General features: G+C 44.6%; 7 protein-coding genes across 12 annotated transcripts in view; 5 read left to right on the top strand and 2 right to left on the bottom strand.

Annotated features, from left to right (window-relative positions):
• nr2f6a (nuclear receptor subfamily 2, group F, member 6a) overlaps window positions 1-5,619 on the bottom strand; it is an 11,255-nt gene extending 5,636 nt beyond the window's left edge. Inside the window, exons 1-3 of one of the 2 annotated variants that reach the window (XM_083659354.1) lie at window positions 5,296-5,619; window positions 3,733-3,827; window positions 136-467 (exon numbers count right to left, since the gene is read on the bottom strand). In XM_083659354.1, coding sequence (XP_083515480.1) covers window positions 136-467; window positions 3,733-3,827; window positions 5,296-5,564 — 696 coding nt within the window. In that variant the 5' untranslated portion in view covers window positions 5,565-5,619. The remainder of the gene's footprint in view (window positions 1-135; window positions 468-3,732; window positions 3,828-5,295) is intronic. The other variant, XM_083659355.1, reaches the window with a different exon arrangement.
• A 12,756-nt stretch (window positions 5,620-18,375) lies between these two features.
• plvapa (plasmalemma vesicle associated protein a) lies at window positions 18,376-26,862 on the top strand. The gene is made up of 6 exons (XM_083659164.1): window positions 18,376-19,003; window positions 19,898-19,973; window positions 20,156-20,877; window positions 21,902-22,502; window positions 23,513-23,570; window positions 25,936-26,862. Exons 1-6 carry the CDS (start codon window positions 18,608-18,610, stop codon window positions 25,991-25,993), a joined length of 1,911 nt encoding a protein of 636 aa, XP_083515290.1. The 5' UTR covers window positions 18,376-18,607; the 3' UTR covers window positions 25,994-26,862.
• A 7,446-nt stretch (window positions 26,863-34,308) lies between these two features.
• Window positions 34,309-57,621, top strand: ano8a (anoctamin 8a). Of its 2 annotated transcripts, none has more exons than XM_083659151.1 (18): window positions 34,309-34,463; window positions 42,068-42,178; window positions 43,982-44,114; window positions 45,037-45,175; window positions 45,343-45,439; window positions 46,202-46,318; window positions 46,421-46,548; window positions 47,056-47,217; window positions 49,125-49,277; window positions 49,910-50,036; window positions 50,372-50,427; window positions 50,519-50,593; window positions 51,383-51,871; window positions 52,307-52,426; window positions 53,211-53,402; window positions 54,172-54,303; window positions 55,208-55,318; window positions 56,032-57,621. In XM_083659151.1, the coding sequence occupies exons 1-18, from the start codon at window positions 34,376-34,378 to the stop codon at window positions 56,689-56,691; spliced, it is 3,090 nt and encodes a 1,029-aa protein (XP_083515277.1). In that variant the 5' UTR covers window positions 34,309-34,375; the 3' UTR covers window positions 56,692-57,621. The 2 variants fall into 2 exon arrangements, with proteins under 2 accessions (XP_083515277.1, XP_083515276.1); XM_083659150.1 differs by having other exon boundaries at window positions 52,256-52,426.
• Window positions 57,622-63,132: 5,511 nt separating this feature from the next.
• mrpl34 (mitochondrial ribosomal protein L34) lies at window positions 63,133-65,205 on the bottom strand. Its single transcript, XM_083659205.1, has 2 exons — window positions 65,086-65,205; window positions 63,133-63,975 (listed from the first exon to the last, which is right to left on the bottom strand). The coding sequence occupies exons 1-2, from the start codon at window positions 65,139-65,141 to the stop codon at window positions 63,657-63,659; spliced, it is 375 nt and encodes a 124-aa protein (XP_083515331.1). The 5' UTR covers window positions 65,142-65,205; the 3' UTR covers window positions 63,133-63,656.
• Window positions 65,206-70,340: 5,135 nt separating this feature from the next.
• abhd8a (abhydrolase domain containing 8a) lies at window positions 70,341-73,046 on the top strand (the record flags this gene model as incomplete). Its single annotated transcript, XM_083659179.1, has 4 exons — window positions 70,341-71,170; window positions 71,708-71,878; window positions 72,123-72,339; window positions 72,834-73,046. 4 exons carry the CDS (start codon window positions 70,341-70,343, stop codon window positions 73,044-73,046), a joined length of 1,431 nt encoding a protein of 476 aa, XP_083515305.1.
• Window positions 73,047-76,338: 3,292 nt separating this feature from the next.
• Window positions 76,339-99,601, top strand: LOC310796904 (lysine-specific demethylase 4A-like). Of its 2 annotated transcripts, XM_083659147.1 has the most exons (23): window positions 76,339-76,474; window positions 77,966-78,124; window positions 79,115-79,290; window positions 79,478-79,592; window positions 80,197-80,390; window positions 80,944-80,993; window positions 81,157-81,260; window positions 81,350-81,487; window positions 81,717-81,943; window positions 82,367-82,530; window positions 83,127-83,890; window positions 84,895-85,002; window positions 85,188-85,311; window positions 85,614-85,789; window positions 86,797-87,004; window positions 89,342-89,424; window positions 91,543-91,598; window positions 93,284-93,392; window positions 94,740-94,931; window positions 95,776-95,946; window positions 96,393-96,512; window positions 96,891-96,983; window positions 97,134-99,601. In XM_083659147.1, the coding sequence occupies exons 2-23, from the start codon at window positions 77,987-77,989 to the stop codon at window positions 97,275-97,277; spliced, it is 3,654 nt and encodes a 1,217-aa protein (XP_083515273.1). In that variant the 5' UTR covers window positions 76,339-76,474; window positions 77,966-77,986; the 3' UTR covers window positions 97,278-99,601. The 2 variants fall into 2 exon arrangements, with proteins under 2 accessions (XP_083515273.1, XP_083515274.1); XM_083659148.1 differs by lacking the exon at window positions 84,895-85,002.
• A 27,092-nt stretch (window positions 99,602-126,693) lies between these two features.
• LOC310796931 (CMP-N-acetylneuraminate-beta-1,4-galactoside alpha-2,3-sialyltransferase-like) overlaps window positions 126,694-144,179 on the top strand; it is a 56,995-nt gene continuing 39,509 nt past the window's right edge. Inside the window, exons 1-7 of one of the 3 annotated variants that reach the window (XM_083659180.1) lie at window positions 126,694-126,961; window positions 130,559-130,707; window positions 130,812-130,865; window positions 138,503-138,565; window positions 139,067-139,114; window positions 141,041-141,083; window positions 143,106-143,198. In XM_083659180.1, the coding sequence (XP_083515306.1) occupies window positions 130,599-130,707; window positions 130,812-130,865; window positions 138,503-138,565; window positions 139,067-139,114; window positions 141,041-141,083; window positions 143,106-143,198 (410 nt within the window). In that variant the 5' untranslated portion in view covers window positions 126,694-126,961; window positions 130,559-130,598. The remainder of the gene's footprint in view (window positions 126,962-130,558; window positions 130,708-130,811; window positions 130,866-138,502; window positions 138,566-139,066; window positions 139,115-141,040; window positions 141,084-143,105; window positions 143,199-144,179) is intronic. The other 2 variants (XM_083659181.1, XM_083659182.1) reach the window with 2 other exon arrangements.

The raw sequence follows: 144,179 nt of genomic DNA, 5'->3' as shown, positions 1-144,179 counted from the left end.
ACGATGTTCCGTTGTCACTATTATTCTGATTTCTGATAAGTAGCGGTCAAGGGAGAAGCTGGGTCTTGTCTACTTAATGTAGTGTGTGACACATCACGTAAAGTCGACTGTTTATATGAAGTTTCATCGGCTCACCTGATCTGACACAGGCAGCTCGGGGAAGTAGGGGATGTTTCTCGCCCACTCGATGGTGCTGAAGAGCAGGCGGGCGGCCAGTTCGCAGATGTTATCGATGCCCATGGCGTTATCCGGGCCGGCTTGCTGGCTGTACTGGTGGCCGAAGCGGCTACTGGGGTACGGCTCGGCGCGCAGCAGCTGGGAAATGAGCTCCGACACCGGCTGACCGCTCCCGCCGTTGTTGTTGTTATTGTTGTAGAACTCGCCACCGCCGAGCCCGCTGGCGCCCCCTATGGGCGTGATGGAGGGGCTGAGGCTGGGCTGAGGTGGGATGCGACCGCGTTGGACTGCTGAAGTTGGGTTGGGGGACAAAGGGGGGTGAGGTGAGGAGAGGAGAGGAAGGAGAGCAGGGAGGAGGGGACAGAGAGAAGAGATGAGAGTGTGGGGAGAGGAGAGCAGGGAGGAGGGGACAGAAGAGATGAGAGCGAGGGAAGAGGAGAGCAGAATATGTCATGGGGAAAGGGTGATGAGTGGTGAAGGAGGGGTAGATGAGGGGATTTGGCGGTAAAGAAAAAGGAGAGAAAGAAAAGTTAAAAATGAGTTGATTCGGGCCGGCGGTGTACGTCAGATTATCGACAGACGGCCTTGACCCGATTAGAAAGAAAGCTTTAATTCCAGATTAAAGGAAGCTCAATCGAGCCCAGATTGATTCCTCAGCAGAGACAGTGGATCCGAGGAGAGACTCATTCTTATGCTCTCCGGCCTACATGAAGGTTATCTATAGGCATCAAACAAAGACTGGAGGACAAAGATTTATTTTTTCATTACAATTTCAATTTGTGCAAGATTAATTCTGGAGGAGGATTGCAATATGCAAATACTGTAATCAGAGTGCATGCTTTTCTGAAGACAAGCAGGAGATTGTTTCTGCACCCTAAACACAAGCTTTTAAACAACATCATTTGGCCGAGAGAAAGGATGGAGGTGCCAGCGCCGTACTGCGTAAAAAAACAAATCTAAGACATACTTATAGCTATTTAAAATCACAAATCTCCAAACCAAGACTGACTCGTAATTCCCATCAACAACACCGCGGGTACAATATCTTGTATGGTTTCGATGGTGAAAATACATTTAGCCTACAATGTAATCGTTGACAAATTGTCGGCAACTGAGTGGAGCAATATATCGTAGAAAGGGGACGGAATGCACTTAGTGGAATACTGTATGATTCCATTGAATGCTTCAGGAAAATGCTCCCACCTTGAAACGGTCTCGTGTACAGCACTAGTCAACACATCCTGTCTATCTTTACTCATTCGTGTTCAGGATCTGTCAGAATGTCATTGAAGAACATCCCATCTGGGCTTCACAAATCCCTATTGGATTGTGATCTAGCCAACAAGGCAGAGGGTTTGTGTAGGTGCAACCAGAGGCTTAAGGCTGATAGATGGGCTCAGGGACGCAGGTGTCTTAGCGCTGTATCCCTCTCAGTCACTCCTTCATGCACGCCACTCCATTAAGCCACTTAGTGGATGGCATTGAGCCGACACGCACGGCTAGCTTAGCCATGATAGGGCCGAGACAGCCATGTGACACGCACGGCTAGCTTAGCCATGACAGGGCCCAGACAGCCATGTGTGGCTCTGGTCTATGGGGCTAGCTTAGCCATGATAGGGCCCAGACAGCCATGTGACTCGCACGGCTAGCTTAGCCATGATAGGGCCGAGACAGCCATGTGACTCGCACGGCTAGCTTAGCCATGATAGGGCCGAGACAGCCATGTGACTCGCACGGCTAGCTTAGCCACGATAGGGCCGAGACAGCCATGTGTGGCTCTGGTCTATGGGGCTAGCTTAGCCATGATAGGGCCCAGACAGCCATGTGTGGCTCTGGTCTATGGGGCTAGCTTAGCCATGACAGGGCCGAGACAGCCATGTGTGGCTCTGGTCTATGGGGCTAGCTTAGCCATGATAGGGCCCAGACAGCCATGTGACACGCACGGCTAGCTTAGCCATGATATGGCCGAGACAGCCATGTGTGGCTCTGGTCTATGGGGCTAGCTTAGCCATGACAGGGCCGAGACAGCCATGTGTGGCTCTGGTCTATGGGGCTAGCTTAGCCATGATAGGGACAGCCATGTGTGGCTCTGGTCTATGGGGCTAGCTTAGCCATGATAGGGCCGAGAGGCAGAGACAGCCATGTGTGGCTCTGGTCTATGGGGCTAGCTTAGCCATGATAGGGCCGAGACAGCCATGTGTGACTCTGGTCTATGGGGCTAGCTTAGCCATGATAGGGCTGAGACAGCCATGTGTGGCTCTGGTCTATGGGGCTATCTTAGCCATGATAGGGCCGAAACAGCCATGTGTGGCTCTGGTCTATGGGGCTAGCTTAGCCATGATAGGGCCGAAACAGCCATGTGTGGCTCTGGTCTATGGGGCTAGCTTAGCCATGATAGGGCTGAAACAGCAATGTGTGGCTCTGGTCTATGGGGCTATCTTAGCCATGATAGGGCTGAAACAGCCGTGTGTGGCTCTGGTCTATGGGGCTAGCTTAGCCATGATAGGGCTGAAACAGCCATGTGTGGCTCTGGTCTATGGGGCTAGCTTAGCCATGATAGGGCCGAAACAGCCATGTGTGGCTCTGGTCTATGGGGCTAGCTTAGCCATGATAGGGCCGAAACAGCCATGTGTGGCTCTGGTCTATGGGGCTAGCTTAGCCATGATAGGGCCGAAACAGCCATGTGTGGCTCTGGTCTATGGGGCTAGCTTAGCCATGATAGGGCCGAAACAGCCATGTGTGGCTCTGGTCTATGGGGCTAGCTTAGCCATGATAGGGCCGAGACAGCCATGTGTGGCTCTGGTCTATGGGGCTAGCTTAGCCATGATAGGGCCGAGACAGCCATGTGTGGCTCTGGTCTATGGGGCTAGCTTAGCCATGATAGGGCCGAAACGGAAACAGCCATGTGTGGCTCTGGTCTATGGGGCTAGCTTAGCCAGTATAGGGCCGAGACAGCCATGTGTGGCTCTGGTGTATGGGGCTAGCTTAGCCATGATAGGGCTGAAACAGAAACAGCCATGTGTGGCTCTGGTCTATGGGGCTAGCTTAGCCATGATAGGGCCGAAACAGAAACAGCCATGTGTGGCTCTGGTCTATGGGGCTAGCTTAGCCATGATAGGGCGGAAACAGAAACAGCCATGTGTGGCTAGCTTAGCCATGATAGGGCGGAAACAGAAACAGCCATGTGTGGCTCTGGTCTATGGGGCTAGCTTAGCCATGATAGGGCAGAGACAGCCATGTGACACGCACGGCTAACTTAGCCACGATAGGGCAGAGACAGCCATGTGACACGCACGGCTAGCTTAGCCATGATAGGGCCCATGTAGCGATAATAGGCACGGCAATGACAGAAGCAAATCCAACTTAACTACAATTGATTATTTTCTACGGGCAGCTGATGGAAGTAATGAGAAGCCTCTTCTGAGGTTCTTCAACAGAACGTTATTCTCATGTTTTCATATGAACGCAATCAAAATGCGAGTGCTTGAAATGGGTCACATGTCTATAAGAGGATAAGGATTGATGGTGGGCTTATGGTTCAGGGTAGGAATATACCTTCTTTGCGCATGCCCACGCGGAAGCACTTCTTCAGGCGACAGTACTGGCACTGGTTCCTGTGGTGCTGGTCTATCTGGCACTCTCTGTTGGACCTGAAAACACACACACACACACACATTACAGGATGAACTGGGATCGATCAGTCACGATACGACCGTGGCAAACCAGCTTTCAACTTTGATTTCAGAAACTCGTTTCATTTTTTAATGATCATTTTTGCACTATAGCAATAACATCCTGTTTTCCTCCCAGCTGTCAGGGTGCATTAAATGCTGCCACCTCAACAAGTGGCTCTCTGGTTGTGTTTTCACCCAGGGCGGCTCTCCTAACTATCAGTAAATCGTTGTGTAACCAGTGTTACTCGAGGGCAAATGCAAATGAGAAGATACGCTGCTGCAGCGATAAACATGATCTGAAACAAAGCCTCTTCCATTGAAAAAAGGTTTTAATGTATGTAAAGCTGATGTCACAGATTATGAAAGTGTCTAGAAGCTCATAGTGGCTTTTCCTTAGACGATTCTCCTCAACATTAATATTGCATCATGAACCTGGTTTCTTCTTCGTATGGCTACAGGCTGTGGCAACTGTGAGGAAGACTAGATAGTACGAGATGATGAAATCATCAAGTGTTATTTCAATCACATTTTGATATTTCAATTAGGGGTGCACCGATATGAAAATTTTGGCCGATGCCGATAACCGATATTAACATTGCTGTTATGGCCGATAACCGATGTCGATATGATCTGTATAAAACCACATTTTTATGATCATCACATTTTGTACATACTGAAAAACACATGTTAACACTGAATTTGAAAAAGTTATGCATTTCTTTATTTGCAAAGCCTTTGGAAAAGCCCATAAATCATAGATTTACTGCATTATTTCATATCAATGTGAAGAATTTGGCTGATAATGATAACCGATATTAACATTGCAACATCTGACCGATACCGATATGACCGATATGTTAAAAAATGACTAACATCGGCCGATACCGATATGATTGCCGATATATCGTGCATCCCTAATTTCAATTGTACATTACAATTCAGTTTGAAAAAACTTTTAATTTTGTATTACTCCTTTCAAGACTGTGTTTATGCTAGTGAAATTGTGTGTGGTGAGTCACTCCATCATCATACAAAAAATAATATGTTGGTACAAAATTACACTGCAAATATGGCGATTCATATTTATATTCCGATGAATGACAACGGAAGCCTTGGTTTAGTTCAACACATAAGAGTGCATCAGGGATAATTCTAGACATTATAACAATTGTTTGTGTGTGTGATATCCTGTCCACCCCCCTCCACACACACACCATCACATGATTCATTCATTTAACAATTTATGCAACTGCTGTGTTATCCACCATTATCAGTATATTATCTTTACCAGATAATCCTGTCCATTGTTAAGTGTATCCCCTTGTCACTGTAGCTGATGTAACATTGTACATTTTGAATTTTCACTAGTATCTTTCCAATTGTCAGTCGGAACACCAATCAACCAATGAGAGAGCCCATTACCCGCGCTGCCCCACTCTCTGACCTGCAGGTGTAGTTGAGGTTGCGCCGGATGCTCCTCTTGAAGAAGCTCTTGCAGCCCTCGCAGGTGAACACGCCGTAGTGTTTGCCGCTGGACTTGTCCCCGCACACCACGCAGTCCACCACGCACGCCTTGTCCTCGTCCCCCGCCTCCATGTCGCTGCCCCCGGCCTGCGGAGAGCCGTCCTCCTCCTCCCCCCTCAGGTAGCTCTTCTCCCCTAAGCCGTTGGTGCCCCCATTGGGATCTCCCCAGCCCCCACTCACCATGGCCATCGCTTGGTTACCAAACCACTGCAGAGGAAAATGGACAAGCCGGCCAAGACTTCTGGTTGCTGTCAAGGTAACATAAATATCAAACACAAAAAAAGAAGGAAAAAGTCCAGACTTGTGTTTCTTCTCACCTGAGGAGATTCAAGACCTGCGGCTTGTTTGTGCTCTCATTTGGTAATTTAGTTGTTGTTTTTTGGTTTTGCAATTTCACACACTCACAAAATTGAGCAGGCGAATTAAGAACAAAAAAAGTCCTCAGGCTAAACAAACAGATGTGAACACGAGTTTAAAAAAACACACACACCAGGCTTTAAGAGGTGAGCAGGAGAATGTTTGGCAGGAAAAACGAGCTGTTCAGTCTCCTCCCCCTCCACTATGACCTGGAAACAGTCTCAGTCTGGCAACTTTTTGTGTTGTTTTGCATGCCTGTGGATTTCCACAACGCTTCTTTCCTTCTTCTGTCTTGATCGCACTGTTTTAGTCGCTCCGTGCCGTTTTCTTCCTCTCTTCGGCCCGACGATCCCTGAGTCTTTATAGCCTGCTGTGTCCTCCTAACGCTTCAGCCGAGGAACCTTGCACAGGAAACAATGAGTCAACACACACACATTCTCCAAAAACACACCGTTTGAAAATATCAGGTGAAAATCCTCTTGCCATACATACTCTCTCTCGGTTTCTCTCTCACACACACACTCGCAGCACTGTCTCTCTGTAGCAACAGTAATGGCTGAAAAAGGACCTCGGTGTTAGCTCGCCTTTAGCACACGCCTGGAGAGGCTATGACCGCCCCTCTTAAAGTAGCCCTCACACAGAAAGGCTATGACCGCCCCTCTTAAAGTAGCCCCGACACACATACACACCGTGGCTCGCTGATAGCCATTACAGCTACCTAATCATTCACCTCTATACCTCCGTCCTCCACATGATGCCCTGCTTCTTACCTCAGAGTGAACATGAACGCCCTGTGTCCACAGCTGCCCTCATTCACACGGAGAGGCGGCGTGCTGCGAAACAACAACTCCTTTTTCCTCTCCTCCCTCTCTAGACCTTCCTTCCATCCAGCAGCAGCAGGCGCGGCGGGCGGACAGACACAGAGAAGCCCTCCTCTATTCTCCTGTAATCCTCTCCTTCTGACCCATGGCGAAGCGATTCCACGCCACCACGAGCGAGGCGACTCGACGGCCGCGCGGCACCATCACTTGTTCTTGTGGCTGTTGTGTTGTGTTGTGTTGGGAGGGGAAGCTCGTTTCCGAGGGCACGCCAGCTGCAGCGGTGTGGTGGCGGCGGCGGGATCAGGCGGGCGGCGCAGCGGCGACGTGGACTCCTTCTGCCCTCCTCTCTCTCTCTCTCTCTCCCTCTGCACTTCTCCTCCTCGTCCTCAAATAGATCCTCAGCACCAGGAAGTGCCCTCTTGCGAGAGCGCTGGGTTGTTGTAGCAATATCCTCTGTGCTGCTGCTGCTGAGTCTCTGCTTACTTCCAGATCCGGGGGGAACGCCAGGCCCTCTGTAGCTGCTCTCCAGGCACTCATGCAGGCTTCTCCCTCCCAAGCCTTTTGTCAGTGTTTGCCCACCAAGAACTAATGACTTGCGGCCTAGCCCTCTCTGTGCTACCTTCTCGCTCGCCCCTGTGTGTATGTGTGTGAGTGAGTGAGTGAGTGAGTGTGTGTGTGAGAAGCCTTTCCCTGTAAGCTCAGCGAATGGGGGAAGGGACGGGTGCTCCTCTTCCCCTCTCTCTCTCTCTCTCTGGCTCCACAGTCCACAAATCAAATTAAGATGTGAAAAAGAAAAGCTAGACAGCCATTAGACAGGCTGGTTTTTCTGAAGCCGCCACACGTTTGGTCTCTCTCTCTCCTTCGCCCACCCTTCCTTCTTGTCCCTCTCCCCTCTTTTCGCTCTGTGTTCCTCAACCTATTTGTGTGTGTGTGTGTGTGTGTGTGTGTGTGTGAGAGAGAGCGAGCAAGGGGGAGCAAGAGAGCAGAGAGAGAGAGTGGGAGTGTGTGTGCGGAGGGGGAGGGGGCAGTGTGTGTGTGTGTGTGTGTGTGTGCTCTCAGGGATTTGACACTGCTATTCAAGCCCTGTGGTTACCATGGTGCCGGCTGCCATATATGGCCATTGGAGTCAAAGAGCAAAGAGAGTGGGCTGTGTGGGGCAGCACACACACACGCGCGAGCGCGCGCGCGCGCACACACACACACACACACACACACAGGAAGAATGTGGAGGATCTCTCCTCAGAGAAGCAGAGAGCATGACCCCGAGGCCCAACTCTTGGTCCCCTCTGCTCTCTCTCCTTCACTTCTGAAAGACAGTGAAGGAATATAAAGTGTTCGGGTGCGTCTGAAAGTTTTTACGTGACCGTATAAAACAAAATCACACAGTAATAATACGCAACGTGAAATTTACAGTTCCGTCTCAAAGCTAGAATAGATCTTCCCTTTGATAGCACACTTTGATCCCGCCTATATGCGTGAATAGCCTGCTTGATAACAGGCTATTGTGCCCGACAAAAAGGTTGCCATTTTCTCAAAGGCGCTCTGTGTCGGTGCTTTGTGGAGCACATGGTGATTTGTGTTCCGAGGTGACGCCGAGAGGTCGAGCTGACTTTCACGCCCCGGCCGTGCTGCTCAGAGCCCAGGGTCAAACGCCCGGTCGTGCTGCTCAGAGCCCAGGGTCAAACGCCCGGTCGTGCTGCTCAGAGCCCAGGGTCAAACGCCCGGTCGTGCTGCTCAGTGCCCAGGGTCAAACGCCCGGCCGTGCTCAGAGCCCAGGCTCAAACACCCAGCTGTGCTCAGTGCCCAGGGTCAAACACCCAGCTGTGCTCAGAGCCCAGGCTCAAACACCCAGCTGTGCTCAGAGCCCAGGGTCAAACGCCCGGTCGTGCTGCTCAGCCCAGGGTCAAACGCCCGGCCGTGCTCAGTGCCCAGGGTCAAACGCCCGGTCGTGCTGCTCAGCCCAGGGTCAAACGCCCGGCCATGCTCAGTGTCCAGGGTCAAACGCCCGGCCGTGCTCAGTGTCCAGGGTCAAACACCCGGTCGTGCTCAGTGTCCAGGGTCAAACACCCGGTCGTGTTGCTCAGTGCCCAGGGTCAAACGCAGATAAAGGAGCGAGGGGAGGAGAAGAACACACAACAAGACCAGCTAAAAGAGCTTAGAGACGTGTTGCCAATCCACTCGCTGGTGCGTCTCCTCTGAGGGAGGGGTTTGTTGGGGGGCAACGCAGCCACAGATACCAGGAGATGAAAGACCCTGGAAGATTCGCTCTATGCAACTTGTTGTCTTATCTATCTGTTGACAGAGATGGTTAAAGACATTCTTCACCACCCCCAACCCTTTCAAGACACTCCTGCTAAACCCAGCTTTACCCCCCGCTGAGCACAATGTGTGTGTGTGTGTGTGTGTGTGTGTGTGTGTGTGTGTGTGTGTGTGTGTGTGTGTGTGTGTGTCTGTCTGTGTGTGTGAGAGAAGCATTGTCCTGCTCATTGTGTGGCTTATGGCTCATCAGATGGCTGTGTGTGTGTGTGCTCATTTGAATGAAAGTCTCTTTAATTATGCCAGTGTGGCCTGCTTATCGTCACTCTTTGTGTTGGTCGAGATTAGGCTTGTTAAATAAAGGGTCTGTGTGACGTGTATGCGTGTAGGTGTGTGTGTGTGTGTGTGTGTGTGTGTGTGTGTGTGTGTGTGTGTGTATGTGTGTATGTCCTTTGTACCTTGTATCCATGTGGACATAAATAAATCATTTAAGTGTATGTGTGTGTGTGTGTGTGTGTGTGTGTGTGTATGTATGCATGCGTGTGTGTGTGTGTGTGTGTGTGTGTGTGTGTGTGTGTGTGTGTGTGTGTGTATGTATGTGTGTGTGTGTGTGTGTGTGTGTGTGTGTGTGTGTGTGTGTGTGTGTGTGTGTGTGTGTGTGTGTGTGTATGCGTGTGTGTGTGTGTGTGTGTGTGTGTGTGTGTGAGGGGATGGGATATCCAACAGATCTGATATTCAAAATGTTTGTACCTGAGTAAAGAGGGCTCAGACTATACCAGGGGGGGGAAATAGTAAATACCCCCCAAAAAAGTGTACATCTTACATTTTGAAGAGGTGTCTTATTTGATGTATCTGTGTTGCAGACGGTGCTTCAGTGGATTTGGACTCCTGGATAGTGGAATTCCACATCTTCATAGTTTAGCTGCTGTTTAGCTGGAGCTGGTCAGGCTGCTGGTCAGGTTACTGGTCAGCAGCTCCACTCTGCCAACAGGCTGCCATCATAACAGGCCTGTGGCACATTCCTCCACCATCAGCCTCTCTCCTCCCAGCAGCTGTTCAACCAGCAATATTGATCAATGTAAGTGTCAATGTGAGACATCCCCGATCGGAAATACAGGAAGTGACAACTATACTCTTGATTTACAGCACAGAACTTAAATTATGTTTTTTTTTTACAGGTAGTAGTTTATTTCGTTGGGAAGAAGCGATATGCATACTGTTCTGTTGCCATTGTCTGAATACTGTTTCTACTTTAGTGTGTGTGTGTGTGTGTGTGTGTGTGTGTGTGTGTGTGTGTGTGTGTGTGTGTGTGTGTGTGTGTGTGTGTGTGTGTGACAGAGAGAGAGAGAGACCACTGGGGGCGGGGGTGATGTGACCTTTGAACCATCAGTCAGGAATGTGGTTGCTCCCGGCGAGGAAAGAAAAAATCCAAGACTGCGAAATGACGTCTGCCAAGCTGCCAACCTCCACTGACATGCAGCCGGTAGCCACACACACACACACAGACACACATATACACTGTTTCCATATGTAACGGACAGAAATCAATAAAAAGCAGTCACAGCTCGTTGAATCTAATCTAGTAGCCTATTGAGTTTTAAATTTAAAATATTTCTTCAAATCCATCCGAAAGTGCCAATGCGGTGAGATAACTCAGTGTCAGTTTGTTTTGGAGTGGTTCTCAAATCAGGTGAACTCATCCCACTCTCATTTCTGCTGCCTTAAATAAATAATGCTATTCCATTTTCTGTCACTACTTTAGTGTTCTACTTGTTGCTGTAGCTACAGGCTGTGACGGCCACAGAAACTCATTTGGTCAGGTTTAGACAGACAAAAGCACGTGTTTGCAGAAACAAGCGTTATGATTAGCCTTTTTCACAGCAGCCTTTTTGTGTCTAAAAGGCAGGGTAAACAGGTGCAACCAAAACATTAATGCACTGGAACACCTAAATGGATTGGAAGTTGGAAACCCTCATTAATGTTTTGGTTGCAAAATGGCCGCTGTGGAAAAAGGTCATTCGGCTTCGGACTCCCATACACCCTTCTCACGGGGGGCATTTTGTGTCGAAAAGGCAGGGTAAACACAGGTGCAAGCAAAACACTAATGAGGGTTTCCATCTTCCATGATTGGAAATTGGAAAACCTCATTAGTGTGTTGCTTGCACCTGTGTTTATTCTGCCTTTTCGGCACAAAATGGCCCCCGTGAAAAGGGTCTATAGTGCGCACATGCTTGCTTGCACAATTAATTGAATTCTTTGCACAGCAGCTCTCAGTGGTCTACAATAGCATGTGATTCTACAATATCATGTGATTGGTCTGGTTGCCTTGTGAAAAAACATTCACATGGCTTTCTTTGTTTCCACCTGCGTGAGCTATCATCTCATATTCAGCTCTTTGTTTGCTGCTGCTGGTTAGGTGGCCCGACTTGCTGAGCTTGTTAGAGGTTTTCTGCACCTTTAGGCCAATCGAATGGCTTCTAAATCCTCATATTCCCTTAGCCAATCTGCTGCTTTCACCGCACCCATTGTTGTTGTTGTTGTCACTGCTACTTCCTGTTTCCCCTAATAGGTTCGAGTTACTCACATCTTTATATTTTATATCAACAAACAATAGCCTATGAAGAAGCAGAGCAGCCAGAACAGTCTGTGCAGTGGGAAGGTGGCCCTCTGGCTGGGCTTTGTTGATCTAGCTGGGTCTTGCCTTATTGGGGTCAAAGGTCGCCAGGGTTGTTGTGGAGAGGAGTCAAATTAACAAGTCGTGGCTGCTGGGCAGATTGATTGAACTTGTTGTATGAACTGGCCTCTCTGTTTCAAACCAAAGTACCCTAACCCTACCCAAGGTGCATGATACATCCCTCGCTTGTTCCTTTCGTAGCCTAACTCTGATTCCAACTTCAGACGTTTGCTGTAAACACATTTGGGCATGTTAAAGGGTGTGTGTGATCTGTGATGTAGAGGGAGAAAACGCCTTTTCAGCCCTGGCGATTTCTATACGTTTCTCATCCCATTGTGACTTAAAATCTAGGTCTGTTCTCATTGTTTGCAATGGTTGTAATGCATGCACGCTTCAAAACAACTTAAAAGCTTTCATTTGAACCTCCATCTTTGAGTTAGAGCCGATATCAAAAGCCCTGTCAATCACAGAATGATCCTAGTTTTCAGTGGTCACTCTTGATGCTATAGGATTGTTTATGCTATAGGATTACCCTGTCAATCAAACTGAGAAAGATCCTATGTTTTATTTTGGTTTTTACGTGGTTAGGCTTGTCTTTTATGCTATAGGATTACTGGGTTATTATATACCCCCAACCCACCCATTGGTGTCTCTGTGCAGGCCCGAACATGCCTCCAGATTTATTGACAGGATTTTCAGCTAACATTTCAGCCATTTCAGTTAACCTTTCAGCTCCGTTGTCGCGGGTGTCTACCCCACAACAAAGGGTCACGCCCCTTGTGTCGAGTGTCTAAAGTTAGGCCAGCTCTATCCCTAGGCAACCCCCATATAACCGCGGAGCTGTAATTCAATCGCAGGGTGTTAGCGACGTGCCCTCCACCGCAGCATCAGCATATGGAAAGTAGCTCTTCACTCCGAGCGCGAGCATGAGGGCAGCAGCTTGCGTAGCGTCTCTGCAGCGGCGGCGGCGGCGGCGTTTGTCATCATCGCGCTCCGATGGCCGTCAAATGTTTTGACTCGCGGTGACAGCTTCTCCCTGAGACCACACTGACCTCTGACCTCCGCGGAACGGACGCGCCTGGAAACAAAAACAGGCGCCTTTTGTGCGGGGTCAAAGGGAAAACATCTGCCGGGCCCCAAGACACGGAGAGGAGAGAGAGGGGGATTTAAGTGGAGGGGATTCATCAATCTTCTCGGGCGTGAAGAGAAAAGCCACTGTACCTCACATCATCACCGCCCGCTCCTCTTTATTCTCACAATTAATGTCCCCGGCTGCCTTCCGGGCTTCAAAAGGAGAAATGGGTTGAAATATGCAGATAAATAGAATGTGGAAAAGGATATCTCTCTGATATGAATACCGGAGTCTCTCTCTTATCGCATCGCTACAGGAGCTACCAGTCACAGCTAGTCCTTTATTTTTAAATTAAATTTGAGTCTGAATAAATGGCCCGAGAGGCTCGCACGTGACATTTTAATCATTCTGGCTTCGACATTATCAGGCGTTTTCGTGATAAATGAGTGTCTTCTTTTTTTCTTTCTTTTTACATCACTGCTGCAGTATAGTACATTTCTGTGCCAAATGTCATTTTAACTGCCTAATTATTCATTTTAAACCGGTAGTTAGAGAATAGACAGAGGCATGTCCATGCAAAACAAGTGCAAACCTTTTAGAACCCCCCACCAACACCCCCCATATCCCCCTAGCCACTAATCCTACCCACCCACCTACCCACCCACCACTCCAATCCTGACTCTCTAGCACCTTCCTATCCTGAGCTACGGCCATTTCCCCACTAAACTCACAAAACGTCCATGACTGACTGACTGACTGTCCTGACTTTTCCATCTTATGACCCCGGCGAGACCAGCGCCGTGGTAAAAAGAGAGTGCAACCCCCTCCCCCGATTCCCCCCATCTCTCTCTACTTAACACAGCCTAACCATGCACACGCAGTTATTTAGCACCATATTGTTTATTTGTCTCACTAGAGTCTGGTAGCCCACGAAGGTATTTACCATTTCCCACGTGCCCGGGGGGCCCCTCCCCTCTGTGTCCCCCAGTAACAGAGACCCCTTTCTTTGCCCCCAGCCACCTGATACAGCACACTGTTGTGATATGAGTAACCAGACCCTTCAGAGCAAGTTACCAATTAGCCAAGTGTCTCTGGAGGGAACCCTCCCAGTGTGGCGGGACAAACGATGCTCATGTTGTTGTCCTGGGGTGATTCGGTGGGCACTTTGGCCATTGTCATTTGAAATACAAGCTGACTGTTTTGGAGGCATAAAAACAAGAAGAGGGAAAGAGTGTGTCTCTCTTCAACTGCTCAAGTGAGAAGGAACACAGCTACTTGATTCATTCTAGAGATACGCAATATATCGGCAACCATAACGGACCGATTAGTCATTTTAATATATCAGTTTCAGTCCGATGAGCAAAATAACATAGATAGACTATCGGTATAAACGAAAATTTTCAGATTGGGAGGAAACAATGCGGTAAATCTATGATTTATGGGCTCTTCCAAATGTTTTGGAAATAAAGAAAGAAAGACATAACTTTACTTTTTCAAATTCACAGTGTTTAGCCTACATGTGTTTTTCAGTATGTACAACTTTGATTATCATAGAAATGTGTTTTTATACAGATCATACTGTAGCTTGTTTACACTAAATGTGTTTTCTCAGAGAAACTTATTTACTGTAGCTTGTTTATAGTAAATGTCTAAGAGCGGCGTTCAAATCACAGTGCCGCATTACGACACAATCCCAGACAGATTCTCGGTTTGCCTTCATTTTTCATGTTTAGAGGATAGTTGTGAGTTGAATAATTCAGGATCTTACACTATCAATTATTGAATAGTACAAATAAATCTGATCTAAACAGCATAAGACACAACTTTTTAACATGGAGGTAGCTATCCTGTACCGCTGTTGATCTTGTCCCCCATGTACTACCAGACTCTCATTGGCTCACTAAAAACATCATGTTTTGACATCGTTACAGTGACTTCTCTCGTTCAAATGTGTTTGTCAGTTGCAATTGTGTTTATCCCCACTAAGTGGCAGTGTATTCCATGATAATGAATCGTGTGAGAGGTGTGTGTGTGTGTGTGTGTGCGTGTGTGCGTGCGTGCGTGTGGGGGGAGATCGAATATTCACCCAACATCTACAGGTGAAGGGTGTATCTACAAACGTACACTGCAAAAAATTAATTGACTTAATTACCAGTTGAGTTTGTGTATTTTTTTATTACATAGATCAGGCTACTATGCTGTGTGAGCTTCCAGATATACTGTAGGCATATGTATTGAAGATCTAGTAAACCCTGTTAATGTCATAACATGGCCTCATACAGTATTAGGCCTACTTAATAAATGATTACATAATTAGCCATAATTATAATTACATCATCAGTTAAATATGTCATAGCCGTATAAAGTAATAAAAAGTAATGTGATGTTACAATAACAGATTTAATTACATTTTTAGAGCAACTTCCATATTAAAGTTAAAATATTAATAATCCGTTTCTACTGTACATAAGAGACTACAAAAGTCAAAATACTGCAAGGATTATACTATTCATGAGGGACATATTAATTCTATGTGCATTTGATGCCTCTTTGGTGACCCCTTGAGGCCCTTGCAGTGCTTTACATTTACATCACTAATAATAAAAGAATAAAAGTGTTGCTTAAGTGAAGTCAGTGTGTACCTGACATACACACTAGTGCAAAGATGACCTCTCATTGACTATTTCAGCTCTGACTCGTTGAGGTGCACAGACTCTTAATTGGCAGTCAAATCTGATTTTGTCCAGCACCGCAAGCTTCCATCTCAAAGTGCAGAATAACATACTGTAGTTTGCTTTTTGCAGGGTGACAGTGCTGCTCCCCTTTCTACACAGGATATACTTATATCCTTTCTATACAGGATATGGTCTTAGACCATTAACCATTCTATACATGAGGACCTGAATTAAATCTTTTCTCCCTGATCTGATGGAAAATTGGTCAGTAAAGACAAATGTCATATCATACTTATTTTTGAAGAGCGCCTGCCACTGTATAAATATTAAGAATTGATATAATGGGTAAAATGCATAATATATGGAGTCACTGTTTAATATGTTTTTTGTTTGATGACAGTAAATTGAAATGGCCCTCTGTGAGATGTTAAAGCAGCATGTCATTGCTCTCCAGAAAGGATATCATAGAATAGGATTCTACTCACTTTTATTTTTATCTTATTTCCAGCGACAAGTGTGGCTGTTTATTTGGTTGTATTTGCCATTATTATTATTATTATTATTATTATTATTATTATTATTATTATTATTATTATTATTATTTTGTCATAATTAGTGTTGGCCTAATAGCTCAGTAAGCACAAAAACTCTGTTTTGAGCTGTGACTGGCTGCTCCTTCTCAGTGTAAAGATGCAGGCTAGTCGGATTAAGTTCAATTGAATATCTACCTCAGTATATATGACCATAATTATCATTTGTCAAAGGTCAGTCAGAAGACTATAGGTTTCAATTACATTTCTAAATGTATTGTAGCATTCGTCAAGCCATATACAGTAGGTTACTACAAAGCCATCATGCAGGCACCTATGTTGTTAACCAAAGCGTTTAACGTAAAGTGTTTAAGTCTGCTGGCATTGGATCAAATCCCATCATGATTTTCTCTCCTCGACTTTCTCAGCTGTCTGAATCAAATGAAACGTACTGAAGAGAGGAGTGAACTGCCCCGCCCCCTCTCCTGCCCCGCCCCCTCTCATGCCCCGCCCCCTCTCCTGCCCCGCCCCTCTCCTGCCCCGCCCCCTCTCCTTTGATGAACAAATATTGCATGATGGGAACTTTCTACTGAAGCCAGACATGCACATGCATACACAGGCCGATCAATTATGCAACACCCTTGATTTGAGTATACCGCGTCACACAGATTGGCACCAACCCCATGCATAGTTCCTGAATGTAAACCTATTCTAACCTCCCCGCTGTTTGGATGCGAAGATAAACAACCCTCTTCAGCCTCAATTAAATCAACATTGCGACTGTTTATGCCTCGTATTTGTCTCTGATATCCTGCGTTTGTTGGCTGCTTTTATCTGGGATCTTCATCCTTAAGGTTTGCTGCTGCGGGATCGGCCATCCACAATTCCTTTATGAATTACTGCTTCCTCTCAATGTCGCACGTCAGCACTGCCTGGCAGTGTGTGTGTGTTGTGTTAGTGTCTGTGTGTGTGTGTGTGTGTGTGTGTGTCTGTCTGTCTGTGTGTTGTGTTAGTGTTGTGTGTGTGTGTGTGTGTGTGTGTGTGTCTGTCTGTCTGTCTGTCTGTCTGTCTGTCTGTCTGTGTGTTAGTGTCTGTCTGTCTGTCTGTCTGTCTGTCTGTCTGTGTGTGTGGGGGGGGGGGGGGGGGGGCATGTGCATGTCTGTCTCTGTGTGTGTGTGTGTGTGTGTGTGTGTGTGTGTGTGTATTTGTTTGTCTCTGTGTTTGTGTGTGTGTGTCTGTGTGTGTGTTTGTGTCTGTGTGTGTGTGTGTGTGTGTGTGTGTGTGTGTGTGTGTGTGTGTGTGTGTGTGTGCGTGCGTGTGCGTGTGCGTGTCTGTGTGTGTGTGTGGGTGGGTGTGTGTGTTGGGTTTGTGTGTGTGTGTGTGTGTGTGTGTTTGTCTCTCTCTGTGTGTGTGTGTGTGTGTGTGTGTGTGTGTGTGTGTTTGTCTGTGTGTGTGTGTGTGTGCGTGTTTGTCTGTGTGTACCTCCTGTGAGAGGCAGGGCATGCTACTCACGTCATCATGTTGGGTTGAGACGCACGGCATCAAAGGGCCACTCAATGAGAATGTCCGTGGAACAACGTGTGCCATTGTCCTCCTGGCTGCTGTGCACCGGAAACCCGCTCATGATCCCATAAAGATGGGAACTTTTTTGGCACCTTTATGGGGAGGCTGAAAACTCCAGTGAGCTCTTTATGGCCCCGTGGTTCTTAGAAATGGGCGACACACTGACTTGTCACCCAGTCCCAATATCATCTAATCAATGCAGTGTCTGATTTAGCGGGGAGGCTGTATTTCTATTTTGAATTCCCATTCCAAAGTTTCATACCAAATTGTTTGTTTATGAAAGTGGATTTTACCATCAACACCCTCTCCTGATATTGAATGGAATTCAATTCACGAGAGCGTTCCACGACTAATCCAACACGCAGTCGATGATAAAAACACACATGCCTGGTGTTAAAGGGTGCACCCGCGTTGTTAAAGCAAATTCACCTCTGATTGAAGAAAAGCTCTCAGGTAAAATTGCCAATGTCGTCAGTCACGTTCCTTTTGAACAGGTGACAGGGAGCACGAGAACATCTCCACCACCACACAGTCACATGGCTTAAGGTGTTGTCAAACACCAGGCGGGCACATTGAGAAAGAAAACAATGGCCGTGTGTGTGTGTGAGAGAGAGAGAGAGTGTGCGTGAGTGTGTGTGTGTGTGTGTGTGTGTGTGTGTGTGTGTGTGTGTGTGTGTGTGTGTGTGTGTGTGTGTGTGTGTGTGAGAGGGTATGTTCACACATGCAAGCATACTGGCTATGCGTGTGTGATGTTATGTTAACCTCTGCCATCATATCCTGGATAAGGTGGTGGTGGGGGGGGGGGGGGTAGCCTGACAGTGAGGATGGCAGCCAATGGTGCGAGGAGAGGCCTGAAAGAGGGAGGGGACCGTCGCCAGGGTGGATTCCCAACATGGGAAGGGGTCGGCCAGCCGGAGTTTATAAATTCTTGATCATGTTTACACCTCCCTCACAATTTTACCAACTTTCACAATATCAACGCTACAGAGAGGAAACATCTGGGCCATTTGGGTGTTTTGTGGCCGTGTTAGAAAAGGGGGTCTGCAGTCCCTGAACCTAGGATACTGGAAATGGACGCGAAACTCTGTGGACTTGTCTGAAATAATTTCTACAGTGTCTTATCTGTTCATCTGTCTTTTGACCAAGGGAAACGAGACCACTAAGACTTGCAGAGTGCACAGGAGAAACACTCTTTTTTTCTGATTGAGAAGGAGCCTTGTGCGAGCTTGGCTGTCTTGCTCTGAGCAATCCTCATCCTTTGGCTATCACTGTCGCTCATCACTTATGTACAGCGGTGGCTACTCCCAGGTCTCCAAGTTCAGCCTGGAGGCCCAGAAGAAGATGAAGCACCGTTCAAAGGGCAAGAGCTGCGGCTACTACATGCGCCTGATCTTCTTCTTCTCCTCGCTGATCCAGTCTCTCATCATCGTTAGCCTGGTGCTCTTCCTGGTCTACGGTAAGCAGGAGGACTCGGCGTCCGCAGAACGCATCGTGAACCTGGAGCAGAGCTTCACCGACCTCTCCATAGAGAACGTGGCCCTCAAGAAGCAGAGGAAGAACCTCACCCACTTGCTCAACATCACCCTGATGGATAAGGCCCGCAATGACTGGGACCTGGCACAGCTGCGCTTAACTGCCAACAAATCATATTACATGATCTACGATCTGCACAGCCAACTGGTGAGATACTGCGCTAAGCCTTTTGATTATACTGTATATGGCCAGCTTTAGAGAAGGCATCTGGCAGATATATTCATATTGATATTCTGATGTGTTTTGGCTTCTAGGTATGTATTTTAATATTATTAGTGGCAAATTAACCCCTAATTAACTCTTCAACAACCATAGAAATTAATCAGTTTGTATATTTGTGGTCTGATTAAAGGAACATACAGTGTTGGGCCCATGCCATTCTTGCTTGTTAAATGGTTCCTCATGTTTGTGTAATTGTTCCATGTAAAATAATTTGGCTATTGCTTCTTTGCTCAATGTCAGTCTCAAACACTGATTGAATTTACACCACTGACTCCAGAACTACTGTCTGATATTTCAATGCATTTCAGCGAATAGGAATGCAAAATGATTTGCTTCTGAGATGGTGTTTTATAGTTTTCTATAAAAAGAGGTTATGCAGCACCAACTGTTCTATTTTATTTTATTATTATCAGCAGTGCCACTAGTTGCTCATGTTAAGTGGCTTTCTTTAGTGTTGGACCCCCATGTCAAAATTGACGGTATTAATACTAAGAGTAAGGGTCTATGTGCTTAGTTAACATTTAAACATTTATGAATGGAAAGACTTCATGGACATATCTTTATGTTTATGTATACTCAGAGGTAGTTGGACATCAATGCAATCTTAACCGTGCAAAATATGTAGTTCCTGACTATTCAAAATAATCTAAATGCTAATATATTTCACAGAATATTTGATGACATAAGCTGAATTACCAATAAACTCATTCTTCCAGCCTCACATAAATGGAGCTTTCCATTGAGAAATATGCCTAGTTTAGGACAAAGTTTAATTAATAATGGTGAAACTGGCCCGATGGCAATTCTTTCATTGAACAGAGGACGTGCACTCTGGAGATGGCGATGTGCAGGTTATCAGGTCCTGGAGGAACTTCATGCAAACCATCACGACCATGTAAGTAGCCTACAGCATGTCTTATAGACCCACAATAAATCAAAATCATGATAAATATTTATCCCCAGTGCTCACCATTAAATAGGCTTGTCTATGGGGGGGGGGGGGGGGTTAGACCGTCAATTCATAATCCTGACAAAAAGTCATGTAAGCCTACTTGCCTGTGTTGTTATTTTTCACAGTTCCAATGAATCCAAACTGTGACTGTGGGCTGGAGTTTGAGCGGCTGAAAGCCGAGGCTGGTGTCTATAAATCAAACTTCACCCAGACGGTTCAGATATTGACGTGGAAAATGGACCAGATCTCCAGAGAGCGGGACAAGGTTAACCTGGAGGCCATTCTTCTGAGGAGGGAGAAATCCAGACTTGAGAAGGAGATCGAATCTTATAGGGTAACATGCAAACAAGACTTTGCTGACGCCTTGAGCGGTATCTCCAACGTCTCCAGGGCCTTCTTGAACAAGATCGAATCCCTCTTCCCCCGGCACCTCCCCTTCCAACTAACCTGTCAGAAGCAGAGGGAAAACCTGGAGCAGATCCGCAACAATTGCACCAGCCTGTCCCGAGAGGTAACGGACAAGTTCCAGAAATACCTGGACAATGTGGCAACTGAGGTGTTTCAGATCCAGATCAAGAACAGCCGTTTGGAGGCAGAGAACCAGCTCCTGACCCAAGACTACCGCTGGTGCAGCCAGAACCGCACGGCTCTGATCCAGGAGCACAGACAGAACTTGCTGAGGATGCAGTTGAGATGGGATCAGGACAAGGAGAGACTTCTGAACGAGAAGGCCCGTCTAATTGGAGACAAAGACGTGCTGAGCAGCAGCATCAACCTCAAAGAGAAAGAGATCTTACACCTCAAAGAGCAGATGAAGCAGCTCAACCTGACCTGCACTGCTGCCAAGGTAAGAAGTGCTCTGATGAAATTACGATTTTTGTATTCTGCAATGCAGCATGTATTTGCTGAAGTTACACTCAGATCACTCAAGATAAAATATCAGAATTGTTAATGTCTTGAAATGCTTTCAAGTGAGACCTGCAGAGAATAATTGAATAAATCCTCAAATTTGTAATGAGGCTGTCTGCTAATTAGAGGAGTTATTGTGGGTGAAATGGTAGTCAGAGTATAAATCATAATCACTGATGACATCACAACCGTGAGACACACACATTGCCGCCACAGTCATCACTTAGCCAATTTTTTACTAAGATATAATATCCATTTCATCATCACATTTTATGTTGTTGACTTTTACAAATCCAGTGAATCAGATTGCATTTGTGCAGCAAACATTCTGACTTTTCTTTTGCTGTTGATGTTTATTACTGCAGTATCAGAAGACGGATAGAAATACCAAAGGCCCGTAGAAATAGCAAAGTACAAACACAAACATCTCACTGCTTTGAGACCTAACGGGCCATTAGTAACGGTCTTACATAGCGTGTGACATCAAAGCTGCATGCTAGGATCATTGGAAATGATCCAGCTGAAGGAGAGGAGGGAAAATGTCTGCCAGTAACAATGGCACCAGAACAAGAGGGCAAAAGGGGAAGAATTGGGCAAATATCTTTCTGTTGTTACAGTATGGCATAAAGCACATATTGTCTCCTGCTGTTTTAGGACAAATGAAGTTTGGTTGCATCATATCATAAGTGCTTACATAAAATAGATAAAAAAAAACACATAATAGATCGAAGAAAAGAACATACAAAAGTAAAAGAGATTACAAAGAAAAAAAAAATAGGTTTGTGTAACAGAGTTGACCCCCAAAACATGTACACATTTATTTGTTATAATGTTACAACATGGATATCATACCACTATGATATTCCTGTTATATCAATGTAATAGCCTTGTTATAACAGAGACAGAAAATAATTTGACATTTTTTTCACATGTTAATAATTATTGCTCTCACTTTATTTCAGGCAGTGGCCGGGCTATTTCCCAGCCAGCCTGGGTCAGCATGGAACAAGTTATCCAGCTCATCTAGCTCTTCTGCCCTGAATCCGTATGCTAGGACGTCAGCTGGCTCAAGTGGGATAGGCCTGAATAAGCCAGGAGTAGGCACCTCAAGCTTGGGCTCAAGTTCAAGCTTAGGTTCTAACACACTGGGATCAAGTAAGCCAGGTTCCAACACAGTTGGCTCCTCAAGCTCTGGGTCAAACAGATTTGGTTCTACAAGTTTGAGCACAGGTGGCCAGGGTTCGTCAAGCATTGGGTCAGCAGGGTCAACTTCAACAGCAGCGAAGAAGCCAGCCTCACCTGGGCTAGGTGTGGGTAGTTTTGGATTCGGCAGTAGCAGTAGCAGTAGTAGCAACACTGGGGCTGGCAACACCGGTCTAGTCAAAACTGGGTCAAGCGGCACTGGATTGGGGTTAGGGGTCGGGAGCAGTAGTACAGGAGTAGGCAAGGTGGGAAGTGCGGCAGGCAGGGGAACATCAACTGGGACCAGCTTTGGTGGAACTGGATCTTCAGCTGGTGCAGGAAGAACAGGTGGACTTGGAGGCGTCCCCAGCTCAGGCACAGGTAAGAGTGAATGACATCTATGATAGTAGTTAATTAAACCCACTCTGGGACGTTTTGGTAATGCCTTATTTTCCAGGTCTGCCGTTTCCTAATAATTTCCTGGAAAGGACCTGTTAATTGAAAGGCTTGTTGGGAGGAACGATGACATCATGTACTAGTTAATGTGAAAATGGAAGTGATCAGTTCGGCAAAATTATAAACTATTTATTGGACAATACAAGGCAATGGTAATTTGGTAACTCAAGTCATTATTCATACATATGAAATTAGAGGAAGACGTTGTTGTTGTTGTTTTTGTTGGATTTCCAAAACTATCTTTCTCACAGAATCACAAAAACATCAAAAGCAATGCAAGACATTACCAAACAAAAACAATGATCCATATCTACACTAAGCAGGCAGGACAAGCAAAGCTCCATTATGACCATGCCACAGTCATTTCACTGGGAACAAATACTGTAGGTGTTTTTGAACCACTTGAGACATTTTGGGAAGTGTAAACCTATTGAGAGGCAAAGTGGAACGTCACTTCCTGAGATTTTCATCCGCCATTTATTTTCCCATAGACACTTCGTAAAATGCTTATAAAATAGTTGTACTTCGTCGAAACCAAACCGTTCAGCTAACGCTATAATTGGGAGAGACCATAGAACATTTCACTCGGACCAATACTTTAAAAAACAACATAAATTATTTTTTCTTTAAACTCGCATTCTTTTTACATTTTGGTCCCAGTGTAATGTTATGCGACCTCTACTGATTCTAAATATATCTGTACCGTTTGGTTTGAACCAGTAAAACTATTTTTATATGCATTTTACGAAATGTGTATTGGAAAATAAATGGCAGATGAAAATCTCTGGTACAGTGTTGAAGCAGGAAGTAGGCGGTCACTTTGCCTCTATAACTGAAACATAGAATCAGTACATGCAATGAGTCTTCTGTATTGTCCAGGATACTTTGTGAACATGACTCTTGTATTGACCTGCTACTTTATCTTCTACCAACAGGGAATGTCCAACAACACCTTCAGGATCTGCAGCGGATGGCCAACCCCTCTGCCTCACAGTGAGTACAAAGTACAGAGTCACCCCTCTGCCTCACAGTGAGTACAAAGTACAGACTCACCCCTCTGCCTCACAGTGAGTACAAAGTACAGTCACCCCTCTGCTTCACAGTGAGTAGAAAGTAGTTACCCCTCTGCCTCACAGTGAGTAGAAAGTACAGTCACCCCTCTGCCTCACAGTGAGTAGAAAGTACAGTCACCCCTCTGCCTCACAGTGAGTACAAAGTACAGACTCACCCCTCTGCCTCACAGTGAGTACAAAGTACAGAGTCACCCCTCTGCCTCACAGTGAGTACAAAGTACAGTCACCCCTCTGCTTCACAGTGAGTAGAAAGTAGTTACCCCTCTGCCTCACAGTGAGTACAAAGTACAGAGTTACCCCTCTGCCTCACAGTGAGTACAAAGTACAGAGTTACCCCTCTGCCTCACAGTGAGTACAAAGTACAGAGTCACCCCTCTGCCTCACAGTGAGTAGAAAGTACAGTCACCCCTCTGCCTCACAGTGAGTACAAAGTACAGTCAGCCCTCTGCCTCACAGTGAGTACAAAGTACAGAGTCACCCCTCTGCCTCACAGTGAGTAGAAAGTACAGTCACCCCTCTGCCTCACAGTGAGTAGAAAGTACAGTCACCCCTCTGCCTCACAGTGAGTACAAAGTACAGAGTTACCCCTCTGCCTCACAGTGAGTACAAAGTACAGTCACCCCTCTGCCTCACAGTGAGTAGAAAGTACAGTCACCCCTCTGCCTCACAGTGAGTAGAAAGTACAGTCACCCCTCTGCCTCACAGTGAGTACAAAGTACAGTCACCCCTCTGCCTCACAGTGAGTAGAAAGTACAGTCACCCCTCTGCCTCACAGTGAGTACAAAGTACAGTCACCCCTCTGCCTCACAGTGAGTACAAAGTACAGAGTCACCCCTCTGCCTCACAGTGAGTAGAAAGTACAGTCACCCCTCTGCCTCACAGTGAGTAGAAAGTACAGTCACCCCTCTGCCTCACAGTGAGTACAAAGTACAGAGTTACCCCTCTGCCTCACAGTGAGTACAAAGTACAGTCACCCCTCTGCCTCACAGTGAGTAGAAAGTACAGTCACCCCTCTGCCTCACAGTGAGTAGAAAGTACAGTCACCCCTCTGCCTCACAGTGAGTACAAAGTACAGTCACCCCTCTGCCTCACAGTGAGTAGAAAGTACAGTCACCCCTCTGCCTCACAGTGAGTACAAAGTACAGTCACCCCTCTGCCTCACAGTGAGTACAAAGTACAGAGTCACCCCTCTGCCTCACAGTGAGTACAAAGTACAGTCACCCCTCTGCCTCACAGTGAGTAGAAAGTAGTTACCCCTCTGCCTCACAGTGAGTACAAAGTACAGACTTAGTTTTTGCACACCAAGTCCGTGTTTTCGTCCAAAATTGACGCACAGCGAAAAAAAGAATACAACCTCATTTGTGTCAATCATCATTGACACACCGAGTCCGACAATTACGTCCGTCATTTAAGTTTTCGGACGAGGTTCGATTTTCTACGTTTTTCACATCAGTCAATAGATTTTTGCGAGCTGGGACCCGTCTGTGTTTTCAGATGACGGATTAAAAAACACGCATACATTACGAAAACAATCGGACTGTGTGTGCAAAGACCTGTCCCTCTGCCTCACAGTGAGTAGAAAGTACAGAGTCACCCCTCTGCCTCACAGTGAGTACAAAGTAGAGTGACCCCTCTGCCTCACAATGAGTAGGCATATACTAGTACTAGAGAGTATAGATGGATAAATAGCACTACAGGTGAGAGGGAAAATATGTATTTTGGATTTTAGGGCGAGCTGTCCCTTTAAGTTTTTTAGTCGACAAAACATTTGTGGAGTTTAAAACACTGTTGTAGAATTATCCTAAACAACTGAAGTGGATCCATGGGGTCCAACTTTCAAACGTAAAAAAAAAAAAGCTTCCACACTGCTCACCTGGCGTAATCCCAAGTTTCCACAAGCCCCGAGATGCCAAGTTGACTTGAAAATATATCATTTACACCCTGTTTTTTAGCTGAGATCTTCACTGCAGCAGGCTACAGTAGCTGCACGTCACCTCCTCTGAGCACATGGTGAAGATATCATCGAAGTTACTGTTTATTGATAGTGCTTAGCTAGACCTATCAGCTCGACTCATTCTCTGTAAAGCCCTCTGAGACATGATTATAAATTAACTGCTATACCAATCAGTTTGACTTGATTGACTCCTCATTATCAGCATCGCTGGAAGAGACTGAAGTGACTGAATGTGCCCCTTTGTGAGTCAGTGCAAGCATTTCAACAATTCCATAATTGCTCTCTCTCTCTCTCTCTCTTTCTCTCTCTCTCTCTCTCTTTCTCTCTCTAGGGCCGCCAAGGACAAAGACAAGGAGAAGAAGAAGTCTTTCACTGACCTATGGGGTTAGTCCATCTTGATGATGACAGCCAATGGAATTGATTTATCCTTCAATTACAGTATTACACACGGCTAAAAGCAAGCTCCTCATATTGAGTTCATATATCAATGAGTGTGAGATATGATGTACACTTTTCACCCGCTTTACGGTATACTTGTAACATACTAGTGACTGTCTGTACCTTTATAAAGGTAATCCTAAGTGAATTTGAATAACTTTTGCACTTTTGTTTGATAAAAATGTGAAGTGAATGTGTCGATTGGTTTGTCGCTAGAAAATATGCTATGTGTAACTTACAGTCAAATAATCTCAGGGTTGCACTGTAAATAATTTGCTAAAAATAAAAGCACATTGTTCAAACTGTGCCACATCAACCGTTGCGTTTCTTTGTTCTGTCCTCTCTTTCATACACACAAACCTAATTTGTGAGATATTAGCCTATCAAAATCCGGACGTAACTGTTTGTCCCCCATTTGCGTCACCTATTGTGTGTGGATAATTGACCTTCCATCCTCCCTGTGATCTTGCAGACATGACTTGCTGGCAAACTATTTAATTCCCTCTGAAATGTTTATGTTTATCTGCCAACCTGTCAGATGGTCCAGTGGCGGTCGGATGGGAGGCGCCTTCACAAACAGTCCTGTATACACACTTGCACACGAACAATGTCCCATCACTTGGCTACAGAGAACACGGATATCCACACGCTAAATACAATCCCGATATATTTCTCATAACGAAGACATTGGAAGGAGAAGTTGAAGTGTGTCTAGGCTATCCGGCGTTGTTGTGTATTTTCTTTTTTCAGACTTCTCACAAAAGAAGCTCAAAAATAGCATCAGCAACTAAACTGTGTCTTCAATTGTTGTGGATTGTGTGGTTTATAATAGAAACATTTAGAAATAGAACCCCGGAAACTGAGTCAGTTGATGCAAGATATTATATAATAAACAATTTTCATAATCTGTGGGGGGAAGGGGGGGGGGGGGGATTAGTACCCTGTTTGAATGCCACATTTCTTACAACTCTGTAAATCAGAATGACATATATTCAACATATTGATTACATATTAGCTGTTAGAAGCTGTCATTTGGACCGATAGAAATTGACACGGAGCTAAATTGGAGAAAGGGAAATGAAGCAAGATGAGAACAAACAAACATCCTGTTCAGTGGAAGGTGAAAGGATGGGACACACAAACACACACACAAACACACACACACACGCACACGCACACACACACACACACACACACACACACACACACACACACACACACACACACACACACACACACCCCACACACACTGTTAATTTAAGAACCAAGAGGGCATTGTGTTGGTGCCAATTAATAAATACTTGGGTCTTCAGCGTTCCATGTCTAAAGGATATCCTTTGTTTAACACCAGTGTTTTTCCACATCTGGGATGTTAAGTCACTGCAGAGCAGCCGTGGGGATGCTGAAGGTCACTCGATGGTTGGATCTGAGCGCCCACTAAAGCAGACGGACTGAGACACGGACGCGACAGTCACATCCAACGTCTCCCTTATAGTGGAAAATCAGTTGGTCTGTGCAAACATCTGAGCTGAACTTCCTGTCATCTGAACTCTATTTCCTCTTATTTCACGTCATTTCTTTGCTGCCAGGACACACACACACACACACACACACACACACACACACACACACACACACACCTTGGAATAGACAATCATTCGAGATTGGTAGCATAACTGGCATGGATGGTTGGTTGAAAAAAACACAAATTAATTTGCAATTACCGTACACAGAATTTCTTGATCTTATACAATAAACCCATGTTACATGCCTGCACACATACTGAACATGTACAGGTAATCACAGCAAAGGAAGAATCCTCCTTCAATGTACAGGTAATCGTGCATGTCATGCTGACAGGCTTTGAATATACAGATGTACAACAATTTGATTTTGTTTTTTTACAGTAACCTTTATTTATCCAGAGCAGTGGTGCCCACACTGGGGTACGTGCAGGTATTACAGGGGGTACTTGAGAGAAAGGGGAAAAAAGGACAAATGTAAGAATAATGCATGAAAACAATGATCTAGGGAAAGTCGACAGTTTTCCTGTGACACAACCTTGTAACATTTTTGACTAAATTAATACTGTCATGGGACAATAATTTAGTATGAAAACCGATGTCGCTGTAATGCAATTGCCAAGAAAAAGGTGGTTATAGTTAAACACCACTTGTCAGTCTTGATTTGGCAGAAAAATCGAATTATGTTATGTTACCTTTGCAAACTACATATTCACAAAATTGAGTTATGTGTCTGCTGGGCTTTTAAAAGAGGTTTATATGTTAGTCCCCCATACTGTTTTTTTGTCAAGCTGGTCATCATCATCATCTAGACCAGTGGTTCCCAACCATTTTTGTGTTATGTACCCCTTGAGCTGTTTTACCATGCCGATAGTACCCCCTCACTCATGTGTGTCCATAATCTCCTAAAGTTGTTATATTAAACTTATATTAAACTTTTAGTAGGCCTCTCTAACACATCTCATTAAATGAAAATAATTTGAATGACTCCTCTTTAATACAATTTTGACTTTGGGAAATTGGGAAAAAGTCACCAGTTTCTATCATTTTGGAAATACATTGTAATCAAATCTTTCCAAGTACCCCCTGCAAGCTGCCCCCTGGTTGGGAATCACTGATCTAGACCACATGCGCCAGTGGGGTCAAGAACATCCAATACATTGGTCACTCACTTTGGAGGCAAAAATGGCTTCCACGCATTGTTAGCCTTGCTGGCGTGACTGAGGGGATGTTGAACGTCAGCAGCGCTGTGGGCACGACACTGGGCAGCACCGCCGGCGAGCCCCACAGAGGAAAAGCTCGGGGCCACCGCGTCTGCCTCGCTCTCGTCACACCTCCCTGACGCAGGAAAGGGAACGGGTGCTTATGATTACGACCTCCTTCCTCGCCTGGGGGTCGCAGATCTCTGACCTGTTTTGTCTCCGGCTGCTAATGCTCCCTTATGACTGTGACCGCTAATTGCGTTTCCTATTTTGCCTGCTCCCCCTCTGTCCCATTGAGATGGTCTGTCCCGTGGCCGCACAGGCTGGTAAAGACATCAGGGGGGCAGAGTCCTTTCTCTTGTGGGGGTGGTACACTTGGGGGGGTGGTGCATGAGGTAAGCACTGGAAGCAGCTGCGAGGAAAAAATGTCCCCAACAATGGGCGTCGCTCCTTCTGCGCTGAAGCCATTCAGCACGACCCTGGCTTTGACCCTTCACCTTGGCCCCTTCTCAGCAGAAGAGGAGGGAGAGGATGGGTAAGAGGTTATAAGGATAGGATAGGATAGGATTTGCCTTATAGAGAGCAGCCTGTTTTGGGCAGCATGACTTCATGTAGCCTCAGTTTCATGGACAATCCAACAGTCCTGAAAGTATATACTGTACATCTGAGGTCAAAATAAGTCAATACTACAGCTACTACAACTTATACTTATATGTTCCATTAATGATGGTTCCATTCCATTTAGGTGTCCAGTGTGTCAGGGCCCTCATTAGTGTTATTGATTACACCTGCTTTACCACCTCAAAACGGTTGCTGTGAACGGGGCCTATGGAACCACTAAGAACTTTGCATCCATCCACCTAATCCAAGATGTCCTGCTGGACTTGTACCTTTAAATTAGCCTCTGAGGGGCCGGCTAGCATTGTCTCTCTTGTGTAGAATGGTTTGAACTAACCGAGCCAAATCATTCATATTTGGTCAAATATAAAACTGTACGTTGAAAAACAAGTAGTGTTTCTTGATTCCCGAAAACCTTACTTTTTTTTAGAACAATGTTTCTCTTGCACATTGACAATATGAACTTAATTTCTACTTCAAAATTCTATAGGGCCTATTAAAAAAAAGATATTCTGTGGCGGAACACCAGGCGGAGCCCCACGGACGACAGTTTGGGCACCAATGGTGTATGTAAATAGAATAATAAGATATTAAAATAAGGTATTAAAATGGAATAATAAGGTATTCAAATAGAATAAGATGGAATAGATATAATAGTGTCCAGATGTGCAAAGAGGTGTGCAAATGTCAATAATCCAGGTTTGTTGAGGGTTTATTTATTGAGGAGTCTCGTAGCCTGCGGAAAGAAACTATCCCGCAAACGGTTTGTGCGTGCTTTCGGCACCCTGTATCTTCTCCCTGAGGGCAACAGGGAGAACAGGCTGTTGTGCGGGTGGTTCATCTCCTTGATGGTCTTCAGGGGACTTCCTGAGGCACCGCTGGTTGTACAGTTCCTATTTTCAGATTTACAGGTGGGCCGCGGCGGCATTTGGGGGGAAATCATCCACTTGAAGTTCAATTAATATCTCTGAAACGGTACAAAACCTGGGAACAAGTGGCTTCTCTGGGGGATCAAATTGCTTTTTCCTTTCTGTCTTCTGTTGTAAACAAGGTGGCTGTCACTCGCTGAGCCGAGACAAGCTGTAACAGTGGCCTATTTATCTATGCCATTGATTATCCATCACATGCTAAGAGCTGTGCTGGTGCGGTGCCAGAGGCCGGGATCTAGAGAAGATTAGTGATCATCTAGTCTGCTAAGGCAGTGGAAACCAAACCAAAGCCACTGCGCTGATTTAGTGACCGGCGGAGACATCAGACGTCAGTCGTGTCAGACAGTGCACGTACGCACGCACGCACAACGCTAAACAACCTGTTGTTGACAGCAGCTCCAGCAGTCAGTCAGGGCCGGGCGTCCACCCCTGTGTCAGAGGCGGCAATAAAAAACAAATTCAATAAATACAGCATGACACCAAAAGTTATTCTGGTTCCTAGTAGATAACAGATGGCCTTAAGGTTATCTTTGGTTTCTTGGGAACTAAATAAAAATAAAACCCCGAAAATAAAAAGAAGTGAACGCTATGGAACGGAGCCAGTCTGAGGAGTTGTGTTTTTATTGAACTGGGGGTCGATTTGGTCGATCCTTCATGGGTTTAGCTTAGGCTTCATTACTTTAGTTTCAAAGATTCATGCGTGTCAGTTATAAGACTTTCTCTTTATAACATTTTTACAATACAATACAATACAATAATTACAGCTAAATTAGGCCTAAACCATAAAAGGCCTAATTAAAATAATTAGATCCAATGTCCTGTCAGAATTCTTTTTGGCCTTTCAAAGGGGTCCAGATCTTTTCTTTACTCTATTTTTCTTTTTATTTGAGAGGTGCTATTTTGACAAATCTGGCTCATTACAACACAGGGGCGTTAATGTATACCTAAATAATCAGTTTGAGTGTCCTGCGCCCGGTCCACTCATGAACTTATTCATTAACACAAGTTTATCTTTATGGCCATTTTTACTTTTTCCTGATTGGCTGTGATCGTATTCCTCTGAAAAAGCTGGTGGAAATGATTAAATGATTATTTTTATGTTCACAGGATTTGTTTCTGTTATGTTTTTGCATGTTCTCCCCGTGCTCCCCCAGGGGGTTCCTCCGTATATAACCCCCCCCCCACTAAAAACATGCAGAAGATCAGATCGTCATCGTCATCCGACCAGTGACGACAACATCCGAAGTTGGTCCCCGGGCGCTGTACGAGAAAGCGACCACTGCTCCTGGCCTGCCCCTCGGAGGAAAGGACATGCCTGGATGGGTTAAATGCAGAGGACACTTTTCACCGGCCACCGTCAGCATGAGTGTGTTGTGGCCGCATGCATGTATTGTGGTGTTCGTGTGACAATAAAAGACGGGGGCTTGTCCGTTACGAGAGAGTTCCCCTCCCCCAAACAGGCGCCCCGACCGACGAAAGGAGGTGCTACTGCAGCGACAACTCATACTACCCCACCATTTTCCCACCCGCAGACATGGCCAATTGTCTCTGTAGGACCGTCTGACCAAGCCAACATATATATATTGTTATTGTTATGTTATTGTTATATTATTGAAAAAGAGATTCTTAATTTCACTGCGATGACCTGGTTAAATAAAAGATCTGTTACTTTTGTACATTTCTCAATAACCTTAAATAGCATTTATTTTGTTTTGCGCCACTAAAAGGACATTTTGTCCCTTGGCCCTGCTCTACAGTATTAAAAAGTCTATTTTGTGCACACAGTGTTTGGATTGAAGTGGGTGCTCCCTGAGGTGTCCCCTAACTACAGCCAAGGGCTCAGCAGCCAACCTCAACTGTTGGTGGAAAAGTGACCACAGGCCAGCATGTTGGGCAGCGGTTAGCAAGCTTTTAAACAACATGTGGCTGTGGAAAGCCCAGGCAGTGGCACAAAGTGAAGGGCCTGTAATAACAGAGCAAGGATTTCAATGTGAGGCTGAGAATCAAGTTATTTAAGGTTCAGACTTGCCCCACAGCTGCATCAGCATCCTGTGCCGTCCCTGGCTCTGGGCTGTAACAGTTTGCTGTGCACTGCCGCCATCTAGTGTCCACATCAGAGTGTTGCCATCTAGAACAAGAGGCAAAGAATTGTCATGAAACTGTCCTAGCGATTCCCCCAGTTGATTTGAAGGGGGTTCTACCCTTCACAGGTCTACTGATATGATAATTGGATTACTAAACGGGACTTTGCTTACATGAACAATATTGTGATATACATTGGTATTGAAACTGACCCCTGTGATTATCGTGATATTGATTTCAACCATATCGCCCAGCCCCAGTATACCCTGTTTGTTCTGCTCTGTTCTCCCCCATTTTCTCTCCTCCATCTCCCTCCCCCTCTCTAATATAATATTGTTCATTCCTGTTTATTGATAGTGCTTAGCTAGACTTAGCTAGACATATTATCTGTAAAGCCCTCTGAGACATGCTTGTGAATTAGGCCTATACAAATTAACTTGACTTGATTACTGCAATACATGGTGGAGTTATGAATATCGAACAGCATTACTTTAGACAGAGGAAGTAGGCCTAAATTCATTGAATAACAATATGTGACCTATTGTTAGTAGCCTACAATACATTTAATGGGCTAAATAGAATTTGAAATCGTTAATCTCTAAAGTGGAATCTTTTGAAATGGCGTTTTGTGTTTCCTTCATTATTTTTGAAGGACCTGTCTCTTCGTCTCCCCCTCAGCCTGCATGAGTTTAATCCAAGTCTGTCACCCTGACCAAACACCCCCCCCCCCCCCACTCAATGAATAATTGATAGCAGAAATCAAATGACAGATTCCATAAAAGTGTTATTAGGGCCCAGTGTAGCCCTGGCTCAATCCTAATCATATTAGCTGCCTTCCACACATAACTGGGTGGTTGTTGGTTTGTTTGAAGAGGATGTTTAGTGGAAAATCAGACCACATTATACTTTTCAACAAACAAGAATTAGGGGTGTCCCGTTCAAATCCTTTGCCACATGTCATCCCCCCTCCCCTCGCTCTCCCCACCTTTCCTGTCTTACTCCTCTATCCAATGAAGGCAAAATTAACACACACAAAAACACTAGAAACTTTGGTTAAGTTTCAAAATACACATTTTATGTGCAAAAGTAATATAATCAAACATAGCCTACTATCAAAGTTTTATTAGGCTACATAAATATTACCCTCCCCCCCCCCCCCCCCCCCCTCTCTCTCTCTCTCTCTCTCTCTCTATTTTTTGTAAATAACTTTTTTGGTTACATTTTTTTGAAAATTGTTCTTGCCTCAAAAATGCTGTCAAGAGCAAAATTATGTCAGAACAGTGCAACTGTTACATTTTTTTTAGACAGCGCCTTCTGGTGGTGTTTAGCGTACTGAGATATTATCAGTACCGTACGCTTACAACTTACCCCTGTGACAAGATGCCCCGGTCTCCCCTATGTAGCTACAAATTGTGAGCAATTTGTGTGTAGTGTAGCCCATATTGAAACACATCTTAAAGACAACAGCATGCCGTGACATGACATGTTTGCAGTAGTAGGCCACTAACCTATGGAACAAGTGCTGACAGTAGCTCTCACTTATCTTGATCAATACATCGATCGCAGGTGATTGATGATCCACCACCACCAGCCCATCGATCTGTTAGACCTGTAGCCGTGTTGGTGTCCCCCAGGCCAGGCAGGATCGACTCTGTCGTCACTCTCTAGTCACCACTCTCTAGTCACGAGTCACGACTGGTGTGTGTGTGCATGCAGAACGTGTAGCCTACATGCGACGGTCATGCTCTCCCTCCTCCTCTTCCTCTACACGGGTTTCCCCCGCGCCTCTACATGCAATAATAAAACATCCCTCCTCGCAGTGCGGTCACCAGTCCGTTCCAGCATCAGCCGCTCTGCTCTGCAGCACCATGCAGGCGGCAGCGGGTGATGATGCCGTGACCGACGCTGCTAGTGCTGTAAACAGTAGCGGCACCGCCGACGTCGACGCCAGCAGCGGCGGGGACGGGGCAGGGGAGAGGATGGAGAGGAGGACGCTGCCAGCCGAGGAGGACAGGACCAGCCCGCAGCAGCAGCAACACGCGACTTCTTCAGCGTCCGGTGTGCTCGGTGAGTGTCCACACGGCAACGTATCTAGCATAGCTCGGTTTAGAAGAAGACAGATAGACATTCTGTTCATCTGCAAAACATGACGGGGAGAGGGGAGGTGTGCATGTGCTAGCCGATGGTGCAGTCATGTCACCGATGCTTTGTATCTAGATGACCCATGAAGACAGAGAGAGGTCAGTCGGCTTTTATTTCCATTTAGTCCATTGGCTTGGACTTAAGGTTTGTGTGTGTGTTTTTTTTCCTCCCTTTTCCCTCTGCATAGTGCGCATTCCGATTCACACAGGCCCGGGAAGTGCGAGGCTTTGTGGTCCACAGGTGATGGAGCAGTCAGATGCAGTATTGTCGTCTGGGTGCATGTCCTTTTCCGATAAGTTTTTCTCACATGTTGAAGGCCTGAGCATTTGGTGAGGAGAACATTATATTACCAGGGGTGGTGGTGAGTGAGCAAATGATGACCACAGAATTGTGTCATGGTCATTGCTGTATAATTGCCAGTGATATAATTGTCATTGTGTAGAATTTGTGTTTGGTCCACGTTTAAAGAGGTAGGCCACTAAACAACAAATTGAAGTGAAAGCCTGACGTAATAGTAAAAAGCATGATACTGACATTGCCATCTGCTATTGTCTGATCTTTGGAGCCAGGTGATGTCACCTTCCATGGAGACAATCACCTGGCTCCATAGATCAGCTAATAGCAGATGGCAGTTCAGTAGACTACTAGACCACTAAATGTCGGGCTTTACATATTTGGCTTTGGCATTAAGTTACTTTAACTTTTGTCATCGTCTATAAAGGGAGCAAGTGGGCTTTGTCTGTCTGTCTGTTTCAATTTTTCTCCCACTGATGATGACATCATTATTGACCAAAATAATCTTATGACATCACTGATGATGTCATAGGCACTGTGACATCATCAGTGACATCATTATATTGACCAAAATCATCTTATGACATCACTGATGATGTGCAGCGGGCGAGCCTAGGAATAGACCCTTATCACGGGGGCCATTTTGTGTCGAAAAGGCAGGATATACACAGGTGCAAGCAAAACACTAATGAGGGTTTCCAACTTCCAATCATGGAAGATGGAAACCCTCATTAGTGTTTTGCTTGCACCTGTGTTTATCCTGCCTTTTCGACACAAAATGGCCCCCGTGAGAAGGGTCTATCGAGCGCGCGAGATGCCTAGTTGAAATAAATGCAAATGAATTGCAGCAACATCCTGAGGCTGTAGGCCCTGGGCACAGTGGGCAGTGCCAACAAGTTCACCATTTTAAGGGGACATTGATCATCAAGGGGATGTGGGCAAGTTGGCACCCTCAGGTAATTTGAAATTAAAAGAGTTCCAGGCTCTCTGTCATCCCTTTAACAATATTATATTTGATATTTAGCTGCTCTATGAACGAGCTGATTTGGTGATTTTGCAGATGGCCACCATCAGTTATCCGGCTGCCACCACAGATCAGTTTCTCACACCAGGCACCAACTACCAACAGTTTCCTTCTGCTTTTGCAAATTCTGCAACAAGCACACAGATACTGTATAAGAGCTGACTAGTGTTTTGAGCAGTGTTTAAAGAACACAGTGGACGCAGTCTTCTACAGTTGTTCAAATTAAAGCTGACAGTTCATGGTCACTGTCACCTACAGTGAGATGTTCACTTGGAGTTTGCATGCTCTCCCACTGTAGGCCTGGCCTGGCTGTCTGCTGTGCTCCAGTGCCCCCCCCCCCCCCCCCCCCCCTACAAGCCATCCCAAAGACATGCAAGTGAGGTGGATCGTCCATGCAGTAGATATGAATGTGTTTGCCCTGTGATGCACTAGCAACCAGTCCTGGAGGGCTTTTCCACGCTCAAGACGGACCTGGGGCCAAAGTGCTTCAGACCCGCCTCCAAATATGTTAGGCCCAGTGCATGTTCCAGCCTCTCATAACTCTGAATAGCATTAAACATGTCGAGAAAATGAATGTTCTAAAAATGTATATTTAAAAATAATGAAGGTCTAGTACGCAGAGTCCTGTCCTGGTAACTTCCTCTATACTGGTCGGCCTGTAGGACGTAGCGTGACAAACCCAGTGTGCTTCTGCCACGAGAAATGAAGCGGGCTTAAGTGCTCAACTTTAGACGACACACTATGTCAAGAAAAACCTACACTATGTCAAGAAAAACCTTCAGGATGTTTCAAAGATGCCTATACAGAAAGCCTATTATAGAACTCATGTTTGCCATGGGCTGATGTAGAGGACTTTCGTTGTGAACATAAACGAACAAATACTCAAAAGTCTAGGACGGATAAAGGGGGATTATATGGTATGGGTTTTTAACTTGGGCAAATGCTGCTTATTTTAACAGCACTGTTCTGCAGTCGCTCTACTGCAGTTGGACATACGGGATGATAATAATATCCTTGAGTTGCTCTGAATGGCTGGATGGCTGTTGCCAGGCCTGCTGGCCCCTTTGCCTGTCAGAGATCTCTAAATGTGTCTTGGAGCAGACAGTTCCTGCATAGACATTAGCGGTGATGTCAGTGAAATTAATTAGTGCAGAGAGGGCCACTCGCCCAGATGAGCTCGATGCTCCAAAAAACGTACAGTGAAGGCAGGAGAAAGAGTGAAGCAGTCGATGATTTGGCTTGGATTCATTACACCATCATGAAGCACATTCAATTGAATTGAATTGAATTGAATCTGACCCTGTTTTGCCACAGTCCCCCTGACTAATTGAATCTGATGTGCCGCTATAGCACATTATAGGTTAGATGATGAAGTGTCCGTTTCAGTCACGGCGCTAGCATGAAGGGCTATCATATAATAATGCTATAAGAGAATAATGGAGAGATAACAGCAGTGATGGCTTTGCATGGGAGGGATTTGGCCATGTGCAGGAATTAGGCGATGGGATAGTGCAGTTATAGTAGGGTCATCTGTGGCACTTCCGTGACCGTGGAGAGCGAAGGTCCGTTTCTCAATGGATTTGTCATCTAGGAGGGTTAATAAACAAATTTAGCCGGGGTGTATTTTTAAAAAAGGCGGGGAAAATATTTGAGAGACCAAAATCCAAAATGTCTGCCGTGGAAATGAACTTTTTAATGGTTTGACCTACAATGATGCACAATACATGGTTTCAGAGCTTATTCTGGTCAAGTAATACATATTTGGTGTTTATATAATGATTTGACTTATTTTTTACCTTCAAATCCAAGATGGCTGCCAATTTTGAGCTCTAAAAGGCAGTTTTTTCAAAATCGTCCATTGAGCCTTCATATTAGGCTTGAATGACAGGTCTTCTCATGATGAGTTGAATAATATACAGTATACGTACACAGAAGTAATCTCTGAGGTCAATAAAGTCAATGTTTGTGTGTAAACAACAGTTGCTGATTTGCGGTTTCCCATTAAATAGGGTAGGCTACTGAGAATATGGTGTCCAGTTCATCCCATCACATTTTCATAATGAACCAAAAACAATTTTGCACTATAGCCTAACATAAAATAGTATTCTGTATGCAAAGCTAGCAAGGTTAGTTGCTTGAGCTGAATTTAAAGGTCAACTCAAAACAAACAATGAAATTAACTTTGAAATTAAAACTGAATCCTAGGCTACTAAATTTCATCAGCACACAGTAAAGGAAACTTGTCTTTGAACTCAGCTGACTGTCTAGTCCTAATCCCTGTTGTGCAATGTCCCTTTTCAGTGAAGTTTTAGTTTTTGTTAAGAGTATGGACTTTTAATCTTGACCTTGTTGGTAGGCAACGGCCCTTTTTCAGTCAAGCATTTTCAGATTAGCTCAGTCAGTCTGTGAAGCAGTCAGTGTCAGCACTTGCGCGAGCTCGCTTTTTCTCTAACTAATGTTAACATTACACACTTTAAGACACTTTGTTTGAGGATATAAAAGGAGGTACGGTGGTGAAGTGGTAAGCACTATCGCCTCACAGCTCGAAGGTCGTGGGTTCGATTCCCACCTGGGACGATGTGAACGCTGAAGGAATGCGTGCCCGTCCGCATGTCTCGGGCACGCCTGCGGCCTCGTGGGATAACAGCTTATCAGCGGGATATATGCCACAACACCACGCAGCTCGAGTGCTATATTGCTTTTATAAAACGGTTTCCAAGTATAATAATATAATAATAATAATACTATAAGTCCGACTGGCATGGTATTCTGATAGAGTCAGTTGAAACACTACTGTAAGGCGGGACCGCAAGAACGTGCGGGTGATTTGATTGGATCGTTCTGGAGACTGAAGTTGACATTGGCCAATCCTGGCGCTTGCTGAGAAGCTGAGAGCTTTCTGGAAAGCCGACAGGCAGCTCGAGCGCAGCGCTGCATTCTCAGCGCTTGCTGAGAAGCTGAGTGCTTTCTGCAAAGCCCGACACCAACTAACGTTACGGGGTTAAATGCGGGGTTAACAGCCTTTTTTTTGCAAAGAAGACATTAGCCCGCATTTATTCTTGTACAAAACATAATTTTCTGCGAAGTATTAGTAAAGTTATAAGCGAAGATCGATTCACAAGGATCTGACAGCTGTCTCCATTTGTTTTTTTTGAGGTAACCAAAGGCTTTTAGTAAGAGAGTTGCCATGGCAACCAATAACCCATGGCCATGGGTTATTGGAGTGGGTTATTGGATTTATACAATGGCTGTGAACCAATCAGATTGCTTGATTTGAGAGAGCCGTTTTATAATTCTATTTAATCTTCAGTTATGCTTAAGCAAGCCAGGCTGTTTATTTTCAAAAGCAAATGCATATGTCAGTTGACAGAAGTGTGGAGACAGATAACATTAACTTTAGCTAAAAATAATAACGTTACCTAACGTTAGCTAACACCAAATATCAATGATGACTTCTGCAAATAAAAATTGTTTTTGCATTTGTTTTATATGTTCTTGATGGTAGAACTATCTTTAGACTAGTGAATAACGTTGATATCCTCAAACAAAGTGTCTTAAAGTGTGTAATGTTAACATTAGTTAGAGAAAAAGCGAGCTCACGCAAGTGCTGACACTGACTGCTTCACAGACTGACTGAGCTAATCTGAAAATGCTTGACTGGAAAAGGGCCGTTGCCTACCAACAAGGTCAAGATTAAAAGTCCATACTCTTAACAAAAACAAAAACTTCACTGAAAAGGGACATTGCACAACAGGGATTAGGACTAGACAGTCAGCTGAGTTCAAAGACAAGTTTCCTTTACTGTGTGCTGATGAAATTTAGTAGCCTAGGATTCAGTTTTAATTTCAAAGTTAATTTCATTGTTTGTTTTGAGTTGACCTTTAAATTCAGCTCAAGCAACTAACCTTGCTAGCTTTGCATACAGAATACTATTTTATGTTAGGCTATAGTGCAAAATTGTTTTTGGTTCATTATGAAAATGTGATGGGATGAACTGGACACCATATTCTCAGTAGCCTACCCTTTTTAATGGGAAACCGCAAATCAGCAACTGTTGTTTACACACAAACATTGACTTTATTGACCTCCGAGATTACTTCTGTGTACTTATACTGTATATTATTCAACTCATCATGAGAAGACCTGTCATTCAAGCCTAATATGAAGGCTCTATGACGATTTTGAAAACACTGCCTCAAAATTGGCAGCCATCTTGGATTTGAAGGTCAAAAATAGGTCAAATCATTATATAAACACCAAATATGTATTCCTTGACCAGAATAAGCTCTGAAACCATGTATTGTGCATCATTGTAGGTCAAAGCATTAAAAAGTTCATTTCCACGGCAGACATTTTGGATTTTGGTCTCTCAAATATTTTCCCCGCCTTTTTAAAAAATACACCCCGGCTAAATTTGTTTATTAACCCTCCTAGATGACAAATCCATTGAGAAACGGACCTTCGCTCTCCACGGTCACGGAAGTGCCACAGATGACCCTACTATTATGCTGCGGGATGAAATCCTCATCGCAGAGGGACGAGACGGTGACACAGTACAGTCTACATCCCAGAGGGATGAGACGGTGACACAGTACAGTCTACATCCCAGAGATTTGAGACGGTGACACAGTACAGTCTACATCCCAGAGATTTGAGACGGTGACACAGTACAGTCTACATCCCAGAGATATGACGGTGACACAGTACAGTCTACATCCCAGAGAGATGACGGTGACACAGTACAGTCTACATCCCAGAGATATGACGGTGACACAGTACAGTCTACATCCCAGAGGGACGAGATGGTGAGACAGTACGATCCACTGCACTATGTAGACATGGGTCTATCTGACAGGACGATCACGCCTCTGTAAACAACATCAGCTGTTTAAGACACGTCACACACCATCTAGTGACACCTCTGATGAAGACGGAAGTTTTGCCGTCGAAACATGTCAGGTAGGAACAAAAACCTGTGTCTGATATAGAAGAAAACCTAACGATCTAAGTAAATTATAGACACTATGAACCTTTTTGGATTTTTAGACATGGGTCTCTCTCTCCGCGAGAGACGAGAGAGTGACCTGAGTGAGGAGAAGCAGTGTGATAGAAGGGGGAAGCACAGTTGAATGGGAGGAAGGAAGCAGCAGAAACAATGGCTTCAGACTGTAATTGAATCTTGATAATACTGTACAAGTGGGATACCACCGCTGTGAAAAAAAACCACAGTCTTTCGCTTCGTCTACATTGAGCCTAGCAGTGGTTTGAAAGTTGAAACAGGGCTACCTACAAGGCTAAAGCAGAATGACCTCAACCACAATGTGTCAGTGGCTCTGCCTGTTTACGAAGCTCTTCCTGTCCCTGATCTGAGTGGATGATCTGTTTACAGTTATGATCTGTGTACGTGATGTGTGTTTACAGATCATCTACTCAAATGTTTTGAAGTGGGCCCGCCTCTGCTCTGTACGATGCCAGACAAATAAGTCATATGAGCAATGCGGCATAGTCAACCTTCACGGCGGTTGAACAATCACTTCTTTGGACATTGATCTGATCTAGTGTCCTCGAGAGAGAGAGTGGCGTCAGCGGAGGACCAAAAAATGTGAGACTCATTAGCCAATGAACAGGCAGGAATGGGTCTCGCGCTACTTTTGCATGCTAAAATAAAGCTGATAATGTACAATTTGATTCAAGGGATGAAAAACCCTTTCAAAGTACAACACAAACTGTCTATTTTGCTGCAACTCGACAGTGCTGCTGTTTTTTACTCAAGAGTTCCAGGACCTTACTTCCTGGAAAAAAAACTGGTCCATTGGAGTGAATGGAGATGTCGGAACTCTTCTATTATACGGCTCTGATCTGATCTACCGTATTTGGTTTTCCTGTGTGCAAAGTGTGTGAGAGGAGCAAATAGCATGAAAGAAAAAACAATGGCAGAGAAATGCATGGGTTTGGAGCCGAGTGATAGAGTGAGACTCACAACAGTTTGACAGAGTTCAACCACTAAAGCCATCATCTTTGTCCTTGATCACCCTGCACTGAAAATACCACCATCTGTCTATCCCTCTCCCTCTCACACACTAGCTCTCTCTCTCTCTCTCTCTGACTTGCTCTCTCTCACTCTGTAATCAATTTAAACTTTATTAACCCCAATTGTATCTCACCCCCCCCCCCCCCCCCTGTTGCCCCTTTGTCTAATCCTTCCCTGTAGATAAATTGTTTGGGAAACGCCTCCTGCAGGCCAGACACTACATCATGTCTCGTAAGTCCTGGCTGAAGATGGTGCCCACCGACAACTGTGACATCCTGATGACATTCCCAGGTACGTTACGGTCATTCCCAGGTACGGTGAGGTCATTCCCAGGTACGGTGAGGTCATTCTCAGGTACGGTGAGGTCATTCTCAGGTACGGTGAGGTCATTCCACAGGTACGGTAATGTCATTCCCAGGTACGGTGAGGTCATTCCCAGGTACGGTGAGGTCATTCCCAGGTACAGTAAGGTCATTCCCAGGTACGGTGAGGTCATTCCCAGGTACAGTGAGGTCATTCCCAGGTACAGTGAGGTCATTCCCAGGTACAGTAAGGTCATTCCCAGGTACAGTGAGGTCATTCCCAGGTACGGTGAGGTCATTCCCAGGTACAGTGAGGTCATTCCCAGGTATGGTGAGGTCATTCCCAGGTACAGTGAGGTCATTCCCAGGTACGGTGAGGTCATTCCCAGGTACAGTGAGGTCATTCCCAGGTACGGTGAGGTCATTCCCAGGTACAGTGAGGTCATTCCCAGGTACAGTAAGGTCATTCCCAGGTACAGTGAGGTCATTCCACAGGTACGGTGAGGTCATTCCCAGGTACGGTGAGGTCATTCCCAGGTACAGTGAGGTCATTCCCAGGTACAGTGAGGTCATTCCACAGGTACGGTGAGGTCATTCCCAGGTACGGTGAGGTCATTCCCAGGTACGGTGAGGTCATTCCCAGGTACGGTGAGGTCCGTACCTGCCTCCCTGCCTCCGTGCTCCTCCTCTGGCCAATCCATCACTGTAGAGAGCACAGAGCAGAGCAGCCTCATTAGATGCCTCTGGCGGTCAGCCAACCACTCAGGCAGACACACGGCTGGGACTTCAATATCGTCTCTGGGGACATTTCGATCACATCCATTTACACTGTAACCTGTATACTTACAGACCAGAACTTAATTTACACTGTAGCCTTTATACTTACAGACCATAACTTAATTTACACTGTAACCTTTATACTTACAGACCATAACTTAATTTACACTGTAACCTTTATACTTACAGACCAGAACTTAATTTCCACTGTAACCTTTATACTTACAGACCAGAACTGACTGTTGTTATACTATAACCTGTTAAAAACCCACACGTCAAACAAACAAGGTAAACCTCAGTATCTTCTCCATATCTGATCAACATAAATTAAATATGTTACAAAGAAAGATATAGGCCTACATACCTCGCAAATAACTTAAATACCATCCCTCTCTATCGATTAGCCTACCCCCATTGTTGTTATTGTTGTTCAAGTTTCAGTTGAAGGATAAAAGTTATCCTTCAACTGAAACTTGAACAACAATACGTTCCTTTCTGACCACTCAATTATGAGGCATGTTCTAAGTGGCATTATTGTCCACCTGACCTACATTCTGAAACTAAAACAACACACACAAGAAAAAAACAAAAACAATCCATCATTTCAAACTATGGAGGAAATGTTTATTGCAACATAATTTATGCACACAGAGATTTAATTGGAGTGACCTTTTCCGGCCCCCCGCCCCCCCCCCCACACACACCTGACCCCGCCCCCTGCTGGCTTTCCTGTCACACTTTGAAGGATGGGCTTGGTTCAACATTGATCATTTGCTACCCTTAGTCAACAGCCCTGCTAAAGGTCTATCTAGGGATTAACGTGAGTGTAGACAGAGGGCTTTATGTCTGGTGTGGCACATGTTGTGTGTTTAACAAATGCAAATCCATACTTTGTTGTTTATATTCACGAACTAACTAATTCACTTTTGTATATCAACATTGACGAGTTGGATTGAATAATATGCTTTCGATGGGTTCAAATGAAAGCGTGATGAAAGTGTCTCTCTCACTCTAGATACGATAGACGACCACACGATGTTGTGGCTCCTGAATCAGATCCGCGTTGGAATCCCACAAATCAGCATTCAGGTTCGACAGCAGAAACACACCCAGGGACACGCCTTCTTCATCACCACCACGTTTGAGAAGTAAGACTCTGAGCGTGTGTGTGTGTGTGTGTGTGTGTGCATGTGAACCAGTGTGTGTGTGTGTGTGTGTGTGTGTGTGTGCGCGCGTGTGTGTGTGTGCGTGTGCATGTGAACCAGTGTGTGTGTGTGTGTGTGTGTATGTGTGTGGGTGTGAACCAGTGTGTGTGTGTGTGTGTGTGTGTGCGTGTGCGTGTGTGTGTGCGTGTGCGTGCGTGCGTGCACCTCTGCAGACACGAGCAAGACAGTAACTGATATGGTATATTTGATTTGCTTTTATCTGTGTCAAATGTTGAGCCTATGAAGAGAGAGAGTGACAGAGCAAACACAGGGAGAATCCTCTTTTTACCATTCCTGTTTCTTTATTGCACATGTGAGATTGACTCTGTTTCATAGCATCAAAGAGATTGAGATTATTTTATAATTCACTAGCAAGTCCTCCAACAACAACATCCTTGCTTTATCTGCTTTACGAAAGCAGCTCTGCCGCCTTTTAAGCCAGAAAGAGACAGAGAAGAGTTATTGGCTGTTCACACTATACGCCGATGCAACGCCGAAGCTACGCCGAAGCTACACCGAAGCTATGCTGAAGCCACGCAGTTTTATTTCGGCATTCTTGTTAACAGGTGAGACCGTTCACACCAGCCGCACGCCACGCTGAAGCCGCGCTGGAGCGATCGTTCAGGATTCAGTCCTATTTTCCAGGTGTGACGCGTGAAGCTTGCCAGGCATGAAGTCAATGGGAGTTGTGGGCGGGTTCAAGGCGCGCCGAGGAGGTGCTGAGAGGAAAAGAGAAGGCTTCTTGTGTGAACGGTTAGGCGTCAGATCAGTGTTAGTTCCACAGAGTGTTAGTTGCACAACACAGCAGACAGACCTACATTTGAATCATGCAGCTCCTCCCCCCCCCCTCTCTCCTCACCCTCAGCTTGCTGCGGGGAGCAGAACAGATGGGCATGCCCAAAGCTGTCAAACCACAGTTTGGCGGTGGGACGCGTCGCTTCTCCTGTGAAGAGGACAACATCTATGACAGCATAGAGAGCGAGCTGTGCTTCTTCACCTCACAGGTTAGAGAGGCGCTGTAGAGACATGTAAACGCACTCATTGTTGTTATTTTGGGAAGGATTGAGAAGTTGTGATAGTTGTGGGAGATTCCTACAAGTATTAGTAGAAAATGAAAAGTCTCCATCTTATTTCTCCTTGTCTCTTTTTCTCCACCTCTAACGGTGTTCAGGAGCGTCAGAGCATCATTAAGTACTGGCTGGACAACCTGCGAGCCAAGCATGGGGAGGTGCTTCACAACATTCACTTCCTGGAGGGACAGCCAATCAGTATGCTGATACTTAGGATGCTTGAACGTTTCCTCGCTGTCCCATATCTGATTTTGCGTCAAATGTATCTTCTTAAATGCTTCAATGATTCTGTATGCAGTGTTACACTGTGGTGAACACGATGTTTGAAATCATTACGATTCAGGCATTCAGCTGATGTTTTTCCAAAACGACTCAGGGTGCTCTGGGTCCCCACTCCACTGTGCCTCACACACCCTCTGAAGTGTGCATAGCATCCATTTTCAAGTGTTCAAGATAAAGAAAGATTGTGTCCAAAACTGTCCATTATATTTGGACACTGTCAAAATATAATGCATCAGTGATACACCTGCACTATATGCTCAACAAGTAAAGCTGTCTTCCCTCATAAATTATGCAGACACTCTTTGGGTCAGTCCAAGTTTAATCAGAATTGGGCAGATGGTGTAGCTGTTACGGCCTGTCAAAGTTTGAATTTTTGATCTTTTATTATAGTGCCTTCATCAGGCCAATCCGTATAATGATTTTAAACGTCAGAATGCAGTGCCAACCAAGACGTGTACGTTTTGTCAAAATCGTACAACTGAGATATCGCGTTTGAGTTTAAAATGTTGATCATTAATGCTAGCATGCCCATTAGGCCCATCAGTGTATAATTCAAATGCGAACTGGGAACCAGTGAGAAGATGCGCCATCCCATCAGGTTTTGCCCAAATCAGACCAGTGGTGTGTGAGATGTCACCTGAAAGATCACGTCTGACTCGAGTTACGTGTGGTTGGTAGTTCCAGAGCTGCAGGCCAGAGGGGTGATCCATCAGATGTTTCCCCTCCATGAGCAGAGGATCCTCGGCCAGCTGATGACGTCTTGGGTGCAGGCTGTGTGTGAACGACAGCCGCTGGGTAAGCAAGCAGGGCACATTACATCACTGAAGCTTTAAAATAATATGACCAAATCCTTTATGGAATAGGCCTGCGCTATCAACAGTGTCATCTGTGTTTTAGATGATATCTGTGACTACTTTGGGGTGAAGATCGGCATGTATTTTGCCTGGCTGGGTTTCTACACCAACTCCATGCTTTACCCCGCTGTCGTCGGCTTTCTGCTGTGGATAATGGCAGAGGCTGACCAGGTACCTGAAACCTAATATTCACCTCATGTTCCAACACAGGGGTCAGCCAGTTACTTCCTATTGTGTTGACACTTCCTGTGACAGTACAGTACTAGTGAGCAGGTAAAACAGACGGTGTTTTGAACAGGAAGTCATAACACAACTGGGTCAAGTGGGCGGGGCTACATAAGGTGAATAAGCTTAATAATAAGATGGTAATAAGAAGGTTTTCTCCTCCGAAGCCTTTGTGATCTTACTGGAAAGCTTCCTTACCTTGGTACAATATAAGGGTGTTGTCTTCCCCTTTCATCTGACTCTGATTCTGATTCTGATCTGTACATAGTTTTTCTCGTGATTTTTTTTCCCATTATTTTTTAGTAAATGCCATTGTTCATAATCAGCGGAAAATAATAACCATAATAAAAAAACATTCATGAATGATAAAACACTTGAAACTGCGGGGTGGCAGAATCATTATTTCAACGATGTTGCGTCACTAATATCTGATTGTCCTGTCCTCCCACACAGACGAGTCAGGATATCTGCTGTGTGGTGTTCGCCCTCTTCAACGTCGTGTGGGCCACGCTGTTTCTGGAGCGCTGGAAGAGACGAGAGGCGGAGCTGGCCTACAAGTGGGGCACCTTGGACACGCCCGCCGAGTCGCTGGAGGAGCCCCGCCCACAGTTCAGGGTGGGTAAAGTGTGGGCGTGTCGTGTGGGGGTAAAGTAACACAATTATCAGTATTGTAAAGCTGTTGCATAATGCATGTTGTTGCTTAAAGGGACAGCTCACCCTAAAATCCAAAATACATATTTTTCCTCTCACCTGTAGTGCTATTTATCCATCTATATCGTTTTCTGTTAGTTGCCTGAGTTTTGGAGATATCGGCCGCAGAGATGTCTGCCTTCTCTTGAACACAATGGAACTGGATGGCACTCGGCTTGTGGTGCTCGAAGCACCAACAAATTACATTTGAAAAATGTATTGTATGACAGTAATGTATGACAGCATTGTCCCTTTCCAGAGATCATGACACGGTTACTCAAGATAATGCACAGACTTTGTTGTGAGCAGTTTCATGTAGGGACTATTTTCTTTTGCAGTCTCGTGTAGGAACTAGCTAGCAGCTAGCAGCTGTAGTTCGGTCAAAAGAAAAAATAGTTCCTCCATGAAACTGCTCATAACAAGGTCTGTGGATTATCTTGAGTAACGGGGTCATGATTTCTGGAAAGAGACATTGCTGTTGAGTTGATCAAATGTATTTCTTTGGCACTTGGAGCACCACAAGCCGAGTGCCATCCAGTTCCATTTTATCGGAGAGAAGGCAGAAACTCTGCGGCCGATATCTGCAAAACTCAGGCAACTAACACAAAACGATATAGATGGATAAATAGCACTACAGGTGAGAGGAAAAATATGTATTTTGGATTTTAGGGTGAGCTGTCTCTTTAAGATGTTGAATCTGCACAGCTTGTTAAATATTCACTACTCACATTTTTTTCCTCACTTCTGGCTGCTTCTCTTCTCTAGAAGGTTTTATGACTATAGCCGCCTATATATTCTTTGGTTTGATCCTTGCTCTTCTGCACTCCTCTTGAACAAAAGTATTCCATTTCCACTACTCTGCAGATGAAGTTGCTTTGTCAGTGTATAGCTGTCTGTGCTGGGGATCGTGCCCAGAGTACACTTACCATCACTTTACATAACTCTGCTAGAGACTGGATTGGCACGTTTAGGTTTACAGTGATCAGTCGTGTTGGAGAGGGCTTCCAGTGAGTCATGGCATGTGATCACTAGTGTGGGAGAGGCCATTGGATGGATTCCAAGAGGAGGCTGGATGTTTTCTTCATGCTCCATGTGCTCTCTGAGAAGCGGAGGGGGGTAGGGGGGTGTGACGGGGACTTTCCCGCCCCCTGTGATCCGGAGTGAATAGAGGAAGTGGGGGAGGGGCAGCGGCTGTGCGGTGCTGTCCCGCGCTTGTTCGAAAGGGAGCATGGTGAGCTGTAGAAACAGGCCCGGCTAGCTCAGTCGGTAGAGCATGAGACTCTTAATCTCAGGGTCGTGGGTTCGAGCCCCACGTTGGGCGCAAGTGTTTTGGAAGTTCTGATATGAGCTGTCCAGTTAAAGAGAGTAATTATGACCATGTGGAAGAAGAGAGTTTATGTGGCTAGTTCCTATTTATTTGTGTCATGTATTTATTTATTGTTTGTAGATATTGTTTATAGCCTACATATAATCTGACTTTGTAAAGTTCATATAGAAAGTTTTGATATACTTTAGTTATAAATCGTACCTTAAATATGGATTGTGTATTTGTTTTCTCTGTATTAAATTGCTTTACTTCACTGGTCATGTTTGCCGTTCCCAACATCAACCTGGCACACAATACCAAAAATATACGAGTGTCTATTTAGTGTGTGTTGCAATCAAGTATTATTCACTTGAAGCGCAAATCTCTGCACAAATGTTTTCCAGTCCAACAGTTGCAGTTAAGGTAGAAGTGGGAAGTGTAAACCACAAAATAAGAGTGTGTGTTGTTATTCTTCTCTCTCTCTCTCTCTCTCTCCCTGCATCTTGCTCTCGCTCTGCTGCTGCAGGGAGTGAAGCGGTGCAGTCCCATAACAGGCTGTGAGGAGTTCTACTACCCCCCCTGGAAGAGAGCCATGTTCAGATGGCTGGTCAGCCTGCCCATCTGCCTCCTCTGCCTCTGTTTTGTCTTCGTGGCCATGCTCCTCTGTCTGGAACTGCAGGTCTGAACCACATCGATACAGTACAGAATGTTGTCTGATTAAGAAGAAATGGGCTAGTTGTATTCGGGGAGTTATTTGAGTTGAGATTTAAATGGAGATCACATCTCTCTTCTGAACAAACATGATGAAACCAACCCCCTTATTACATATAAATGTTGGTGGAAAACTTGGCAAGTTCGCAACAACAACACCAACACCAACACAGTTTGGATTAATATCTCACCGGTAGAGGTCTTCATGGGTCTAAAAGGTCATGCACGAACCCAAAAAGAGACGGAAATGTAGTGCCCAGAACCGAACTGGACCATCTATTATTAGAAAGCTGAGACCCAGATGCATACAAAAACCGATAAACGTCAGACCCGACCGGGACCCGCAGTCGATCCTTTTGAATAGACCCGAGACCCCGGCCGGGTCCGGGTTGGACCCTCGGGTATTCGGGCAATACCCGAGGACCTCTACGTACTGGCAGCAGTAAGCAGCATCTCAGTAATTGATATGCCAGCCAGCCACCCACAATCATCATTTCAGATGAGTACAATGGGCTTTTAGAGATATAGCCAACTGTGGAGTAGCAGAGAGCACATTCTAATGAACCGAGTTTGTTAATATGCTTCTGATTCACCTTGCAGGAAGTGGTGATGGAGATTCAGGAGCTACCTGGTATTACAAGGTTCATTCCTAAGATAGTTCTGGCCATTACTGTGACCATATGTGATGAAGTGTACAAGAAGATTGCCTATTGGCTCAATGACATGGGTAAGAGTCCCAAAATGAACTCACTGGTTACAGTAAAGTAGTTCATGAATGACGACTATCTCTCTGATAAGCGACGCAGTAATTACTGTATTCAGAATTTAATTTGAACATGGCTCCCTTTAGGCAAGGTGATTCTTGGTATTATAATTAGTATTATATAGAGTATGATGTCTTGCTACAGGAGTATTGGTGAAGATAGCTTTTAGCTACGAAGTTCTTTTCCTTGGAGTAAAGGGAGAAGTTGCAATGCAGAGAAAAATAATAGCCTTCTTTTGACAATCGTCATTCAACTCCAAACTGATCAATGCTCCTGTGATACGTGTTTCTCCTTCTAGAGAACTACAGACTTCAGAGTGCCTATGAGAATAATCTCATCATCAAGATGGTTTTTGTAAGTCAGGCTTTCTCTTGTTTGCTATTGAATAGAGGGCGATTCATCTTGATCAAAGAGTGATCGACTTCTTGTCCTCTTTGTTTTGCAGTTTGAATTCATCAATTCTTACCTTAGCCTTTTCTACATTGGATTCTACCTCAAGGACATGGAGCGACTGAAGGAGGTAACAAGTGAAAAATATCACAAACAAAATCAGAAAATGGTTCATGTAAAGGACCAGTTCTCCTGTTGTTCGGTCTCAATTTTTTATTTATTTATTTATTTATTTATTATTTAAAATATTGCTTTATTGAGCTAAAACTAAAACGAATGAGAAAGCTTACACAAGGGTCTTACATTATGAACTTAGTTGTGGTGGCGTGCGGCATCGTGCACAACATATCGTGGGCACAGTATTACAGGGAAAGCTTACAGTATCACATGATAAGCTTGGTTGCTTGATATCACTCTCACTGTGCCACATGGCCCCAAAACGTTGCTGTCAGAAGTGGGATTCGAACCCACGCCTCCAGAGGAGACTGCGACCTGAACGCAGCGCCTTAGACCGCTCGGCCATCCTGACTTATAAGGCTGTGAAACCCAATGTACAATGTACACCAGATGCGGTACAGCTCCGTGTGTATCCAGTAAAACGGTAGAACAGACTCTCGTCTCGCCCATGTTAATATGCGGTACAGAAAAAAATACGCACCTGTTCTATTTTTGTCGGATCCCCCATGCGTCAGATTACATGGGTGTGGGTCTGTTCAGGCAGCTGTCCGGTGGACATAGAGTAAGCCATTAGGTTTCAAACGCTGTAAATCACATGGGATAATGACAAGCAGTGAACTGCATTTGTCCCTTACTTTAGTCTGATTGAATAGTTGCACTTGTTGAAAATGTTTGGAATGTGCATGTCTTTGGTCTTTTGAGCTTCTTCTGGCACTAACCGAGGCGCTCTCTCTCTTCACAGATGCTCGCCACTCTGCTGATCTTCCGCCAGTTCCTACAGAACATCAAAGAGGTCCTCCAGCCTTACCTGTACGAGCAAAACAAGCTGGGCGTTTTCACCCCCAAGGTGCTGTGGGAGCTGCTCCGAGCCATCGTGCTCAAATACAGCCGCCTGGCGCTGGGAAAGGCCCAGGCCTCCATGACGGCCTATTCCTTCCTGGGGTCCAAAGGCCCCCCCGGGGACCAAAAGTCCGAGCCGAGGAGGAGAGGGGATCTGAAGGCGGGATTCAGGCTGACGGAGGAGGAGTGGGACATGAGCGACAGTACGCTGCGGCAACGCAAAGTCAAAGTCAGCTTCACCGAGAAGGTGGACTACCAGGACGTCACCGCGGAGAACCAGGCGGTGGAGGACAGCTTGGAGGACAGCCCCACGCTGGTGGAAGAAGGCATGGACCCGTCCAGCATTTTCGACAGCTGCGACGACGACAGCGATTGCGAGACGCTGGCTCAAGTATGTGGTCCGCCTGCCTGTTGATCATGATTTGTCGGTCCTGTCTTCTTGACCTGTCAGTGGTATTTTGTGCGCTGCAACAATATCCTAAAGTGATTTAGTCTAGAATTGAGTCTTATAATCTGCCAAAGTGAGATCATTCCACTTTTGCCCAATATGAATCCATTTGTTTCGGGAAATTTCACAAAAAGTGACATCTTGATGCTAGTAGTTCGGCTTTATTTCAAGATTACTTCTTCCAAGAAAAGTCTAGAAACAGGTGAAATTACATTGAAAATATCCCAAAATAAGACTTAATACGAGACTAAATTCCTTCCTGATTGTGCGAATAAGCGTCGCCTTAAAGCGCGAAAGAAATGATCCTCAACCTAATGCTAATTTTAGGAGACCAAGGAGACTGTGTCCCCTCCGAATGAATATGACTCTCTGTGTCAGAGAAGGAAGAGTGCAGGTGACGGGAGAGAGGAGAAGAAGTCATGGATCGATCCGCCAGAAGAACCCAAGAGCGTCACTCTGACCCAGGCTGAGATCGAGAGCTGCATGCAGACGTATGAGGTGTGACTCCTGGCCTGGCTTTTCTCTTGTCTTGGAAATTGGGGCAAATAAACAACTTTTTGCGAAACATAATTTATTAAAGCAGCTACGAGCAAGATTTTCGATTGTTATTAAACAGTATAATTACAATATTGATGCATCACATCTTACCTATAATAGTAGCTGAGACCAAAGTGAAGCCGTGTGAATCCGAGATTGCTCTCTTGATGATTATAGTCTGTGTCTGTCTACTAACCTCGCGTTACCAGGCTCTCTCTCTCTATCTGTCTACCGGCGGGCCAGATAAACCCGGAAGTGAAACGAAACGGTTTATGGCAGCTGCCTGCCTTCCGCCGTTTCGCTCTGCCTAGCAACAGACCATAAATACGGAGAACGCCATGCAGGGGCTTGCTACTCTCGCGAACATCTCTCATTATATTCTAACAGTTTTTTTGGAAGTAATTTTGTTATTTTGTGGTTATGGCCGAAGTGGCTGCCGCAAACCGTTTCATTTCACTTCCTGATCTGCCCCGGCCGCAGACAGACTAATTGTCAAGACAACACTGGCCGATTCACTCGGGGTTCAAGCTAGACTACTCTGCGTTGGTCTCGTCTACTATTAGAGGTAAGATGTGATGCATCGATATTAAATTTAGACTGTTTAATAACAATCGAAAATCTTGCTCGTAGATGCTTTAAAGTGGACAAAGCATAATCTAAGTTAGTTTTCTTACAAAAACTCCAATATCTCTAATTTGCCCACAAACAACATGTGATTTTGTTGTGTAACCTTTGGCCCTGGCAGGACACGCTTCAGGACTACCAGGAGATGTTCATCCAGTTTGGTTATGTGGTGCTGTTCTCCTCGGCGTTCCCTCTGGCTGCCATGTGCGCGCTCATCAACAACATCATCGAGATCCGCAGTGACGCCCTGAAGCTCTGCAGCGGCCTGCAGCGGCCCTTCGGACAGCGTGTGGAGTGCATCGGACAGTGGCAGGTCAGCCTGTTTCTCGCTCCAAAAGGCCTAGTGTAAGCTATACACTGCAAAAGACTGCCAATTTATTTGGTCTTGTATCCAGACTTCAAGCTTAGTTTAGTCGTTTTTTTTACGTGAAATCATCTTACTGCGCTGGCAGATATTTTTTTGCCTCTGTTTTTATTTTTTTTTACTTTTTTTATACCTTTTTCGGGATAATGTAAATGTATCAAGTGAAATTTATTGAAACCAGCACAATTATCTGCCAGTGCAGTGAGGATCATTTTACTAAAATGTTATGAAATAAGTGTGTAGGTCTGGAAAGTTAAAAATCACTGGACAGCTTGTCATTTTTTGCAGTGCATTGTTGTTTGTGTACATGTAAAGCCCCAGTGGCCTAATGGATAAGGCACTGGCCTCCTAAGCCAGGGATTGTGGGTTCGAGTCCCATCTGGGGTGCATGTCATGCATGTCAGCAGAGTGGCGCAGCGGAAGCGTGCTGGGCCCATAACCCAGAGGTCGATGGATCGAAACCATCCTCTGCTAAGCATGTGTTTTGGTCCCGATGGCTGTGCCAGCACCCTACCTGCGTGGCCGCCTTCGGTGTATGAATGGGTGAATGTAGGCACATTGTAAAGCGCTTTGGATAAAAGCGCTATATAAATGCAGTCCATTTTGCAGTCCATAAAGTTTATTGAATATAATTAACAATTTTATTCTTATTTGGCCATGCATCATCTCATACATCTCCCTCCCTCCCTCTCTCTCTCTCTCCCTCCCTGAACAACAGACAGCGATGGAGGCCATGGGCCTGATAGCCATCATAGTGAACTGTTACCTGATTGGTCAGTGTGGTCAGCTGCAGCGCCTGTTCCCCTGGTTGAGTCCTGAGATGATGATCATCTGCATCGTCCTGCTGGAGGTATGAGCTGCCACACAGCTATGGGCCCATATCACAGCAGCCGTATTGAGGTGGTAAGCAGGAGGGTAAAGCAGGTGTCATCAATAACATTCATGGGGGCCCTGGCAGTGGAACATGGAACCATAATTAATGGTATTGTTACACCTGCTTTACTTCCTGCTTTCCCACCTCAAGCGGTTGCTGTGAAGAGCCATCCTAAGGCCATGCTGATGAAGAGCAGTTCCTTATTTTTTGTCAGGGATACAATTTGACATCTCGTCTTTGCCTTGAAGGAAACATGTACAGGTCGTTCACTTGTGTTGAATTACAAATGAAGTACGTATATGCATGGGCCTGTTCTTATGTTGTGTGGATTTCTTATTTCAACAAAGTTGATGTGACCTATAGAGAGGCAAAGTGAAATGGTTTTACTGGTTCAAACCAAACGGTACAGATATACGGTATTTAGAAACAGGAGAGATCGCATAACATTTCACTGGGACCAAAACGTTTTAAAAAATGCGGGTTTAAAGATAATATTTTTTCGATGTTGCTTTTTCGATGTTTTTTTTTTTTTTTTGGGGGGGTCCGAGTGAAATGTTCTATGGTCTCTCCTGATTATAGCGTTAGCTGAACCGTTTGGTTCGACGAAGTTCAACTATTTTATAAGCATTTTACGAAATGTCTATGGGAAAATAAATGGCGGATGAAAATCTGTGGTACAGTGCTGAAGCAGGAAGTGACGTTCCACTTTGCCTCTCTCTATCGCTTCATTAATGAAGGCAAAACCTCAGAACAGTTTTTGCTCTGTGTTTGAGATGCACTGTTTTACCATTATGAAAAAAGAAAAGGCAACAGAATGTGACTGTCAGTGCCTGGATGTATCTGTCTGAGCCTGTTCCTCTGTGCTCTCGGTGGTTTACAGCACTTTGCCATCCTCCTAAAGTACGTCATCCACGTTGCCATCCCTGATATCCCCGGCTGGGTGGCAGACGAGATGGCCAAGCTAGAGTACCGCCGAAGGGAAGCTTTCAAGGTATACTTGGATCATAGCTTGAAAGACCTTCAGGCCACCAGCATACGTGAAGGCTTGCTACTGCCTGCTACTTTGTGCACTTTCTATCATAAGTCTATATATCTTTTGGTGTCCCTTGGTCTTATTGTATGCTATGTGAAACAGACACACACACACACACACACACACACACACACACACACACACACACACACACACACACAGTGATTTGGCCAATCAGGAGATCACTGTGTGTCTCCAACTATGTTTGTCTGTATAGTGTTGTATCACATCACCTGCATTTTCGCTTCATGTTGAATTAGATCGTTCTGTCATGATACAAACTATGATGAACTATGATGGTCAACATGTGGCCTGTAGCTTCCCATGTAAACAGGCCCCCTGCAGCTTGTTTGGGTGAACTGCTACAGTAAATAGGGTGATACGTTCAACAGTGAGTATGGAATGGGAGAGAGGGCACATGGGGGTCAGCTGTTTTCTGTAAACACTCTTTAAATCACTAGCACTCCAGCAGCAGCTTCTCTGTTTCTCTTTTGACTCTCTCTCTCTCTCTCTCTCTCTCTCTCTCTCTCTCTCTCTCTCTCTCTCTCTCTCTCTCTCTCTCTCTCTCAGACACACATTTATCTCTTTCACTCACTGTCTCTCTCTTCCTGTCTTTCTCTGTCTTTGTCTCTCTCCTCTTCTGAACACCTCTTGTCTTCTCCTGTGTTCAGAAGCACGAGCGGCAGGCCCAGCAGCACTTCCAGCAGCAGCTGAGGCGCCGGCGCGAGGAGGAGGAGCACCAGCGGCAGGCCGAGCTGCAGGCCGAGGCGAGGCAGGAGAGCGAGTACCACAAGGCGGACGGCCAGCATCAGCACCACCATGACAAACCACCAGGGGGCAGGCCAGGGGACAAGCCCAAGAGACCCAGCTCTCTGCTGGGCAACAACAACGTGATGAAGTTCAAGCAGATCATCCCTCTCCCTGGGAAGTCGCGCTCCCCCGCCCAGTCCCCGACGGGAGGCGAGGCCAAACTGCCGGGATTTCTCAATTTTAAGTTCCTGAAGTCGCCCGAGGGGAAGAAAGAGCTGCCGGGGGCGGTGGGAGCGGTGCCAGGGTCGACGGGGAACTCCTCCGCTGCCCCCGGTGGCCAAGAGCGCTCGCAGTCCCCCACCAGGACATTCAGTCCCGGGAAGCTGTTCAGTTTCAGCAAGTCAGAGGGGACGGTGGTGTGTGCCAATGGGACACAGCTCTCCAGACAGAGCGATGCTGCTAACACTCAGCCCAACAGAGCAGAGCTCAACACGACCGCAGAGGAGTTGCCCTCCAACGAGTCAGACAAAGGAGAGACAAGACAATCGACTGATTTAGATATCTCTTTCTCCAAGAGTTAATAAACTGATTTAGATAACTCATTCTCCAGGAGTTAATCAATCAAGCATACCATTGTAATATTACAGTGGAATGCAATATTCAAATGTTCAGGCAACATTCTGAGACAATGATGGAGAAAGGACCAAATGCACGGTCAGCGAGTGGTAGACTTTTCACTCTTGATGCAAACTACTTGGCACAAAGCATTATAATGTATCAATTATCACGTGATAATATAGATGCCATGTTAAAAAAATGTACAGTAAGTGTAACTCCTTGAATGAAGCTTGAGTAACCTTTAATGAAAGGATAAGTTCACCCAAAAATGAAAATTCAGTCATTATTTACTCACCCCCATGCCGGTGGAAGGTTGGGTGAGGTTTTTTAGTCCACAAAACATTTCTACCATTTGAAAGTTGGTCACCATTCACTTCAACTGTTTAGGAGGACAAAAAAAACATCACCGGCCTTTCAACAGCATCAGGGATGAGTAGATAATGAGTGAATTTTCATTTTTGGGTGAACGTGTCCTTTAAGGTTGAAATACTGCATGACTTGTGTGGCTCTGCACCAATAGCATCTTGGCATCAAAAAGAATATGATCAAAAAAAGTTGATCTCAATGTGAAGGCTGTTGTTGTGAAACCGCGCTCCCTCTGATCTGTTCCATCAGAGGTTCTGAATGACAGTTTACTCATTCCTGGCTCGTTTCTCATTCTGATGCATCTTGATGTGTTGAATGCATGTGGTGCCCTCTGCATGCATGACCTCTTTCATGTCTTTTCAGTTGTCAAGCACTTTCAAAGCCATTGTATTCTTCCGCAATAGCTCAGATTATATTCACTGTGACCGTGAAAAAATTATATTCTATTTTTCTTAACTTTGATTTTCTATGAATTATTTTATTTATATTATTTTTATATCTATCGATTTACATCAATTAGTGAATGTACCTCTACGATGCAAATAAATCTCACTTGAATAAACATCCATCATGAGACCTTGTGAAATATTGGTTGATTTTCTTAATTAATGGTAAATCAATATTATTGGATGATCATTTTCTGCTGCGGGACCCCACTTTGGAAGTGTGAGAGATGGAGGGGAATTAAATTGACATTTGAATTGAAATTGAAATTAAGGCCAATTATGACATTAAAATTAAATTACTTTATTCAGAATAAAGATCCACGGTATTAAAATGCAAGGGAGCATAAAGACACTTCTTTGAGGAATATCCTCGCAAGAAGGTCGTTCCCATCCAGTTTCAGACAATGTCCCAATACACAAGATCGTATGTAACTCTTCCACAGTGCTAGTTTGGGTTAACCTGATGCTGCAGATGGATGGTACATGGAGGTTAGACAAAACAATCAAGTTCTTCCACTCAATACCACACACACGATGTTGATGTTTATCAGTTACAGTACATACATCACTGTATAACCTATATGAGAAATTAAAAGATTTGAAATTGACAACCACAATTAACTGAAGGTAAACAATTGATCCACTTACAGCTGGATGACAAAAAGCATGCACATCCCAAACTTAACCAGGTGCTGTAGAGAATGCAAAGCGAACAGGAGCAGAACCAGCACGCTGCAAGTTGCTCCCACGGTGTATGAATTCATTAACACCTACTGTACACCTACTCTGTGTACACATGATGTGGTCTGATGCAGAGCAGGCAACGTTACGTGTGTTGATCAATTTGGACTCCTTGAGTTAACCTGCCAAGTTGAAAACATACAACTGTCGATCTGTGAACCCGCCATGCGGAAAATTGTTAAAAATGTGACACAATTTGCATGTAGATGTGCAAGGATTTTCTTTCTGTAAGTGCAATAGTTCAGGGCGCAGCAAATGAAGTAAAATATTTTTTATTAGTTACAGTTGACCCAAATCTGGCTTGCATGCCTCAAAACACAAAATAACAGGCTTCAACTAATGGGCTAAATGAAAGGAAAACAGAGCAAGTCCTTGACATATTACCTGATGGTGGGTCAGAGCAAACATATATAACTGTACAAATAATATACAAAGTGGCGTTGAGTTATTTTGAAATGCAGATCACCAACTTTACAAGTAGCAGCAGAAAAACAGACTGTGTTGTTGTGGCCCAGTTGTCAAACTTGTAAATGCAAATACACATCGCCTCACCAAACGCGTCTCATTATTATGGTGGACCAGTTTGAGCAAATGCGAATGGCACATAATAACAATGACTGACAGCAGTTCTCACAAGTAGCCTACAAGTCAGTTTGTCTATTTTAGATATCAACAGTCATCAGCTGTCTTATGTCAGACAATGTGACAAGCTTGCCCAAGATACAAGCACTGCTTATATACATGTGCTCTAAAGGTACTGAGCACCAAGCTCAGGAGGATATTGCTACAAAATCTGCAGGTCATCTTGTACAAGACTGCATTGGCCTAATGATGTCCTTAATTGAAGGACACGCTATATCCATTCAGCTCAACAGTAGTGCATTTCATTTTCTGTTACCGCAATGTAAAGCAAAGGGAAACTAGGACATGGTGAAAAAACGCTCACTTCTATTTAAGGCAATAAAACAGTATTAATCAGGAGAACATAACATTTCTTTTGGGACTCGCATCTCTTTCCACAACACAGCCCATAACAATAACCTGAATTCCTAATTATATCTAAGCAGCCGACACAATGCTATTTCAATTTTCAGTTACTGTAATGACGGCGATCAGATGACGGGTGAGCTAAGAGGGCCCTTTAAGGACCACCACGTAATATGTGTTGTTACATATGTCAAACGGGAAAAATAGGGACCACAAAGATGGCATGCAACACATAAACAACTTAACTTAATGCATGCACATCTGAGAGCCATATGAATAACTAAATAGCAGGAAATCACAAAACCGCAAAAGATCACTGAAAAAATACTCCTTACTTTCAAAAGAAAATTTGTTATTTTGGGCATGATTGAATGAAAACCTGAAGTAGTCAGGAATAAGGAGGTAGCTGTCTTATTTTGAAAAATGCAAAGAACAGAATCTGAAGCAGGAGGTGGTTGTCAGAGATGGTTGTAAACAAGGACAGAATGGGGTTAGAGCAGCAAGTCTATTTAAAAGTGAATGTGAGGGTTGTGTCCAAAAAGCAGGTTAGTAAATAAAGTAATGAGGAAATCCAAATTCAAATGCAAAACATTAACACAAAAACATGAGATGAACTTGTCTGCTTCTGGAGCTCATGTTGAGCTATGGCGGCAGTGATCTATCCTGTCTGAAATGTTGCATCTTTCCTTGTGTGCTTCAGTATCAAAGCTTGGCTTCGCAAACATATATCTCGCATCTGTGTTTGAGAAAATGTTTGATTCCATCTGCATGTTTGTGTGCTGGTCAGTCTCTGCTGGGCGCCGGTCAACAACACAGCGCTCTACGAATCCTCGTCCAGCTCTCGACTGTCCGTCCTGGCTATTTTTCTGGGAGGTGCGGTGTTCTCCCCCTCCGCTTCTTCCTGCTCTCGCTTTTTAGCTGAATTCTGATAATACAAGGTAGAAAGGGAGGGATTCACAAAACTATCAAGCAGCAACGTATATCCCAAAATGTATGACAAACCAAGTGTGACACTTTAACACCAATACCAGTTTTTCTGAAATAGTATTTCTGCTCCATGGGACTAATTCAACCAAATAGTGAAATCAGTGAAAGAAAAAATGAGGTGCCTACCATCAGTCACTGGGAAAGCTAGAGTAGGTAGCTGAACATTGTTGTCTCTCTTGTGGTGCTGTAGATTTATGGCAGTATAGCATGATGGTTTCTATTGTACTCATTTACATGGCAATATACCATGTTGTGATAGTCTGAATTGTGTCTCTATGTGAATGCTCGCCTTGGAGTATGGGACAAGGACGAGTGACATCATATCATGTGTACTCATGAATGTTTTTGTGCATCAAACAAACCTGATTATTTATTTATTTTACTAATGCCAGAATCTGTGTATATTTGCCAGTGTAAAGAGCTCTTGCTTGATGTTCCCTGTGGATAGATTTTCACTCATCTAAACATTTCCAGCCCTTTACCTTTTTATCCCATTGCTGATGAAGATATCGCAATAAGATGTTTGTCTTCTCTGTGACTATAACTGAGAGAAACACACACACACACACACACACACACACACACACACAAATCAGATCTCAGAGACGTTCAGGGGTGCGCACAAGTTAAGGATGGAATTCAAAATAATCACCATGTTCCCATAGCCTGGGAAGTTTAAATAGGGTAGGACTGTGAGGACTTAACTGTTAACAGACATCTCGTGCAAGGCTAAGATTGACAGTGAGACCATGAAGAAACAGATACAGCCGTTTTCTGTGCTCGAGGTATACTCTTTTTCTCAACTATATGTACTTACTATGGTCCGATGGATAATCCCGGGTTGGAAGATACACAGATGGTCGACGGTTCTAAAAATTAAAATAAGATTTAGATAGACATGGGCCTGTAAATATCAGTTGGATAAATATTCTGTTAAAAACTGCAAAAGCACTACAACATTTGATTTCCGTTATCTAATGAACCATTCTTGTTTTTATGACCACATGCACCAGCAAGTGGTGACTCCATCTCAGCTAGTGTCACCGAGGCAAATGTCCACAGCATGTAGATGACTTACTGATGCTTTACACACAGAGTCTGCATGGAATCTGCTGAAGTTGTTTTTGTTGTAGACAGGTAGTCCTCTCAGGAAATTTGCCTGTTAAAAAAAATACAACAAATGTCATCAGAAAAGAGGGACAACCAGAGTTGTAATGTGTGGCCAGGAAGGTCTGGGTGCCAGCTAACTTTGAGGTAAGCCCGAAATAAACGAAGAACATAATGCAAATTCTCAACTATTATACTTTACTAGAAATATACTGTAACATGAAAATGGATTGTGATGGCGATGTACACACACACCCAGCTTGAATACTACCGTACGTATGTATGTATGTAAACAGTCTTTTAGCTGCTAGAATGTTGCTAGAATCTAGCAACGCCAATACAGTACAACCAATAGTTGTAACAGCTATTAGCTATAAACCTAAACTATTATTGGCCACGCAGAGGGAAAGGAATGCTGTGTACAGTCAACAAATAGTGAACGTACCTTCTCCATGTTTATGTCCGAGTCCCAGGCTCTTCGCTCTTGCCTCGGTCAGACTGGAAAGGAGCAGCTGCTAGTGCTACTGTTAGCCTTGTTATCGTAGCCAAGATTGAAACCAGTTTGTCAATTCGACAACTTCTTGCGTTTGCCTCGATACATAAACCGTATAGGAATTTGATATGTTCGTATCCCCTTACTTTAATTACTCGAAATCATTCGCGGACTTTAAATGAATTCCACAAAACGGGTATTGAAGGTCCTTTTAGAAGCTAACTTGCTAGTTCACAAACTCCATTTTTGTTGTTTGTCTGTGTGGGGGCGGTGACCTCCGCAGAGCCCGGCGCCTCATTGGCTGGAGACTAGTCGAGGTCGGAAAAGGAATGCTCTCATAGGTTAGCGTGTGATTATGTAACAGACCAATCCCCCCATACAAGGAGGGGTTTGTCTGAGGCATGAAAATGAAAACAAAATAGATACCTATTCATGTGTGTATGTAGTTATGTGTTGTCCTCAACTGCTGTCGAAAATAGCCATTTCAAGTTCAGTGCACACGATCCGTGTCGGTGAAGCTACTTGAAAGTCGTTTTTCAAGAAACCAGGGTACGTGTTTACAGTTAACTGTAAACATGTACCCTGGAGGGAAATAATTTTGTAAGTGGCGACATGTGACCTTGAGGGGGCAGAGCATAGGAGCCTGTCAAGATGTAAATAAAAAGTACTGATTTTACAATTAGTTGTTAGAAATTATATTTGAATTGTTATTTAATGTCCCTATTTTCTTTATTTGCTCCACTTGTAGTTGTTACACTTTAAAAATAACTTAAACCATAAATAACATGCCTGACCCCCATGTACTGCTTTAGTTTTTGTAAAATGTAAGAGTATATTTTTGTTGTTTCTAACCAAAATAATTAGTTTTTCAACACAAATCTTTAAATTTCACACATTCCGAACATGAATATTGTTGAACTACAGTTCATCTCAGTTTGTGAATAGAAGTAGGAAGTATAGACAGTGCCCGTTAATTAATTAGAAACAAAACAAGACCTTTCATAGCTGCAAACTCATGGAAAGTGAAAAAGGTGATAGATACCAGGGAAATCCTAGAGCCTCTTCACAGTTTCACAACAGTTTAGATACAAAGACAGATCCATACAAAGCACTCAAAGCACATCTGATCACACATTCTATGAAACCACAAAGGCTGTCTTTAATTTAGTGTCTATGACAGCTCAAAAATGTGTCTTGAGTATTTTGTTCCTCAAGTTTCTATCTTTGGAAAATATTTGATTATCACAAATACTGATTGAACCATTAAAGAACAAATTACTAGCGTAAATCCTATTTAGGGTGTTTTCTCTTTGAAAATCACACAGAAATTGTGTTTCTATTTACACAATTTTATTGTTTTATTCTTATTTACTAAGACAATAACATTTTTGCAAGATCCTTTTTTATTATAGATCCATTTTGTCTTTCAACCCAATGATTTAATACAGGCAATGGATGTGTCAATATTCTGACATGTAACGATTATGAACAAAACGTTATTTAGACATTCGTTTTAATTATTTTCTATCCTGTATGAAATCGGGCTCCATTACAATTACGAATGACTTACTGAAACTAAAAAGCTTTTTTCACTCAAGGCAAGAGGCAAACAATTCTGTTTTAGAAGGTTGATTTCCATACTCATGCAATCAATGCATTGGGAAAGCCAAACCCACACCCATTATCAACACAAGTTCTTTGCAGGTCGTTGAACACAGAGTCTTTCATCACAACCAGCATTTCTTTCCTCGAAAGTCTTCTTATGGGTTGACCAGAGACTGTTCTTTTCCAATGGGGCCCTTCAGTGCGTGAGCGATTTCCGTCCCTTCAACATCCGCCGTAGAATCACCTCGATCCCGCCGCGTGTGCTGATCCTCTTGATCCAGCCGTGGGTCCTCTTGCGTTTGATGTTCTTGGGCTGATACTCGTTGCCTCTTTTCCGTGTTCGGACCTGCTGGTACTGCCAGGGCAGCTGCTGGAACACTCCTGAGCCCTCAGCTTGCGACGGGAGTGGCCCACATCTGGAGATCTGAGGTCCTACAGTTGCTCTGGATAGAACCCAGTTGCTCAGTAGTCTGAGGTGAGAGGTTCCAGCTACTGTGAGGTTTAGCGCCGTGATGCTGTTGGAAGAACATAGATTAGAAAGGTTACCAATAAATGTAATATAATATCATATAAATATGTTACAGTGCACCATTAATTAATTTAATGGATAGTGGGAGGGGGTGACTGCCCACTATCCAATCAGAGAAATGTTTACATTCTCTGGGAAACGGAAGGTCAGATTGCGATGCCTCTAAAGGACAACGTATTTTTTCACCCCGAATCCAACGCCACTACCTTTGAGTCTCTACGAGTTACGGTTGCGGAGATATGGCCGCCCAGCATGCAGGGCTACAGGAGAGAGACAGAGTACAGCGGGCGGTTGGGAGTTCCAAGTTACTTACCAAACACTCTATTTCAGTGATTGCTGTCAGTTATTTTAACACATACAAAAATCACTCACAGCATCTTTAAATCTGTTAGTGAGCACTACCGCCCTGCCAAGATAATCCATCCACCTGACAGAGGTGACATATCAAGATGCTGATTAAACAGCATGATTATTGCACAGGTGTGCCTTGGCCTTGGACTGGTCAATGGTCACATTTAAAAGGACACTCTAATATGTGCAGTTTCATCACAACACAATGCCACTGATGTCGGGAGTTTTGAGGAATTGGCATGCTGACTGCAGCGATGTCCACCCGAGCAGTTGCAGGTGAACCATGAGCTCAAGAGTTCCATTTCAGGACAGCATGACACATTGGAGATGGCTTATGGTAGTGAAATGACCATTCATGGGCAACAGCTCTAGTGGACAATCCTGCAGTCAGCATGACAATTGCAATCTCCCTCAAAACTTATGACATCGGCGGCATTGTGTTGTGATAAAACTGCACATTATGGAGAGTGGCCTTTTATTGTGACCAGCCCAAGGGACATCTTTCTGTGCAATAATCATGCAGTTTAGCATGTTGATATGCTGGCACACCTGGCTGTCAGAGGGATGGAGTATCTAAGGTCAAGGAGAAGAGCTCACTATTCTGGGATTTAAACAAATAATCTCCAGTAGGAAGAGCATCAGCCAGCCATGCTAATATTACTCTTGCTAGCTATCTTGCCAGCATCGTAAAGAAACACTGCTGGCCTTTGGTTTTTCTAGCATGCAAATATAGGAACTGTATTACCTGCTCAAAGGTTTTACTCCACTCAGTCGGGAAAGTGAGTAGCGTATCACATTCATTTTGGACTATTTACGCTGTTGACACACACGAGCACACATGAATGTCATATACATGGGCTCCCACCCACCGTTCATTCAGCAAAACGATTGGCTCAGACGCTTTCGGCCAATTGAATAGCTTCTTACTGGCAAATTGCATGCTGCCTTCAAGTGCTCCTCGTAAGCTCCAACTTTGGAATTTAAAGACGTAGCTGCATTGTTATATCATCAGCTGTTGACATAGCTTTCATGCCCTCAGGACATAAACGTTGCATCTAGCTGCAGCTCGGTAACAAGCCGTGTGCTAGTGCCACGGAAACTACTACTGCCAGCCAGACAGTCACAATGACCACTTTATTTAAGCAACTCGTTAATTAGCCTTAATTAGCAAATTTTGTCTTACAACAACAGGTCAATAATTTAACGTTTTAAATAGTCTATTTTCAGGTGCAACATTGGTGATGCAATTGAGATATGATTGAACGTAGATCGAACATTTTAAATGGGTTTCATACTAATCAATCTGTGTGTGTGTGTGTGTGTGTGTGTGTGTGTGTGTGTGTGTGTGTGTGTGTGTGTGTCTCTCTCTCTCTCTCTCTCTCTCTCTCTCTCTCTCTCTCTCTCTCTCTCTCTCTCTCTCTCTCTCTCTCTCTCTCGCACACGCACACACGCACGCGTGTACTCATCCCTCAGCCTAGCAACAGGGATACAAGACACTCCCATTGGCCTCTGCTCAGCCTTGGCCTGTCGTCTATTCGCCGTGTTCATTTGCCACTCAGGAGGAGGAGGAAAATGACCGGAGAGAGCCGTGGATGATGCGGATACAAGGGCAGATCTGGGGCTGGGTTTGGCTCTGGTGCGCAGCAGCAGTGGATGATGATGGAGAAGGGGGGAAAATGCCGTTTGTTATCATCATGGTTATCTCATTGATATGCAATTGGCACACTTATGGATGTATGCTGTTTCATCGTTTCAAGCCCCTATGCATAGCTTGTTGATATATCAGTCCAATTAAGCTAATTAGTAGCTTTCACTATTTTGCAGCAGCAGCAGCAGCGTAGATACATTGTTGCACCAAATGCAACATTTTTTCATCGGCCCTTGACTGTCTACTTGGTGCATATCACAAATCATCTTTAATCATCAACATCTGATCCTGCAGGTAAGGAATGGCTTTCTCTTGCATTAGCCATGTTGTATAATTAGCTGATGCTTATGGCTGCAGCATCAGTAAACACAGTGCATGACGACTGTATGTAGGCTATTTGTCCTAATAATGGCCTTGATGCTTGATGCAGGCTTGATGTTTTGAAGTCTCAAAGCCATAGTAAACAGGGATGTAAACTAGTCAGTCACCTTTAGGTGACAGTCACCTTTTTCATCCTAAAATAGGAGGATTTCTGAGTGGTTTTATGACTGCCCTGCTATCTGTCACCTTTTTCACTACCAATGACTTTGCATCCGTGAGAGTAAACATCTAAAAAATAATCAGTACATTAGGCCTGCAAAGTATGCAAAGATGATATATAGGCTACTCTGTGTGGAATCTGTCTCTGTAAACGTGCATTGTGCAGTTATCATTTCAGACTGCCGTATTACCGTATTGTAGGCCTAGTGATGGAAATGGCTTGCACATTGTGTACCTTATGCGTGTTACTTGGTGGTAGGCACATAAACCTAATTCTGCATTGCAGACAAAAAATTAAAATGGCTGAGTAACCTTCGGCCTTGACTAGTTGGGGGGGGGGGGGGGGGGGGGGGGGGGGTTGAGAGCAGTCCACCTTCAGAACAGCGTTCACTCATATTCAAACCCCTCTTACTCAATATAATATAGGTCAGGGGGAGAGACTCTGATTTTGATGCTTGGCTGTCTGTGATCAGAATTGGTATAGTTATCATCAAGGCATCTCAAGGCCAGGGTCATCTGCCTTGAACGGTTAGTTGTTGTTGTTGACTACTGTCATACAGTAGGTTACCACTTTAAAGGGACCTCCCCTCCATCATGTACCAATAGCTGATGTGGTTTCACTGATAGGTTAGTCTCGCTGGCCAGCCAGACTACTGATAAGTTGATACTGAATTAATGACTGAATGGATTTGTGATTGATTATGTGTACTGTAGGCTAGGGTCCACTGTGTAGGGTGTAGGCTATGTGTGGATAGATAGATAGATAGATAGATAGATAGATAGATAGATAGATAGATAGATAGATAGATAGATGAAACTATGGGGAAATGCTGCACTGTCCTCATGTGTTGGCTTTAATATGAAGCACACATTTTGAGTTTATGCTGAGGCAGATTTGAGCATTCAAATGGAATGTTGCTGCGGTATGCACAGCCAGGCTACTTGTGTGTGTTTGCTGCGTGTCGACTCTCCATTTCGATGTGCGTGGGAAGGAAGGACAATCACAAGTTTCTCCTGGAGTGGCTCCAGGGTGAAACAGGATAGTGACCGTCAGACCTTCAGACACACGCATGCACGTGCACATGCACGCACACGCACACACACACACACACACACACACACACACACACACACACACACACACACACACACACATGCTGACTGTATTGTGACAAAGAATAGATGGATGATAGCTTTGCCCTTTTCCCCACAATGTATATATGACTTTGATCTGAGGAAAATTGCATCTGCTGCTGATGAAAGCAAATATGGAATCTGAGTGTATAGTAAAGAAAATGGTGACTAAAGTCCTCCCCTATAGACACAATCATATTCAGTCCATTAGAGTAGGTTAATAATGTGCCATTAATATTTATTACGTATTATTTTATTTTCCAATTAGTTCCAACGTCTAGACTTTATGCAGTCATATGCAAAATGGTAATTCAATTAGGAATCATGATTTAAATATGATTTACAAACATGTTACATCATATAGAAGTCTTGATTTAATCAGTCTCATTGAGACCAAGATCCCCTTTTCAAGAGAGCGCAGCCGAGTTACATAACACTGAACAGTCAGGCAACATACAGAGACAAACAAAACATTCACAAGCATCACAGAAAATATCAAAGCTTTAAAATCCAGGGGGACTAGAAATCCTCATTTCAATGTCCTTTGTAATTCAAGGGGGTAGTACTGGAAACCACTCTTGCCAATTTGAATATTTATGCAGGGATTAGAGATATTGGGGTAGTTTCAAGAGCAGAGCCTTATATATAAATACAGTAATGAAATCCCCTCCTTTTTAGTAAACATGTTGTCCCCTGCCACCAGTGATGTAATAGTTCCACTCTTGGGTCAGTCAGTGATCCCTGCTTTACCACTGAGTCCCCCTAGCTGCACAAAGTCAACGTTACAGTGTGACTAACAAACTAAAGAACAAATTAATGAACTAACGGATAGAGACCGAGACCGATCCATAGTCCCCACTTTGGTGGGGCACAATTAGAAGTATAATGGAGTTGGGATCATTGTGAATAAGGATTAGGCTCAAGAATAGACCCCTGTGGTACACCTTTAGTAATCTCAAGAGAACTTCATTTGAAATCAGCAGCAATAACTTGAGTGTTCCAGAATGACAAATACAACCAGTCATGAGCAAGATTGTCCAAACATATGAGAAGCAATTTATTCATTAACTGTACCAAATGCCCTTGATAGTTCAACAGAGAGTGTAGTGAACTGTTGATGTTGTTGTTGTTGTTTTTTACCCAGAGAGTTAACAGTATAATTTATAACGAGGGTTGTAGCTGTCATTAAGAAACAAAGAGAGCCAATCAGAAAATCTGACATCAGAATAAGAGACAAATGAGCTGCCTTCCATACTGTTGGGATTTTATTAAATGTCAAGTTAAAGGTGTGAGCAGCTAAATGGTAAAATGGTAAATGGCCTGCATTTATATAGCGCTTTACAGTCAGTAGGTACATTCACCCATTCATACACCGATGGCGGCAGGCTACCACGCAGGCTGCTGGCACACCAACGGGAGCAATTTGGGGTTCAGTATCTTGCCCAAGGACACTTTGACATGCAGACTGGAGGAGCCGGGAATCGAACCACCGACCTCTTTTATCCAAAGCGATTGGTGGACGACCCGCTCTACCTCCTGAGCTACAGCCGCCCCAGCAGCTAAATTAGCAGGGCCCTAAAATGCAGATGGAAATGCTCAGGAGTCAGGATGGATCTTCCCCTGTAGATGTCTTATATTTAGCTCGAGCCATTAGTTATAATGGCGCAGAGAAAAGCTCCCACTGTCGGTCCAGTGGAGTGACTAACTTTGAGTATATATGCATGGTATGATGAAATCTGCTGTGTCAGCAGTAAGGCAGTGGCACACTGTATTCTAACCAGCAGACTCTGAAGCTTAACCATGTCGCTGTGACACTCTCCATTCTGTTTCCTCGTGATAAGCAGTCTGCCTTTGTATAAATAGTGAATTGCTAATGATGCTCTTATTTGCACAACTGCCAAAATGCAATTAATTTAGCCTCGACTAATTAATTTAGCCGTGACTGGACATGAACAGGACTGACGGGGACCGCTGTTCTCTCTCGTCTATTGCAGAAAGGGTTTGGCACACCTCCCAATTGCTACCATACAGTTATGAGACATACACAGTCATGCGTCGTGACGGATATTTTCTATTTATATCCTGAGGCTGACCGTGTTGAAAGCAGATACAGGGCTATTTATAGCACATGTCTAGGTCAATATGTGAATGGACTGTCTCCGCCATGCTGAAAACAAGCACTTGAACGGGTATTGTTTTCCTGTTGTCTACTCATGAGCTTTGAATCTCTGAATGTCAAGCTGCTTTTTCACCCGGGTGAGTGTTAGACGATCTTTGTAAAGGATTTTTGAGATGGACTCAAAATGGCATTGTTATTTTTGATTTGTATGTTGGTTTGTAGTGGAAAGAGCCTGTTAACAAATTGGGAACTTCTTCGTACAAATTGGGAACTTCTTCGTTCTTGGCGTTTCCTCTTCCTACTAAAGAATTCTAATAGAGAGAGAGAGAGTAAGGAGAAAAGTAGGTTGGGATAGGGCTAAAAATGAACCTCACAAAAATCTCCTCTGTTCATACACATCTCTATTTTTCTGTTTTGTACTTTTCACAAAGTAATTTTATTCTGTTCCAAATGAAGCATCTTGAACGCTGCTGAGACTTTCTGTTGTATTTGTGTATCTGGAGTTTGCAATTATTTTCATGATGTCTGCTTTGATGTTGTGTGTGTGCAGGGAAGCACCATGCTGACCAGCATCACTGACGGGATCTTGTGCTGCCTGACTGGGAAAGCTGCCAGCCTGGTCTTACCCCTGGAGTCGTCTGAACCCTCTGATGGCTTTGAGTTTGTGGAGGTCAAACCCGGCAGAGTGCTGCGGGTGCGGCACATCGCCCCCGAGCGCCAGCCAGTGGTAACGGAAGACCAAGTGAAGACTCACGGCGATGGTGACGGAGACGGTAACGATGATGGCCACGTTGAGGATTGTAATAGTGAGAGTAAAAGCACTGGCAGCAGCAGTGTGCACTGCAAGAGGAAGATCACAGTCTACCGCAATGGACAGCTGGTGATCGAGAACCTGGGCGACGTTCTGCACTCTGAGATCCTGCATTGTCAGGACGGGGACTTGGAGCCGTGCAGCACCGTAGAGGTGGAGCTGGCTGACTTCAAGGAAATAGCCTCTTCTCCGGACCCCAACCCCATCCCTCCACCTGTCCCTCCACCCCTCGGGGACCAGAAGCCCGCTCCGCCTCCTCGCCGTCGCCGTCGCAAGCCCAAGCGCACGGTGAGCATCGACTCAAAGAGGGTGATCTCCAGCTGCAAGGGGACGCACTCGGACGTAGCGCTGTTCTTCGTGCACGGCGTCGGAGGCTCTCTGGACATTTGGGGCAGCCAGCTGGACTTCTTCTCCCGGCTGGGCTATGAGGTCATCGCGCCGGACCTGGCTGGGCATGGGGCCAGCACCGCCCCGCAGATCGCAGCAGCGTACACCTTTTATGCCCTGGCAGAGGACCTGCGTGCCATCTTCAAGAGATACGCCCGTAAACGCAACATCCTCATTGGTCACTCATATGGGTGAGACTTTGCTTGGTCAGATGCGTCTGTTAGAAATGGCTATAAATAGGGTCGCAGGTTTCGTATCCACATGGTACCTCCGGCTTGGTTGGGCGTCCATACAGGCATGATTGGCTGTGCCTGAGGGTGGGAAGCCGGATTGGGGGTATGTGTCCTGGTCGCTGCACTAGCGCCTCCTCTGGTCGGTCGGGGCGCCTGGTCGGGTACGTCCTAACGGTGAAGCTCCCCCTGTCAGGTGAAAAGAAGCGGCTGGCAACTGCGCATGTGTCGGAGGAAGCATGGTGCTAGTCTCGGCTCTCCCCAGATCGGCAGAGAGTGGAGCAGCAACCGGGGCAGCCTGGGGATAAATTGGCCAAGTATAATTGGGGAGAAAATGGGGGGAAATCGAAAAAAATGCTATAAATCTTAACAATGTTTACTTGGTGAGGAACTGAAACAATTCGCTCATCTAAACTTTGATTATGTTATCGCGTTAATTTTGATCCAAAATGACTTCTCAATTGTTAACATGTTGTATCCGTTGCATCTCTCTCCCAGGGTGTCGTTTTGCACCTTCCTGGCACATGAGTATCCCGATCTGGTCCATAAGGTGGTGATGATCAACGGAGGAGGTCCCACAGCTCTGGAGCCCAGCCTCTGCTCCATCTTCCAGCTGCCATCGTGTGTCCTTCATTGTCTCTCGCCATGTTTGGCTTGGAGCTTCCTCAAGTAAGATCTGCCACTGCACGCTGCTCAAATTAACACTGACACTGTGACACATCATAGAAACTTCCCTCATCATAGACAAAATAGCATTGGTTTTAGTCATCAAAAAAGGGAACAAAGGCGTGTTGCTGAGCTTGATGGGGCAACTGTAATGCATTGTCATAATGTCGACAATGTAAAGAAACGGTTTTCAAAAACGCGACCTAACAGTGCCAGTAAACACGTCCTCTCTCTCCCGTAACTGCAGAGCTGGATTTGCGCGTCAAGGTGCCAAAGAGAAGCAGCTGTTGAAGCAGGGCAACGCCTTCAATGTGTCTCCGTTTGTGCTGCGCGCCATGATGAGCGGGCAGTACTGGCCCGAGGGCGACGAGGTCTACCATGCCGAGCTCACCGTGCCCATCCTTCTGGTGCACGGCATGTGTGACAAATTTGTGCCCATGGATGAGGACCAGCGCATGGCAGAGGTACGTACGACGCCACACACACAGAAAGGATATGTATGTATGCCATCTACCGTACATACATGAAGGCAGCTTTGATTATTTGCTGCGCCTGCTTGTAATAATATGTTATATACAGTAGATGATTTTGATTAATTTAAGAGTGGGGGTGGGGGGAGGGTTGGGGGGGTGGTTGGTGGGGGCGTGTCTTGCGGCACTCTGCATGATGATGACGCCCACACAGTCTCCGACCAGAGGAGAGCAGAAAAACCTGCTTAGTTTTTCATGATTTTCAAAGGTAATTTTATATACTTCGTGACTTCAAATTTGGCTGGGTGGTTAATTACACATTTTTCTAGTGTGACAAACTCAAAAAACATATTTATGCTTGGTTTCCGGGGACTTGAACATTTTGGGTGCCGAGTAGGCGCAGAATAACACATTTATCACGTTCTTTGTGCTGCAGGATGAGCTGTATTGTAGTGCTATGCATTCATTATTTTGGTTCCCTTTTCTAGATCCTCCTGTTTGCATTCCTAAAAGTCATTGAGGAGGGAAGTCACATGGTCATGATGGAGTGTCCCGACACCGTCAACACCCTCCTCCACGAGTTCTTTCTATGGGAGCCTGACATGTCCAAAAAAGACACGGCCAAGATGGACACAGACAAGACTGTCACTGTCGGCGATACTCTCCAGACACTGAAAGCAAACAAGCCCATGGACAAATAACCCAAAAGGAGTCTAGTTGATTGAACCAAGCAGAAGGCCTTCTTTGGCACGTGTTCTTAAGGCTGCTCCCCGGCTGAAGGCTGTTATAAACAGAGCCACGTCTTGAGGATGTGGGTGGCTACTGGTGCTCCAAGATAAAGCGGGACTGTAGAAAAGACTGAGGCATGGAGGCGAGTGGAAAAAGATGGAACGTACATGAAGATGAGAGGACCGGATGCAAATACAGACTGCCCATTACTGCTTGTCTTTTTCCACAGATGTCTGTGTTCCATCGTGTCCTGTTTTGCAAAATGACACAATACTTGGAGGTCCAGAAGGACTTTGTCCATTTTGTGAATTGTGTATATGACATGTTTTCGGTGAAAACAGGCCACCGACAGACCAAGATGCAAAAGTCATAATGACTGTGAATGGTGTATGAATTCCATTGCGTTCATCTAATATATCCTCTAAAGCACTATGGAGCATCGCACGCACCCCATCTTACATTGTGCTTTCATTAAAATCTGGGATAGGGATATGTCGTGAATGGAGTTGGTGCCAGTGTGATGACGATATTGTAGGCTCCTCAGCTACTGACTGGATGATGACATGAAATATATACAATAAATACATGCTTAGTATACTGGCTGCAAAATGTAATAAATCTTAGGCCTACATTCAATAACTACACGACCACATCCATTAGTTCAATTTCATTGTGCCTGAAAGAGAAACACAAGCAAAGTCACTGTCAACTGCAAAACCGGTCGCTTGGCAACGATGCCCACACACTGTCCATCCGCACACACAAAAGAAGAAAACAGCTATTGTCAATTAAATTGGTGCCGAGGTATTAGAGCATTTCCCCTCCAAAATATTTCGTTTGAATATCAATTCAAAAATCCTACAATACTAAGTGTGTCTACTTTTTGCACAATATAACACATTTGTTATTTGTGTAATTTGTAGTTGCCGCATGAAAATGAAGTCATATTTAAAGAGAGGTCTATCTGTAATTGGTTGAGAAAACGGATATGAATAAACGCAAATGGCAAAAGAGCTGAAAGTAAGTAAGTAAGGAGCGGTTTGCTTCAAAGAGTTGTAGTATACAGTATTCTCGTACTAAAGGATTCTCAATGCGCTCCTCTTTTGTACTCAAATGAGTGCTCTTCTTACTAAGTGTTACCTTGTTTTTATTTTTGAAATAACAGCAACTGCCATAACAAATCTATCTGGTTGTATTTGCAACTTCAAGCTGTTGTCTTGTTGTTGGCTAAGCTGATAAATGTAAAATAGGAGTATGTTCCACTACTACCCTCCAGCTAGGCCACCCTATTTACTGTATGTCAGACTGATAGAATAAGCTAAACCTAATCTTCACTCAAAGACATTCATTCAGGGATGCTATTTTGTCTCATAATGAGACCGTAAAATGTGCAAGATGAAAGGTGTGAAGCACAGTCTATTATGCTCCCTATTAGTGCTGTTGGTGCACAAAGTCAACTCAATTGGTGGATATGAAACTGGGGTCTCCAATGTGGAAACCCAAATATCAGTCAGCCAAAGGAGGAATTCCCCTTACAAAGGGGGATATTTGTACTCTCCGGGTCTGTTACATTATGCACATTGTCAGAAGATGGATGCAATATGACTGGTCTTATGCAACTGAAACAAAATAGAGATGAGTTTTGATGCTGGGCAAAAAGAGAGTGGACATTTGATAGAAACACAATACAGTTAGCTGGCCCTGATGCCTCAAAAGGTAGACTATATTCTCTATGGACTTTCCAAAATACCAATAAGTGCTGCTGATGCAATGTACTGTATCTCTCCCTTTTGGTGTAAATGGTCCACAAGGACTGCAGGGTGCACATGTACCATCTTCTTCTGCTAAAAGTGTGCATATACAAACTGTCAGTGCTCCAATGTGCTATATCGTTTGTGGTTAAAAATGTGTTCATGTTATTGTTGCATTTATTCATGGGAATCCTATCAATGCACTGCCTGAATGTAGATGCATATAAATATATATATATATATAGTCTATCAAAACTGTTGAATTCAGTGTATGAATGTGCCTTTCCTGGCATGAAATAAAACCAATATTTGCAGTCTATGGGTTTGTTTGTTTGCTTGCTTGCTTACTTGCTTACTTGTGCACCAATTTACCCTCTCTACAAGCTACAAGTGTGGGAAGTAACAGTATACAGTAATTTGATTACAAAGAATATAGTAACTGTAATATAATAACTGTAATATCTTAATCTTAATAATCTTTCTTAATAATAATACTATAATTGGAGAGCTTTCTGTTCAGAGTTGCAAGGCACAATCCGATCGCCTCCAAAATTGGCCAAAACACTTTTCAGGGGGGAAGGGGGTTGACATTTTTAGGCCTTCATTCTCACTGAGCCATTGTGACATCATCAGCATCCCGTCCCTGCTTCCCACTCATGATGTCATTGATGATGTCACTATTGACATTGTGACATCATTTACCACTAATGATGTCACTGATGATGTCACTGTTGCATTATGATGTCACAGATGATGTAACTTTGACATTATGATGTCACAGATGATGTGGGAGTAGGACAGACTGGTACTACACTTGACTGTGCCAACAATGCCGAAAAGGAAGGTACCGGCACTCTGCGATCCCGAAGCCAAGTGCAAGAAATCGGCTCGATCTAGAGAAACTCAGCAGCGAACTGCCGAGGAAATTGGAGGGAAGATTGGAACTCCAACCCCATAAGATAGTCTCCCCATAAGTCTGTTCCAAGCACCTCAGTCCCGTCACTCCCTCTGCCTGCCAGAGTACCTGGATCTTCAGCTTCACACACACACACACACCTACACCTACACACACACACACACACACACACACACCTACACACACACACACACACACACACACACACACACACACACACACACACACACACACACACACACACACACACACACACACACACACACACACACACAAATTGTCACTTAAAGAAGGGGATAGATTAAATTTCTTGTAATTGATATTTCAGATCATATGGAGACACATTTTACACAATTTAATAATTGCACACAGATGTGTGTTTTCTTTTTTCATTTTGTGTGAACGAGCACTACAGCAGTGGCTGCGAGGATTATGCATAGATTCAAAAGCTAAATATACACAGCATATTCGTACTATTTTATGCTTAGTAAAATAAGATTAGGCGTAAACCTTCAAAGTCGTTCTCTGATTGGCTAAACGTGTCACATGCGTGTCTGGTAAACAAATCCGGGTTACGTGCGCATGCGTAGAAGTGGTAATGGAGGACAGCGATCCACTCTGTGCACTCCGAGGAATTCGTTAACAAGCTTGTTTCTTTTATGTATGTTGTTCTTATCGATATCAAGACATTTACAGCACAAGGGACAGCTTCTGAATCATTTCGGAGGGCTTGGTCAGTGTGTTCAAGTTGTGTTACCACTTCCCAATTGCACTTAATCAGAATGTTAGCTCCACCATTTGCAATGATAGTTAGCTAACGCTAACTGCTAAGTTAGCTAACGTCGTAGCTGCTTTCGCTCTATATACGTCGATGGAGGAGGCAGGGTGCAGTCTATTTGCTGGAATGTAATGCAATCATGATACTGATAGTTTAGCATTTGTTTTTTTATTGCATATTAGATAAACGTTAAGTTCAATTAAGCTGTTAAGAACGCAGTTCTGTTTTTCCGCCCAGTGTCATGTATGGACGTTAAATTAGATATCCAAAGTTTCCTCACAGCTCACAACAGTACCAATGAGTTGGTTTAAGTTGTAGTTCAGGAAATAGTCGGAGTCCGTCTTGGGCAACTAGCTTGCAAGTAACGTTACGTTAGTCAGTGTTTATATGAGTTGCAAGATGACAATGTTAGTTTAATTTGCAAATTCATGTAACGTTACGTGACAACTGGTATTTGCGACTTGAACACCGATAGCAGCTACTATGCTAGCTAATGCTGGGTTAGCTAGCTACCATTGCAATGTATGTGCATCAATGTGGGCTAACGTTACTTAACATTAGCACGTTAGTTAGCCAGGTGGTGGGCCGAGTTAAAGGGACGCTTTAAAGAGACTGCGCTTGCTCAATCAGGGAAGTCTATCGTTTCCCCCCCGCGACAGGCAAGCTAAAATAACAATAATTATCGGTACATGATAAAAGAAGGTCCATCAAACAAGTTAATGTATTGAACAACCCGATGTGACTTAATGATGCTCTTCTTCAGACATGTTCAGACTAGTCTGGACTCTGGAGAAGAGCCTCGGGTTGTTGATGAACTTATTTGATTGGAGCTAACGTTATAGTGTGCGGACTTCGCTTCTTTTATCCTTTATGATTGACTTTTTTCAGGCCCTGCACCAGTCCTGTCCTGAAGGTGTGTGAATGTGCGCAACTACTTCCTTGTGACCCTAACTTAACGTTACACGATGCATAGAAGAATAAATCAATACTGTCTGAATGTTTGTACTGACATAATATTGGCAACAGCTCATCCACAGACATTTGCCATTGCCATAGTTATACATTATTTATGATATATCCATGCAGGAAATTCAGAAATGTGTCCATTTAAGCAGCTTTTCAGGGCATGTTGTAACCAATATTTACCTTGCATTTTGGTGTGTGACTGCAAGTGCACTGCCAGAATAATCTGTATTTTTGCTCCCATATAGTACATCATACTGTATGTCTACTGAATAAAAAAAATGCTGTTGGTCAGGAGGACCTACCCAACCACATGACTTGAAATTACACAATTGGTCTTGGCATTTTTTTTGTCCAAAAAGAAGGTGCTTGGCTGAGGGTGATAATGAGAATCAGGAATAGTTTAACCTGAGATCCATTCAGCATCAAAATGTTACACAAAATGCTAGAAATAAGCCATAACCTTTCCTTCACAATCTGTAGGGGCTGCCATTGAGGGTTGCGATGGCTGACTTGGGTTCCCAAAACCCTGGCTCCAAGGGGATCATGACCTTTCGCCCCACTATTGAGGAGTTCCAGGATTTCAACCGCTACATCGCATACATGGAGTCCCAGGGAGCACACAAAGCAGGGCTTGCTAAAGTAAGTTCTAATACAACAAGAAATGTAATATAAAAAAGAAAAGATTACTAGGAATAAATGGAGCTCAGATTATATTTTAAAACATGACAAAGTAGCCTCTAGAGAGCTATTTAAAGTGATAAAACAAAAGCAAACATTGATAAGTGAAACACATTTCAAAGGTTACTTTTTTTTTTAGGTTACTTCCTACCACACAGTTTACCAAAGAAGAAGCCACATTTAATGCTTCCTGCACAGTTCATCAAAGAACAGGCGAGGATATGCATACAAACTACTCATTATCTGCTTCAGTGTTTCCTAGAAGATGAAGAAAACAAGCTCTTGTAAAATGCTTGATTAAATAGCCTAACGGTATGCAGAGGATAATTTTTCAGTCTTGTTTGTTTTGGTTCTGGCAGTACAGCTGCCTCGCGTTGGTGGCAACAGATCGTGCAGGGGATGTGGTTTCTGCATGTCCCTTATCAAATTCACAGCCGCCGCCTCCCTGCTATTTTGAAGTGACGGTCATACTTGTGAGCTGATGCCGGCTCTTCTCGTAATTGTACGGGCATCATGTCTTTGAATTCGGTCCAACTTGACTTCTTATTGCATCCCACCAAGAGCACTTCACCATTTTCAAGGCATGGCCTTTTGAGAGTAGTGTGGACCGTGACTAGGTCATCTGCAGGTAGTCCATTTCTGGCCAAGACTGTGAGGAAATGTAGCCACTTGAAGGCAAAATTTTTCAATATGCTTGTCCCCACTGAGTTTTGAGTCTATGTGGTAGCCCAAGTATTTCATCGAGTTCACAACAAGTAGGTGTTGTCCACCCCTGGCATCAGAGGAGTTTGTGGTGCTTCCCGTGCGAAACACATCCGCAGCTCTACAGATTCCTTTCCTTCATTTTAGACACAATGCCTCTTTTGGTTAAACGGTAGCAGCTGGCAAACTGACCAAACAATGTTAATGAGAAACAGTGAATAACTCACTGTACAATCTCCCTCTTTTAAGATTATCCCACCGAAGGAATGGACGCCCAGACGTTCCTATGACAATATCGATGATCTGGTCATACCGGCGCCCATCCAGCAGGTGGTGACCGGCCAGTCGGGACTGTTCACACAGTACAACATCCAGAAGAAGGCCATGACCGTCAGGGAGTTCTGCAAGATTGCCAACAGCGACAAGTGAGAAGTGTAGAAATTAAAGAAATATATTATATAATCTTTCAAGTTTTCTTGCATTATCAGAAAATCATTAGATTTATATTTGCAATTTGATAATGCCAATTGCATTTTGCAACCGTTAATATTGGCCATTCATTACAGCTGCCCATCAGTATTGATTCACTATGGTGGTTCATTCCTCTTGTAGGTTCTGCAGCCCTCACCATAATGACTTTGAAGATCTGGAGAGGAAGTACTGGAAGAACGTCACATTTAACCCTCCTATCTATGGAGCAGATGTCAACGGAAGCCTCTATGACCCCGTGAGTTATCATCAATGCCAATATAAATAGCTGCAGGTGGTTGTAGTGGATATTAGACAATATTTAGGTTTTGTGTTCACATTCTCCATACAAGAAGGATGATAATAACTCTGCTTATGATGGTGTTGACACGGGCAGTGTAGGATTAAAATGTATTAAAAGCTATAAAAATTAAAAGCATCTTGGGGATCATAGAAAATCCTGTCTTCCGTTGTCATATTTACATGTTATATTTAGTCTTGGGGGGGGGGGCGTCCCGCAACGACCTCTATCTGACAGTATAATTTTAATTCGTTATGTCATCTCGGTGGCACATATATGCACAGTATCCAGTTGTTGGGGGAGAAAGATGGACTCATGAGATGTGCTAACCCCCCCACGCGTACACAAACACACACAGTGCCACACCTACCTCTATAGAGCCAGTGGGTCAGTCTACAGCAGAACTACCGAACTGCATGGGACTTTTGAATGTGATGGTATCTGCTTTGCTGCACCCAACTCCTGCTTACTTCAGGTGGCCTGTCTGCCCCTTGGTGTTGATTAGCACTGCCTCAATTCTCATCTGTTGATTGTTCACCGTTTCCTTCCTACACACCTGCAGCAAGTGAAGGAGTGGAACATCTGTCACCTGAACAGCATCCTGGACACTGTGGAACATGAAAGTGGCATCACCATTGAGGGTGTGAATACTCCCTACCTGTACTTTGGCATGTGGAAGACCACCTTTGCATGGCACACTGAAGACATGGACCTGTACAGCATCAACTACCTGCACTTTGGAGAGCCCAAATCATGGTAAATGACACAGACGATTCTCTCTTCAGTCAGACGAAAAACAAGCTTTTAATCCCCAGGGTCCTCATCCCAAACACATCTCATGCAAGTTTTAAAGTTAAAAACAAAGTTTTATGACTCTAAATAATATTGTGGGGCTGGTTTCCCTCCTGCTTGAAACGAGAATGGACGTTGGTGCAGAACTGTTGCTGCCATCTGGGAATTGATTTGTTTCACATGCCAAAACTACCAAGTTGCAAAACACAAACTGAGTGGAAGCATAATATGTTGGAGAGCAGCATGCAACTGAAGAACCTAGCATCCCAAAATGTCAAATTTGGTCAGGACGGCAACTTTGCCACATCATTTAAACAGTGTTGTAGTGTGTATCCATCCATCCACCATCAGGAAAGGTGGAGCTGCTCAGTTGGTATGATCAGTATTTACAGAGTAGACATAATGTGTTAAGTCAAGCTGAATGATGCGGTTTTCCATGATTCACTTAGATAAATGCACAGTATCTGTTTATGAATAAATAACAAATACAATAAAACAAACATTTAAATGTCTGCAGGTACGCTGTTCCTCCAGAGCATGGGAAGAGACTGGAGCGTCTGGCTCAGGGTAAGAGACTAGAGAAATATTTCTGCAGACATGTGAAAGCGTTTATCGTCATGGACCCTGGACCTCCTTTACTATATATCTGTACCTGGTCCCCCCCACCCCCTCTCTCTCCACCCCCTCTCTCTCCACCCCCTCTCTGTCCACCCCTTCTCTCTTTTTATAGGGTTCTTTCCTGGCAGTGCCCAAAATTGCGAGGCCTTTCTGAGGCACAAGATGACTCTCATCTCTCCCTCTATATTGAAGAAATTTGGAATTCCATTTGAAAAGGTATAACAGAAATATTTGTTTGCTTCTTGTATTACAGTTGTCAACGGATGACCTCAGACCACTCATTCTTTTATTGCCTTTTTTTAAAGATTACCCAGCAGGCTGGAGAGTTCATGGTGACCTTCCCCTACGCCTACCACGCTGGCTTTAACCACGGCTTCAACTGTGCAGAGTCCACCAACTTTGCCACGCAGAGGTGGATCGAGTACGGCAAGCAAGCAGTTTTGGTGAGACTATTAAATTACATTTTGGAAAGCTATGCCCTTATCTAATTTGAAGCAGGTTCCATCTAGCCAATAAGAACATTGCCATTGTACATTCATACAATCTATATCATCTATATCAGATCTACAGTGATATAAAAGATGGAAACTGAATTCTTGTTTTTGTGGCCACAACACAACCTGCAAAATGTGTCATATGAATCATGGTCCATTGTGCGTTTGTCCCCTTTAGTGCACATGCCGTAAAGACATGGTGAAGATTTCCATGGACGTATTTGTGAAGAAATTCCAGCCGGACCGCTATGAACAGTGGATGACAGGACGAGACACGGGCCCTATCGACCACTCGCGGCCCACGCCCGAGGCGAAGGAGTTCCTGGGGGCGGGGCTTAATGACATCACCAGAAGCAGCAAGAGTAGCTCACTGGAGAGCTGTGGGGAGGAGGGAGAGCGGAAGAGGTTGGTCATCATGTACTGGGGGAAAAGTATTCCTGTGTGTATTTGTTTTTGCTGAAAGGGTCCTTATGGTGACATTTATTAGATATTTAGAGTGATGGTGGTGAGTTGGGCAGCCATTCTGTATCATATCAGGATTTTTTTTTTATATGTATATTTTACTGTCCTAAAGTCACTGCGCCATTGTCCGTGTGTACTGTGCTAAGAGTTGGAACTTTGGTCGCATTCAAGCCTGTCGGTCTTGTACAGACTTGATGTTATTCAAGCTTGCATGGTCAACACACTCGGAGGCGTTTTCCCTAGAGTGAAATATTTCACTTCATTTTTCAATGATCCAAAGATGCTGGAAGTGTACTAATATACAGTCAACAACATATCAAAGCAGATGGGCTTAAGTCCTTCCTCTTTCTGTTTGTAACCCCTCAGCCCTACTCTGAGGATAGAGACCAAGAGACACAGGGTTTGTCTGGAGGTTCCTGAGGAGGTTGTTCCCAAGGATGAAGATGAGGAGGAGCAGCAGTATGGGAAGCGGCCCAGGCTAAGCCTCATCCCGCCGCGTACTATATCGCAAGACTACAGGAGAAATAAAGGTATATCGTGTACTGGGTTCATGTGGGGCAAATTCTCTGGATTTTAAGCCTCTAATAATAATGACTTATTTTGTTGTGAAAGGAAATCAAATTGAATAGAGAGGCAAAGTGACCGCCTACTTCCTGCTTCAGCACTGTACCAGAGATTTTCATCCGCCATTTATTTTCCCATAGACATTTCGTAAAATGCTTATAAAAATTGTTTTACTTGTTCAAACCAAACGGTTCAGATATATTTAGAAACAGGAGAGACCACATCATATTTCACTGGGACCAAAACGTAAAAGAATTGCAGATTTAAAGAAAATATTTTTTCTATGTCGTTTTTTAAAGTTTTGGTCCGAGTGAAATGTTCTATGGTCTCTCCCGATTCGAAATATATCTGAACCGTTTGGCTTGACGAAGTAAAACTATTTTTATAAGCATTTAACTAAATGTCTATGGGAAAATAAATGGCGGATGAAAATCTCTGGTACAGTGCTGAAGCAGGAAGTAGGCGGTCACTTTGCCTCTCTATAGAATATCGCTTGGATGAAATCGAGGATTTTGTTTCTCCTCACTCCCTAAACATAAAGATCTTTTGATTTTATTTACAGGCCCGCCAAGGTTGGTTGTAACTCCAACCAAGCTCACATTGATAGATCCGTTCCACAGGGGCTTGGCCCAAGGCGCCGGTGACATAGCACGTCCTCCTCATTATTCCAAGACCCGTGCACCCGCCATCTCGTCCCAGGACAAAAATGGGCATCTATCGGCAGCAATGGCGCCAATGTGGACCGAAGCCCCGCCCCGCAAAATAGGGGTAGCCAGCCTGCTCTTCCACAGGTCGCTGTGTCCAAAAGACATCCTTCAGGTGCACAGCTACACTCTGGAGAAGCCACGTCAGCCTCACACACAGCTCCAGCTGCATAGCTACGCCAGAGAGCACCAACCCCGGCACCTCCAGCACAAGGCCTACACGCTGTCACACACGCAGGTCAAGCCTCAGGCGCCGATCCACGAAAGAACTGAGCCGCAGCCAGAATCAAGGATCATTCTCACCAAAGCGGTGCAGAACACGGCCGAAGCGCACAGTCCAGGGGAGCAGCAGCAGCAGCAGCAAGAGGAGGTGAAGGCCCAAGTGTCCATGTCAGTGGAGCCTCAGTCCGAAGGGGAGGAACCTGAAGCTGAGGAACCTGAAGCTGAGGAACCTGAAGCTGAGGAACCGGAAGCTGAGGAACCTGAAGCTGAGGAACCTGAAGTTGAGGAACCTGAAGTTGAGCCCACCAGCACGTCTGCTTCCATCCAGGCTCAAACACAACACACAGAGTTGAGGGAGATGGAGAGGGAGATGGAGGCCCCAAAGAACAACAAGCGAAAGGTCGGTAATTTAATTGTTCTTGATTGTAGCATTTTCTAAGAGAATATCAATAGGCTACACACAGGAGCACGAAACGAATACTCACCCTCCACAAGGCACTGATACTAGAGACAGCACAGCCTCCACAAGGCACTGATACTAGAGACAGCACAGCCTCCACAAGGCACTGATACTAGAGACAGCACAGCCTCCACAAGGCACTGATACTAGAGACAGCACAGCCTCCACAAGGCACTGATACTAGAGACAGCACAGCCTCCACAAGGCACTGATACTAGAGACAGCACAGCCTCCACAAGGCACTGATACTAGAGACAGCACAGCCTCCACAAGGCACTGATACTAGAGACAGCACAGCCTCCACAAGGCACTGATACTAGAGACAGCACAGCCTCCACAAGGCACTGATACTAGAGACAGCACAGCCTCCACAAGGCACTGATACTAGAGACAGCACAGGGTGATACTCTCAAAGTCAGTTATAAAGCTGGCTCACTGGGGCATTCTGTGGCTCTGTGTTCACTGGAACATGCTTGCAACTTGATGTGTTTTCCACATACTGAAGTTTGGGGCATGCACCTACCTGTCTTTTTCTCTCTAATACTAATAGTTTTTAGTCATATCGTTTTCAGACTTAAAACTCATTAATATGAACTATCTATTTAGAGCTCCTAATTCTTTGTTTTGTCTTGTCTTGATTGCTTCCTTGCTTTGAAGTGCTGTTGCACGCGCATGTAATAAAGAAACAAAGTCATAAATCAAAATAAAAAAAATAACAATGTGCTTTGTGTGACTTACACACACAGTGCTGGTGGTGGCTCTGTACTGGTGCATTTTCCTCGCATGCTGTCGGCATACTGATCGCATCTCTTTCAGTGTCATTGCTGCTAACAAAACAGTTAGAGGTGGCGATCCTTCTGGTGATGGCAGAACACACTTTCTCAGACATTAGTCCAGAATCTGCCGTGAATGTTGAACTGTGTATCGTGCCGTTCAAACCACAGAGTGACCATTCCCCCCTTGAGGAGAGTGGCGTTGCCATCCTGCAGGACATCACTCCTGTCACAAAAGCAATGCACGATGAGATGAAGGTGATGGCTCAGGATCATCACGTGAGTTATTAGCTGTGAGCGAGCTCCCAAAGGGATGATTGGCTCTTGATGCTCAACCAGGAAATGCATGGACACCAGTACAGAGCTCCCGATATGCCTCAACAATGGATGTGATGTTGATTGCTTGCAGTCACGCCCCCCTCCTCTGTTGAATTGTTCCTCTTGCTATACATCTCTCACTCCAGCAGGTGTCAGAAAAGCAGTCGTACTGCAAGTCAGTGGTGAAGAAGCAGCAGCAGCAGCAAGCCGAGCTCCTCCGTAAGCTGCCCCGTCACCACCCTCTCATCCAGGAGGTGGCCAGTGATGAGGGTACGCACTGTTTCCCTTCCACTTTATTATCTGCTATAGCTGCTCCATCTAGTGGTGCCATTTTGTCTACACATTTACAAGTGCTGTATTCTGTGTGATGTCACATCCTGTCTAGTGTCGTCACATTCTCTTGTCTTTTATTCACGTATTCCATTTCCAATGTTTGTCTTCATATCAACTCACATCTCCTTCCAAATCCCTCCCTTCCCCCCTCATCTTCACACCCTCATCCTTCTGCTTCACCCACCATTTCCCCATTCACTTGACCTCTACCCTCCTTCATCCCTCCATCCTGCCTGCAGAGGTATATGTGAATGTGGACTTTGAGCCGGAGGAGAAAGCGGCCTGGGCCAAGCCCCTGACCCAGCTGTGGCAGTGTCGGCCCTATAACCCCCAGGCAGAGAAGGAGTACAACCAGAGCATGGGCCAGCAGGCGCCCTACTGCTCCATCTGCCTGCTCTTCCACACCTACCACCAGGTAGGGAGGGAACTACTTCAGCCCGGCGTTACTGCATTCAGAAAGTTCTGTTACTGAACTGCCACATGGCTAACAGTTGGGTTTATATTCAGTTGACTGTTATCAATGCCACAGCAATAATAGTAGAAAAGAGGATAGTAGAAACAAATACTTCAGTCTGGTTTCCCAACTTTCCATCAGCAGCAAATCACTGAAACTGATAGCCTATTGCAGTGATTCCCAACCAGGGGTACGTGTACCCCTATGGGTACTTGAGCAGCTTGCAGGGGGTACTTGGAATGATTGGGGAATACAATTTACCTCCAAAATGATAAATAAATATATATATTCCAAGTCATTTCATAAGCCCATTGTTAAAATGTGATGTGTGTGCCGCAACTAGTTCTGCTTTTAAGTGTCAACTGCTACACTGTTCTGCTACCGATAATGGCAAAAAAACAACAAAAAAGCCCAAAGACCGGCAGTTCAGTGAAACATATATTTTGTATAGATTTACTTGTATGTAATCATCAACACGCATGAGTGAGGGGTACTATTGTCATGGAAAAACAGCTCAAGGGGTACATAAGACAAAAAAGGTTGGGAACCACTGGCCTATTGAATACCGATGCAGCCGAGTGTGCTGTATCATCATTGATAGATTGAGGCAGTGGGTTGGTATCTCGGGGTGCATCCTAGACTGGTCCTCTTCCTATTTGACTGACGGGAAGTTCCTTGTGTCCATGAATGAGTATGTCTCCTCACAGTCCTTGATGACATGTGGAGGGCTCCTCCTAGTCTTTGGAACAACTTGCCTGGGGAACTTAGGTGGGCAAAGTCGATTACATTGTTTCTAAAAATGTGATTTTATCATAAGCACATTAGTATTTATACTGTTACGCAGTCCCAGGTGTGTATTGATTGGGGTTTTTTTTTTAACAGTGGATTTGAAGGTATGGTGGACCCAACAGAATTCCTCTTACTTTGCACAATATAGTGATAATCCTCTGCACTCTTTTTGCCTTCAGTCGGGTAGCGGCGGTCCGAGCGTGGTGCTGAAGGGCCGTCACGGCGGCAGACAGTGGTCCAAACCACTCATCCCTGAGGTGTGTTTCAACACCTACACCAAGAAAACCAATGAGAGTGGAGAGGGCCAGCTCTCGAACCCACGGCTAGCAGAGGACGGGACCAGCCGGCTGGTCAGCTGTGCCCAGTGCTGCGTCCGCGTACATACCAGTAAGTTGCTTTTGTAATGGATGGTGTGTAAGCATGTGCACTGTTGGACAGATAAGATAACTCAGTTATAAGATAGCTTACAAGTAAGATGGCATAGGTTGGTTGAAACAGTTCAGTGGCTATTTAATGAACACATAGCTTACATAACAGTACATACAGTATACATAGCTTTAGATCTTTTCCTAGTTCTATTGGAAATTACCTGTGGCAACAAACAAAAAAATCAGAACTATTAGGGGTGCACCGATCGATCGGCACGCAATCTATCGGCCGATTTTGACCTCAAATATGTGATCTGCTGCTGCAGATATTTCTTTATTGTCGCCGATCGCATAGCCGATCATGCTGCACGTGAGAAACATGAGGCAGCCCATTTTCATGTCTTCAATGTCCATCGTTTAACTTTAATATTGTGCTCTAACATTTATATCATTGTGTTGCAAAGCACACGTCAGCCGTACTTTCCGTACTATAAGGCGCAGCAGCTAAATTGAATGATTGTTACAAGCCGCACTGGACTAAGCCGCAGGTGTTTTAATGTTTAAAACTGGTCAGGAGGAGGCGTAGCGCCTGCCTGTAACAGAGATCTCCGTGTCTTATCAGCGGAGACCGTTTTGAGTCCGATGAACAAATCAATCAAAAACACTTCACTACGTCCAACATAGGCTACAAGATTCGTTTCATTCCATTGAATTTGGCAGCGCGGACGAAACATGGGTGGAACGAAACATGCAAATTACATGTTTTGCATCCTCATCGTCGTAACACAGCCAGTTCTCCATCTTTTGAAGCATGATGTTAGATTACAACGAGCTAGTTGTGTGGCTTAGCCTTCCAAAATGTTGCCGTTAAGTTTTTAGAATGTAATACATAGAATTGGGAACGTTACATTCAATTTCATTCAGACTGTGTTTCTGGCTCAATCGCCGACTTTTTTCCCCCGGAGCGAGGGAGGGTGACAGGAGGGAGGGTGTTTTACAGTAGTGGCTGATAGAGCGTAGTGGCACAGTGCTCCAATCAGGTCGCGAGGCACATTTTTTGCAACATCATCCAATCAGGGTCTCGCTCTCGTAATGTCTGTCTTACTCTCGTTCTGTCTCTCGTACCAAAATCCATATATTTAGGAGGTCCCCTAGTGGCCGTTAGCTGTAAAAATCCATAGATAAGCTGCACCGTTATATAAGCCGCATTTTATATGTAAAATGGAAACTGTTCTATAATAGACTGCTATAAACAAAATAAATAAATATATATATATCGGTAATCGGTAATCGGTGATCGGTCGATGATCGGTTGGGCAGATATTTCTCATAGGTGATCGGCAATTGGTGATCGGTGGCAAAAAACGTGATCGGTGCACCCCTAAGAACTATCGTATATAACCTTTCATAAAAAACTGCCATCAGTAAGCACTGGAAATGGATGTAAATGTAAAGACAGGGTTTAGACTTTGGCATCTGTCAATGGCAAGGTTCAGATAATAGCAATAGTATGCCGTTTTACCAACATTAAATGTGTAGAACAGCATTTAGAATACTACAAAAACGGGAGGTACGGTGGTGCAGTGGTAAGCACTATCGCCTCACAGCTCGAAGGTCGTGGGTTCGATTCCCACCTGGACCGATGTGAACACTGAAGGAATGCGTGCCCGTCCGCATGTCCTCGAGTGCCCACCGCCCGGGTGGGGTCGGCAAAATGGCCTTTCTGTGTGGAGTTTGCATGTTCTCCCCGTGCCTCCCGGGGGTCTCCTTCATATAGGAACCCCCTTCACAAAAACATGCAACATCCTGGTTGCTTATATGGTTCCTCCTCTGATCGTTAAGGGCGCCTGTTCAGAGGGAGGGGAACTGGTTGGAATAGCGTGAACCTCCCACGTGCTATGTCCTACCGGTGAAACTTCCTCGGGCAGGTGAAAAGAAGCGGCTGACTTGACTGCCCATGTCTCGGAGGAAGCATGGAATCAGTCTCGGCTCTCTCCAGATCGGCAGAGGATGGAGTAGCAACCAGGATTGAGTAATCAAATGAGCACTAAACGGGGGATAAAATGGGATAAAAAAATCGGGAAAAAAATATTAAAAAAAAAAAAAAAAAAAAAAAGAATACTACAAAAACAGTATTTGACATATTCCATGTTTTTTCTTAATGCAACTGTGTCATTTGCAAAAAACATTTCATTTTGGTCTAGTCTGGCCTATGGTAGTCGTATAGTCTGTTCAATTCCAATTCTATGAAATCAGCAGCCAAACAGAGAACATAACTAACATGAGCCAGCTGCGAAACGGAGTGTGCCCTGAAAAGAAGGGAATGTGTGACGACGTGCTTTCTGTTCCTGTCCAGGTTGCTATGGTGTGTCCAGAGAGGAGTCAGAGCTGGACGACGACTGGCTGTGTGCCCGCTGTCAGGCCGATGCCAACACTGAGGTTAGTTAATAAGACCCAATCCTCTCAAAGTGGGGTGTAAAATTACTTTGAGACAAATATTTTACATTGCCCATCATATTGGTAACAAACAATCACAATTAGGATCAGGTTGGAAAATAACCTGATCGGTTAAAATTTGAACACCTGCAGACTTTTGGCCCTCGGTGGCACATGGCTGCTCTCTAGTCTCTGTGCTACCATTTCCATTGTTCTGACAGTGAGAATGTGCTCATCTTAGGTGGGATTTTTATGACCCCTCCCTCCACAGCGAGGTTCACCACAGGGTCAGCTTCAGGGTTAACCACAGGGTCAGCTTCAGGGTTAACCACAGGGTGAGCTTCAGGTTTAACCACAAGGTCAGCTACAGAGCAGCGACTCCGAGTCTGCCAGGGTTTTAGTGTCTTGCTGTAGGACAGCAGGGTAGATGCTCGCCGTCACAGTGGCCCTGAACTCCAAATACAACTCCAAATACAAAGGCAGTCCAGAAACAGTTAATCTACAGACGTGCTGCTTATATAGCTGTATATCGTTTTAATGTCACTGGAATGCATTTTTTTTTACAGACAGTTCTCGTCTTTCATGGACCTCTTGCAGCTGAAACTGACAGGAGGGTCAGAAGTGTTGCTTCATGCTGAGAGAACTTGGCAGCTGCTCTTATCCTGCATGTTGTTTTGGAACAAAGGGGAATTCTCTCCCCCCTCCCTCCTCCCAATCTTTGTAATAAAGATGACTTTGCGATCATAAGAAGATATAGCCTTTAGCTGCTATGTTCCAATGTTGTCATGGATGCAAACAAACTAGTCACCTTAAGGTGACAGTTTGCATCCATGTGTTATGTGACAGTGGTGCGTTGGTTTCTTGCCTCTGAAGAGAAACCATATGGTTGGTGTTTTTGGGGCGACCGTAGGTGATACAGGATATAGGTGTGACCACATCTTGTGCAGTGTGATACCTAATAGTGAAATTGAAAACCCCCCCGTCTTGCCCGGGCAGCATGCACTTGCGAGAACAGGAGTATCTTGATACTGTACTCATGATTAACTGATTACACAGATCATGTTTTAGTTTAAATGGAAAAACCCCCCTCTGCTTCGGAGCACAGACTAGCGCTAGGTCGTTGTGAGACATTGCCTGAATGTACCGTAGTCCACTTTTGTCTCAAACAGCATTGACCACTAGGTGGCATCGCTGCCCTGGAAAGACTAAATGTTTGAATATTGTTTTGTTTACACACTGCTGTTGAAATGTGCAGCATATGGGCGATGTTGCTTAATCTGCTCTAGCTGTAAACAAAGTCTGGCAAGACTTTATAGACGGCTTAATTTGTTCTCCTCTTTACTGCACACAATTCTTGTGTCTATAAACTATTGAGAGAGTTTGATCATGGCAGATGTTCTGACACATTTGACCCTACATGATGGCTGCCCTAGTTGTAGTTACTGTAATATGGCTGAAAACGGCATTGGTGGTTCAGTTTAAATAATACACAATTATACTCCACATATCTCTGACATCCAAACTGAGATGTCAACAGTTGGAATGTCCTTCTTATTATTAGCTATATGCAGATAGCTGTTCAACTACAAGATTGCTGCATTTAGAATATTTGCACGCTTGGTGATTTGCATGTAACTTTTTTTTAAGAACTCAACAGACAAACCCCTCTTTATTTGTCATGCGACAACCCAACACGCACGCGGCCGGCCACACAAACGCACTGATGGTGGCCGGTGAAATACAGTCTGCATTTATCCCATCCAGGCCTGTCCTTCCTGTCTGACCCGTCTGATATGTTGATATGGTTTCAGTCGTTTTACATGCCATTTGTTTAACCCATTGATACCTGATGCAGCATTTGCGTGTATATCCCTCATTTGTGTGCGTATCCCTTTAAGACCGCGGACCGCGGTCTTAAAGGGATACACACACAAATGCTGCATCAGGTATCAATGGGTTAAATCTACAGTATCATCTTTGAAAGGTGTCATCTGTACAGAGAACTCGCACACTTTCATGCTTGGCACGTATCACAATACTGACTCAGCTAAGGCATTGCCATAACCACCAGAGCTAGTATGCTGAATTCACATAAGTTATTGTCTTTCTTCCCCCCCCCAGGACTGCTGTCTGTGTTCCCTGAGAGGCGGTGCTCTGCAGAGAGCCAACAACGATAAGTAAGTAGTGGCAGGAGATGCACAGTGCAGCCAGCCACCTGAATACTTTTGATTCATATGCACGACCATAAGGCGATGTCTTTCATGGGCACAGTCGTAAACAATTCCAACAGCCCAGTCATAGCCTGGCTCTCAGACTTGCGACTGGTACACCACACAGATGGCTACATTATGTCAGTTTCCCATGACCTCAGTGGGCACGCGCACGCCATTTACCTTGACTCTGTGGACTGTTCAAATCCGTCTAGTGCATCGAGCCCCCGCAAGCTAAATGCACACACTGACACGGCATACACCCCCACAGCCTGTGGTCGCACGCTGATCACTGCATGTAGAGAAGACCGAGGTGAGTGTCAGTGTCAATGACAGGAAATGCCTCTGGACGGAAATGTCGTCTCCCTCCTGTCACGAGCCGTTAACAGAGAGATGGTTGGAGGATAGGAAGAACCGTCCACGTCTAGAGTGTTTTCAATTATCCTCTAAAGACGGTCTGTTCCTTCCTCTTTGATGGTGGACAAACTGTCCCAAGTTCAAAATACTCTTATGTTGTTGTGATTTTTGAGAATGTTCCCCTTAAAATCATTTTTGCAATTCGGGTGCCACATTCCGCGCCCACTTTGGAGCTTTATTTGCCGCGCATGACTTTGAAAACCCTCAAACAGAAAGGGTGCTCATCAGACCTCTTTTAAAGCTGACGCATGCTGCTACATAGACTCATTTGACAGCAGCAACCTTACCTCTTTTAAAGCTGATGCATGCTGCTACATAGACTCATTTCACAGCAGCAACCTTACCTCTTTTAAAGCTGATACATGCTGCTACATAGACTCATTTCACAGCAGCAACCTTACCTCTTTTAAAGCTGATGCATGCTGCTACATAGACTCATTTCACAGCAGCAACCTTACCTCTTTTAAAGCTGATACATGCTGCTACATAGACTCATTTGACAGCAGCAACCTTACCTCTTTTAAAGCTGATGCATGCTGCTACATAGACTAATTTCACAGCAGCAACCTTACCTCTTTTAAAGCTGATACATGCTGCGACATAGACTCATTTCACAGCAGCAACCTTACCTCTTTTAAAGCTGATACATGCTGCTACATAGACTCATTTCACAGCAGCAACCTTTTGAGGTGGTAAAGCAGGAAATAACGCAGGTGTAATCAGTCGCATTAATGAGGGCAACTGGCACTGGAACACCTAAACATGCTTTTACCACCTCAAAAGGGTTGCTGTGAAATGGGTCCATTGACATGCAAATATCATTCACTCACCCATGTAGCTCCTTTGTGATTTTGTTAAAAAAGTTCAAGTATTTCTCTTACTTTGTACTTGGTCACTGTGTGTGTGTGTGTGTGTGTGTGTGTGTGTGTGTGTGTGTGTCTGTCTTTCTTTCTGTCTGTCTGTGTACATTAAGTAGGCTAAGTAGGCTAATGTTACACGGAACAGCACCGAATCTTTTGTTGTCTTGTGTGAAAGAGTGTAAGCACATTGTGGATGTGGAGGACGTGCTGTGACACTTTTAGAAACCCTCTGGTCTCGACATTGTGTCTTTGACCTGAAACTGACGTCATCCTTCTTGTGTTATAGGTGGGTTCATGTGTGGCACTTTTAGAAACCCTCTGGTCTCGACATTGTGTCTTTGACCTGAAACTGACGTCATGCTTCTTGTGTTATAGGTGGGTTCATGTGCTGTGTGCGCTCACCGTGCTGGAGGCCCGTTTCCTCCACATCACTGACCGCAGCCCCGTGGACCTCAGCGCCATCCCACTGTCCAGGTTCAAACTGGTAAGACTTTGTGTGTGACTACAGCCATTTAGATTAGAGGACCTTTTACAAATCTAAAGCACAAAGGTCATAAATGATCCCAAAAAATGGCACCAGAAACATTCCTCTCAATGTGGAGTGCCTGAGTGCTGAAATTAAAACTGGAAAATGGCAGCAGGATTAAGACCTCCCCTGACTCTTATTTTGGCTTTTTAGATCATGTCCACCTCCTTAGGTACCAACTAGGGTTGTCACGATACTAGAATTTCTAACTTCGATACCAATACCCAGGAAAATATCGATACTCGATTAAAAAAAAAACTTTGCACCTACACAGCAGATTACCCCTGCTCTAGTCATCAGCCTATCAGAACACCTTTAGCTTGTTGACGCAACAGATAGCGACCAATGATGGGGGAGGGAAAAATCTGTAGTCTGATGTTTCATTAAGAAGAAACTAAGCACTGCTGGTATCAATACTGTTGCAAATGATGATTGTGTCTGTTAAAAAAATACCAATATCAATACCTTTGACAACAGGTACCACATGCTATTCTTCAGTACTTCAGTATTAATATTCTCAGAAACTTCAATGCTGCAATGTTCCAGTGTGGTTGAAGGCAGTGATTCCTACCCAACTGTTTGTTGGCTTGTGTATCTGTTTCATCATAATGTCTTTCTTATTCATGGAATTACAAATCAGTTGTATTTTTCCACTGCCGGGCTCTTCTGAGACGTGCATGAATCGCATTCCTTGCAATAATATCTATTTATGGGTTCAAAGCCGAAGACACAGATTTTACTGCTCTCCTGCTGAAACTCGTTCTGGCGTCTGTTGGCTGCCCTTACTAGGTTTCACTTCTTGTTCTGCTCCTCGCTATTCCTGAAGGATGCCTGCTTTTAAGGTTTATTTCCAAGTGCATAAAAGGAGCTGACTAGAAAAAGGAAATCGCCCACGTGCGCTGCCTATAAATGTGCCTTTTCCCACTGTGTGGGGGCGCTCCCTTCAATTATCCAACGTTTTCACTCCGAGCCATGCCAGTGTTTTCGTGAAACTCCCGAGTCGGTGCCACCTCTGCTCGCATGCGAGTCATGTACTGAACAATCTGCTGGAAATGTATTCGGGCTTCAGTCACAATAGTCGGCCTTGCCTCCATTGTTACGAAGGTCTTGATCTCACGAGGGCCCTTCCCCCGAATGGTTTAACTTCTAAATAAGTAGGTATGACATCAGACACCCGTGGAGTTACTAGTGAATGGAAATGTGTCATTTCCCCAGAACGCCTCTTCCCACCCCTCCGTGTCTCTCGTCTGCCTTTCTCTCACTGATCCGTTTCCTCCCTCTTTTTCTCCTCCTGTCGTCTGGTAGAAGTGTGTGTACTGCAGGAAGAGGATGAAGAGGGAGGTGACGGGCTGCTGCGTGCAGTGCTCCCACGGGCGCTGCTCCACGGCCTTCCACCCCACCTGTGCTCAGGCAGCCGGTGTGGTCATGTACCCAGACGACTACCCCTTCATCGTCTTCATCACCTGCTACAGACACAAAGCCACCCACATACGCGAGGTACTGCCACAGAGGGGAATTGAGTGTACTCTGAACTCGGGGGGCGGGGGACGAGTTGTGTCTTATAGACCCCTTGTCGAAAAGGCAGAACACAGGTGCAAGCAAAACACTAATGAGGGTTTCCAAATTCCAATCATGGAAGTTTGAAACCCCCATTAGTGTTTTGCTTGCACCCGTGTTTACCCTGCCTTTTCGACACAAAATGGCCCCCGGGAAAAGGGTCTATTGCAGACCGATGAACAAAGAGGGTCTTTGTGCCAAGATGCTTTTAGGAAGTAAGGAGTCCAATTAGGCATGCAGGGATTCTGCCCATAAGGTCTATCTTAGCTTCTGGCATTGATTTAGTCAGCCTGCCACACTGCACAGGGAAATTTGGAAAAAGCATTTTCTCAGCCCCCACGGTGCCACAGGGATTCTTCTTTTGTGGATGTTCATGCTGCTCTGATTCACTAATTGGGCGAGACAGAAAACTGTTTGTACTTGTCAGGAGACGCGCAAAGACAGAATTGACATTCACTGAAATGCAAATTAATTTCTTTGGGGCATTCTTGTCTTTTTTGTAGTCATCGATACACTTCAGGTCTCGGCTTGTCTGTAGAACCAGCTCAACGAGACCGTTAAGCACACAAGGCATTCTAATCTCTTGGTTACATGCTGCTGACAAAACGTTGTGTTAGTCAATCAGTAGCCTAATCCTTGCCAAGGACTCGTTTTATAGTGTTATTGTCGTTTTATCCATTACAGCCACTATCTTATCTTTGTTTCGTCTTTGTTTATGTAGCCATCGCACAGTGCTGAGTGATTAGCTGTCAAATGTAAACTACGCTCTCTCTGTCCCCGTTAGCGCAACGAGGCTTCCCTGCGGGATTTGGCAGTGGGCCAGAGGGTGATATGCAAATATAAAAATGGGCGCTACTACCAGAGCGAGGTGAAGGTGCTGACGACCGCTACCTTCTACGAGGTGGGGTTTGATGACGGCTCCTACAGCGACAACCTCTTCCCCGAGGACATCGAGGTGAACAGAAATGCTTCAAGTCAGCGTTTGTGGTGTTGTTAGGCTGTCTTTAATCTGCACTGCTACATAATACAGTATCATTAGATACTGCCGAGTACAGTTTAATAACTCAGCATGCCACTAATTGTGTGAATCTTAAAGCACAGATGTATTAGCCGAGTGAAACTTAACTGGTAGCTAAGATAGTATATTGTTAATACAGCATTATTTGTGTGAAATTTCACATGGAACTGTACCATTTGAGAGATGTGTTTTTTGTAAAAACCTGTGTATAATAATGTGGTGAGCAAATAGCACTAAATAAGGAAATTGCAGCAGCTTGCTTTTTAAGAATGTATAGAGCACCGATTGCAGTGCATTTAGTTTGCATTTCCCCTCTTATGTAAGACTGTCTGTGTGCATGACTGACCCCAGTACTGTACTTCCTGTGTTTGTGGTGTTTTCAGAACCGGGACTGCGTTCGGCTCGGTCCGCCTGCCGAGGGAGACATCGTCCAAGTGCGCTGGACGGATGGCGTGATATATGGCGGCAAGTTTATAGCGTCACACTCCATCCCCATGGCCCAGGTAATGTAGCCATGTCCCTACTGCTCTCTCTCTCACTCACACTCACATACATACATACATTACACACACACACACTATATATATATATATATATATATATATATATATATATATATATATATATATATATATATATATATATATATATATCCCTGTGTTCAGACCACATCAGAAATTGTTTGGTTATCAAAGTCCTTAAATTGGCATGTACTGTAGTAGAGAACATTCATTAGAATATAAGTTTGTGCATGGGGTGTCGATCTTGAGAAAAATCTAAATCAAACTTGATTATGTATATTTTAATGGTTTATCCTGTGTGTGTGTGTGTGTGTGTGTGTGTGTGTGTGTGTGTGTGTGTGTGTGTGTGTGTGTTTTCAGGTGGAGTTTGAGGATGGGTCTGAAATCACTGTCAAGAGAAAAGACATCTACAGTTTAGACGAGGACCTACCCAAACAAGTCAGGTCACGAATGGTAACTAAGAAACTCACTATACATTTGAATCATAAAGTCCTAAAGATGTGATGAAGCCATGACCAGGCGTGTTTTACTATAGCGCTCAATTTTAACATTATCTTCAACTCATTTCTAATTCCGAGGCGTTTATGTTTCTCTGCCCCTCAGTCGGTGGCCTCGGACATGCGCTTCGAGCTCTTCGGAAAGAACGAGGCTAAAAAAACTTCCAAAAGGCAACGGGTCGTCAACTCCCGATACAGAGAGGACTACCTGGAGCATTTACCCAGCATCTACAGAGCCATCATGGAGTAGCTCCTCGTCCCCCAGGTCTTTCTCCTTCCACCTCACGAGAAGCATCTCCAGGTGCCCACACGCCTGTCGAGCGTGTGAGTTTCTGCCTCCTGCTGATAGGAGTGACCCAACCCCCCCTCTGAATGTGGAAGGCTTCCACAGCCCATCGGGTTACGTCTTATTTATAAACTACGGCTGGGACTGGAAAAGACTTGTATGTGTGTGCTGAATAATTATTTAGACACCTTTCTCCCACAACACACCCCTCTTCTCTGCAAATGGTATCATCTCCCTCCATCTCCCTTTTTGCTCAGAAAGAAGTCGCCGATCAATTATTAAATATGGAACAGGCTGGACCCATGTAACCGGGGCAAGATCATTTTTTACCCCCCAGCACCATATTTAAAGACCCTACCCACCAAGGAGTTTGACACAATTTCATATGGACAACGGTTTCCTGCTGCTGTGACGTGCGCTCCATAAATAAGTTGTTGCTCAGCTCAAGACTACCGTACATGATCCAAATCAACTATGGAAATTTAACTTTAGACTTTAAACATGCAGTTGGCCTTTTGTTATTTTACAGTGCCGGAATTAATGTTGGCCAGCCTGAGCCTGTATGTATGTACCAGTAAGGAGATTTTAAGAAGGCTTCTCTAAGTCCTTCAAGGTGATTTTTTTGTGGCTCAGCTTTTTCCACACCAAAATATCATAAATATAGTGCTGGACATAATCGGCTGACTGCACACCTATCAGTTTAAATCAATAATCATATTACACCACGAACTGTGCTATTGTTGATTGATTTGTGGCTCCCAAGAAAGAGTCCCAAGGTCAGTGAGAAGCACTCTGAGATATGGGTCAGATGTTTGACCACCCCTCCCTTTAGGCCAGGGGTTCCCAACCTTTTTTGGCTCGTGACCCTATTTTGACTTGGCAAAAATCTAGGGACCCGCGACATTCAAAATTCCGGTAGATCAGTATGCGTCTTTTCCCCCCGCAGAATTCTGACTTTAATCTGAGAATTCTGACTTGAATCTCAAAACTCTGACTTTATTCTCAGAATCATGATTTAAAGTTATTATAAATTAAGAGTCACTCGCAATGTTGACTGAGGCTATGGTCCATTGGTGGAAGCCTTTGCAGTATATAGTGACATGTGACATTAGTAATGTCACATAATGCAACAGTTTGGATGTCACCTGCAATTACCACTCATCGCCATAGGTGTCACCCAAGAGAACAAAGCTGAAATCTTAGAGAGGATCACTTTAAACAGTCCATGCTTTAAACTCAGAACTAAAAAATAAGTAAAAAAAGAAAAAAATCCCAAGTGACCCTAATCATCTTCCATAGTATTAAATTGGGTCTGGTGTAAAAAAATATATACGGTATATTTTTTTTTTAGAAATTTCAGGCGACCCTATTTGAATTCCAGGTGACCCCACTTATGGTCGCGACGCTAAGGTTGGGAACCACTGCTTTAGGCTGTACTTCTCCCTTCATGCTTTGCAGTATCATAGGCATTATTTCTCTCAGTTCATCTTAACGTGTGTGTGTGTGTCTAATGTGCATCTACTGTGAAGATAGGGGGCAAGCTAGACTAGGTTTAGAGGCCCAAGCCTTAAATTCCAAGGGACAAGCTTACGACTTAATCTGGGTATGTATGAAAAGGTCAGATTTATTGTGATTATTATTATTGCAGTTATGACTCCACTTTATTTATGCCAGTTCGGGTTGAGAACGTTTTTGTCATGGCTTTACTGCGCTTTAACAATCTCTCGGAAAACCTCAGATGATATTTATATTTGTGACGATATAGATGGTTTTCAGGCGCTCACTCTCTGGTTCGAAGCCACTCTGTTGGGACGGGATGGTTGCCATTCACACAGCCCCCTGCCTCTCAAATGGCCCACGGCACATCTACTCATATTTCCACAAGTGGCGTCTTTGAAGTTCAGGTACTTCACTGAGCATGTGCAAGATTTCTTTTCTTTTGCCTGATAAAAGCTAGCCCGAGAGATGAAGGTTGTACTGAGTTGATAGTTTAATAAACTAGACTGGGGGAGGGGGGTGGCGGTTGTATTTTCAGACTAGTAGAACAGGTTTTCCTTTGCAGCTGCCTCTGTCCAGGTCCCTTGTTGTACTTGCTTTAAGATAGTGTATGATGTATATAGAATAAAAAAAATCAAAGCGCAGCCGCAGAAGGGCTTGGAGTTCAGACACCTCTTGAGCTATGCCCATGGGACGTTTTCATGGCTCATGTTCGCGCTTGGTTTCGTTCGGGTCCGTACTCTTGGCAGCATTGACTCTGTACACTCTTTGTAAACATATTAACTGTTTGAGTAAAGATTGGAGTAAGAAAAAAAAGACTTGTTTCGTTTGCTTTTTTGCTTTGTATATAAGTACAACCCACACTGACTCGGATTTCCTGCTGACCTGATGAATCATACTACATAACCTGCTACAGTGTGGTTCTCAAATGGAGGTCCGGGGACCCCCAGGGGTCCTTGAGGGGGTTCCAGGGGGTCCCCAGCCAAAAGGGTAATTTATTTTCCCTATAATTTCATTAATAAGTAACACAATGACTATTTTGGTCATGGGTTTGATAAACGTTCTATAATAAAACATTATTGGGGGTCCGTGGTTTAATTTTTGTCAGTTTAGGGGTCCTTCATGTGAAAACATTTGAGAACCACTGGCCAACTACATCAGAAATGAGCAGAGACACCACAAGGGTGAACATTATTGAGATCCAGGCACTATTTGTATCAGAACCATTACGACATAACTGCACTGTCTCTGTACTTGCTGTGTTTTCTTTCTGCTGGTTTGATCTCCCGCTGGTGTTGGAGGCCTCCTCCCCCAGCAGGACCTGCAGATGTTCGCCCGGAGGTGGGGAGAGGGAGAGCGCCAAAGGAATTTGATTGTGATGATGGTTCCTGGCTCTCTCGGTGCACTGTAAGTACTACTTACGTGAACTCCAGTGTGTTTTGAATGTTGAAGGTGTGGTGCGTAGACTTAACACTCCACAATGTATTGGGAGTGTTGGCTCGTTATCGAAATGTCAAAAATGTTTGCTGAAATGTTCTGGCTTGTTGGAGAAAGTAAAGGTCGTTATAAAGATAATAAAAAAATAAAAAAGTACTTCATTGATCCCCTAGGGGAAATCTAGTACTAAGACCACATCCTGCTGATACTTGTCGTACACTGAGAGAAAGGCATCTATGGCCTACTACAGTGTAACGGCACGTTCAAGATCATTCGTTATAGACAAAGTGGCATAGTTGGGTGTGTTGTCTATCCGTTGCAGACTATTTAAAAGTGCACTGCAGAAATCAACACAAGTTGCTATAGTGCCAGACTGCTTAATGTTCGGCTGTGCCTGTAATAGAAAGAAGAACTGAAATGTACGTACGAATGACCAGATCCTCCTGCCAGTTTGGTCACAACAAGAAAGAATTGAATGGTAGGTGGGAGTTCTCTGCAGATGGTAGCAGCCTGCCAAGAACTAAAAGCCCAGTTATTGCAACGGGATCACTTCACCTCCCACTGAAGCCACATGATATGGGCCCACCAGTGCCACGGTTAACAGAGTTCCTTAGAAGCAGGGGTACTCTCCATCCTTTCATTCATTCTTAGGGCAGGCTGCTACTCCTCATGTCATTGTAGTGGAGCAGGTTGGCATGCTTAAACGTGTGAAGCAGGAAAAAGGTGTTCATTGTGTTGTTTGACTTCTGCTACTGTTCGATTTGCCACGTTGCTGCCAAGTGAATGTTTGTGGGCAACCTTTGGACGGGCTCTTTGCAAAATGGGCAGGGGTGGTGGTGGGGGGGGGGAAGTGAAAGCCTGAACTGAATGCCTGTTGATGTCGGTTTAACCTAGAAACTCCACTGAAGTGGTTGAATGTTGGCGCTGTGGAGAGAGGCTGTGACGTCTGTTCACCTGTGTGCAGCTGCTGAGAACTCAAACTTCTTGCCAGCTTCACTTTCGCACGTATCTTTTCTCCTCACTCTGCCCATCTCTAACTTCCTCCTAACCGCTGATGATTTGTCATAGGTTATCTAAATAGTGCTGCAACTGCTATTTGGATTTGTCATTATGTTAAAATCCTTTGTTCCAAACACCTACTTAATCTTTGTGTGAATTTTAGGAGAAACTGGAATTTATATATTACTTTTTCTTTTTTTTCTTTTCTTTTTTTTTCTATTTATCTCATGGTGGTTTTACTGCTGGTGGCCCCCTGTGCAGAGAGATTTTTATTTTTATTTTTTTTATTTAACCTTAATTTATACAGGTGAATCACCTTGAGACCTGGATCTCATTTTCAAGTGCGACCTGAAATAAGATATGTGCAAACTATGCAGGAGTCAGAGATCTCTATACCTCCACAAATTCAAAACAATGCAATACTGTAATGCAGAGTTTGAAAACCTCCCATCAAATGAAAAACACACTGACACTGTCACATTTCTGTAGAAATTGATTGACTAATTAATTATTGACTTTATTTACAGGTTATTATTTATTGGAAGACAAATAAGGCACAGGGACATGGAGGCTGAGAGCGAGGCGAGACACACAGGCATGCAGACAAGGATAAACATGCATGCTGAGAAAGAGGTGGGTAGATCTCTCTCTCTCTCTCTTTCACACACACACACACACACACACACACACACACATGCACACACACACACACACACACACACACACACACACACACACACAGCCTGACAGCGAGCCACCTGCAGCACACGCCTGCTGGGCTGTGTGCCCTCTGCCTGCCCCTCTCCTCCTCCTCCTCCTCCTCCTCCTCCTCCTCCTCCTCCTCCTCCTCCACACAGGCTCAGATCAACATGTGCTGACAGACGGGTGAGGGTGCCAGGTCCGCTCCACCCCTAACCCGCCCCACTGCCAACCACATAAACAACCACATTAACCCACAAAGAAGAGGACGGCGGCGGGTCTTGTTCTGTACGTCAACAAGTCCAAATCACATAAAAAATAACACCCCTCGTCCTACCAACATACATACAAGGACTATATTGACTGGGGTCCCTAGGCACTCCAAGAATAAACGACTATAAGAAACAACCGTCATAGCAAGATGTTAACTTATTTATTCTCAAAACATTATGCAATTAATGTCATCTGGGGAAAAACAGATTCATATTATTTTAGGAAAGGGAGAGGAGAGAAGTATTTCGGGTCGTCGACAGAGCACATGAGGAAATCCGTCTGCTGCATCTGTGTCTGTCTCTTTCCTAATGACTCACACAGAGGGCCCCATACCCCCTGATAGTGTGTTACTTTAGATTAGGACCCATGGCAAACATGAGCTCAATAAATAGTTCCATCTATAAAAACTGCATAGGCGGAATTGGTTGATTTTGACTGCGATCACGCAGGACACCCAACACATTGGTATTTTAAAAAAGCAAACAAAGAAATGAAAACACAATGAGGCAATGGTATGAAGTCATTGGGAACAAATTGATTGGCAAAGTCATGAAAAATGGGAAGGATAGAATAAAGCACCTGTGGGATACAGTATATGACAAAGTATACCTCTGGGGTCCATGGGATAGCAGTAATCAGTGCATTCTGCATCATTCAATATGAGGTAGAAAACAAATACAGATCCTGTACAGCAGGGGTGGGCAACTGGTGGCCCGCGGGCCGCATGCGGCCCCCAACCTCACTCAGTGTGGCCCCTGGGTCAATTTCCTCTTTCTTTTCTTTTCTTTTCTTTTTTTTTGACAGGGGGATGTTTTTGGTTAGGTTGGTTAGACCACCCAAATCTGTGCTTTTATTTGACTGTACATCCAAGAACATGGCGCTAATGGTGTTAGCATTGTCCATCCACCTACTGTTTAACGTTAGCATTTGAGCTAACGCTATTGTAACAACAAACTATATCCAGGATGCACATTGCACATGCAAAATTACTAATCTGATTAATATGACATATGTGGGTGATGTACCCCATCAAATTGTTGTAGTGGGCTGTTTTAAAGTTAGAGCAAAGTCATCTGAATGGAAGAATTACTAAATTTGAATATGAAAAATATAAATGTTGGTATAATAAACTTTGATTACCAGTCCTTTTCATCAACTTAGTAGCTATAATTGGGGGTGATGGTGTTACAGTAGGCTACTGGTGGAAGTGCACGGTCACAATCTGGCCCTCTGGTAGCGAGGACATTTTTTGTGGCCCTCTCTATCATCAAAGTTGCCCATCCCTGCTGTACAGGCTTCTTATAGAGAGGCTTCACCCAAAGCCATATGCAGTTTTGCATAGGAAATTCAGCCAGCCTGTTTCTGTTCAGATTTCATCTCCCCATACAATATCTGATAACAGTGTTTTCAGCGCCCGTTACCAAACGAATATTCACTACTACAGCAGGTGTAAATATCTGCCTCCTGGGAGGACAGCTTGTTGAACTCTGTGGGGGAGGGTGAGGAGGATGTTTGTCAGCGCTGTGCCTTCACTATGCTCAGGCCCGTAGCCAGGGTTTGAGAAATACCGAGGTCATTTTAGCGCGGCTTGGGGGGCCCAGGGTGGGCTGTGCCCCCCCGGATAGAAAATTTTGTCCATTTTAAAGTAAAATGCTTCAATCTGGTGCACTTTGAGAGCAAAATAAAGAGGCTAGATCTATAAAGAACTACAGACATCATGTTAGATTAATATCCTCTTTACTGTGCTGTTGCTTTAAAATGATACAAAAAATAAATGTCTCCCCATATAATATAATTTATATTCTGCATACAGGTCACATGGCAGAATACTGCTCAATTAAATACAATGGCCCATCTACACAAACATCACTTACAGGGGAGACTTACCCATTCACTTCAATAGAACTGTCCCCAAAGTCTAGCCCCAATCTAGCCTCAATGCAAAATCTGAATGTTGTGACTTATCTTTCTTCCTTCTATAGCACACAGAGAGGAAGCAAATTGTTGCATTTCTGATCAACTGTCACATTAAAACATCAATGACAGATGAATAGATCTGGGGGCCGGGGCTATTTAAAAAAAAAAAAAATTGTGTGGAAAATACCGAGCTCATGACCTCGGTGTCCTCAATGGTAGCTACGGGCCTGACTATGCTGACTGCGTAACGATGAAAGATAACAGTAGATAACTGCAAACCCTTGAAACAGCTGCTCCACGGCAGTTTAACAAGTATCTTGTTTATGCTGTGAAACGGTTACTGAAACTATTTTTGCTTGCAGCCGCACTCTGATAAAAGGCTCGCCCCCTTTTCTGTGTCCCATCATATTCTATCTGCTTGGTTTCACGGTCAATTACGGTACTTGTCAGCGTCAATATGGATTCATTTTGCTGCATGACTTCAGTGAAAACGTTTAGTCTGCCAGCTGACATGCCAAACAAAATTACATCCAATTCCATCAAAAGCTTCCAATGCTCCAATATGCAGTTTTCAGATGTCGGCTACGTCTGATAAAAGGCATCTTCTTTTCTCCTCAGCTGTTCAACAAAGAGTAGGCTACAGTGGTCTGGTCATCATGTTGCATAATGTAAAGCAAAACTCCATGACTCCATGGTGAACGCTGAGATATTTAAAGTTACAGTTCACCCAAAATGAAAATTCTGCCATCACCCTCATGCCAGTTGAAACACAGGTGACGTTTGTCCATATAACACAACTTGAGAGAACAGGTCACCTATTGACTTCAGTTGTACTGTACTGAAGTGATAGGGGCGTGTTCTCTCTCCAGGTGTGCTGGCAGCCTCCCTGCGTGTTATACGGCCACATCTCACCCGTGTTTCAACTGGCATGAGTAGATGATGATGATGACAGAATTTTCATTTTTGGGTGAACTATTCCTTTAATTGGCTGCATTGGTTTTTTCCATTATTGTCATCAGCAGAGGCGAGTGCAGGTGTGTCCAATGAATCCCCAGGTAGTGAAAAGATGTGCGATACAGAATAAAGTAAGAGTTCTTGAGTCAGAGGTTTGGCTTACTTTAATTTATGATTTAAGCCTTTAAGCTCTCATGCAAGGAAGAGATGCCACTAGCACAATGGCCAGGGGATATCATTTCTTCCAAGAGAAAGAGAAGGTCACAATGTTTTATAGGGTGCAATGACGCACACGGAGAGCTGACAATAGATAAGTTGATACACAGGCACAGTACAGTACAGTACAGTAAGTTGTGGGTGTGTGAATGGTGAGGAGAGTACAGTATGTGTATGAGGATAGATATGTGTGTATATTTAAAAATATAATAATATAATATATTTCAAACTGAAAGCTTTAAGGAGGGATACTGAAGTATAGTGTGTGAGTCTGATAACAACATGAAAGAGCTGGTTAGGTGCTACTCCACAGTAAACTGATGTGGAGCATCATCAGCGTCACAAAGAACAAAGTGATGTTTGATGTGGGCTCATCATCGTAAAGCAGGTATCAGGGTCATGTGACTCATTTGAGAGTTGTGCCAATTTCCTGGGTGAAGGTGATGTAACTCGCCCTGTAGTTCAGCTCCATGCAGCAGCAGTGAGTGTAAATCCTAGCAGCAGTGGTATCTGACACATTAGCTGATGAGTGAAATGCTGCTATTTTTATTTATTTATTTATGTTTTATTTTATTTGCATTTTTTTTAAGACATGCTGACGCTTATTGAAAATAGTTTGGCTGTGGCAGTACTCTGATAAAATGCTTACCCCCCCTTTTTTCCTTCTGTCCCGCCATCATATCATTTCTGCTCGGTTGATCACAGTCAATACTTGTCCGATTAAATTACTTTGGTAAAAAGGTTTCATTTCCCAGCTGACATGCCAAGCAAAATCAAATGACATCAAACAAAGTGATTTTTTTTTTAAATCATAAAGGCTCATGTGTGGGATCATTGGAGAGTTGTGCCAGTTTCCTTGGTAAAGGTGACAAGAGGCATCTATCTCAGCTCCACACGAGTGAATGTCAAACACGTCCTCATACGGAAACGACTAAATAGATCTGCATTGTTTGTCTTGAGTTCCCCCTTTTGTCCTTTTCTGCATCTTCTTCTGGAATGGAGCAACGCAAAGTTCCTTCCATCACTAATTGGAACAGAATGACGAGTGAACTCTGCAGCTCTGCGCGCCACATCTGTATTTCAGGGACGTGAAGCCACATCTGTATTTCAGGGACGTGAAGCCACATCTGTATTTCAGGGACGTGAAGCCGCATCAGAACTGAACAGGAATCTAATCAGGATAATGGAGTCTTCTCGTTGGCTCTGCTGTTCCTCTGGGATTTCCTCTCTCCCATCTCTTTGATCTCTCTTTCACCTGCTCTCTCCCTTTCTGAATCCCTGTCATTTACTGCATGTCATTTGCACTTTGGGGGTTTCCTGTCTGTCCTCTTTAAACAAGCTGAGGAGGCAGCAAATAGACGTATGTAAAGCATTGACTTTCTACAGACTTGGAAACGCACCACACAAAGGCAAATAGCTGACTTATCAGTTTTGTACTCCCTCTCAACATGCCTTCACTATCTTACCTCCCTCCCACCCACACCATCTGGACCTCACGTAACCCTCTCCTCCTCAGTCTCCAGTCTGACCAGCTCTCTTCAGCCTCCAGTCTGACCAGCTCTCCTCAGTCTCCAGTCTGACCAGCTCTCCACAGCCTCCAGTCTGACAATCTCTCTTCAGCCTCCAGTCTGACCATCTCTCTTCAGCCTCCAGTCTGACCAGCTCGCCTCAGTCTCCAGTCTGACCAGCTCTCCTCAGCCTCCAGTCTGACCAGCTCTTCTCAGCCTCCTCTCTGACCAGCTCTCCTCAGCCTTCTGTCTGACCATCTCTCTTCAGCCTCCTGTCTGACCATCTCTCCTCAGCCTCCTGTCTAACCAGCTCTCTTCAGCCTCCTCTCTGACCAGCTCGCCTCAGTCTCCAGTCTGACCAGCTCTCCTCAGCCTCCTGTCTGACCAGCTCTTCTCAGCCTCCTCTCTGACCAGCTCTCCTCAGCCTTCTGTCTGACCATCTCTCTTCAGCCTCCTGTCTGACCATCTCTCCTCAGCCTCCTGTCTAACCAGCTCTCTTCAGCCTCCTGTCTGACCAGCTCGCCTCAGTCTCCAGTCTGACCAGCTCTCCTCAGCCTTCTGTCTGACCATCTCTCTTCAGCCTCCTGTCTGACCATCTCTCTTCAGCCTCCAGTCTGACCATCTCTCTTCAGCCTCCTGTCTGACCAGCTCGCCTCAGTCTCCAGTCTGACCAGCTCTCCTCAGCCTCCAGTCTGACCAGCTCTTCTCAGCCTCCTCTCTGACCATCTCTCCTCAGCCTCCTGTCTGACCAGCTCTCTTCAGCCTCCTGTCTGACCAGCTCTCCTCAGCCTTCTGTCTGACCAGCTCTCCTTAGCCTCCTGTCTGACCAGCTGCGGCTCCCTGAGATCCCTCTATAGACCCTTTTCACGGGGGCCATTTTGTGTCGAAAAGGCAGAATAAACACAGGTGTAAGCAAATCACTAATGAGGGTTTCCAAATTCCAATCATGGAATCATGGAATTTCACACAAAATGCCCTTCGTGAGAAGGGTCGATTAGCTGGCTATTATTGTCTGCAGCAGCCTCGCCTCGTACCAGTCACATGGTGGTCAGGTGACAGAGCTCAGGTTGCTTTGTGCTGTTGAAGTCTGCACTTTCAGAAATCAGTGTAAACCAGTGTTTGACTGTTGTTTAGGGTTCAAACAGCAACAGGGGTACAACTGTTTTAAAATCGCAAAACTGTAATACCTCTGCTGCCGTCTTCATCGGTCCATCCCTACAGCAGATTGTGGAGTCACTGGACCTGACAAGATGTGCAACTTCCATGTGGCCTCCTGCTTTACTGGGCAGAATACAGTCAACCACATAGGAAGGGTAGGAGAGACAGAGAGGAGAGTGCATGATGCAACAAGCAGGAGGCAGGGCCAGTGGAGCATGTCATCCTCCATCAATGATGCAGGTGCATCTTGGGCCAATCAGTAACATGATGCATCGTCCCTCCAAGTTTCATCCAGATGCTACGGCCTTTCAAAGCTTCACAATTAATGTATGCACCCTCATTAGGCCAATCGGTGTCATTGTGATCTGTTATTGGTGGTTAGTTATCAACACCAGGAAAATGCCTGGAGGGGATCATGTGTTCGGTCGTGTGTGTGCGTGAGTGTGCGAGTTGACCGTCTTGACTCCCGACTCCTCCGCTTGGTTGCAGTGTTGCCAGATTGGGCTGTTTTCTGCCCAAAATTGGGCTGTTTTTGGATTGCATATGTGTGGGGGAATTGGGCTTGTTTCATTTTTTCAACAGTTTATCTGGCAACACTGACAACTGCTTCAGTTTGTTTGGAATTAGCGTAAACATATTAGGCAAAGGACAGGCAAAACATATGTTTTTTCTGTAAGAGAATTGTCAACCGGTTTTGTGTCCAACTCCGTTCTCACATTAGCTGGTATTTCCTAGCGGTTCCCTTCACAGTTGGGTTTCAGTTTGGCCATGGTTAGGTACCGTGTAGCGGTGCCCGGCAGAGATCTGCACTCTCTATGAGTGCACTTTTCTAGTTTGAACTGTGTTTCTAGTTTTCATGTGAGTCACGTTGAACTGTGTGTGTGTGTGTGTCTGTGATAGTGTGATCCAAGTGTGTGTTCCAGGAAAGGGAAGGAGTGTGTGGTTATTTTGTGTGTAATGAAGTATGTGTGTGTGCGGGGGGTAAGGTAGGCGTGTCCTTCTGCAACACAACCGAGATGAAAGAATGCAATCAATAACTGGATAATCACCTCAATCCAGTCCAATGGACCCATTTCACAGCAACCGTTTCGAGGTGGTAAAAGCAGGAAGTAAAGCAGCTGTGACTAATAGCATTAATTATGCTTCCATTCTGTTTAGGTGTTCCAGTGCCAGGTGCCCTCATTAATGCTAATGATTACACCTGCGTTACTTCCTGCTTTACCACCTCAAAAGGTTGCTGTGAAACGAGCCTATATAGAGCATGTGGACATTGCTGCAGGTACAGAGGAACCCAAAACATGACTTAAACTAGAACATATCAAGACACTGTTCAGAATATAGCAGTCTAGGAAAACACCAGCCACTGCATCCAACATAATTCAGTATATCAGTGGTTCTCAAAGTGGGGTCCGGGGAACCCTAGGGGTCCTCGAAGGGGATCCAGGGGGTCCCCATGCTATAAGGAGAATACTTTATTTTCACTATAATTCCATCCATAAGTAACACAATGACAATGTATGACTCAAGAATGTATGACTATTCATAAAACATCTAAATGCAACAATCTTATCAGATGGGGGACCCTGGGACAAAATCTCATCAAATGAGGGTCCATGGTCTAATTTGTGTCAGTTTAGGGGTGCATGATGTGAAAAGGGTTGAGAACCACTCTAGCAAGGTGCATGAATTTAGCTTTTTACCACTAAACAATAACATATTTAGAAGGATAAATCAGTACATTTACATTCACACACGGGCAGCGGGATGCAGGTCAGACAACGCTCAAATAAAACAAAAGGATCAAACTGCCTTACAAGTGACTTTTAAAGGCAGCAGGAAATAGTGTAATCAGCACAAATTGTCCACAGCTGGGCAATGAGGCGAGTGAATCAGGTCAAAGGTCAAATAGGAGGTGTCCAGCAGGATTATGGGAAACTGGGTTCAAGAAGTGACTCTTTTCTACAGTTTAGTGCAAATGTGTGAAATGAGCATGAAAAGTGAGAGAAAAATACCACCACAAATGGATTTCATGACGAAGACACAACAAGTCGCTGATAGTTCTGTGGTTGGGAAGGGGGGGAGCCTTACCCTAACATTAACCAGAGTTTTAGTTGCCTAAATGTAACCCTGTATAGACCCTTTTCACAATTTGTATTATTATTATAAAAAAAAAATATATATATATATATATATATATATATATATATATATATATATATATATATATATATATATATATATATATGGGGGGGGTGTAATTTTCCCTTTATTTAGATAGGACAGTAGGCAGACAGGAAAGGTGGGGAGAGGGGGGATGACATGCAACAAAGGACCATGGGTCGGACTCGGATTCGAACCTGGGTCAGCCGCATGAAGGAAGGAGGAAGCGTTTAATTGTGGTACACGCTCTACCAGGGGAGGAGTCAACGGGACTTTCCCATCATCTAACACAACATCAGAGGTGGCATTTTGCCACATTCACACAAAGAGTGTTGGTGTGGACAGTGACACACCAGCTGTCATGGGACACGACTAAACAAATATCCAAACAGCCAGACAGTGAGGCCTGTCCCTATTGATTACAGGACCACAAAACATGAACTTTTCCAACTGAAACTCATCTATAGCTGAGGTCAAACAATAGGAATACGCTTTTGGCATTTTCTGGGTCATTATTATAGGCTATCTATTTTGTGTAGCCTTTATAGTGGAGAGGTTACACAGTTAAGCCTCTGGCTGGACGGCTTCCAATTAAATTCTCCAAGGTACACGTTTTTAACAGAAACGGTTCCTGCTGCCTGATGTAACCGCCTGTATCATTTAATCCCTGCCATTTCTTTTTCTTTCTCCCACCATCCGAGTCCATGTTGAACATTATTTCCTTATCTTTCAGGCCATCAATTCATTCTTATCTCTGCGCTTGTGAATCTGGTTAGCGTTTGCATCAATCATTTCCATGGAAACATTGCAGCGAGCGTCACTGAGGGTGGACTTTTATACCCAAACTCCGGAATCAGGAATAGCCTATAGCAGTTGCTTCTCAAAGTGATGCCCAGGGGGTCCCCTGCAAAAAGGGCCAGACTTCATTTTTCGTCACTAGAATTCCCACCATAAGTAACACAATGACAGAATGTATGACCAATGTATTTTGCTCATGGGTTTCGTACACTTTCTGTAATGAAAACGCCTAAAAGTGTGACGACCCTCCCACTCTCCTGGCCCTCTGTCTTACAGGAGGAGTCTGGTGTTGGGGTCGTTAGGCCAGCCAGGAGAGTGGCAGGAGCGTCATCACAAAAGCTAAAATCTTATCAGATGGGGGGCCCGTAGGACCAAATCTTATCAAATGGGGGTCTGTCATTTGTGTCAGTTTAGGGGTCCTTGACGTGAAAACATTTGAGAACCACTCGGCCTCTATAGGCCAGCTGTCTGTGCTGTTGCCGGGGGCATTCAATGATTCACACCTCACCTAATTATTTAAGAGCGTTGCCATGGTGATTCCACTTTCCCCACTGGAAGGGAAAAGGGAACACGGGTTAAAAGTTGAAGTTGAGCGACCATGTGTCATTGTTTGACTCCACCCACACCCATCCCCCCAACCACCCACACACACACACACACACACACACACACACACACACACACACACACACACACACACACACACACACACACACACACACACACACACAGACTGTGGACACAGATAAACAGCCAGAGTGGACCATCACCCTCAGTGAGCGAGCGTATGACTCAATATTTCTCCCTAGCCTGGGTAAACCCAGCCTCCACGTGACCTCTATGTCCTATCAGTCACGAAGAACGTACGTTATACAGGCCTATAGTCTGTGACGTCACGTTGAAGGCTGGGTTCACCCAGGCTAATGTCTCCCTGCCTCTGTGGAACTGCTATGACTGTGTCTGTGTGTGTCTGTGTGTGTCTGTGTGTGTCTGTGTGTGTCTGGCTGAAATTCAATTAAACCTGCATCAGCGGGAGATCTTGGTCCAGGATCAAGGCAGCAAATGAGAACAAAGGGTCAGCTGGACGAAGGTAACACACCTAATTGAATGCTCGCCTCTCGTTGCACTCTCAACTGAATACCAGAATTGTCTGCATGGCTTTGAAATTAATCCGAATAAGAAACATTTTAATTTGGAAAGTAAATGTACAGGATTTGAATTGACAGCTGAATGCCCTCCTCCATTCCAGACACAAGTCTGTGGTTTGTATGTTTGCTATGTGACTGATCATAGGCGAGTAAACTCTCACTTTAACTACTGTAGCCTACAGTGCTTGGCTTGACTCTTCACTTCCGAATTCAGAGTTTGGCACATATTGTAACATTTCCACTTCAGCCCACTCAACAAAGGCTCAGCAGCCTCTCTGCAGATGCATTGCTGACACCCTGCCGTGATGCTAAACGTATGTGCCTGCACCCACATGTGACGATGTGGAAGTGTGTGTGTGTGTGTGTGTGTGTGTGCATGTGCTTGTGTGTGTGTGTGTGTGTGTGTGTGTGTGTGTGTGTGTGTGTGTGTGTGTGTGTGTGTGTGTGAGAGCGAGCGAGAGAGACAAGTGTAGGCGTGGGTGTGTGAGTGAGTACTGTTATAGGGCCACTTGTCTCCTATTTCAGCATCCAGACACGTGAAGAGTGACAACGGCACATCACAAGCCTTTGTCATGGTGTCGTTTGTTATTTTACACACATCAGAAAGTCTGCTGTGTGTATTTTTTATAAGATTATTTTTTGCAGGTATTGTCGCCTTTATTGGATAAGAAAGCATGGAGAGAGAGAGGGGAGGACATGCAGCAAAGGGCCACGGGTCGGATTTGAACCCGGGGCCGGCTACGGGACTACACGCTGTACCAGGCTGAGCCACCGGGGCGTATACCTGCCGTGTGTATTGTTGGTCCTCTCCTTTATGCTCTATTGTGCCAAATGAATAGTTTTCCTTTTGCCCTACTTCTCTGACTCCTATATTGCTGATATCATAACACAAGGTCTAATTAGATCAGATCTTATCTATTGGCAAATGTCCTATTTCACAGACATATACACTATTATTTTTATCTTTTCCCCATTTTGTGCATCAGGGGCCACTTACAGAAACTTCCTAACTTGCAAATCCTACCTTAGATGTTTCCTATCTTAACTGAAGACTTAAGATAGCAAGTTTCTGTAGGCTATATATTGTACTATTGATGTTTCATTGAAATAATGTATAGCACTATTCCTCTCTCATGCTAGTGGGTCTTCTTCCTGTTGTTACCGCCTCATTAAGCAGCAGTCAGTAAGATAAGCCTATACAGGTTTCCCTGAGGCCCTGCTTCATCACATGATGGATCAAGCCCATAATCGTCTGAGCGATCTGCGCCTGCCTGCCAGCCCAGCAGCACTTCCAGAGCCACCAGCTCCGTCCCTGTAGCTGCTGTAAAAGGCAGGAAATACACTGTGGAGTTAATTACACGGATAATAAGACGACAAAATGGCAAAGTTGTCAAGATTATGAGAAAGCTGTAACGGGGGAAATTTCCCCTCAAAGCATCTGAATTGATGTGGACAACCCATTGCGCTCACATGTGGTTAGAATCTTGAAGTGTGTATCCACATGACCCAGATCTTCACCCTCCTGCTGGCACCTCGTCGTAGTGCACTGCGGGCTGTGAAATATTTCCTTTTCCTTTTCTTTTTTTTGCAGTACTCTCAAGCCTCCCACTCAGCTCAGTGCTGAAGGTATTGTAAGTGAATGACAGAATGCAGGGGGGAAAAGATTAATCAGAATTCTGAGTGATGTGACCATCAGACCGACTTAATCATTCACTTAAATACAGACACATAATGTATACTTTCATAAGCACATCTCTCCTTAACATTCACACACTTTTTCAAACTATGTGCACCATTTGATCTCACATGTTCAACCACAGGAATCCTAATCTATCGCAAACTGGATGTCCTGCCATGTACGTAACTGTCTCATCATCACACATGTCATCTCTGTAGCACAGCTTACTGTACTGTACCATGCCTCTGTACAGTATAAGCGCTAACTTAGCTATTATGTCCTTATGTCAAAGCACCACATAGGCCTACTGTAAGATTGTATCAACCTCCTCCTCTTCGAAGAGCTGTATCCATGCACCGTGATGCTTGTTACACCACTCTTCCTCTCATCAGACCTATCACATTCAATATATTCAAGCCGAACCTCTGAATGATTCAGATTAATTTTCAGAATTTTGACTTTATTGCAAAAAAATCTCTGAATCCACCCTTCCATCCAGTAATCACTATATAAACATGGATAGTGACACGTGAATTCATATGGAGCAACACACTACAATTCAGAATTTGGTGTTTAGCTGTAACTTCTTATCACGTACAGTAATATCTCCTCGCCACAGATGGACAGCAGAGTATAATCCAAATTATTCTCAGTCTCAGTGATGATGTCATCAGTGATGTCATAAATTGTGACACCATCAGTGATGTCAGAGGCATTGTGATATCATCAGTCATGTCATAAGAGGTTGTGATGTCATCAGTGATGTCATAAAAGCAGTTGTGACATCATCAGTGATGTCATAAGAGCAAAATCAAGTCCCAGGGGCAGACACTGAAAGAAGTGGGAGTCTGGCTTCAGTCTTCAGCCATGGACAGCTGTAGCTGCAGGACAAGTGATCCAGCATCCCTGAAGTATGCCATCAAGGAGCAACCAGGGCGAGGCCGCGTAGAGGCCGACCTGCTTATGCGAGCTGCAGGGCCAGCTCGGCGAGCTGTAAGGCAGGTGAGCTTGCGTAGCGCGCAAGATGCCTGCCTAGTGGATTATAATTTCACTTTGAATGGTGAAATTAGATCCTATTTGATATCTTCTTGATATCTTTGAGTTTTGCTATGAGTTGTACCATGTTCATGAGAATCACCCACCTGTGGCATTCTCAATCCTCCCATAGGACATGGATGAAAGGCCAGGGGTCTCTGATTTCCACATGTGTCCAACTGCTGCTATGATGTCACAGCTATCAGAGGTACTGGTTTGGCTCTCTGATGTAACTCCAGCTATAAGGCCCATACCATGTAATGTGTTGTGGCCATCAATGGTTCTGATGTTATGGTCAACATTATCAGCAATGTACTGAATGAAGTGGCCTTCAACGTTGCCAGGGAGGTATATTCCTTGAGAAGCAACTGCACTTGACTCAACCTTTTCACCTCCTGATATGAGGAACAGAATTGAAGGTTACCAAGTGTTTTCACCAAAAATCTAGATCCAAATTGGTGATGCATTTGTCAGTCCTATCTGTAATGGCGTGATGAGAACCCTTGCCCTGGCTGCCCGCATGGCCTGTCCTATTGCAGCTATGTTGAACTCGCAGTTCTTGCCAGCAAACAGTTCTTTGAGGAGAAGCTGAAGGGTTTCCATGTTTCCTTTGGCAGATGATATATTTTGAGGGATATGCATATCTGGGAATCTTGATATCTTTTATGTCAGTCTTTACCAGTCTGGCAGCAGTTTTCACAAGACACACTTTTTCTTCATCAACATCATTATTGTCCTTCCTAGATGCATGCAAAAATGCACTCAAAATATTTGAGGCCTTCGGCTTCAATGTAACCACTTCTGGTTTGCCATTGATTTCTGTAATGATTATTTGATCACCACTTCAAGGTATTGTTCAATTTTCACAGTTAGGTCTCCAAGTGCAATTTGCTCATCATCATTCTGTTCTAAATAGCTGTCTGCTCTTTTTCTTTGGACAACCATGTTCTTCATCAAAGGTCTGAGGTATTTGTTTTTTGGTACAGATAGATGGCATCTGCAGCATGAAGATCTTGGGCAAATGAATCCTGAAGGTCTTCTTCCTCTGTGGTGTTTTATGGCAGTTGGCATCCTTTATGTTGCATTACCGCCTCCTTCTGAATTTATCCATCCACTGTTTCCTTACATTCTGTAAAACCCGATCCCCTCTCCTCTTTTGTTGGTCTTTCCTAAAAGTCTTCTTCTTCTAATGGCTTTCTGGCAGACTGATGATGCCTTGCAGTGGTCCTAACAGGAAACATAAGTGGGCGGGCGACGTGTGTGCCATGATTGTGATGTCATGTCACGATTGTCATGTATCAGTGATGTCATCCGTGACGTCACTTGAGCAATTGTGATGTCATCAGTGATGTCACTTGAGCAATTGTGATGTCATCAGTGATGTAATAAATCCTTCTTCTGTGGTGTTTTATGGCAGTTGGCATCCTTTATGTTGCATTACCGCCTGGCTGAGGCTTTATAAGTGTTATAAGTTTATAAGTAGGGAGAAGAGCACAAGTGGTACATCATCTCCAGAGTGTTTATTGTTTATTTATTTTTGTTTATTGTTTATTTGCACAAAGAACATGAATAACAACATATAGTACAAGTATCTTAATAAGCTATTATTAAGCTATACCTATTATTAGTAAGCTATTAGCTAACTAGTAAGTGCTTATTAAGCTAGCCTACTTTGAATGGTAACAGACAATGACTGTCATTGGTAACAGACGATAAATGGCGGTCAACTTATCCATAACCTTCGGATAGGGAGAACACTTAGCCTGTCCACTCGTCTGCATGTTTGAGCTACAACTTGCGCTGTGCCTTGGCGAAATCAAATTGCCTCCAATGCGAGACTCGTGAATGACATGACTATGAAGTTATGGTTTGCGATGGCTGTCTGAGGCAACAAGATGTGCATGAAAACTCACCCTTTTCCATTAACTGTAACATTAGAACAGCCACACTTACACTTTTTATGTTAAATTGGAATTTTTTTCTCACAGATTCCCTAGACTAGTTCCCCTCTGTGTGATCCACTGCTTGTTTGTGTTTGGCTGCAGGTTTAACGTTAGCATGTTTGAAATAACTGATATTATCAGTTATTTCTTTACAGGACTGGTGACGAGTTTGTTTAACCCGATGAGAGATAACAGGCCAAATAGATGTTTCTATCCTCCCTGTTATTCATTAACGAAATGTGGTGATCGCATTCAAAGTCAGCACTAAGAGGACAGTGTCACCATCAAAAGGCATCTTTGCTGTTGCTTCTCTCTTTTGGAAATCCGGCACTGTGTGAGTGTTCTCTTTTATTCTGTCATTCTGCAGTACTTCTCTGTTTGATCTATACTCTGGATTAAGAGATTGACCACAACAAAATAGGTCATTTTGACCTTAGGTCAATCTTAGGTGTGATTTAAGATCGCAACGCGGGGCACATGTTTTACACTATTTAGCTGATCATATGTTTCTAAAGTCTTATGATCGTCTGCTTTTGCTCAGATCAGAAATAGTACTGGAATTTCTAAGTCAAGGCCAAATGATGAAGCAGCAGTAAAGGGATATGTCTCAAAGATTGAATGATCACATCCCGGATGTAGATATTGTGTTTGTCATATCTATTTGTGTGTGAATGTTTATACATCCGCCTGCCAAGATATCTTCACAATTACTCACGATAAAGCCATGAAACAAAAACAGGACTGATCGGCGGTCGAAGGAGGAATGCAGGACGTTGACCTAGAAGCACTTCCTTAAAATGCTCTTCTGTAAGGAACGGAGAAAGTGACGTAGGCTATGTGAGAGCTATGTGAAAGCTGTGTTTACTCCTCATTTCCATTTCCGGTCATTCTTAGATTTATTTTTTATTCTTTGTTCTTACTTTATCACTTTTATTATACAGAGGCCTATTTAGCAGTAGCCATTCGGCAGCAAACAACATCTTGCACAAGGTTCTACCATTACTCAACTCTTTGAAGTAAGACATTTAAAATGGGTGACGTTTCCAATTGAGGGTGAAATACCTATAAATAGCACAGCAACTTATTATTGAGCATGTGTTGAAATGGGATCATTGGGATTTAGTCAACTGGTTTCATGAGCCGCCACAAGGGAATCACTATACAGCTATTTGTGAATTGGCTTCATTTGTAAAGTTACAGTGATGATTTCACATTCAATAATCAGCATCACCCTCGCTTCGCAACATCACGACAGCCTAATGTTACAGCGATGATTTAACAATAATCAGCATCACCCTCGCCTCGCAACATCATGACAGCCTAATGTTAGAGTGATGATTCAACAATCAATAAGCAGCATCACCCTCGCCTCGCAACATCATGACAGCCTAATGTTACAGGGATGATTTAACAATAACCAGCATCACCCTCGCCTCGCAACATCATGACAGCCTAATGTTACAGCGATGATTTAACAATAATCAGCATCACCCTCGCCTCACAACATCATGACAGCCTAATGTTACAGCGATGATTTAACAATAATCAGCATCACCCTCTCCTCGCAACATCATGACAGCCTAATGTTACAGGGATGATTTAACAATAATCAGCATCACCCTCGCCTCGCAACATCACGACAGCCTAATGTTACAGTGATGATTTCACATTCAATAAGCAGCATCACCCTCGCCTCGCAACATCATGACAGCCTAATGTTACAGTGATGATTTAATATTCAATAACCAGCATCACCCTCGCCTCGCAACATCATGACAGCCTAATGTTACAGTGATGATTTAATATTCAATAAGCAGCATCACCCTCGCCTTGCAACATCATGACAGCCTAATGTTACAGTGATGATTTCACATTCAATAATCAGCATCACCCTCGCCTCGCAACATCATGACAGCCTAATATTACAGTGATGATTTAATATTCAATAACCAGCATCACCCTCGCCTCGCAACATCATGACAGCCTAATGTTACAGTGATGATTTAATATTCAATAACCAGCATCACCCTCGCCTCGCAACATCATGACAGCCTAATATTACAGTGATGATTTCACATTCAATAAGCAGCATCACCCTCGCCTCGCGAGTCGCGACACCATGACAGCCTAATGTTACAGTGATGATTCAACAATCAATAACCAGCATCACCCTCGCCATCACGACAGCCTAACGCAGCCTTGAATAGCTACATTACTTTGTTAATGAACACCGGCATGAGAGAGCGGTATAAAGCGTAGGTGTTTGTGAGTGGGAGAGAATAGATAAGTGGAGAGGAAGACAAACAAAAAAGGAGAGAGAGACAGGGAGAGAGAGAGAGAGAGAGAGTGAGAGAGAGAACAGAGAATGAGACTTTGGACAGTTTCTAACCGATTCAGTGTCCAAACATCTGGCTGACCTCTCACTGTATGTAATGGCGCTGTTGGTTATTTTACAGGACACTTATCATAGTTTAGAAAAGGCAGAGCATATACATGTATACTACAATGCCATGTTGTATTTCTGCCTTAATTAATCTTCTCCTTTACAGTTTGATGTGACACATAAATATAGCTGTCCTTGATACAGAATAAAGTAAGGCTCCTTGAGTCAGAGATTCGGCTTACTTGAATATTTAATGCGATTTAAGCCTTTTAAATCATCTTAAATTTGAAGGTCTAATGAGAGGGAGAACATTACCTGCCCATTGTGTGCAAGTGGCATTCTCTTCCTCTCATGAGACCTTAAATCAAGTAAGCCGAATCTCTGACTTAAGGACTCTTACTTTAATTTATGTCTGATCAAATTTTCTCTAACAATCCTTTATGTCGCTAATATCCTGTTCGGAAGGGAGGTGGGGGGGGGGTATGTTACTCATATATCTTTTGGTTTCTTCTTTGTTCAATCTCAATGTTTATTTTCCTTTGTCCTACTTTTTGTAAGCTGCCATCTGTCCATATTGTGCTACTGATCGTGCATTGTTTCGCTTTCAGTCTGTTGGGGCTTCCTGTTGCATACTGATACTATAGAGATGGTAAGATTCACCGATTCGCATCGGTGCACCGGCATAAAAGTTCAACATGCGATTACACCGGTTAAAAAAGTGTGCATCGGATACAATTTGGGATGAGCTCGCGATGCCTCATTTTTTCTAACATCTTTGCATTGGTAAGAGCCTTTAAAGAAACAGCATAAATTAGATGTTTTAGATGTTTGCGGAGTTGCAGTACTAGAGAAACAAATATGTAAAGTAAAAGTGGCACCTTTTTAGTTAATTTATGATTTGCTGTTTAAGAAATAAAATGAAACTCTCTGTACCATATTGAATTGTATAGATGCTTTCACTGGAAATATGTTGCTAGGGAATTGAAAGATTGAAACCTACAGTAGCTTATTTCGTGTCAACTATTGCATTAGCAAACACTGCAACAGGAAATAAGCTAGGGTACATTCAGAATGTTTATGTTGTCAAGTTAAAACGGTCTAGTATCATTCTTTTGCACCGCGTTGATTAACTGCTAAAAAGTGATTAGCTGCTAAAAAGTGATTACCGGTAGCTGCTAAAAAGTGATTAGTTGCCCCTTCTCCATTTCCCAATATCCAATCAGCTAAGGACACCTGTCTCTCCTGATCTGCTGAGCCAATCACCTAAGCAGTGGTGGTGGTACAGTATATAGAGAGCCTTGCTACTACGTCATTACTCACAGTCGTGCCATCATCCTCAGCTGCTGCTCATCATCACTGGAGCAGTTGTCTCACCCCACCGTGCTTGGTATGTCTAATATCCTTGTTTAGGCCTATATTTAGAAACTAGACTATAATAAACATGATTTACGGATGGGTTATGACAGTAATCACTTTGACAATACGTTTTTGGCAGCTAATCACTTTTTGGCAGACAATCACTTTTTGGAAGACGTTCCGATCTGCTAGTAGTTCCCCTTCGAAGTGGACTGCACAGGGTATTCAGCCATGTAAGTAATATGGCTCAATACCCTGTGCAGTCCACTTTGCAGGGAACTACTAGCCGATCAGAACGCAGCCAATCACTTTTTAGTCATCACTTTTGGTAGCTAATCACTTTTTGGCACAACAGCTATGCTGAATCGCATTGTGTTGAATCAAATTGTGTCGAATCGCACTGCATTTCAATAAGGGTGAATTGTATCACATTGGTAATGTTAGTTGCTTCAATGTATCGGATCATTGGCAATGTATCGAGATGCGTATCGCATCGGCTTCAGTGATGGAGATGTGTCCATCCTATAGTAGTACAGTGGAATCCGCTTATAGTGATCACGGTTATAGTGATCAACCGCTTATATTGACCAAAATGCTTGGCCCCGAATCATTCCTATATGCTGTTTAAATAATTTGCTTATAGTGATCAATACTCCGCTTACAGTGATCATTTCGGCCTTGTCGCACCTTTAAAACGACAGTATATATATTTTTTTTTTACTTACGAGCTGCCAAAAATGAGCCAACCAGATACAGCAGCGATACCCGGTGCATGTCCGTCTGTATATATGGAGAGATTGCAGCATATCTGTCTGTGGAGTAATGGCAGTGTCTCCGTCTACGCGAGACTGCTGTGTTTGAAACAGCTGGACGGCTAACCTACTGTATGGATTTTTAAAGTCAATAACATTCCTTTACTTTATACATACTGTATTCATGTAATACATATGCAAATGTCAATTAGATGGTAATCTGCATGAGAAATAAAGAAAAAGAAAAAAATATGTTATAATGATCATCCGCTTATAGTGATCAATTTGACCCATCCCAAGGTCACTATACGAGGAGTGCACTGTAGTGTGAAATAGGCCTATGGGGTCCTGTAAGCTTAATTAGCTTTAGTATCTGTAAAGTGACCTTCCTGATCCTGACTTACAGTAATATTGAATCACATGATCTTTGGATAAAAAGCCTGAGTCGTGTGAGATGACAGTCGCTGAGCACATAATAATAAGTCATTGTGTTAGGGAGAAAGCGCCGCGCAAGTCCATTAACGGCTAGTGACACAAACGTTGATCTCTCTGAAGAGGCCTTGACCTAAATTGTTGCCGGAGTAAAAGGGTTTTTGTTCCTTCTGATTGAGGCAGAATGACAATTAGCATCACAGGCTTATTCGCCCTCTCCTTGGGGATCTGCTGAATGAGTGGCCGGACTCATAATGGCACCTTGTGCAGTGAATGGATATAAATTAGGCAAGTGCGAGTGTTGTTCATTCAGACTCAACCACTCCGCGGTCTTTCCCTGCTTGAGGTCAGCATGTATTCCCATTAGGACTTGGGTATTTTCTGCTGCCTGCCTGCCTGCCTGCCGGGTGTACGAAAAGTCGCGCCAAAAAGCAGCTACTTCATCTATGATTCAGATGATTGAGGGATTAATTATTTATTTTTGCCACAGTAAACCAATGCTGCAGAGCTGCACGGTCTCCTGTTGGACTCTGTTCACTCATGTAAGAGCTTCGCTCAATGAAGAGGTCAAACATCAATAAGGTCAGTTTGAAGATTTCTTTTGGGGGGGGTTGTTCCATTCAATTATGCTGATTTACATGATGCTTATGATGATGATGATATTCGTGAAGTATTGGGGATAACATAGTGGATAGTGTGCCTGTTTAAGAGATAATTTGCAAATTAATTTAGGTGATATTGAACACGTGAAAGACAAGAATACGGATCAAGGCCTTTTAAGAGAGATTTATTGTTATCAGTCTTTCCGGGTATATTGGTTGCAGATTTTATCAAGCAGTTTACGCTCTCTGGGGAGCTTACTTCTCCTGAGGTGGAGCTTTTCAAGGGCCGGTATCTTCCATACCATCTTAAAAGATGGCAGCCTACAGTATTATCTCATTATGTAAATTCGCTTACCTTTCTGGAGTTGAACTGACTTTCAATGCATCTTTCAATGCATCCTTCTTGAGATGGGCACTCTGAGCATCCTTTTTTCCCCTCTCTCTCTCTCTCTCTTTCTCTTTGTCCTCTCTCTCTCCTCCCCTACTTGCTTACCTTTTTGCACTTTCCTCCCTGTTCGATGTAATGTAACTTTATTGTGTGTGTATGTTTATACATACATGTATGTGTGTGTGTGTGTGTGTGTGTGTGTGTGTGTGTGTGTGTGTGGACATGTGTGTATGTGTGTATGTGTATGTGTATGTGTGTATACATATATATAGTGTAATTATTATTGTTTAAGTGTTGAAAACCAACGGCATTTGTCGAAGCCCGAGGGATGAGCATTGAGCAGTCATTGAAAGCCCCTCAAACTGCAATGTTGGGGATTGGATTTGAATAAAGCCACATAAGCAACACAAGCACATGAAAGAGATTGAATTTCCCGAAGTATCTTAAAGATACTCCGGAGTATCTTAAAGATACTCTGGGAAATTCACTCTCTTTCATCTGAAAAGATACTATCTTATCACTGTTTGCATCATCCAAATTCATCCCTCGTACCTTTAAGCTTAAATGGAAGCTCACACAAAAGCGTAAACTGTCTGACTATACTGGGATAAAATGTCAATCTATTCTTGGACCTGATGTTATCGCTGCTATCGCCAGTGATTCAGGCAATCCACACTGAAGGGTTTCATGTTAGCTGGAATATTTCTGTCATCACGAGAGAGCTGCCACTCAAGACGTCATCATTCTGTTATTCATTCTGTCATCAGGAGAGAGCTGACGTCAAGACGTCATCATTCTGTTATTCATTCTGTCATCAGGAGAGAGCTGCCACTCAAGACGTCATCATTCTGTTATTCATTCTGTCATCAGGAGAGAGCTGCCACTCAAGACGTCATCATTCTGTTATTCATTCTGTCATCACGAGAGAGCTGCCACTCAAGACGTCATCATTCTGTTATTCATTCTGTCATCACGAGAGAGCTGCCACTCAAGACGTCATCATTCTGTTATTCATTCTGTCATCACGAGAGAGCTGCCACTCAAGACGTCATCATTGTTATTCATTCTGTCATCAGGAGAGAGCTGCCACTCAAGACGTCATCATTCTGTTATTCATTCTGTCATCACGAAAGAGCTGCCACTCAAGACATCATCATTCTGTTATTCATTCTGTCATCACGAGAGAGCTGCCACTCAAGACATCATCATTCTGTTATTCATTCTGTCATCAGGAGAGAGCTGCCACTCAAGACGTCATCATTCTGTTATTCATTCTGTCATCAGGAGAGAGCTGCCACTCAAGACGTCATCATTCTGTTATTCATTCTGTCATCAGGAGAGAGCTGCCACTCAAGACGTCATCATTGTTATTCATTCTGTCATCACGAGAGAGCTGACGTCAAGACGTCATCATTCTGTTATTCATTCTGTCATCAGGAGAGAGCTGCCACTCAAGACGTCATCATTCTGTTATTCATTCTGTCATCACGAGAGAGCTGCCACTCAAGACGTCATCATTCTGTTATTCATTCTGTCATCACGAGAGAGCTGCCACTCAAGACGTCATCATTCTGTTCTTCATTCTGTCATCACGAGAGAGCTGCCACTCAAGACGTCATCATTCTGTTATTCATTCTGTCATCAGGAGAGAGCTGCCACTCAAGACATCATCATTCTGTTCTTCATTCTGTCATCACGAGAGAGCTGCCACTCAAGACGTCATCATTCTGTTATTCATTCTGTCATCACGAGAGAGCTGCCACTCAAGACGTCCTCATTGTTATTCATTCTGTCATCACGAGAGAGCTGCCTCTCAAGACGTCATCATTCTGTTATTCATTCTGTCATCACGAGAGAGCTGCCACTCAAGACGTCATCATTCTGTTATTCATTCTGTCATCAGGAGAGAGCTGCCACTCAAGACGTCATCATTCTGTTCTTCATTCTGTCATCACGAGAGAGCTGCCACTCAAGACGTCATCATTCTGTTATTCATTCCATAATTAGGCCAATGGAGCGTGAGAGACAGAGAGAAAGAAAACCGCATTCATTAGATGATACTATAAAAAAAATAGCTTTTGAGGAAGGAACGCCTGGAGGATCAAACGAGGCCTGCCAACATCGACATTTTGCTGTATAAAACCCTCTGTGGATGCAAAGATGTAGCCTACAGCAGGTTCTTGTCTGTGCTAAAGTGCACACTCACATGGTCACATGTGAGGCCAAACATTCCTGCCGAAGGAATTCTCGGACCAAAACAAAGGAAATCTAACAGTGGTGACAACTTTGACCCACTTTGAAGATGGAAGTGACAAACAATGCGTTCCCCTCAGGAGCACAGTTTCTCTCCGACAAACAAAGATTTCAAAGTGAATTTACCCGGGCCGAGTCGGGAATGGAAAATAACAACTCTGTGCATTGTTTTCTATGGATGGATCTTTCCCACTAGCATACTGAGATGTAATTGTAAACGAATGACTTGTGTGCCAAAGGCCAGCAAAGTGTTGCCAACTGGCATGAACTCCCAAGACGGCGGCTCTGCAAACGGTTGATGTGATGCTTGGACACTCAAGCATGTACACAATAGGCTGTGTGTGTGTGTGTGTGTGTGTGTGTGTGTGTGTGTGTGTGAGCGTGTGTGTCTGTGTTTGCGTGTAGATCTTTTATTCTCCTGGCTCCCGCTAATCTCCTGACCCCAGATGGAGAACAGTGGGTGAGCAGATTGTATTTCCTGCTTGATTCAATATTAATAGATCGGTGTGCTATCGGCCACCACACTGATCGCCGTGCAAAAATGGAAGAAGGCTATTCCCCCCCCCACCCTCTCCTATCTTGGCTTTCAGCCCAACAACTGCTTATGTAGGATGTGAGGCGGAGGCCTTGTGAATGTCGGGACATGAACAAGACCTTCGCTCCAAGGGGGGAGATTGAATTAGGAGAGTAATCTGAGCAGGTGAGAAGTACCTACAGGATGGATCTGCTGCTATATTCAGCAGTCAGGGTAAAAAGCCTATGATGGCATACAGGGTCTGGTAGCATTAACGGGACCACCAACATGCGGACCTCCCAGTGACAGTGGCTCTCTGGTGTGAGCTACTTAGCCCTAATTACCTAATTAAGAAAAATCTGGCTCTCAATAGGTCACCTGAAAGATTCAGCCCGATTGCACGTAAAATGGCATTGCTGTGGCCGAACACAATTCTGCTCTCTCTCTCACACACACACACACTCTCACACACACACACACACACACACACACACACACACACACACACACACACACACACACACACACACACACACACACACACACACACACACACACACACACACACACACACACACACACACAGGATGTAGCCTACATCACCTAGTTAAAGGAAGGAAGTTCACCCAAAAATAGAAATTCTGTCATCTCACCCTCATGCCAGTTGAAACACAGGTGAAGTTTGTCCATATAACTCACAGGGCACCCCAAGGTGCTTACTTCTTGATTTTTTTTTTTATAAAAAGAAGAACGGATTTGGGCCAGTTCATTCATAAGTGCGTGATGAAAACAAACTCTTTCACCCCTATACAGTCAGCCACAAAATTGTGCCCACTCCGCAAGTCCGCATAATACACACATTTAGTGTGGTGTGGCGCTTGGCCATTCAGCAAGCATTGTACATTATTACATCTCTATTATAATTGCTGTTGAGCCAAGAATAGCTACAATAGGGGGATTTTGATGATGGCCACATAAAAGCAGACAGCAGCTAGCAGCAGCGCAAAGGCAGACCCGGCAGGCAGGCAGTCACACAATGCGATGTAACAGCTGACGAGGAGAGAGGAGCACCACGTGAAGAACGAGCTGAAAAGGTGCATTCATCTCAACTCCCCGTTAAAAAGAGGCGGCATTATAATTCAACAGAAAATAGCCCATGTGACCACAGTCAGTGACAAATGTTGCTGCAGGCAGCCCCGTGAGTTAGCGCAGCGCTGTCAGTGGATGATGGTGGGGGTGATGATGATGATGATGATGATGATGATGATGAAGGGGGCTGCTTTGCTTTTTCCTTCCAGTCGTCTGGAGGCGAGGTTGAGCTGGTGAGGGAGTGGGGGAAGCAGCCAGCCAGCCAGCCAGCCAGGCAGCCAGGCTGCACGTCTTGTTCTCACTCACACGGCCAGGGGTACTTCCACCACGGATTTCATCATGATGGCTTGGAGAGGAGAGAGAGCACTATCGTGTTATCGACCTTTTCGTTGTTTAACGTTCAACTAAGACTGGATTTTTTTTTCTTTCTGAACCGGGGATTCAAGGGAAAAGGGAAAGGTAACGTCTACATGTTATTTCAATCAATAGGAAATTTAATTAAGACATTTGCTATGTCGCATTTTTACTCGACAACGATGGTGGTGGTGTTTTTTTTTTTTTGGGCAACTCACTGGTCCACCAAGCTTGTTAGCCTACAACAATACTATGCTATGCTGCCTATATTGTTCCCTTGTCAGACTTGGATATACATGGCATTATATAGTGTATATAAGCCTACGTTGCAGTTATTTACCCTACGTGTGTGTAAACTGTTCCGACCACCGTTTGCTTTGCTACAGGAGCTACCCTGCCTGCATTTGCATTGCATTCACCACAGACTGCTGTGTCCCTGCTGCTGAGGCCTGTCGGGAGACATCAAGGCAAATTTGCTCTGCCAACGTAGCGTGTTAGCCTAGCAACTACCCTGAGCTAACTATAAGCTAGCTGCTTGACATTCGCTGTCTTCTTCTTCTATAACGTTTCTCAAATACTTGGACATAGTTATATATAGGAGCATACAGTGATTTTACTACTTGAGTATATACCCTTTAAGTAGAGCTATAAGAAGAAAAAACACAGGCGTGATCGCGGTCGCGGCTGTAGAGCGAGAGACCATTGAATTACGGGATAGCAAAGTTCCGTTATGTTCGTTATCTGCTGAGTTAGCCAGCCAACTTCATTGTAAATGAGTAACGTTAGCATAGCTACGTAAGAGCAAAGCTACAACCACCTACGACGAGGACTGGAATACAATTCTTATGCAACGATGCAACTAGAAGAAATGAGAGAGAACATCAGATGATCCTGCTGCTACAGCAACTTGTTACTTTTGTTTCTTGTGTTCATCCTGTGAGTTTGTGTTTAGTTCTCGAATGGTTTAGCCTCTAACGCTACCTGGTGCTAAATGACCTCGGTTACCTTTCAGACCTAGTCATGTTTTCTTGTCATCTTTCTTGTCCTGTAATTTGTGACCTGTCCTGCTCTGTGTGAGCATCTTCAGATGTAAAATGAATGGACTGACTTTAACTTGGACATTGTGTGCCTACATTATGGCTGAGTACAGTTGGATATGCTGTTGGTGGCATTTTTAATTGGGTTGTTCGCTTCCAACCATGGCCCAGATGTAGTAGCTAATCTGGCTGTTCTGCTCTGTCGCACAGCGGATTACAGTATGCTTTTAGCCCTAAGCATACTCAGCATCTGTTGCCCTTTTTGGACCACAAACTGCTCTTATCTTTAGAAATGTTCGGCTTGATAGAGATGTTAATGGCTGTGCTCTTGGCTTAGTCGGTGCTGCTCAGACAGACACCTTCCTGTGCAAACGCTTTTATAGACCCTCATTTGCACTCGCCTCCAGCTGTTCTCAGGATGATAAAAAGATGCCCCTCCAAGTGGAATTTGACACCAGGACCAGTTTTTTGACATATTACGCTCCAGAAATTCTCTACGGCATGCTGTGTTTCAACACGTCCTCTGTGTAATGAAATGTATACATTATGTGAATATGAATTGTCAGGGGGGTTAAGCATTGCTTGCATGGTGCTGCTGGGTTGCAGTTCACATATTAGTAGACATGGATATAATTAGCACCTTTAACGTTCATTCAAAACAGAGTCCAGACCACACACACACACACACACACACACACACACACACACACACACACACACACACACACACACACACACACACAGATATGAGTAATGGCTTGGCTTGTCCATTACCAAGCGACACACACACTGAGTTCACTGGTTGGATGACGAGTGGACTGGTCGTTTTCTCTCTCGTTTAAAATCCGTCTAGGTTTGTGTGCGTTAATTGAACTTGAGGCAAGCTGAGAAATCAAATGAACTGAATGAATGTACGATGACTATGGTTATGGATCACTGCCCTGCGTCTTCATGATGTCGAGTCGTTCGACGCTTCTGCACTTTGGGGTGTGGTTTCCTGATAACTTGAGACCCTTGAGACAGAGCACATACATTACTGCAGTGTGTTCTGGGAGAGAGCGGTTTGTACAGAGATAAGCAGCACCAGTGCGTTGTCTTCACCCGCAAAAGTAAATAGAAAATGTAGATTCATGTTGAAATGAAATTCTTTTATTGATTGCCAACTCTGCTTGAATGCTTGCATGCATATATGCCTCAGGGAGAAGAGTAGGTGAAGAAAGAGTAGGTGAGGTATTTGAGATTCAACCTTGAACAAGTCAGAGCAAAAATAATCTCTTCCCTCTAGTTGTCTACCCCTCTTACTCCAACGTGTCCCTCCATTTTATCTTAAACTTATTTTGTCTCCTGTCCTTCTCCGTCCTTGTCTGAGCTCCTCTTTGCTCTTGTCCTATGTGCCCTAATTGTCTTATCTGGGTGTGTTTTTATTGTTGTTGACAGATGGGTTTCACCCTGGGGATCTGTGGCAGATTACGGCTGGGTAATCTTCTCTTAGTTAAAATTGGCTAAGTGGGCGGGCCGCGTTGTCTGTGGCGGCGGTGTCTGTCTCGATTGTGATGTCATCAGTGATGTCACTTGAGCAATTGTGATGTCATCAGTGTCACTCGAGTGATGTAGTATGAGCCGATGGTGCACAGTTGCACGATGGCGCCCAGGTGGGTGGGTGGTGTCTCTGTTCTGTCAGTCACGATTTTGGGAGGCTGCGGCGTGGAGTGGGCGATTTCCATAACTGCAGCCATGGCGCATCATCTCCAGACTCTGGAGACTCGATTCCTACTCTGGAGTCCAGAGTCTCTCCACCCTAGGAAACGAGTACGCGTATTACTAGTTGTTTAAATATGTTGCACCACTACCAATATTAAAGTGATGTGATACCAATAGAGACCAAACATCACATGCTTTTGAACGTTTTGGTGGCATCTCAGCACACTGAGCTGCCAACTCCGTCACATACACCACTCTTGATTTCACCACCCCCACAGACTGTATAGCCGTTTTCACACATGCGCTTTTTACCGCTAAATGACCAGAAAGCGGTCTAATGCCTTCATGTGTGAAAGTTGTCTTCCGGTATAAGCGTTCCCCCGTCATCGCGGACATTTCACCAGTTTCGAGCCAGTCAGAAGAGCGGTATGCCGCGATAAGGGACACAAGTGTGAAACGGGTCCAGTCATATGCCGGTCCTTCTCTCATGGGCGAGGTGTACACACGTTGCTTAACGTTCACTTCCAGCGTGCATCATCTAATCATTCGCGCACATCAAAGCAAACTACTTCCACATTTTCACATTTATGGGATAGTGCTGTTGTAGTGACAACACATCATCGACTAGAGGCATAAAACTAAAGATGGATAGACAGACAGATGCACGCTTCTCCATAATCTAGGCACGATAACACTCATTAAAATCTTTGCACTTACACAGCACATCGTCGGAACACAGCAGATTACCCCTACTCTAGTCATCAGCCTATCAGAACACTTTGAGCTTGATGAAGCAACAGACACCCACCAATGATAGGGAGGGAAAAATCAGTAGCATGTTTGATTTTTCATTAAGAGAAAGCACTGGTGGTATCCATACTGTTGGAAATGAGTATTGTATCCATTTCAAATCTCCCTCTCTCTCTCTCTCTCTCCCTCTTTCTCTTCCTCTTCCTCCCTTCAGGTGATGAGCCGGATGGTGCCATGTGAATGACCTGAAGACCATGAAGCCCACACACAAGCTGCTGTTCGTCCTGTGCCCCATGCTGGTCCTGGGCTTTATCTACTACTCCTCCGGGAAGCTCCACCTGCACGTGTGGGGCCAGAAGCCACGTGAGTGACACGAGCCAGCCTCCCCTGTACTGTAACATTTCCAATATTTACTCATCATCAGCTGATCATCCATCCATCTTCCATATCTGTTGTTCTAATCTTAGATTTTGTAGTGCATCCCACCGAGAGCGACGCATTTTTGAGCGAGTTCTTATTCAGTAAGTTGTCTGACTTTTGCTGCTGCTTCTCTGTTGTTGAGTCAGCCAGTTTAACCCTGTGTTATATTGCCTGCCTGATTGATTGATTGATTGATTGTGTTAACCTCAGGTTTCTCTGCTTGTCCATTAGATAAGTGTCAGCCAGGCTCTCCGTGTGCGCCTCACGCCTGTCTGTCTGTCTCCGTTATTACGCTAGCCTGCCATTCACTTCAGCAGAGTGCCGGATGTTGTGGCAGATCTGTATTAGATTTTCCTGTGCATCAGGCGCTAGCTGCACTCTCCATGCCCCTTTTAATGTGTGGATCAGCCTCTGCTGGGTGATTCACAGATGGATATTGACAGCTGCCTGCTTACTATGCTCTGTCTCAGTCTGTATTACTGTGTCAAGGTCTTTTTCTTCTTTTTATAGATGGGAGGAAATAGCATTTTGAGATGAGAGAACTATCAGGTTTTTTGTCTTCTCATATACCATTACACCACCCAATCTGTTGGTAGCCAAATAGAGAACTGAACTAATACAGAGCTGCAGTACTGTTTGTTGCCAACAGAGCGAGGGGTCTCTTTGTCGACTTCCTGCTGCTGTTAACGAGAGCAATCGTCATTACAGGATGTTGCAGGTTGTAAACTGTGGCCACTTAAAAAACCTAAATGTACACCAGATGCGGTACGGCTCCGTGCGGATCCGGTAACGCTGCCGGAACAGACTCTGGCCCATGTTAAATAAATGGGCGATACATGCGGTACGGAGAGAATACGCACCTGTTCTATTTTTGTCGGAACCCGCGTGCGTCTGACCGATGACATGGGTGTGGGTCCGTTCAGGCAGCTGCACGGAGCCATAACGCACCCGGTGGACACATTGGCCATTACAATCACCTCTGCCATATTTGGATGTTGGTTATGAATCAGCAGCATGATTCCATGGGACACGTAATGTTGGAAAACTTGAGTCTTCAATGCAGTCGAGTTGTTTGTCGATGGCGTTGCCACATTTGGTCACATGAAAGTCATCGGATGCTTGACGAGGGAAGAGGGAATCACTGGTCAGAACTAACTTGTAAGTTACTGGAGGAGGAAAATAAGTCGCTTACCTGAAACGGCTGGCAAAAACCAGCAGAGGGGGCCAGAAGATTTCAGCTGAAAAAGATGTGAAACTCTTTGGCTACTAGTCAGTCTTAAGAGTAGAATTTCATTGGGAAGAACCAAACGGATGTGTGGAGCCGAGCTGTAGGGAACACACACACACACACACACACACACACACACACACACACACACACACACACACACACACACACACACACACACTCTCTCCTGTGTAAAGCCTATAGCTTGGAGAAGGTTTTTCATCTCCACTGTATTGTGTCCTTAGGTGTTACTCTCGCTCGTAAACACTCTGGATCTGGTCTAAATCTTTCTATAGAATTTGTTGGAGAAATTATTTAAGGAAGAGTTAATATAGCCTAATCATGATTGCTGTTGTAAGAGCAGTAATTGGTGAAATTCTTAGCGAAAAAAGAGGAATTTGAAGAAGGCTAAAGCTTAATTTATACTTATTAGAAAGTGTCGCTCATCACATGGTCGCAGACGAAAAATAAAGTGTCGCTCATGGTGTTGCATTTATACTTCAGTGAATGTTCGCCTCGGTTCAACGGTCACGTGACACTCGAAACGCTATAAGCAGACAGCCAAGAGAAGAGGAACGTACAGTGAAACCACCTCGGAGGCAAGATGTAACGTACTTGGCTGCAGCCGCATATAAACGACACACCACTCACCACCTCTCTCGTTCTTTGTGATTTTCACGAAGTCATACATCAAGGACAGGCTGATAAAAATAGCGGGGACACGTTCATTCATTTCAATCGAGTGAAAACCAAAAGTGCGTGCCGTCTATATAGCCAATCAGACTTGCGCGACACATCGTGACGTAGTCGGCGACACTAGACATTTCACCAGGTAGCAGACGCTGCTCGCCGACACTTGAAAGTATCGACTCAAGTCCTCATTTCTGTCGGCGACCATTTCAAAAGTGTCGGCAGACAAAGCATAAATTGGGCTTAAATGTGATGAAATGCATGATGCAAGTAGTGGTGGTGGTGCACTTATAAAGGGAGTTGTTACTCAACCTGACCTTTGACCTATGCTCTCTTTCTACTGTCGAAGGGGTGAAAATTATCCTTCCTTCCCACCAAAAACACTGAATTATTGAGTTGTTTATATCCTTGAGTAAACGTGTGGTGTTGTGGCAACGCTGCCAGTAAGCCATCAAAGACCATTGATGTTTTGGCTGTGATCCAAAAGAACACAACACTTCCTCAAGCTGTCATCAGCATCCCTCGTGTAACAGGGCTCCGTTTCTCTGCAGGGGCCCCTCCCATTTTATCTAGATTCAACATTGATCATTCCTAAACGTCAAGCGCCCCAAACGGAAACACTTTCAAGTGTGTTTTTTCACCATATGTGACTGATAAGAGATGGAATCATTACCCCCGCTCTGCATCTTATTATTGATACGCTTTTTGAATGATTCACATAGGACCAAAAGAGTGGAGACTTTGACGCAGTCTCGCAATTTTCCCTGCAGATTTCTTAACACCATCAGTAAGTAGGGGTGTCAAAATTAATCGTATAATTGATGCATCGCGATACGGACGTGCGAATCGAATCGAATCGTTGACAGATGAATCGTTGAATCGTTTATGTTTCAATTTCTGTTGAGATTCAGATTTTAAAGCACTTTCTAAGTAAAAAAAGGGACTTGATATTTATCTGACTGCTTGTATTAATTCATTGATGAAAAAGTAGCCATGTGCAGTAATAATACAGAAAATTGAGGATTTGATACTTGGAGCTGCAATACTTTGAGCTGTATCGTGATGCATTGTGGAATCGAATTGAATCGTTGACAGATGAATCGTAATCGTGTTTCTGCAGCGCGGGGCTGCCAGGTGTGTTTCTGCAGCGCGGGGCTGCCAGGTGTGTTTCTGCAGCGCGGGGCTGCCAGATGTGTTTCTGCAGCGCGGGGCTGCCAGATGTGTTTCTGCAGCGCGGGGCTGCCAGATGTGTTTCTGCAGCGCGGGGCTGCCAGGTGTGTTTCTGCAGCGCGGGGCTGCCAGATGTGTTTCTGCAGCGCGGGGCTGCCAGGTGTGTTTCTGCAGCGCGGGGCTGCCAGGTGTGTTTCTGCAGCGCGGGGCTGCCAGGTGTGTTTCTGCAGCGCGGGGCTGCCAGATGTGTTTCTGCAGCGCGGGGCTGCCAGATGTGTTATTGCAGCGCGGGGCTGCCAGGTGTGTTTCTGCAGCGCGGGGCTGCCAGATGTGTTTCTGCAGCGCGGGGCTGCCAGGTGTGTTTCTGCAGCGCGGGGCTGCCAGGTGTGTTTCTGCAGCGCGGGGCTGCCAGGTGTGTTTCTGCAGCGCGGGGCTGCCAGATGTGTTTCTGCAGCGCGGGGCTGCCAGATGTGTTATTGCAGCGCGGGGCTGCCAGGTGTGTTTCTGCAGCGCGGGGCTGCCAGGTGTGTTTCTGCAGCGCGGGGCTGCCAGGTGTGTTTCTGCAGCGCGGGGCTGCCAGGTGTGTTTCTGCAGCGCGGGGCTGCCAGATGTGTTTCTGCAGCGCGGGGCTGCCAGATGTGTTATTGCAGCGCGGGGCTGCCAGGTGTGTTTCTGCAGCGCGGGGCTGCCAGATGTGTTTCTGCAGCGCGGGGCTGCCAGATGTGTTTCTGCAGCGCGGGGCTGCCAGGTGTGTTTCTGCAGCGCGGGGCTGCCAGATGTGTTTCTGCAGCGCGGGGCTGCCAGATGTGTTTCTGCAGCGCGGGGCTGCCAGGTGTGTTTCTGCAGCGCGGGGCTGCCAGATGTGTTATTGCAGCGCGGGGCTGCCAGATGTGTTATTGCAGCGCAGGGCTGCCAGGTGTGTTTCTGCAGCGCGGGGCTGCCAGATGTGTTTCTGCAGCGCGGGGCTGCCAGATGTGTTATTGCAGCGCGGGGCTGCCAGGTGTGTTTCTGCAGCGCGGGGCTGCCAGATGTGTTATTGCAGCGCGGGGCTGCCAGGTGTGTTTCTGCAGCGCGGGGCTGCCAGATGTGTTATTGCAGCGCAGGGCTGCCAGGTGTGTTTCTGCAGCGCGGGGCTGCCAGATGTGTTTCTGCAGCGCGGGGCTGCCAGATGTGTTTCTGCAGCGCGGGGCTGCCAGATGTGTTATTGCAGCGCGGGGCTGCCAGATGTGTTATTGCAGCGCGGGGCTGCCAGATGTGTTATTGCAGCGCGGGGCTGCCAGGTGTGTTTCTGCAGCGCGGGGCTGCCAGATGTGTTTCTGCAGCGCGGGGCTGCCAGATGTGTTTCTGCAGCGCGGGGCTGCCAGATGTGCAGATTTAGAGGGCTGTGGGAGGAAGTGGACAGGTGAACACTTCCTGCCCATGGATGTATTAAAATAACTGGATAGGGGACGTGCCACGCCCACCCATGCATTCGGACGGAGGTTGCTCATTGGCGCATTAAGCCATCATGGGGGCTTTTTCTTCCTGGTTTTACTTCCTGACTATGCGGCTAAAGGCGAAGTGCGCATGTGTGCCATGACGTGTTCCATGACGTCTCCCACCCATGGATTGTATTACAAGAAGAAAATACCCCCGTATATATGGCTCTTAGTGGCTTCTGAAGAAAAAACTGCCCCATAAAAAATTAGTTGATAATTAAAAGAGTCGTTTTATACTTTGAGTGACACCCGGAAAAAATTCCCCTGGGTTTAACAGCTGCCGGGGTCCCCATGCAAGTGGATGGGAATTTTGCTTTCTGGGCTGCATGGCGTCACGTGACTTGCAATACAGAGCTTCGCCACCATGTTCAAATGGCTTCACAGCCCAGCGCTATTCCTGGGGGCTTGTTCCTGCCCCTGAACCCTGGTGGGCTAAGCCACGCCCCTGAACCCTGGTGGGCTAAGCTACGCCGTGTCACTGAGAGGATCACGTATTGTGCTAAAGACTCCGGCCCCCCTGCAGGGACAGAGAGGCCATGCGGAGGCTTATGCCCCCTGCAGGGACAAAGAGGCCATGCGGAGGCTTATGCCCCTGCTCATAACTCACAGCATTAAGAACGTCTCTGTGATTTCTTTTTGCACCTTTTTTGCCCACAGAGAAGAATAGCTCGATAGGGCTAGAGTGTGGTTATAAATAAACATTGCTTCTTTTTCTGAGCCTGTTTTATAAGCAGCTTCAACAGTCCCTGGCCTTGATTTATCCGGACCTGTTTAGTCATTGATCAGAGCAGTGCTGGATCAATACAACCCCCTAAAGTGGATTTTTGTCGGTCCAACCAAAGGCCAGACTCAGCATTTTCCATTAGCTTGCATATTTATTTTTGGCTACCTTTTGACCCTGCCATGCTACCTTGGAGTGTCGGCTTCAGGACGTGCTCACGTTGCTGACTGTTGTCATTCCTATGGCAACTGGAGAGCATGTTTGACAGCTGTAAGGCCGGTGTGACGAGGGGACACCTGTCCGCTTCACCTGTGCCTTTGACAACAATACAGCCCACCTGTCCTCGGCTGATTTAGTGAAGTCTCAAAAGCGGAGTGCTAGCAGCCCCCCCGGTGGTTAATGTGTGAAGAAGTACAGTGACTGACACACACACACAACACACACACACACACACACACACACACACACACACACACACACACGCCACACTCTTGACTGTCGGTTGTTTCCTGCATCCCTAAACAAGATTCTTAACTATATTTTCTATTTTTGTATAATTTGTCTCTGAAACCAAAAGTAGAGCCTGTGCCTTGTGAATTATAAAAAAAAATTAAATGAGTCTAACACTAGCCAAGCCACACATCATAGAAAATGACATTAATAGTGTGAATTTGACTTCAAGCACAGAAAGCTCTTTGAGTGAATTGCATATAATTTTTTATTACAAGACTGATATGATAATAAGAAATGGTCAAAAACAATGTTGCAGTGTGCAGGAAGAGCCAAGAAGCCCAGGAGCTTATCGAGTGGATCTGACAGGCTTTGTCCCCGACTATGCTGCTGGAAATAGGAACCTCGCATCAGGGTGTAAAATCATCACGAACACACCTGTAGGGCTTGAAATGCACACCTGCAGGGTGAGAAATGAACGCCAGCAGCCAAGCTGCTGATCCAGGGTGCAAAATTACCTTTTTGTCACCTGGCCAAATGGCTGCGGAATGTTCAAACGCTACCAGCAACTCAATAGATTGCTTTTTTGTTTTGTTTTAGCTGGTGAGTGAAGCTACTCTACCAAGCGTTTGCATATTTGACCAGCGTTTGGTTCATGGCTGGTGCTAATTTTCTGCCTGCCACTTGGTAGCGTTAGTGCAATCCTGAGGCAACTGTTCTTTGATATACAGTATGTCCATTATGTGACATTTCTGTATGGGTTCCATGTCAGTACAGCAGATGAAAAGGCAAATTAAAGTTGGAAGGTGTTGTTGGTCATATTGTCTTCATCAGTAGCTGCGCGAGGCGCGTGCTCTAAATACACTTGACACCCAGCTATAGGCTTCCATGACACGTCTGAGAGCGATAGTGCCCACAAGTGATACGCCTGCCTGCCCTACAGCTGGAACCGAACCGGAGAAGAGTTTGCGATCACTAATGGGCAATGTGTTTGTACACACATTGCATTTGTCTGTATTACATGTTTTCCCTTGATCTATAAGGAGCAGGTTGTTTTGACTCTCGTAGCGCGTCAAAGATGGTTTTGTACGGTAGCTTTGTTGTGTTTTATCAGCGGTTAGATAAAAGGACACGATAGCTGTCCTTGGATTATTTACATAGAAGAGAAGGAAGTGCCAGACAGTGTGTTTTTTCCCCCCTCCAAGATTTGCATTGGTTTCATTTGAACCTAATGTCCTTGTTATGCAAAGGTTCTCGGTTTCAGTTTCCGTGGCGACACAAATTTAATCAGCTTAATCTGAAACAGGAAGTGGAAAGGGGAATGTACAAAAAGTTTGTAAATGTCCATTTTGCCAATAGTTGTGGGTAATATAGCCATGCCTTTTCAGAGATAGGTACGGTCATTTAGGGAGGGTGACTACAGTTAACACATCCGTTTGAATCTTTTGTCTTTTCTTTTTGGTTGCAGTTTTTAGGGATGCACGATATATCGCCAATCATAATCGGTATCGGCTGATGATCAATCATTTTATCGATATGCAGTAACTATATTGGTATCAGTATGTGGTCAATCCTTATGGGCTTTGCCAAATATTTTGGAAATGAAGAAAGACATTACTTTTCCAAATTCACTGTTTACATGTGTTTTTCAGTGCGGAAATTCGATGACCATTAGAAACTTGTTTTTATACAGATCATATCGACATCTTTAAATATCAGCTATTGGCCACAACAGCAATGTTACTATCGACCAAAATGTTCATATCGGTGCATCCCTAAAAACCATATGCAGATATTTTGTGAGGGGGAGCATTAAAGCTGGGATGCTTCCTTGCTTCTACGCTCTGGTCTCCTTGTCTGTCTTCTGTTGGTGTGTGGTGTGTGTGGAGCAACTCCAGTGTGTCTCTCCCTCCTCTGAGTGCTTCCACAGCTCCTCCAGTGATGATGATGATGATGATCTGCTTCCACAAGTGTCTTCTTAACCCACCTGTTTGTTTTCAGAGCGAGATGCAGAGTCCACCACCATAGTCCTGAGTAAAGGGGCTAAAGGCAAAAGCGCCACAGGTAGTAGAAGCACTGAGAAGCTGCCCGTTCATCTCGGGTGATGGTTCAGACTATTGGTGAACATGGTGAAACTGGGCTGTTGGCGTTTCTCTCCTGGGATATATCAATCTCTGCTAATTCGACAATGGAGGCCTTGCATTTTTTACCACTCTTGCATAATCCTTTTTTCTGTTTAATTACATAAAGGGCGTTTGCGCTGGTTTGTCTCATTCATGCCTTATGGGTGAACTGCAGAATGCTGTAATAAGCCATAATAACCACTAGGGGGCCTTCTGGAGTTAATTGGCCTCTGCTTCATTGGGCTTTCGTCTTTGGAATGAAGATCCAGGCTCGTGGTTATTAATTGGACCTATGGGGGCGCTAACGCTACTAACTAACCTCTCCTTCTCTCCTACTCTCCCCCTATGTCTGACGTTTGGGGTTTGGCACTGTTTTCAAGCCCAGTGCTTCCGTAAACAGACCGAGCTCAAGCGGTTGCTAACTGACCCTCTTGTGTTTCAGAGTCGGAAACAGACATTGCTCTCACCGTGGGACGAATAGTAGGCTCAGGTACAAGTGCAACCCCACTCGCTCAAACTCCACGCATCGTTGTTCTTCCTTCACCTTCAGAAAGAACATGGCAGAACTTGACTGAAACCCTGTGATACTTCAGCGGCCATGTTTGGGGGGCTATCAGTATCTTTAAAAAAAATTCTAGAATTTACATGCAATTTTTATTATATTTATATAAAAATATATATTTTTAGCATCATAATTATTTTTTGTCATAGAGAAACATGTCATCATAGATGAACTTGTCAACCACAGAGTCATTCTACTTCCTGTGCTATACGCTTCAGTACGCACGTAGACGCATTGCAGAGTACAAAAACGTATCAGGGTTGTTTTGGACTGAGCTGAATGAGTGAATGTTAGATATTTCAAAGTAAATTCAAGTTGTTTCAGTGATGAAACACTGAATTTGATAGCCGCTACTGAAAGGTAGGTTTAAAACCCAGTTGTGGCTCATTGCTTTTGGTCTGTCTCCTCCCAACATTGCGCCCTGCCAGACTCCTGCAAGACTCTGTAGCTCACTGCTCACCTGTTCGCAGTCACACACTTGGCCGTCTTAACCCATTGATACCTGATGCAGCATTTGTGTATATCCCTCTTAAAGGGATACACACACAAATGAGGGATATACACGCAAATGCTGCATCAGGTATTAATGGGTTAAGAAAACGTCCTTTTGGAAATACACGTATTCCATTCCCTTTAGTTTGTGAGAAGCTACCTAAAACACACACTTGAACATCAGCAAAATGTCGTGAAAGCCAGGTTTCAGGAACGCCAGTACAAACAAATGCACACCAGTGAGGAATTGAGCATCTGCTGGGCCCCATCCTCTTCCTCGTGAAGCCTCAGTGTGATACAACAGCGCCCTCTGTTGTCGTGGCCCGGTAACGAGCAAGTCCGTGGCCACAGTGGTTGGCAGTGAAGCGGTCTGCAGGAGTTTAGGTGCTCGGATGCTTTCAGAGGCCAACATTTCGTGTCACTGGCAGGGCCCTGCTTCTTTATTTCTCCCCAGCTACTGCGTCTGCTCCGCTCTCACACGCTTCTCCACACACACGCGCACACACACACACACACACACACACACACATGCACACGCACACACACACACACACACACACACACACACACTCATACACACTCATCTCGGCTGCCCCATCCTCCAGGGCAGTGCTTGGACTCTTCCCTAACCAGCCATCATGCACTCCCATGGTCCTCCTGTTCTGTCTCTTTCTCCTCCAGCATCCCTCTGAAGACAACATCCACAGGAGTAACTTACTTTGATGCTGTCCTCTCCTCTTTCTCCTCCTCTTCTCCACTAATGCTTATTTGTTCTTCATGTTGATGTTGCATCTTAGTCCTCTATCATAATAATAATAATAATGACATCTTACAGACTCAATTAACATGATATTATTAAACATAACCAGTTTTAAGGGACAAGCAGGTAGGTTTCTGTGCTCCTCCTTCTAAACGGCATTAACTCAATGTTTCATGAGGCACCTATGGACGGCAGCACCCCACGTTGTCCATAGGTGATCCCCAACTTCTCGTCTAACTTTTAATTTTAAACTCAACAGATTGTTTTGGCTGGCTTCTCCCTAACCTTTGCTTGATTGACCACAACTCCCTTTTATTTTTAACTATTTGCTTTTTAACTTTATTTTGCCTTTTGCCATTTCTGTTTTTCCCTATGAAAAATGCACAGGCTCTTTACATGGTGACAGACTCACAACAACTACAGCCAGTGAGCTGATGGTGGATATGTTAGATCTTAGGTTGGATGATCACTGTTTATGCCTCAAACTGTTGAATGTTGCCACTATGGAACACACCATAGTTTCTCTATCCAGATGGTTTGTAGACCTGTGTGTGTGTGTGCTAACGCGTCGTTTGCTTTCTCTCTTTGCCTCCCTTCTCCAGTGTATGATAAACAGGGCTTTCTGCTGAAGCTGGACACAAAACTGTGAGTACACCTCTACTTTCTTCTTCTGTGGTGTTTTATGGCAGTTGGCATCCTTTATGTTGCATTACCGCCTCCTTCTGGATTTATCCATCCACTGTTTCCCTACATTCTGTCCCTCTACTTCTGATCACCTGTACTTTCTGTTAAAACCTTAATTTAACCAGCCATTTAGCAGTTCTCCAGTATTTCTTGACCGGACAAGCAGTTCAGTTAGACTTCTACTCCATTAGATTGTTCAGCATATAGGAATGGACTGCCACTGTACGGCAACTATGTCCAGAAGGTCTAGATTGTTTTTTTTAGAGCGATGTATGTTTGACAGCCCTTTCCTCGGAATAGTTTTTCACACAGATTTTGTTTGATAAATGCAGAAACATGGAATATGAAAACGTAAACCTTTTGCCCATTAATCTCATGCGAGTTTTCAAATAAACACCCGATATCTCATTTGGAATTCTAACCGATCGTGGGCAACAACTATGCCCATTTGACTTGTGCTGTGAGTCAAACATTTTGAAACTTTGTGTGAATTTGAAATGCATTTATTGCTTTTATCGTCATCTAGTTTATTCCAGGGCAGTTCTGACCCGTTGGGGTGAGAACATGTTGGGTCTGAGTGAGAGTGATTACACAGTTGGCTGTCATGGTGTCAGCACGTCTGTTGATGCGTGTGTATATTTCCCTGAATTGGTTTGACACTCTTGTTCTCAACTGCCATGATGGTTAGGCCCCGCCCCCTGGCTCTCTGTAACATACAGCTCATAGACGTACACTGCCTGTCTGTCCTCACTCTGCACTCTCACTATAAGCACAGTGTCAGCACACACTTGAAGGTGGGTTTTTCACACGGGGCTGTGGGTGTTATCTAAGACGGGCTTCTTACACTATGTCTACACTGCTTTTACATTGAGTCATTACTACACCATCAGAACCAGCATGCAGACCACATTGCATCAGAACCAGCATGCAGACCACATTGCAATCCATCACAACACCAAGCACAGTCGTTAGTCTTGTGATGCCGATGGGCCACTATTCCATGTCATTTATTTCTGATTATTATAGATGGGAAAAGTGCCAACTAGTGTACTGCTTGCCTTTTAGTGGCTAACTAGCTGAGGGCACGTTTATGGGTGAAAAACATGTAGCAAGTGAACAGGATTGATCTCATCTACGGTTTAAGCCGTACATGGGCAAAATGCGGCCCCGGGGCCAGACCTGGCCCCCCTGGACCATCTCAATCCAGCCCGCAAGGTCCTCAAAGAAAAACAAAACAACCCCCCAGAAATGAAATAAAAGGCAGAATTATGTTAATACATCTCATCTGCTGCAGCCATTGGATTTGTATCACTATTATATCAGGAGATTAACAAGAAATTACCAATCACAACGGGAGAGAGGGTTAAAAATAGGGAGACTCCCGCGAAAATCAAGAGTGTTGACAGGTATAATCTCCAATGTGTGGCCCTTCACTTACTTGATGTAAGTCAGTATGGCCCTCTGGATTTTTTTTTGCCCACCCCTGGTTTAAGCATTCCTAGCAATATTCGCATATCAGCATAGATGCACCTCAAATTCTGCACAGGCAGACCCCCAGTCAAGCCCCGCCCCCTTTCTCCCTCCAGCCCCGCCCCTCTGTATGGCTGGTCGATGGGCCTCCCATAGTGCTGGGGCCTGGGCCTCCTCTCTCCTCTGCTGTTTATTTGAATTGGATTCCTCACACATAGCGGGTTATTAATGATCATGCTAGTAATAGGGAGGTTCTAGCTGTTGAACTGCCAGTGTGATTATTTGAACTAGGCCCCCCTTGCTTTGTCCTGCCACACACACACACACACACACACACACACACACACACAGGGGGATGTGCTGAGCCGAGCGCTTTCTGTATCTCTCTGGCAGATTGTTTGACATGCGTAGTTTTTTTTGGGGGGGGGGTTTAGTAGCGCGTCCTTATAAATAATTGCTCGTCACTTATCGTGTTGTTTCTCATTTTCTCTTTCTGTCACATTTCACCTGCAGGCCACCGGAGTTGGCATACAAGTATGGCAACCTCACCGAGGGAGCGTGCAAGCCGGGCTACGCAGCGGCCAAGATGACCACCATCTATCCTAAGTGAGCAGAACTGCCCCTTTACTCTCCTTCTTGTTACCGGCCGCCACAGCGGGGCTGCTATTGTTTTCATTTTCTGTGTGTACGCGTGTGTACGCGCATGCGTGTGCGTGTGTGTCATCAAGCACAGAAACCGTTTTGAGTACTTTGCCATGTGTTTACATGTCTGTCTGTGGACAGATTCCCTGCGTTATTGTGATGGCACGAAACTGTACAGGTGTGTAGTTGAGATCAAACTGAAGGCCGAGTTCAAAAATGTTAACCCCCCCCCCCCCCCCCCCCCCCACACACACACACACACACACACATACACACATTTTCCCCCCGCACACACACACACACTTTATGCCTCTGGTCCACTTTACGCCCCTCGCCACAAGTCGTGGGTGTCACTGCTGGTGTCATCCCGTCACAAGATGCTCTCTAGTTTCTGTTTGTTTTGCAGGACTCTGCCACACTGGGTGGATATTAATATAGTCTTCATGTCTTCTTCATCTGTCCTTTTATCAGCAGGAACAAGGAAGACTCTTTCAAACTCAACATAAGATCTTTAACAATCTACGTAAGCATTCAACTTTAGCCTTAAGGCGTTTGAGTCCCAAACAGATAAGCTCCCACATTCCCATGCGGTCCTTTTTGCCTTTTTCATTCTGTTTCGATCATCCTCTTTCCTGGCCACAAAGACACGAGGCTATGTCCTTGTGAGCCCCCCCATCCCATGTTGCACAAAAGATCCTCTGTGATGAGAGGACGTCTCTCTCCGCTCATATCCTACGGGCCTCAGAGGCTTTCTCTATGAAGGGCACCAGCTCACTTCCTGTCCGGCATGCCATGACTCAACACCAGCTTCCTGCCGCTGCTCCCCGGCCTCGCACAATCCACAGAGCGCTGCGCGGCGCCCCCCCCCCCCCTCTCTCTGATGTCACTGGCTCTTTTGATCTAGGCTCTGGCTCTTCTTGCCGCCCTCCTCGGCTCGATCTATAG

The sequence above is a fragment of the Poromitra crassiceps genome (genome assembly GCF_964638095.1).
Source record: "Poromitra crassiceps genome assembly, chromosome: 23".
Classification (NCBI taxonomy): Eukaryota; Metazoa; Chordata; class Actinopteri; order Beryciformes; family Melamphaidae; genus Poromitra; species Poromitra crassiceps.
The sequence above is the reverse complement of the archived record's forward strand: the minus strand, read 5'-3'. Positions and strand labels throughout refer to the sequence as shown.

Excerpts from the sequence above, each read along its gene's own strand:
- LOC310796904 (XM_083659147.1), top strand. The coding sequence starts at position 77,987 with ATGGCTGACTTGGGTTCCCAAAACCCTGGCTCCAAGGGGATCATGACC. Across the intron at positions 79,291-79,477 it reads AAGATTGCCAACAGCGACAA|GTTCTGCAGCCCTCACCATA; the intron begins GTGAGAAGTGTA and ends TTCCTCTTGTAG. Across the intron at positions 81,488-81,716 it reads ACGGCAAGCAAGCAGTTTTG|TGCACATGCCGTAAAGACAT; the intron begins GTGAGACTATTA and ends TGTCCCCTTTAG.
- ano8a (XM_083659150.1), top strand. The coding sequence starts at position 34,376 with ATGGAGAGGAGGACGCTGCCAGCCGAGGAGGACAGGACCAGCCCGCAG. Across the intron at positions 46,319-46,420 it reads GTGTGAACGACAGCCGCTGG|ATGATATCTGTGACTACTTT; the intron begins GTAAGCAAGCAG and ends TCTGTGTTTTAG. Across the intron at positions 49,278-49,909 it reads TCCTCTGTCTGGAACTGCAG|GAAGTGGTGATGGAGATTCA; the intron begins GTCTGAACCACA and ends TTCACCTTGCAG.
- plvapa (XM_083659164.1), top strand. The coding sequence starts at position 18,608 with ATGTACAGCGGTGGCTACTCCCAGGTCTCCAAGTTCAGCCTGGAGGCC. Across the intron at positions 20,878-21,901 it reads TGACCTGCACTGCTGCCAAG|GCAGTGGCCGGGCTATTTCC; the intron begins GTAAGAAGTGCT and ends ACTTTATTTCAG. Across the intron at positions 23,571-25,935 it reads GCCAACCCCTCTGCCTCACA|GGCCGCCAAGGACAAAGACA; the intron begins GTGAGTACAAAG and ends TTCTCTCTCTAG.
- mrpl34 (XM_083659205.1), bottom strand. The coding sequence starts at position 65,141 with ATGAATGTGATACGCTACTCACTTTCCCGACTGAGTGGAGTAAAACCT. Across the intron at positions 63,976-65,085 it reads GGAGTAAAACCTTTGAGCAG|CATCACGGCGCTAAACCTCA; the intron begins GTAATACAGTTC and ends TTCTTCCAACAG.